This window comes from Diorhabda sublineata, chromosome X (genome assembly GCF_026230105.1).
Source record: "Diorhabda sublineata isolate icDioSubl1.1 chromosome X, icDioSubl1.1, whole genome shotgun sequence".
Lineage (NCBI taxonomy): Eukaryota > Metazoa > Arthropoda > Insecta > Coleoptera > Chrysomelidae > Diorhabda > Diorhabda sublineata.
The window spans coordinates 10,149,549-10,279,151 of record NC_079485.1 but is presented as its reverse complement, the minus strand read 5'-3'; the positions used below and the strand labels follow the sequence as shown (position 1 = coordinate 10,279,151).

The window sequence follows — 129,603 nt, the reverse complement described above, 5'->3', positions numbered from 1 at the left end:
TGGTAAAGGCTGTAGTTAATAACATCGTCTTATTTATAATATCTTTTATATTTTTTAAAACAGTATACTCAGCTTCATTTGATATTCAAAAATATTGAAACTTTGTCTTATAATTGTGTAAAAGGCATATATATATAGAAAGACAATATAAAATAGAGTTGAATAAAATTTGTAATAGCTGAACACACGACCACTACACCAACACTGACAATTACTCTGCCTGACGTGCGTTTCAATGACCGATGAAGTTATCGTTTCCTTCATTCAGAGTTCAGAGACTGAAGGAGAACTAGACAGTGAGTGTGTGAGCGTTGGTGTGAAGGTGGTGTAAACAGTGTGTTCAGTATGAATATCACCAATAGTTTCAAAAATTCCAACTTAGTTGTAATAGCTAATAATCTCGAAGATATAAATTTCATATCAACCAAAATCAGGCGACTGAAAGAAATCGAATCTTTTTGGATCAATGCAAAAATATTGTAACCATTGTATATTGTAAATAAAATGGTAATATTTAAATAAACTATCGGAAAGTTGGCAAACGAATTGTATCAGTCTTTACGGTACAGATTTTTTTAACATTATCAACTTTTCTAATCATTTGAAGAACATCTCCTCCATACATGAGTCTAATTTTATTCACAGCTTTTTAATACAATCTTTACCTCTAATATGCGTCTAAATGTTTGAGGACATACCAAAATATATCGAAAACCTCATGACATTTAACTTTTACAATTTGCCTATATTTGTGATACGCAACTTCAACAAAACAACAGAAAAATTATACAATATTCATCAATGGAGAATGATATCACTTGGGCTTAGATTATTAGCTATTTTTTGATAAAAGTTTTCGTTACAATGTAAATAAAAAATGGTTGTGAACTTAGTTGCTATTAGAATCATACACGTTGATATACTATATTCAAATTGATTCGTTGCTCTTAACATTTTAATCAATATACCACTTAAAATTTATATGAGTATTGCTTGGATTGAGTGTTAGATTCTAACTTTTCTAAGTCCTTTTTTGTTGATAGTTGATAAAAAAATATATTTCATAAAAGTTATGGTACATCTTAACATTTAATTTGAAACGTATATTTCTGAAACTCAGTTTTTTAGAAGTTGTATAAGTCACATTTTTATTCCTGGTACTTATTAAAAGAGAACACTGACATCGTTATTATAAAAGTGTTGCTCTAATATTAAGAAATTACTTATAAATTAGATGGATATTTTTCACCGAGTATTCAACACTGTATCAGTAATAATGTTAAATGTCACGTTTATTTCCCTCAAAAATGAATAATTCCGTTTACCGCTTTAAAAATCAGATTCTTGTCCTAAGCTCACTATTTATCCACTAAATAGAAATCAGTTTCCTTCCGAAACTGTCTAATTTCTTAAAAAGTCGGATACGTCTACTCTCACCATCAATTTTTGGAGAGAGCAATGTTTGGGTTTATTTTGTTATACACTTACATATCTTAGCTATGTTACTGTTTTAAATTTTATTAAAAAGTATTGAGTGTTTATTTAGATATAATTCATGAAACTAATGCGTTAGAAATTAATCTGAATACACCAAAAAATTATTATTTCTCCAAAGTGACGATCACCTTAAAAACATTGATAATATATAAAATGAAGAGGTACTCAAATAAGCCAATTACAGTAGAAATAAAGAGTAGGATATTAACTGATAATATCTAAGTATTGGTTTGACCTAGCTACTCATGTTGATAAGTAATTCGGTTTCTGTACTTATATTCAAAGGAATACATACAAAAATTAACTTTCTGGACATGGTGCGTATTGAAAAGGGACATCACAATTATGAACAGCCTATGAATCTACTAAGTTTTTAGAAAGTTGAAGATTTACGTTTTTTGTCTTATATTTTTCCTTAAAATTGGATCAATACTATATTGAAATTAACTATATAATTTTTAAAAAATACTCTGTTTTCGAAAATCCTTGTATAATATCAGAATTTATTGCTTAAGTATAATACTTTCCTAATTCAGCATACAGTGATCTAGAAAGAATAATTTTTCTATATAAAAATATTTTCTAATTGTCATTGGGTCAATATTTTCCAAAACAATGTTTCGCATGCTAGATGTTTTAGACAACTTAGTAGAAGCAATTATAAATAAAAAATAAACACCAATCCGTTCTAACTCGACCGCTTTCCAAATTTTATGACAGTCCGTTCACAAATCAGGAAAGTATAGTTTAACCAACAATTACGAACTAACAAAAGTAGTCAAATCGATAGGGATGAACGATATTCACAGTTCAAATCCAATCACGCTCGTTCATTCATCCCGGTGTTTAGTGGTTATGAAGTGTGCAGTGTCGAAAAAAATTCAAAATAGTGTTTTCATATAAATTGTCTCATATTTTCTTCTGGTCTACTACTACAGAAATCATAATTCAGCTTGCAGTCTCAGTTTCAAAAATCTTCATCCAAGAATATTGCCGCTAACGTTAGAGCAATATTATTACATATACTCCTCATCCCTCCCTAAACTTTTTAAGTTCGAGAGAAGCTACGATTATAAGAAGTGTTTGAGACAGACGTACACCCGATTATTGGATATATTCAGGGAGTCGTCCTGTATGTCACAATAGTCATGCATGCTCGTCAAGCATATAATTACCGATTGTAGATAATACCACGTATCTGGAGAAACTTTACACAGATCAAATAAACTTGTTTTTACAATATTTCGAATGATTTGATGAAATACTTTTGAAACATATGTTATGATTATGTTGAGTATGGATAATTAAATCTTGATATCACGCTGGCAAGGTTATTTTCACAGTGGTTGTGAAGTATTTTAGACGAGTAATTAATGTTTGCATAACAATGGTAGATCCTTGCTATGCATATTTATCGAAATATTTCTTCTTGATATTTGTAAACATTGGGTTATTTGTTGTCATAAGTCCTTAATAAAAGAACATATTTCTGTTTGTGCGACATAACTTCTCTTCCCACAGCTCCACGGTCACTCGCTTTGATTTATAGTTTGTAAATTACTTCGCTCGTTTAAGCAGATATAAATAGGCTAAATTAAAGTGAGAAAGGGAAAAACATAATATATGACAGCTTATTCACTAAATTAGAAATATTCAGAATTAGTATTTACATACGAGTACATACAAGTACATAAATTTTACCATTTCAGCGAAATACTATCAATTTTCGTTTCTTCAAATAGAGCAATTCAAATTTTGGATAGTATATAATCTATTTGTTGGTAGACTTTGGTCGACAATCTTAATAAACAGGAAATAATGTTTAGAACATCTCACGCAGTTTTCGTAAGATCTTCATGAATGTAGTAGTTACTTCACACAGGTTGTCCCACTAATGGTATAATGCGCGAGTAAAGTGTGAAAACATGAATTTTCTAGGTGTATATTTAATGAGAAAGCAAATTTATTTTTGAAATTTCACTGAAATAAATACTATTTTAATATTTAATATGATAATTTGTGGATTTCTTAATATTTTAAAGGCAGTTTAGGATTCAATAATGCTGTTTATTGCTATTATAGTAAGGATTTTTCTTGAACGAATCAAAAGAAGTGAATTATTTACTGCTTTTATAGCTACAAAAATGATGTGATGCGACATAATTATTGAACGTTGTTTAAAAAAAGTGTTATAAATAATTTGCTTTAATAACCATACAAACTGTATATGTTGTTATCTCTTGTCTAAATACGAGAAAATTTCAATAGAAAACAATTTGCTTTTAAAAAGATATGAATAAATATTGGAACTATTTACTTGTTGTGCAAGATAATTAATTTGTATACTGTAATTACGTTATAGTTAGTGACCGAGGAGCTTTTTCAAAAATTCAACAATACAGTTTTGCGAAATAATGCAATTATATACTGGTACACTCACAACTATAAAAATACAACAAACTTATATCGATCACACTAATCCAGTAGTGAAATATAGGGATGTTTGCACAATTGTACAAGTACGAAGGTTTTCTAAAACTGTCATCTGTGGTATACAATGTTTCCAACGATTTTATTCCACATTCAGACCGATATTTTGATATTTAGTAAAATCGGTATTACTTGTGGTTACTGAATGTGTTTAAAGTACCGCTAAACACAGTTTCGAGTTTTTAAGTGTTAAAAATGAGTGGTTTTGGGAATAGCAGAAAAATATAAAAACGGACTTCCTCGAGTAGTGAAGACAATTAGAAACCCAACAGAAGAATCATGTCTCGTAAAAGATTTTCAACTAATGAATCAAAATCTCTACTCAAATATATCAAACATGGAAAGCCGTTCGGGAGTACCCACTAATTTATTTTATCACGTTAAAGTTTTTATTGTTGAAACATACAAAAAAAACTTTGTATTTCGTTTTAGTGGTAGTCAATAAATTATTATTATACATTCATTTCATAAAGTAAACCGTTCAAGAGGTGATAAAAAATTGTGGGAATTAAATTTAAAAATTATTATGTGCTATAGCCAGGCCCATATTAAATAATTTGGAGATAACTTTATAGAAACGGGTTTCGAGGAAAACAGACGACACAAAGTTCAGGAAAGAAGCAGTCAAAGTGGCAGTTATTGGTCACTTACAATACCCAGTAGATAAGAAAAGTGGCTTAGGCTTCCGGTATACGATAAGCTAGTGCTGATCTACTTTTATATTTTGCTCATATGACAAACCATTGGTAAAAGAATTAAACGACTGTGATCACGATCCTCGATGGATTTGTAATGCTTATCTCCTAAACAAGACATGTTCGTCAGATAAATACTGCTTACATTTAAATAGTGAAATTAATATATACATTTGCAGGTATTGGAGTGAAATTAATCCATTTATTAATTTTCTGAGAAATAATTTTGGGATTATATTATCGTACCGTTTTTTCTTCTTGATAACCAAGGTCTCTACAGCTATTTACATCTGTTGGAATATTACAACGATTTAATTATTATCCAAATTTTCGAAGACAACAACAAACTGTTTTTTCAGGAACACCTGAATCGGTCCTTCATTTTCTGGTTGACGGATTGGACAAAGAGGATCCGTAGAGTGGTCAACTTAGTCACCTGGTTTAAAACCTTTAGATTTCTTCCTCTGTAGTAATTTCCCAATACAGTTCATTATCTAAAAGATTTACGTCAAACAATTTTTCAAGAATGTCGTTTATTGACTTCAGATACCCTAAGAAATATCCGAGAAGAATTTTATACAAAATTTTAATTTGAATTATAACCTTTGTGATTTTATTTTTGGAATTCTGTTTTGTGTTCAAACCGACTTAGGTATCGTTTGAGAACCGTTTCCAGGACGGAATTTTCATAATTGGTTGATAGCCAGTACGGTTACAAGAACCGTGCATAGCCAGAGATTGCACAGAAAATATCATTTGGAACAATCCTTATAATATACATAATACAGAAGTGTTCATTTTTTACGAATCTAGAAATCAGGGTGTAAACAAATATTAGTTGCATACTTTTTCTGACAAACCAAACGTTTTTCATATCTAAATTAATCAAATAACATCTTGTAGAGTAAAAGAGTTGTGACATCTATCAATTTATGTATATTCCATAATTTTGCATATTACAAAGTAAATAATATATGATTATTGGTACCTGTGCGTATTCTTTTGAACACCGTAAGATTTTAAGAAATTAAAAATCAAATAAATTGTTTTTCATTGTTTTTTGGAAGGAAAATAATCTATTACGGCTTAAAAAAATCGAATTTTCCGATACTATTAGAACAGCTGATTATTAGTTAAAACACTATTTTCTAACGTCTTTTATAGATGCAGTTTTAGAAAAGGCCTTACTTTGTCTTTTTAAATAAAATCACTCGACAATCGACTTTTGGATCTGTAGCAAATAGACTACGTGAAGATTGGTCAAATTTTGGGTGAGAATTTCATGAAAAATTCGATAAAATGTAAATGTGTTTAAATATGTTAATTTATAGAAATAACGTAAGCCTAGATTAGTTTACACAATTTTGTAGAAATTGTGGTGATGACTCTTTTTTCTAACAAAACAAAACTGTTTTGGGAAAAGAAAAATCAGTCCAAATTAATTAGAAGAAGTATCACAAATTCTTGATAAACATTTTTTTAATCGCTAATCCGTTCTGCAACAGTTTTATTAATGAATTTGTTTCTTATCATTTTCTTCATATTTCAGGAACGAAAATTATTATGTCGACTTAAAAGCACAATTTGGGGAATTAAACACTGAAGCAACGAGCATTGAGTAGTAGCTGGATTTAAATATCTAATAAAGTTTGTTCTTTGAAGCGATATTGCCGGTTAAGATTAAGTAAGTTATACAAATTGTGTATGACGGAAATACTCACACTGTAGAAGCGCAATTATATGTGCAGAAAAAATTTGTATTGCTTTTATACATTGACATCCATAAGAAGCATAGCATAGAATAAAATATGGTTATAAATTCACTAGGCATTTTATATGAGCAAGAGTAATCAATATGGTGTACAGCAATTCCCCATAGTGCGAAGCAAAGTCTATTAGAGATTCTACGTTCTGTATCTGTATTTCACTTAAATAGAAAATGATAAAAGAATTCATAACTTCATTAAACAATGATGATAGTTTATTTTAGATTAATTATAAGTTAAATATAATTATTATCCTTAGCTTCCACTAAGGAACATTTCTGTTTACACCCTGGGCATATATAAGCGTAATATGGTCGATTTCACATTAACAAGTTTAACATTACTTTGTGTAATGTTGTTAACTCAGTACTTCTTGATTGTTTCTCCTATTAAAAGGCCTATCCGATTCGGGAGAGGAAACTTCGTATTTGCTGTTGATCATCTCAGTTAAATCAGAGTTGTATGTACCGAAGCAATACTTGCAACGCATTTTTGTGTCGTCATCCACCCTTACTGATTGCATTATAGCACAAAGCGTTACAAACGAAATCACAAAGAGAACTGAGGGTATAGTTATAGCTATTATCAAGTCTCTCCACGTTTTTTTCAAATCGTAACGGGACACCACCATGAAGGAATTTTTCTAAAAAATATGTAAATTAAGCTCATTTACATTGTGTCCTGACAATTCATACAGGACAATTTAGGAGTTCACAGAATTTTTTTATTGTGATATCAGTGACAAATGAAAGAAATTTTGATATGTTGTACAAATTTTAAATATTTAAATACTTTTTTTTGATAATAAAAGTAATAAAAGAAAAAAAAACATTTTTGTGTACCGGTATCGTCCCGTTTCCGTTCGAGTGATTGTTTTGATATCAATCAATCAATATATTTGTGCAATACTATATTTTTGGTTATTTTATTAAGAATTGCGGCACTTATTCGGTAAGATTTCTTATGAAGGAACATAATTATATACTTATTGACTCGGTAAATTACATTACATCAACACTTTAGTAGTAACAGTGCTTTGATTCTTTTATAAATAAAATTAATAAATTCTGTTGATTTTTTAAACGAAACATTCCACAAAATTCATTGCACTTGCGAAGGAATAAAATATTCGTGAAATGTAAATTGCTAATAATCTATAGTGGTGCAGTTGCCTTCCCAAATATCAAAATTTCTGCCAGTTTGTTTATAGGACCTTTCAGGAAATATGGGAATTATGTATCGGACCTTAGATAGAATCATCGAATTATTAAAGGTGTTATGGACCAGCCTAAACGATTTTAAACACAGTGCAAGAGAGACAATATACGAAGGAGGGAACTAAAGAGGGCAAATAAAGAGGAATTTATCTCTAGAGCCTGGAGTTTATTTCTTTTGATTATGGTTAATTACGATACTTCATCTTAGAGTAAAGGATATTTAAGTGCCCTTTGTCTGTTAGTGTCTTATCACCTTCCATTCATTCTATTTTGGAATATTGATTATAGTGACGTTTCGAGTGATTTTTTGAAAAATATGTTGTTTTGTAAGTTCAAGTTTGTGGTTTAAGGATGCTTCAATCTTGTTTGCCATAAATGGCAAAAAAGATAAAATATGCGGAATAAAAATGACTCCGACCTCAGGTATAAATAGCTAGTGGCTATAAGAAGAGAAAATTTTGAGCCAAGTGATTTGTGAAAAACACTTCTTCATGGAACACTTTGAAGTTAATGTACTTGGGAATAGGGTTTTAAAAGTTTTTGATTTCAGTATTATCTTGTTTTTTCATCCTACTTTAAATTTCTTCTACTTATAGACTTATTGACCATTTCAGTTATTATTATTAATCAGGGTTTGTACATTCCATATAATATACCATTTTATTACATTTTATGTCTACATATTATATTATACAAATGCCAATAATATAATCCCTTATTTTTGAACAAGAATGGTAGAATTTAAGTAGACAAATTCAAAGTGTACAAATGTTATAAATATTATTATGATATTATACATGTTTTTAAATTTATAAACTGGTTGGCTGCGAAGAGGAAAAAATCCAAATGAAATCAAATTTTTTTAGAAATAGGGGCGTAGTTTTTGGTTTAGAAAATGGCAAGATTTTAAAGAAAATATCCTTTACTTTTACCGTTTATACCTATTTGACTAATAGTTAAATTAATTAAAATATCTCTAATGACCAATATTAAGTATTAAATGGTATTCAATCTAAAATTTTCAAAATAGTATCATTTTAAATAAAATATTTGAACAGTATTCCTGATAATCCTATTTATATTTTATATAATAGCGTGGGTTTTTGCTTTCTTTAGCTCTATCTCTATCTCAACCCTCTCTTTCTAATGCTCCTCGGAACTACTTGAGACAAGATAGGTAAGGCAGGTCCATAACTCTTAATAGGTCGATGGATAGAATACATGGTTGAATTTACTTGTTGATGTGGGGCTCATCATTTATTACAATCTGAATGACATTTCCATAATTCAGCTGTGGCCTTTACTTGGCTAGTCGTTTAGTTTTACTGTGTAGGCCTGTTGAGAACGGTCAAAACTACCTAAGGGTGATTACGGTTCCCCGTTTTTGTTTTTTTGGGAATACGTAAAAATAAGGCGAGCCAATTGTAAGTTCTTTTGACATAATAAGGCTAACAAGAAGTGCCCAGGATCCAAAAGCATTAACACTTTTGAGTAATAACGATTAGAAAATGAAAACATTACATGAACGAGACTACAAAACTAACTGAAATATAACACCTGCCTTTGCAATGATCCATATCAGAGAGAAATACAAAATCCAGAGACTGTATAATTGGTACAAGCATGAAAATTAGAACAGTTGCATGATTCACGAGAATGATAGTTTCCTGAAAACCCAGAATTTCGAAGAGTTTTATTACAAAATTTATTACAGTATTATCGTTTTATGTGAGGTATCAATAAATGTTGGACTATTCTTGACATTAACCACTATTTTCAATATTATTATGTTTGTGATTCTTATTTTATTGGATGGCTTCATTAGTCAGTTGAGCTAGAATGGTGGAGGTGCTCTGCACAGTCCTATTGTTTGATAATTTATTATTATTGAGGTATTTTTTTGTGATTTTGTGTCTCACTTCTGCCTGTTGGTATATTGTCTGGAATTCCTCAGCAAAGTCATAGCATTTGGTAAGCTTGGTTGTTTCACCTATTTCTAGGCTGTGGTCACTTGAATAGGAGATAGGAAGCCACATTTCTTTGTAAGTTCTTGGTACACTATTCCTGTCATAAGATTGAGTCTGTGTATGCAGTAATTGACTATTTAATTTGAGTCATTAAGTATCAGTTTTCAAGGTAACGTAACAAAATAATCAATTACCAGATTTAGGCGATATTATCAATCAGGCTGTAATTTACGGTAGTCCGGGTAGTCCCACCTTGTACACATACTTAGAAGTCCCTTGGTGAAGTTTACACATCTCTCTTCGTCATCTGCTGTAGTTTACAATTGCAGAATGAGTTTCAAAATAAAGTTATTTAGATATTGGGCAATGAGAGATTGAGAGAAATTAATTAACGTGTAAATCAACACATCATTAAATAAGAAATGGAAATAATGACTATTGTAACAGTCCATTAGAATATATTGATAGTTGGATGATAAACATGTGTCCAGATATCGCGAAATAGTCACGAATATAGCAGTATAGATATGTATTTATTATTGTTACGATTGGTATCTTCTTATGTTACCTATAATATAATTGGAATATCGATTTTTCAAATAATTTGAATACTCGGCAGAATTGTATAGAACATAAGAAAACATTTAACAATTTGTGACTTGGGGTATGACTAAGGAAGCGAGACGGACCTATTAACAAATAGGAAGAATATAAAAACAGTTATACTTAGAAATGACAATACCGGTACCATATTCACACGTGAGAATTATGATTAAATGAAAAGAAAAAGAAAGGAGGTGTCATTACTTACGGCAAAACAAGTACATTGTGCCTTACCTTATTATAAAAACACGGAAATCTAGACGGTGAAGTTTGGTTCCTCCCATCTCTTCCGTGTGTCTTAACAAAATCTGAACACTCTCCTCTAAGAGTATTTACACAGCCATCCAAATTGATAAATAATCGAGAAGCATTATATATGGTCAGAGAAGATTGCATTGGGACAAATTCATTCTTTGGATCCACTACATTCCTATGTTTTCCAGTTAGATTCCAAAATTCTTTAAATGTTATGAAATGCTTTGGAATTATTTCTACATCGTAAATTGTGCCGTTTATACAGTCTGTAGCGCTAGAAGTATTTTAATGCGTTATATGGATAATAATCTTTTTTAGTATTATAAGAAACTTAATACCTACAAGTGATTAAAGCTGATGAACAAGCCACGATAAGGTATTGTAGTATTTAATAGTCTTTGTATTTATGAACATAAAATCGGGCCAATGTATTTGAAATGTATGTATGATATAAAACAGTTAGTTTTTCTTTCAATAAAGGCTACCATATAAATTCCCCCTCCTATAACGTCAGTATCCAGCACACTTATATACTTGACCCAATTATATCACGTTATTGTTGATGCAAATAACAACTCAATGAAATTTCCCTGACAAAGCAAATAGTTTGGTATTACAAGTAATGTGGTAATACTGTCATTAGAGCAAATTAAGACGGTTAACTCCTATTAGTATATAATAACCCGTTGTTTGCCAGAAATTCGAAGAACGCCAAAAAGCGGATTATTCTTTATCATCATATTGCAACGAATCACTTTTTTTTATTTCTGTACATGAAAAACGGCTAGGTCGGAGTAAAAGTATAATATAGCAGCCCTCGTATATATTATTTCAGTAACAAACTACCAAGTTGATAATGACATTAGTGAAATTTTAAATTATTTTATACCATTATATTTTATTTCAAAAAGGGCCTCTACTTATTCCAACTTAAAATGTTTTTGTTTTACCTTGACATAAATTCTTCCAATTTTCGTTGCTACAACATTTGTTGTGACTGTGAATTTTTAATTTCTTATTATCAATTTCAATCCTTTTTTGTATCCATTCACAATTTCTTGGGTTTTCTCTTTCTATTAACAGTGAAAAATTAAGTTATTATGTCTTGTTTTTACTTATGTGCCATTAATCACTTTTCTATTTCTTCGCAGCATTTGTGTAATTTTTCGTTTTTCCTGTAGAAACTGTGGATTTCTTCCATTGCATTCAATTATCTCCTCCATTGTCATTGCTGTTCGTTTCTACAGTGAAAGTTATAGTCGAACAAAGTTCTGTAGTTGTGTATTTAACTCCAATTACGTTTTTCCGGTAACTTCCATTATTATTTCCATGTAATTGACTAATTTAAACGTTTTGTATGTATATATATATATATATATATATATATATATATATATATATATATATATATATATATATCGTTTGTATGCTTTTTTTAGCATTTATCCCAAAATATAAATATTTGATCTGATCTGATCTGTCTCTATTTAATTCTCTCTATGTGTCCAAACCCTCTCAACTGTTGTTCTATTTTTTACACTGCTCTGATTACGTTTAATTCGCGTCTAATTGTGTCGTTCCTTACTTTATCTAATCTCTTTACTCCCCATAATTTTTTTAGGATTTCTATTTCGCACGTTGTTATTGTCTTCATCAATTTGTTAGCACCCAGGATTCGCAACTATAGTTTAGAACCAATAGTACTGATTCGTAGATTTTCGCTTTTTTACGTTTTGCTATCATTTTTTGTTGAAAAATACTCTGTATAGGGCTACATGTATAGATTGGATATTGTTTTATTTATTGGCTACCTCTTCGTCAATTCTTCCATCTGGTCTTTATTCCAAGATACTGTAGCTTATTAATGTTCGACTTTTCTAGTTCTTCTATTTGCACAGTTATTTTTTTCTAGTCTTTTTGATTATTTCACTTTCATTTCTGTCTTTTTTGCGTTTATTTGCAGTCAGTATTGCTTCATTTCATTACTCCACTTCCGTATTCTGTTTTGTAGCTCTTCTATTGTGTTAGCGAATATTAAAAGGTCGTCCGCATACATTAGTTCATTTATGTAAATTGGTCTCAGTCTGTTGTATTCCTATTTGTGTTTTCTTTCCTCCTGTGTTCACTTATTTAGCTATTTTGTCCATGATTGAAACGAACCATGACAGGTTAAAAGCGCCTCCTTGACTGCAATATAAATCCCATTGTGTGTGTCTGTTATTTTTTTATGTTATTTGTCTATTGAATATTCAATCTTGCGTTGATTTGTTGGATCTAAATGCCGCCTGTGTATCGTTTCATGTGTTTTGTACCTTATGTCTTAGTCTATATTCAATATTGCCTTCAAAGAGATTCTTTTGCTTGTAGTAATGATAACTCTCTATAATTTTTCAATCGTTATCTCTTCCTTTTTTCTAGATGGTTTTTATTACTGTTATTTTCCACTCCTTTAGGATTGTTTTTAATACTGCTAGTATTTCCGGTCCTGGCTCTACTCGTATTGCACTTGTTCCTGTTATATATTCATCTTTTTTTTCTTATTGTTCTTCGTCTCTTTCTGCTTTTATTTGTCTCGCTGTTCCATCGGTCTTATATTTCATTTTATTCAGTTATAATATTACTATTTTGAGTTGCTTAATGGATTTTCTTGTCTTTCCTGATTGATCTCAGTATCTGATATAGAATTTTTTGTGCGTTTTTCTTCATCTTCTTCACAAACTCCTCCCACTACATAGCCTTAGCTTCTTTTAGTAATATAATTTTTTTTGTTAGTTTCTTTTGGTTCGTTGTTTTACTTGTATACCTTACTAGTTACATATCCGAGTATAGTTTTGAACGTCACTCAAGTTTTTCAAGATTCATATCTGGGATCTTATCTTCTATTATTTCTTCATCTGTTCTCTCCTGATATTGTTTCTGTCTGTTGTTTTTCCCGTTTTTGAATACCTATAATGTCATATTCTATGGTCATTTCCTCGATTTGCAGTTCAAAGTTAGCAAATTTACATTTATTTGAGCTATCTTGACTATTGTGGTGCGAAGTAATCATTTTCTGAATATATTCAATATAATCTTCAATAATTTCTATAAAATGAGCAACCATTTATTCATGAAAGCCCTAAGTTTACGAGATAATCAAAACTGGCAATAAGGCTTAATGAATATCTCCATTTCTATTCTTTTCACTGAAATGAACGACGTTTAAAAAGTAAGTAATTACCTTGAAAAATTGAACGCAAGAAAATTCATGAATCATGAATATTTCAATTCAAACAAATATCGTATGAATGATAAATGAAAGCGCGGAGACTAATGTACCTACTTATGTTACATGGATATCATGTAATAAAAATTGTAATGTTAAAATTGGATACAATAGTTTTTTATATTGAAACGTTTAAATGTTGCGTGATCTAAACCGTTATATTTAATTCAAATGCAAATATTCAAGACATAAAATGTAGCTAAAAAGTCTGCAAATCTGTTTATTTTTATACTATACAGGCCACTGTTACAATAGGTCACGTTCATAAATTGGTTAAATTGGTTATTCATATTGACGTTTCTAAAAATATATAAATGCAATGATAATTGCGAATGAGATATTAATTATTTTAGACGAAGTTATGGGTTATTAATTATATATTAATCAATCTACCTACTTCAAATAACGCAAATGAGACATGAAATTCCACTTTTACTTATGTCATAATTTGAAACAAAATGTAGGATTAAATTAAAACTGGATAATTTTTCATTATCTTTTTACTTTGCTTCATGTAAAATTCTTCTTTAATAATTCTACCTGTATATTCTACATAACCGTCTAAGTCAAATATTAATAAAACATTTACTTATAGCTTTCTAATTTTCGAAACCTTGCGATCTACTAATCTAATTTTTATATATCCTTATCAAAACCAGGAGTTGATGTTTCACCGAATAAATATTAAGAGAAAAACAAAATAATTACTAACCTTAACGAAAAAAGAAGGAATAATAAAAAGAGGCCTAAAAAAGCCAATCAAATGTATTTCATGGGAGATATTAGAAACTGATTGATTAAAAGTCTTCATAAGTTAATGGAATGATTTTATTTTGTTGGTATCTAATAAAATCTACTTACTGTATAATTTGTGGGATTTCATCATACTGCACTGTGTGACATGACACCATGGTGACTTCATTAGGAAGTTTGGACCAGAACTGCGTGGGTGGGATCAAAGTTCCTTGTATTTTACCTGCAGCTTTATTTGTTGCAACAGCAGATTCACAATGAGCAAATTTCACAGCATCACCAACGCTTATAAAAACATTCATGTTTGTAGACGTAATATTTTCACTGCAAATGCGATCACAGGTGAAAGTTTTCTTAATTTTGGTGCATTTGGCTCCTTTGCATTCAAAAAATCCATTCAATTTCAAGTTATCTTTATCTGTGTCTACTGTAAAACCATCTGCTTTATAGTGACATTCATAAAGTTGCGACATATTAGAGCAATGTCCTAAAGAACAGTTGAATAATCCTTTCAATGATGCACATTCTGATCCGTTATTACAATTGAATTTCTTGAGATGCTCAGGATTTACTGGTGGACAAATTGAGGATTGGAAGTTTGTACAGTTGAGAAACTGAACTGTAGTTCCATTTTGGCGAGAAGTGGCATGAATCTGGGGGCAATAGCCGGACGTTTTAGTTAGACACCACTCACCACAAGAAGCCCAACTACAATTATTTTCTGTACTGATGTTGATGGTTTGGCACATAACAGGTGTTTCCTCGAATCCACTACGAAAAGCTCTGTATGATGGAATGTAAATAGCCACTGTTAAATAAATAAGCGAAACGCAACTAAATACCACTACAAGTTGGCAAAAGCATATGCAGCCACATATTCTCTTGTCTTGTTGGGGGATAATACGCGGTTTACATTTATTTCTTCTGCCCATTTTGCACGGTTGTTACTACACTCATGAAGGCACTTAATGCATTTTGGGCGATCTATCTCTACATTTCAAAATTTTTTTTTACTTACGTTACTCTTCGATGTTGTGAATCGACTGAATACTGGATTTGTGACACAACTCTGAACGCTTGCGCACAAAATGTTCGCAGAAATATTTACGTTGTCTTTCCATATATTTCTACTTACCATAGATTACTTGTTTCTCAAATTGAGCCGATTGAGAAAAAAATGTTACGCACGCAATAATCATTTGCCACACTTTATTTCTTGTTAGGAAGTATTTTAAACTTCATGATTAGTTTGGTTTGCAGCCGTGTCCGATATTGATTTTTCAAAATGTTTTTATAGAATCATAAAAACGCGATGTCAGGTACTATCACTCAGATCTTCTCATTATTTAATTGAAATCCTCTATTTAAATAACGCTCAATTATTTTAGAAATCCATGTTGTATTTATTAACCAATAGATATCAATATAATAAATAATAGTATTTTTATTGGCCTTGGATTTGATTATTTAGCCAAATAATGATGTTGTTTAAAGAAAACTGCGGTAGTAAAGCTTAGATTATATATGTTCAACTCTCCATGCAACACATATTGTCTATGCTCCCCATAATGTTCATATTCATTATCACAAGAGCTTTTCATATTCAAAATACATCCATTAACATCTTATTTAGATATTATCCCGTCGTAGTAGTCAAGAAGAATGATATTGATTAATTTACTTATATCTGTTTATATAACGTTAGTGTAGACATCTGTTGAAGACAGAACAAAGCTTATTAATAGATCGATAATATATTGAGATATGTATTATCAACGAAACGTATAGATTTTTATAACATATGTAGTGTCGAATACTCGAATAGGTGGTGGTCTGATCATTTGATCAAACATAATCTCAGAAAATATCCGGTAACCCACCCTAAATAACTTGAGAAGTAATGTACATAGACCACAAAACCAAAAAACCTTTCAGGGAACTATGAAAATGATTAAGCTGCTAGAACCACAGGGAGCATATTCAATGATGATCATTTAAATAAAACCATTTGTCATCTATATGTTTCAAAATCGAACATAACGGATTCTAAGTGATACAAACGATACGAAGTTCAGAGAACGATCAGGAATGAAGCAGTCGAGGTGGCAGTTTTGGGCCACTTGCAGATGTATGATAACCCAGTCGATAATGAAAGCATCTCAGGCTTCTGGTGTACTGCGAATTAGCTAGTTGTTAAATATGGAGAAAATTCTATTAAAAAAACTGAAAACGCGCATATAATGATAAAAACTGGATCCCGACAATAATATATGAATAAATTTTTTTTTATGGAGTGATAAGATTATATTACGTTATACATATTCTTAGTAACCAGAGAATGATCATGCAAAAATCTGATTTGAAGAGAAATTATGAACTGAACTATCCCTTTAGAAATTCTAAATGGCATAGAGTATACACCATTGTAAAGCTGGTTTATATCTATGAAACCCTATATTTTAAATGGTTTTCTTGTGGTTAGGTTTAACAAGTTTTTTGTTGTGAATGGTTTAAGACATATCCTTATTTGCACTAATTGTAGTTTTTAGTTTTTCAAATAAAAATTAGGATTGACGGTGGTAAAAAGCAAAATTCTCATGTTTCCACAGTTTCAAAAGTTGAATGGTAAAACTGTACAGGATCATATGAAAATACTGAGTGTACTAGTGTCCTTGCTGGGCTCTGTAAACAAAACCATATGAAATAGCAACTCAAAATCACATTTAATTGAAATGTTTATATTTCAAGTAAAAAACGTAACTGTGAGAATCTCATGATAACGCAGATTTGTATTAAAATGTTTGTTTCTCTAAGGAAAGTGAATTGTCAAGTTAATAGGCATACTTGTTATTATCGTACAGATAAAAATCTACACGTTTTTAGAAAAGGACATTCAGAAAGACCCCAAAAAGTGACTGTTTGGGTAGGAATTCTGGGGAGCCACTTTTAATGGGTTCAAAGTTAACAGTTACTTAGACTTGTAAGAAAAACTTAATAATCTGTTACTAACCCAAACACTGGAAGATGATACAGATCCTCATAAAAACCAACTTTTTTGTCGACAGCACTTAAAGCTAAGGACACATGCGACACATCAGATAGGCCGGACACATATGTGTGTTATAAAACGTGTGTGCCAGCTGATATTTTGATGTTTTTAACCTGTTAAGTAGTATCCTCGACCTTCAGGTTGACACAACACACATTCCTAATCCTCCGGAGCTTATAATATGCTTCATTATACCTACAAGATCGATTAGTTAGATGAAGAAGATGAAGAAATGGTTGCGATTACTGCAGCATTGCTTGTGCTACAATAAGAATCCAGGGAGTACTAGGTTCATCCAATAAACCAACGTAGGCACATATCATGTTCTGTGGGCTGAAATTAGCAATGACGATGACAGGTGTAAAATGTATATCAGGATGACCAAGAAGGAATTCGACGTGGTTTACAATTTACTAGAAAGTAAATTAAAGAAGCAAAATACAAATTTTAGAGAAGCAATATCTCAAGAGGAACGACTTAATGTATTAGAAAAGGAACTTTCTTGAGTATTTTCTGAAACATAACTATTAGTTTTCGTTGGTCTCGGTATTCCTTATTTGGGAAATTGTACAAAAGCTCATACTTTCGTACCTCTTCTATAAATTGTACCCCAATTAACATAAAGATAATTATAGATATATTACGGAAACGAATATAGTTTATGAAACACTTTTCAGTCACGCTCAGAACAACAAACTCGGCACAGGTGGTGAATATAACCTATAACACTTTGTAACACTTCTGCGGAAAATCTGACCAACCCTGACGACACATCACAATAATATGCATAGATCTAGTTAAAATAACGTAGATATTCATATAACACGTGTTAATGCGTGTTAAAACGACACTTTAAATATGAGTCCTTAGCTTCACTCTCTTCAGAACCTTCGAAAAAGAATCGTGATGATACCAGACATATTGTAAAAATAAAGCATTTGAAAATAGACGGTGGCTACTCTGCACAGTATATTGGTTAAAATTAAATCATTTTTCAACGTTTATTTTTACAATTGTCTAGTTTTCTCAAGAAACTATTTTCCAAAAAAAAAACGGGGTTAGGTAGACAATAGAAACAGCTTTATAATCATGTTAATTAACGTCTCCATTTAAAGCTTTTGAGGTGTGTTTCTGGGCGCTCTAGCAATGAAAAACGAAGCTTTAAACTATATTAAAATTGAGGACTTCATAGGTTAAAATTGAACTGTTTTGTTATTTTTTCTAATCGGTCTGAAAACAATGTCGGGTTTAAATTTTTAAATGGTTTGAATGGTCACAATAGAGCTGATATAAATATTTTTACTACGCCCATATTTCTTCTTGCAACACACCAATTGCTTGCTTACGTCACCAGCGCCGATTGAGTTTTGTATTTTTTGTTAGGATGTCGAAGCCTGGATCAAAAAAGGTCGGTTTTATGTAAAATGTATCAACACCACTATTACTACACCAAATAAGGTATTTTTAAGCATCCCTAAGGACAGTAAAAGGAGGTTGAAACATAAATTATGATTCAAGTGCAACTTTTAATTGGAATACAATGCATAATTTATTAAATATTTTTTATTTTAAATTATATCGATGCTTTTTTACTAGTTTGGTATGTATAATAGTTTATTAATATAATAATAGCTACAAAAGATCATTATGAAAATAAAAAAATGCAAACAGTTTAATATAACAAAAAGATTCCAAGCTAAGTATCATCAATGTCCTTGATAATAAATCAGTTGATTGTTCGCTAGCGTTCTATCTAAATAATTAATTAGATAATTAAGTTGTATAGTAATGATGTATTGAATAATCATAATAAACATAATATTTAGCGATAATCATTATTTATAATTTGATATATATTTATTAAGTTAATATTTTGTGGAAGTGGAAAGAGAAATGTAACTAGTTGTTGGAGAAAAAAAAATTATTGTTCGACCTAGATATTAGGTAGAAAAATATATAATTACGATTATTCTGAAAATGTATAGTGGCATTTTTCTAAATATTTCTCAATTCCAATATTTAACAAGCCTTAATCATTGATAGTAGGATGTACTTAGCTTGAAGCTCCATCCAGAGCAGACATTATACGAAATAAATATATCTCAAAGCCCTTCTAACAAATATTATTTTCGTATTACAGGGTTAAGTAAACTACAATTAAATAAAAACGGAATCCACCTAACATAGTCACACTATAGGTAGAAAATTGTATCAACCTAGAACTTTTAGAATTTCTATTTAAATACTATTAACAAATTAATACTGATAATATTGAATTGAATTGAAATAACTTATAGCGAGATATATAAGAAACCTTGGAATAGTGCTAATTAATTTTCAAGACTGTAACTACCACTGGCTTAATATTTTTAACAGAGCCACTCTGTATATTTTGAGATGCCACGAAACTAGAAAATTAGAGCTGATAACATTTCATTTTTTTACATACTATTATCCCTAAGTATTAAATTGCAATAAAGTCGCTGCTATCACAAAGTAAATAGCGGTATAAACAAATTATGATTTTAAGGTCGATTCAAGTGAATATAGGGGACATTTTCACTGGGATTTTGGTGATAAGAGAAACTGTATTTCGAGGGAATTTAAAAGAAGACGGATATCACTTGGTAATGAAGAACGTGTTCGTAGCCCCTCAGTTACCGTTTGAAACAAAATCTATCAAGCGATTGACGAAACAGTTAAATCAATTTTACATGATCATATATTCATTATATCTCGTTGGGTGCCACATCTACATAACGATTTGTGAATGGTAGAGCGAGTAAGAATCGCGCGGGAAATGTTATATGTTGGTGGAAACCGTATTCTAAAGTAACATGTGATGAGACATACCTACCATTTTATGGTATTCTCAACCACAAAAGGTTTATGTGTGAAAATTCATCAACACCAATAATAACCACAACGCAAATGTCTATCAAGAAACTTATTTACGAAAATTTGATTCGTAATACTGGATTTGTGAAAGAAATTGGGCTTGAAGATCAACGTATAGTTACAGCAAAGTGGTGTACCACAAAATGTTTACCTGTAGTTTTTGAATTGAGATTGATGTGCATTTAGATAATGCTTCGTCACACACTACACAACAGACAATTGAATTTCCACGTGAAAACAATGTTAAAGTAAATGAACATCGACGCTGATTATTCTATAACCTGAAGAAACATATATATCGCCATCTGTGTATATTCAACACAAAAGAGAAAATAAAACCATTAAAAAATAATTTAGAGATTGTTGGAATTTTGATGAGGAGACTGCAGATTAGGATTTTCTGATTATCATTTTAATCATAATCATAGAGCTAGAGTCTTCTCTACATGTTGATCCAATATCCACTACATTCATCCCATCAGAAACACACAAACCAAAGCATGCTGTTAAAAATTTAAATGAATTGATTTTACCGATATAAATGATATCAGAAAATAAGAATTTTACATATAGATCATTTTCAAAATATTGACAATTCAGTTTAAAATTTTGTTTTCAATAAATAATTATTTTTCCAATGGAGTGGAATAGAAATTATGTATATTTTTTTGCATAAAAAAAAATAAATTTTGAATCTTAATCTGTGACAGGGATGCCATGTGATTGCTAGCATTCCTTGTGGTGTCACATTTAGGTACATTCCTCAATTCCTCGACAGAATATTTTGAGCTATTTCTGAAGCACTACGAGTCTCGTCAAATCAAATTTTGTGTGAACCTACTCAAGATAGATGAGTTACATTATGATTTTTGTGATAAATATGTCACGAACTTACTCCAATATTCAATATTTTTTTTGACGTTTCATTTTTTATTAGTCTTTAGCATGAGCTTCAGTAGCATTTTGGCTTTGTGTGTGTTATTCAAGTAGTTCTCTCCCTTATCATATATATTACAATAATAAGCCATACTTAAGAGCTCATGTTTTAAAAAATATTGAATTTAGTTTTAATAAATCGATGTTTTAAAATTTCATCTACCCAGAAATTTAAAAAATTGTTATCATAATTTTACTAGGAATGAGAAAAATAAAAAAAAGAAAAATCGCAGTATAATTTATTGGGCAATTTGTTTTGTGTAACAATATTTACAAATTATTATATTTATTCAAGAGTAATATAGTGCTATAAGAACGAATTCTTAAGGCAAAATTCATTTAAATATTTGTACTAACTTTTATCTCTTTATATTACAATACTGAAGTTGAACAATAGAATTCAGTAAGAACAAAGATTTTTCACTAATTTAATTTCTTCTACCATTCAATAGTTTCAGAAAATCCCAAGAATGTTGCGTGAATGGGAAAAAAGTCCTTTGTGAACCAACAAAAGTACGTGTTTCAAACTGTTCATTGGTCGTCTTCCATTTCATATAACTATAAAGTATCAAATAAAATTTTTTATTTCACCAACAATAGTGTTCTACTTGGTGGAAACTAGTGAATGGTATTTTTGAACTATGTGTACAATTTACGATTTTGGTGATTTCTGATAATATAGTAATTGAAGAGAAGTGTAAAAATCTCTGTTGTTACAAATTTTTTTTAAAAAGCAGGACATTTTAGTATCAAACAGTTTTATAGTAATTGAGGATGATGATGAAGAATGTAAAAGTAGAGGAAAACTTTCGGTAAAGCTGGCGTGGTAAGGTTTCAGAAACTTGAAAATTGCTCGGTGCTAGTAGTTATTTTCATCGAAGTCTTCCTCTCTGCAAAATTTTAATATTGAATATATAGAGACACAAAATCTTATCAATAAATGTATCAAAACTACCAATATTAAAAAAAACACATACGTTCGTCTCACATAAATAATTTTCGCAAAGAGAGTTTAAAATGGAAATGTTTCACATCCACATCAACCTATAAAATGTACTAATAAATGTATTAAAATAAGATTTAGTCAGGTGAAGATATTGATAGTCAGTGAGAATTGAGTTACCTATAAATCATGACAGATAAACCACGTCACGAGATAATTTTTTAAATTATACTAACGAATTTTTAAATGAAAACGTACTGTTTTTTATCATTACTAGTAGAAGTCTTCGAATACTGTAGTGAAGTGGTTTTTATTTTGTAACAGATAACCAGAATTGACCAGAATGCTGGAATCTAGAATGAAAGAGAGAGAATAGAGGTTCAATAGAAATAAACTCAAAATATATATAATGCTTTTTCCCACAGGTTACTCTTGATTAATTATCATTATTACGATTTTGTTGTGTACTAGGAATGTTGTTGCAGTTAATCGCAATAGTACTAAATAAAAATGAAAAAGACGAACAAAGGATTATATATTTATGGCGTCAGAAACCAAAAACTTATAAATAAATAGAATGCATCATGACAAATTTGTATTATAAAACGGTCATGGAAAAATAATTACGAGGAAGTAATGAATGATCGTATCCGAGGGGAATATAATGGAGAAAATTAAAGTCTTCATACGAGACAATGGAGTACTTATAATAGAACAAAATTCGTATAAACGAACATATGAAGTAGGTTCAAAGAATTGAAACCATGAATTGACACAAGCTATACTCTTACTTAACATTATCATTGTTTAGGCAAATCACAATTAAACTCTAATTTAGCACCAAATGTGTGTGTTTAACTGTCTATCTAAAGTTACACTGTTGTCCCGTTAAAAATAACTTACAATATTATTATAATTATTAGAGCATTTCAAAATGATTGTTCCATGTTCACATTTCTTTCAAATTCTCTTGCGAACAAAAAACCATGTGACCAGTGGATCAAAATTACTTATGTTTTATAATATGCCGATCAACTGTACATTTCTACAGGACAAAGAATACAGTGATTTTACCATAGGTGTTGAAATAAATATATGTCATTAATCGAGATAAATATCTTGTAATTAATTATATGAATTTCGATATTAATCAATCCTAGCCAACAAAATTCCTGTAACTATAATTAGTTTCACGAAATGTAGGTGACACTTTTATTTTATCTTATATTTACTAACAATAAGAAAAATTCTGCATTTTTAGAATTGGATTCATGAAATAAGCACAACTGACAGCTAATTTTTCAATGTTGTAAAATGAGAACGTTTCCTATGAAATGTTTGATATATTTATCGTATGAAGATTCCTTGAATTCCATGAATCTATTTTATATACAAATTATTCGAGAATACTTCTTTCTCTAAAAATATGGAACACACAAAGAAAAGAATATTGCAATTATTTATGAAATTAGGAAATTTCAGTTGTTGGTATTTTATAATATAAAGCATTCCTGACGATTATCTATAGCTCATAATATATAAATATAATAATAATATACCGGGTTTTTCAAAATGAATACCTGAATACTGGGGTTTTAACTCTTTATAATTTATAACATTCAACAGATATAAATGATACATCAATCGAAAGAGGAATAAGAAGAGTTTTACATTAAACCCCGAAAGTGTGAGCACCATTCATTACACGGCACATGTTAAGGCGATGTGCGGTACTCCCCATATGTTGATCGGTATCTTCGGAGTACTTGTTACAAGAGTTCTTACAATCCTGCTTCTCAATGGGAAGACTATGGTGGCACATACAGACGATCCTTTATGAACCTAAAAATGTTGAAATCATACGAAATTAGATCGGGTGACCTTGCAAGCCCTATCACTAGATCCTCTAATCTAGAGGTCATGTTATTGCTGATCACGTATATCGTTTGAAATTTAAGAAATCTCGTTGCACATGTAACATCGCATGAAGATTATTTGAGCCCCATACCCGCATATTGAGTTTTCATATGTCCACAAAGGAAAAAGTTCAATTTATCTTTGCATATAAAACTATCCAGGAAATCTTTATCGTTAAAAATAATCATTTCGTATCGTGATGATGATATAGTCCTAATTGCAGAAAACATCTCATACTTCCTAGAAAAATTTTGACGAAGAATAGTTTCACGACCAGTGAAGGAAGTATGGGAGCCACAATTAGGCAAAACCAAAAAAGAGGAAGACATGGGGCAAACTAATTGGTACTATATTTGAGATAAGAATCACAATATGGATACCACCAAAAGTATCATCACTTAATAAAAAAGATATAGATGTAAAAGAGTATAGTCGTCAAGAATAATATTTATTAAAAGCTTCAATGTTTAGAATTTTAATGACAGAAATGAAAATATTTATTAAATTGTTATTACCAAGTCTTCTTTAGATTGAACTACTATTTTTCAAATATATAGTTGATAATCAATGTCATATATTATTGCAAATATGGTTTTCTGAATAATGAACAAATTCTTTAGAGTATATAATGCTGAATTCTGACTTATAATGATATCGAAATAACTGGAGGTTGTGTGGGTATTGAGATTATTTATGCAGTGATCGGCATACAAAACATTTTATACAAAATAGTGTCTATGGATGCTTGATAACAAAAGCGTTTGTGTTTTCTATTCAAAACTGGTATAAAGATTTTTTTCATCAACTCTTTTCACAAGAATTTGTTTTTTTTTGAATATACTGTCAACTTTTACTCACAAATAAGCGAATATTCATAAATTTCCATCAAATTATAACGAAAAAAAAATGAAACAAATATTTCTTACATAATCGAATATTTCGAAAATTTACGTAGCCCTAATTCTCTTAAACTACTGTTTATGTGGGAAAATTCAATAATAAATGCTTGATTTAAAATGTTTCCAAATGTCTCTTAAATGAGTTAGCTAGAACACCCAGAAAACAATGATATATATTTTATTTCGGTAATATTTGGCTTATATATGAGCAAGTAATATGTAAATGAATAATATTTTATTCACCTACTTAATGGTGCTTAATCATACTTTCATGAAATACGTTTCTGATGAAGTTTAATGACAATGAAACCACATGTTTTTTGGAGTTATGGTATCTGAAAAAAGTGTTATATGACTTAAATTTCGATGGATATCATGATAGTTTTGCACGCAGCTGCTAATAGGATAAGACATGAATTAAAAATTTCTGATCTTTGGCCAAAATAAATGATTGTGTAATGAAAAATCTAAGAAGCTCTTATTGTTAGGAGTTGAAAAAATATCTAGCAGTGCGAGGTCTGGTACAAATTATATCTAAAAGCCAAAAATATTCTGGTTTGATCATATGTGCTCATTTATTCGTTTATACGAAGTTAAACGAATCTGGTACCTAATATTTTTGCTGATATAATACAAAAAAAAAGAGCAGAACTCATAACGGCACACCTTTCAACAACTAGTTTATTCATGATCTATGTTTCGATCTAGACTAAACTTGTGAACAATAAATAATTAGCGCCACGAACGCAAAATCGTGTGAACTGTTCATTAATTTTATATTTTCATATGCGTCACGAACTGAAATAATTTGAAATAATAAGCATGGCTTACTCTCGTAAACCTTGCCCCATGGAAACGTACAATAAATAATGCCTTCAAGCTTCACGTTTGCCCAAAAATTGCCCAAAGCGTCTAAGCATAATTATAATCAGAAGCTGGGGTATCTTATTCTAAACGATTTCTATATCACGTCGAATAACCATCCGAGTTTAAGGAGGAGACTAAACATATCTTAACCTTTTACCGACTATTTTACATATTTGAGATTGGTGGGAATAGATCAAAGTTGTCTGGAATCAGATGAATTTCCATTACTTCTCGAATGTATCGATGTGTATTCATATTGTTTCTGATGAAGACAAAAGCTGACCTTGAGCCATAAGCAATAGTATCTCATACTCCTAACAGCTCTAACGGTGCTATGTAAAAGCTGCTCAATAAAATATTTTAGTTTGTGACGTTAGGTACGTCTCCTGCTATCCCTCGCTCGAGGACAATACATGTATAGGCAGAGCAGGGAATCATCACTAAATGCGATAATGTTTCATTTCTGTTATCATAATAGTTGTTTTTGGCAGCATCGAAATGGATATATTATCCTTTCAAGAATTAAAGGTGACACTAACTGATATCGGTGTGGAAAATCCCAAAACTTCTTATCCGTTTATATTCCAAGGATCCGTGCCTCTTGCTATTCGTGTTTGGTGTTGTTGGTGACACGCCTAATAACATAATAATAGTATCCAGACTTCTGCTTATTTTCTCTCCAGCTTCCCGAAGAGCAACAATAAGACCTCTTTAAAAGTCAAATAGCTGCCGTTCATTTTATTTTTATTCCCAATTTAGGCATGGTAAACATTTATAAATTCCTAAGGAGAAGTTTAAATGATGGCGTTTTAAATATTATCTTGTACTAACCCTTCTAAGATACAAACATGTAAGATAGGAAACATATTTAGAAAAATATAATATTTACTAACCATTCGGGTTTTTACGACATTGATTATAAATCTTTGTAGTTGTTTATCACCAATTCTTCTATCCTTTCAATTATTTTTAAGGGGTGAAAATTATTGCAAACAAAAATATTGTAAGAGCTAAAAGTTTCGACATATTGGTACGTTCAAAGAGAGAGATTATAGTTTAAGCTGGAAATAAACAATGATTAAAAGAAGAATACCTTTGTAACCAATTATTTTTCAAGGTAAAGTCTTCAACGTATTGCAGTTCGAAACTGTTTTCTCTGTTCAAGCAACAACAATGGTAGATATACAGCTAATATAAATTGAATCGATATAGATATAATCCAAAGATAATTTCAGATTGAGAAAGTGGAAATTGCCACCATATAAAAAGTAACGTATTTTTCTCTCCTAAGAAGAATTAAGTCACATTGTTTGGAGATGGAATTTTATTTTGGTTAGCGTTTTGTTATCAGAATCACAGTCTACTTACTTTTATGGGATATACTTGCTACTACAGTATATACCTATGTAAATACGAATTATTATTTCGTTTTTGATTTATGGATAAATTTAGATACATCGTGGAAATTTTAAGTCATCGTACTTAACAGAAACTTTTCTTTGCTATTTGAGCATTTGCTTCAACTATTTCGAATAAAATTTGTTAAATATATTACATCAATTATAATTACACATAAAAAGCGAGATTGTAAAATTAATATTTGAAGGAAAAACAGAAAACGTAGTATAAAGTAGAACCTCGCCAAACTTCTGGTACAAGATAGATGAGCTATGTACAAAAATTGAGATTATTAGAAGCTTTAAATCAATTCTACTGTAAACATTTTTAACAAGTTAACATTTGGGTCGATGATGTTTAAACCTAATAAAAAATACATTATTTTGTTTACATTGACGCCATCTCTACTCATATGAACATTGTATTTGTATGCTAATTTCTTTTAAAATAAAAGGTTTTATAATTAAAAACAAACACTAATAACATAAAGTAGTTACGTGGAAATATTTATACCAGTTTATAAATAGTTAGCTTGACACACACTGAACGTATACTCTCAAAGAATATACCTTTTAGTAAGCCCATTGAAGACAAACTTGTTTTTTTTCCGAAGGAATGGACCCCCAGATGTATGTCGTTACTACAAGTAATAGTGTTTTATGAAATTGTATAATATAAAATGTGGTAATGCACATACTTTTCAAGTTAAAAAGCGTAATTGCTAACTACAGGCAACTTAGAGTATATAACAAGCAATAACATATAAAAATATACAGATAAATACACAGGATAAGACGAAAACTGTATAGAGTGAATTCAAGGGAGTAATTAATGTTCCACCTTAAACAGTTCAATTCTCCTGTTCCCTTCACTTTGATTCTCAAATTCGATTATACTAAATTAGTTCATAATATGTTGATATACGAGTACCTCTACAATATTTAAATTTGATAATGTACCTTCCTCCATACTACAGTCTTTATAAAAAATTCAAAAGTATGCAAACCCACGACACACTTATTTTTCAGAGGGACAGCTTGTAGGCTGTTTTTCAGCGAAAATACATCATTTTGTAGCGCGGGCGGACACAACCACTTAAATCTTTAATGGAAAGTGGGGTTGACTGACACCGTCGTTTAACTAATTTTTCAAAAATATCCCATAATTGACCTACTTTTTATAGCTGGTGAAAACTGTAAACAAGTTTCAGTTATCAAGAACACTTTGTGATATGATTTCAATGAATTACAATGAATTAAATTATCAAAATATTTTTACTTGTAATCTCCACGAAATTAACAAAGAAGCATAATATTTTTGTAGTCGTACAGATTATAAGATGAAGAAAGCAGCCGAAGTGAAGAATTTTGAAGATTTTTGCATAAATATCCTCTATTTATCATTCATAACACTATTGTCGCCCAAATAACAAATTAATTTTGCGATTTAAGGGATGTACGCTTTTTTAAAATGGTGTTTATATTTCAAATTATACCTACCAGTGGGAAATGTGCAAGATGCGCAAGAAGAATTGTTCAACTTAAGCCAGAAATATGTTCTGGGATTAGTTCCCAAGTTTATTGAAATCTGCTCTCTTACTGACATAAATGGATCAATCATCATGGATGAAGCAGCACAAAGGAGGTTTTGAAGACCTTTACTGCAGACCCTCCACATCACTCTGCAGCAAATTATCACTACTGGAGTGATAGAAATCAGTAGCTTTTTAGAAATGGGCCATACATAGTTTGCAAATAAAGTAAAAGTTTGCAAAAGTCAGCTATATGTTGGTATTCTTGGGAATAGTATTATTGGACCTTCACTCACTGAGAAAAACCCGATTTCTATTTAAATTGGTTCCACGAATTAGTGAGCACCCGTATTGATGATATTATTAACCTCTAACAAGATCCTGCTCGGTCACATTACTTTCTTCCAGTAAGACGGTGACTATATCTGAAAGATTGGTCGGAAAGAACACATGACCCTGTTAACAATAATGATAATCTGAAATACTCCATGTTAACTAAGATTACTGGAAAATACTTTTGAAAATTTACACTAATTCCAGATCTGACATTAATAAAAAGCCGTAACTTTTCAGATAACTACATATTATGCCATATAGTTGCCAAAAAATTTTAAATATTTGTCATTGAAAGTTCGCTTCCTTTTGATCCTGGTATATGTTCAATAATAAACGAATTCATGTTAAAAATATATACAATTTGAACATTTTTCTCCTAAAAGAGAGATATAAACAACTCCAATCCTCTATCTTTAGTAAAATATAGAATTTCTTTATTTCTAGGTGAACGTAGGATTTGAAGCGTATCCTTCATACACACATTACATTTAGATGCATTAATATATCAAAAGGTCTAATTAATGCATCTAAATGTTCTTGATTTTAGGTCTCTTCTGTTTCAAAATTAGTTTTTTTGATAGTTTTTAAAAGAAAGATAAATTTTGACGATTCGACTGTATCAAAATATTTTGATAAAGACTTCAGACCTAAGACATTTTTATTTATGTTTTTAATTTGATTCTTTGGTATAGCAGTAATGCAATCATCTACATATCGGAAAAAGAATGGAATATTAATATTATGTTTGCTTAGGAGAGCCTCCTCAATATCTTCCATTACCAATTGTGTTATAACACTTGAAATGGAAGCTTCCATAGCACAATCACCAATTTGTTTGTTTATTTCATTTTCATATTTGAAATATATTGTTGTTCTATCGTTTTTATAAATGCGTTTTGAGGTATTTTCTTATATTCTTTGATTTTGTTCCATTTTTTTATTAATATATTTTTTTCATAATGGTAGTAGGATTTGTATATAAAGAAACCACATCTAACGAAATAAATACATATTCGGTAGGAATTTCGATACTTTTAATTTTTTTTTAAATCTCATGTGTTTTTGATTTGTATTTGTTTTGATATCAAATTTTTTTCAAAGTATTTTTCAAATAATAAGATAATGGGGTGAGAGGAGCTTGAATACTTGAAACAATTTTGGTAAACCATATATTTTAGGGGATAAAGTATTTCGAATTTTCAATTTTTTTGCATCTGATGGCGAAATAAAAAGTTGTTCTTCCCAAGTGTAGTATCTGTTTATCCTTTTCTTGAAAAAATTCTTGAAACGGAATATAATACACGAAAAAGAGAATTTTTAGAAATGGTTCACATCCATAAGAACGAAAAAGCTATTAATGATGAAAAAGACCTAAATAATTTAAGTTAAATGTATAGCTCTATTTTGTAAATTCTAATAAAACTACAAATAATTTAATATTTGAGATGTAAGGACTAAGGAAAAATTAATTTTTCTTATTAAAACAAAGTTCTAGTTTCATTTTATTCTTATTTTGGTATTTATGATGAAGGTGAAGACTTAAAGACAAGTCGAAACGTCAATTTTTATCTATCCTTTTAAAATTATTAAAAAAATTTATTGAATTTTGAAACAGAAGAGACCTAAAATCAAGAACATTCAGAAACATAAGCATATCAAAAAGTCAATTTCTTATTTCTTAGACCTTTTGATATATTAATTATTAATGCATCTAAAATCAAGAACATTTAGAATATATATATATATATATATATATATATATATATATATATATATATATATATATATATGAATAAATAAATATATACGAATAAACTCTTAGAAGATAGTATGAAGGGATGGTTTGGAGACACAGATAAACTTACAAAATCGCATAAAATGAAAATAAAAATATATAGATGTATATTATGAATGAATGAGTCAACAAGCGACTAAAAGGATTGAAGTAGATTAACGGTATAATAAGCATCTCACGATTTAATAATAAACAGGTATTACAACTCATTATAGTATATTATGAGTTCCTTAAGAAGTCTGTTATGTCGTTTGTAAAAGTTCAATACATTTATATAGTGATAATCTGTAGTCGGAAAAATGGCTGGTTGATGAGTTCAGAACATGTTGAATAGTTAAAGTGTACATCTAATTTATCGCTCTTAGTAGAATGTTCAATTTGAGATTTCATCAAACGTACATTGTTCCCATTAAGTAAGTAAACAATTTCTCAACCGCCCATTTGTCAATGACTTCACTTATATTCCTAGGATCAAATCAAACTTCAGGTGACCAATGGTTTGGTGCTAATACCGTTCATTTCTTGCGTTCTTTTTAGCTACTAGTTCTTTTGAAATTGAAGCATCTGTTATGACAAATGATTTATTTTTTTCTCATCTATCCGTACAAATAATATAGATATATCTTTATCTAATGCACATAAAAAATTAAGCGCAATTTGATAGAAAGCTAGAGATACAACTAATGTTAATCATGCGCTGGAATACCATTGTGAAAGATGGAAGATTGTATAAATATAATAAGGTAAAACTGTACTACATCATTAATGATATTCATTTTACCTTGGAAACTAGGTTAACTATGAAAAAGTATACGTGTGCTTTTCACACACAGAAAATATTTCAAATTATAAAGGCAATAAAGTTGAGCATTTAATGGGCGTTTAATAAAATCGAAATATTGTAATAGTATCAGTTTTTCTCAGATTATATGTGTCTATTAGCAAATAACGTTATAGATTGTAATAGTTTCATTCATTATTTGACACCGGCATATTTTTGGTTTATAAAAATTGAATAATAATTGCTATTTTTATATCAGGTACCATGGATATTTATGGAGAACTAGTGATATTTCCATGCTGGGGTATAGAGTATAGTAAAAATAATACTTGTTTATTTCTTATATAAAAGAAGCGATCGTTATGAGAAGTATAGATGTGTTGGTGTTAAATTATTGTTTGAATGGATAGCTTAATATTAATGCAGCATTTTATATTATCTTTATTTTTGTACTCAATTAAAACCGAATGATGTTCATGCACGAACAAGTAGTAATTCTAACAAACTTACTCTGTTGGAAAGTGATGCATGTATTTTTGACAGGATCTGCCACATCCTGGGCAATACCAATAGCTTAGTACTCCTATGGAGGCAGCAAATAACAGGTTTGGAATGGCAATAGACAGCACCAAATGTCGCAAGGTGTCGTCCCATGAGTATCTAGCAACTACTTGCATTTCAGGATATACTCTACTATAATAACAAGGAAAAGGTGTACCTGCGGTTTTGTAACCATATTGACGAGCAAATTCAGAGCAGTTAACAGATGGTGGATATCCACAACCTTCTGTATTAATTAAAAAATGAGTATCCGCTACGTCCCACTGTATGGGATTGGCGGATTTGTGCAGATGAAATGGAATTTTAGAGTAATTGACGTAAATTTGATGACATTTAGTGGCTTCTCGAGTACACCCTTCGCGACAAGACGACCAAGAACAATTTGAAATGCCTTCGGCATAAATATGTTGGGTTACGATGCATGTCACAGGCTCTGGCTCATAATCAGCTAAGAGGCTTGTGATTGCTGGATCCACCACGAATGGTATCAAAAACAAAAAAGCAAATACGGAAAGGATAGCCGTAGTTCCGAGACATAACGAAGTATAAAATTTCGCAGTTTCTGCTATCGAAATGAGAGTGAGTGGTTTTTTTTCATTTATAATGCTCATAATTACAATTTCTTTTCAATTATCTATTAATTAAGTGTGCCAATAATTCAAAAAGTACGCTTTCCCCTACGAGATGGATTCAAATTTTGATTTAGCCGTTCAGTCTCGATCCAGTAGGAGGGGAATGCCTGAAACAGAAATTACTGATACAAAATCAACTCCAATTTAATATAATCAGCTGAAATTTTATTTGTTGAAACTATTTTCAAGGTCAGTAAGTTATTTTTCCAATGTTTTAAAATATTAAACAGTTTCGTTCGGGTGCTAATACTAAGACTCACATTGAATGAACAAATTAAACGAACGTAGTAGATCTGGGAACACCGCAATGGAATAAATTTTGTGTTAAATTTGGTTAATCCTCGAGTACGTTATTGAAAAGTTGATACAGAGAACTATGTTTATTAAGAAAACAACTATGCATTTGTGACACATTATTAGTGGAAGGCCGAGAACACGTTGAACATCAACTTCTCTCAGGAGAACTTTCAACTTAAAAAAATGAAGGAACCGTTGAACTTGCGATAATTTTAGTAATACATGATCTTTGATCGATAAGAATAATGATTGAATAGTTGTATTTGAGAATTTTCATCGTATATAAAATTTTGACAATAGATTTGGACATACGAAATGTTTATGGCAAAATGGTACTGAAAAACCTGACAATTGAAAAACTGGATAATCAAAGGATATTTGTCGTTGATCTTGTTGCCAGCAGTGCTAATAACCACTAACAATCCCAATTTGAATCCTTATAGCTTTTTTCTTTTCTAAAAATTAACGCATGTCCCGAAAGAACGTCATTTCGGAACTTTGGAGGACATAAAGAAGATTGTGAATTGAAACCCATATCAGTTGGAACTTCTAGGATTTCTACAAATAATGATAGCCATCCCAGCCGGTCAGCTACCCAAGAAGACTACTCTGAAGAGGATTACTTTGTGAAAGAAAGCCTAAAGATTTAGCGAATCTCGTTATATTTCTCATATACCCCGTAACTTTAATAAGGTTTTACAAAGACAGGATAGAAAATTAATCTCAATACATTCAAAAGGGTCTCCAGTTACTAATGAACCGGTCACAAAATGGCTTATGAATTCTAAAACTACTGATACATATCCAGAGTTTCAGTTGTAATTGAAAACCCTCCTCATCGTGAATTTATTATATTGTACTAATGAAATTTCGATAATAAAATAAAATAAAAGTGAACAAATATTGCCGGAAATATATCTAACTCAATTAATAAGTAGTATTATTAATTTCCAGCAATCGATTATTTATTCAAGCACATTACAAACTAATATATTTTTCACGAAATGGAAATTTTTATTTATTCTATACAGTTGAAAATCATATACATACTCACTATATACTATATTCTAGATTTTGTTGGAAACTAAAAGAGTTCGTGATAAGTTTGATTTCGATAGTGAAATGGGAACCAGTGATCCAAATCATCATCTCGTCATCAAAATCTACTTTGAAATTATAATTTTCAAGTCAAGTTGAACTACTTGACAAAACGGAGAAATAAATTTTTTAATTTAAAATTAATTAAATAAATAATTAAAATTAAAAAAGAATCAATTGTTTGAATACACATGATGGAGTATTGACTTGTAATTACGTTACATTATCTAAATATATCGGCAATAAATTCGAAAATTTGAAAATGTCGATATTTCTAATAAATTCTCCCAAAATAAAAAAAGTACTAATAATTTTAGGTGAAAATATGTAAATAATGTAGTACTCACGTGATTGATCTCAAAGTGCCATGATCGAATTTCCGCCTCCTCTATCGTTAATATTATTCGTTGATGCTGTTTTTTCAGTAGATTCAGTTTCTGCTTTTATACATCCCTGAAATCGCATTTTTGCATCATCACCTACCACTACTGTGCGTTGACACAAAATTAAGGTCAGACAAGAAACAACGAATAAAACAGCGGGCAGGACCGAAGCAATCAAAAATTGTTTCGTAGTTGTTGCTAAATCAAAACGTGCTACTACTATACCAGGATTGTCCAATGAATAAAAACATGGGAAGCGTGCTCGGGCAAAATGGTCGGTACCATCTTTTCCATATACTTTTAGAAAGTCTCTACATTCATCTCTTAATGTGTTCACACAACCTTCGAGATTAATAAGTAGTTTACTGTCATTTGCAATCAATAGATCGGGTTCTGGAGGAGCTACTATTTGACGTTCATCCAAAGTAACTGTGTTAAAAATGCTCAAATAACTTATGTACGTAAAATTTGTAACATTCGGTAACATATTATTAGCGAGTAATGAACCATTTACGCAATCTACTGCTTCTAATCCCTTAGATGTATTCAATATAGAATGACAGGAAGCCATCATAATGTTATCTTGAGATTCATTCCAAATTTCTTGACCTGTATCGCTATCTATGCATCGTTGACATTGTGATAAATATACTTCGTCCCCACTTAGAATTATTACATTCTTATTTCGTGTTACTATGTCGGCACCTCCACAATGACGATCACAATTATAAGGAGTGCGAATTCTCTCACATGTTCCTCTGTTACAGCTGTATAATCCATTCAAGTCAATACAAGTTATTTTTCCACGTCGACCTGAACATTTAAGAGGCGGATCTGTGTATTTATAAATGCATTCAAAAGAATCTGTAAGATCTAAACACATACCCATTGAACAGTTGAATGTACCTGTCAAATTTTTACACTCATCCGCAATGCACCTACTTCTTTTTGCGTTTTCTTGGTCTTTGCCGTAACAAATTTTTTGAGCTATACTTGTACAATTCACTAATAGTAGACTGGAGCCATTCCGTCTGAGGTTAACATAAATTTGCATACAAGAACCTGATGTTTTGCTTAAGCACCATTCACCACATGAACCCCAATCACAAGATTCCACTTGAACCGCCCGAGTAGTTGTACACATAACTGGAGTTTCTGATATACCTGATTGCATCGCACGAGTCGAAGGAACATAAATTGCAACTGTTAAATAAACTATAGCCACACTGCTAAGAATTAAAGTTAACTGACAGAGACATATTGTTCCGCAAATTTTTGTATTTTGAGGAGGTATAATGAGATCTTCAACGGGTGTCGGCTTCTTTTTAGGCATTTTGAAAGACTATTTCGCATACTGATGTCAGCAAAAATTAGGGTTGATTTGTGTAGCCGCCATTCAAGACTCGTGTATTATGGGGCACTGAATAACGACAATCGGCCTGTGATTGCTAGATGCAAACGCGCACGTTCCTTGATCAATATTCTACTGCGGCGAGGCTAATAATAGCACGCGCACTGCCTGCCCGCGAATTATTATTTACCAAAACAAATTCTAATATATATATATATACTATTCAATAAAAGATATACATGGTAATTTCTAAAATACACGTCCTAAAAAGTGCAAAAGTGCGAATAAATTACTTACAGAAGAGACCGGAATAAAATTTCTGCCATGAAAACCGGTAGAACGAGGATGGCAAGTGGCTCCTCTCATGGAAAACGGTGTGACAGTGTTATTCCAGTCATCTGACGGAATCGGCGCCAAAATCGATACCATAAACACGGACTGCAGTGCTCACAACACAATGCCCGCCGTCGAAGGCACACTTTACACGAAATTTGTTCTAACTGTGCGAATTAATTTCTAAACTGTAACGACTGTGATTAACTCTTATGTGTGTTTCCTTGAAATATTTTAAAATTCAAATGTATTTTTATTTATCGTGAGAATGTAAAAGAACACTCGTTTCGTGTGCGTATAATTAAATAAAGATATGTGTTGGTTGAGAAAATGGACCCAAAGATTGTTGGTTTTATATAAAAGTTTATAACTAAGTTGCGGAGAAGATACATGGTGTGAGCTGGCCGAAGCCGCTCGCGCTAGTCTGTGGACGCAGATGTTGGGGTCCAAGCTCCAAATTGTCCTTACTTTGCGACCATGGAGAGCGAGGATATTAAAAAAACATGGCAACAAAAATTACTATTTTATACTACAGCTTTCTTTGTGCTGCTTGGTATTTTTAGCTTATTTTCATTTTTATTCCTTGTGCCTTTTGTCATCGACCCGGCTTTTACAACGATTTTCATGGAGTTCGACGAAGAACCCGCTTATTGTGTGACCTTAAGAACCGACAGACGCTTAGGTGCATCAAATTGTAGTTGGACGTCTTGTAGAGAAGGCTGCACAAAAGATATTTATACTTGCACACAAATTTTTGTAAATTATAAAGCTGCAAACCGTTCCAACATATCGGTCTCGTCAACTGTACAACCATCAGCTCTTCTACGTAGAAAACGAGCTATTGTGGAAGATTATGATTATGACGATGAATCTAATGATTCAGATGATGATGATTTTGGTTGGTCCTTTCAGGAAGCAAAACTATTTCCTAACGTGAAGGGTTGTGGTTATCCTCCTATGCTCAACTGTTCAATTTTTTTAAAAAAATACCAGGAAATCGGATCAAATTTTTCATGCTATTATAGTAGAGTGGATCCCAGTTTGGTGATAAGTCACTTGGATATGTGGCAAGTCTATATGAACTTGGTGTATGCCATGGCAATACCTATTCCTTCGTTTATTATATCGGTAGTGTATTTGGCGATAGCTTATTTCAAAATATATAACGAAGATGAAGAAGAAGTTCCTTTAAAGAAAAATGCCGAAGATATTGACATGGAAGGAGATAGTGGACCTGAAGGAACACCATTACCACCAGCTAGTGGGGGCTTGACACCAGCTAGCGAAGCCTTTAGAGAAGATTTAGCGAGTTTTGGCCACCACCTCAAAGTTGCAATGGTAGATGATATTAGTCGAGAGAATCTTGCTGATGGCGTCATCACTTCTATTTCAATTGGAGGGTAATATATTTCATTCCACTAAACAATATTTTTCTAAACGAAAATATATTTCAGAAACATCGCGAAGACTATGACAACCAGCATTTCGACCACAGGAGGTCCAGTCGCTGACATATAAAATATATGAGCCGTGAAGTTACTGTTCTCGGGCTTATATTTTTCGTTTCTCTCGTAAATCTTAGGATAAATTCAAAATCAGTTTGATCTGAAAATATATGACTTACGTTCCTCTCAAATAAGATAGTACGTATGAACTTTTTTATTTATTCTTTTTGAGAATGAATCTTTATTCGAACGTGAATTTTTATTATTTCAAAGTTTTTTCAATACAGTTCACTTGTCCTTCAATTTGTTAGAATCGATGTTTTCTAATAATAATTAATGGTGATGGGGACGCACGCACATTATAGAACTGGCAGTTGAACTTATCATCAATAAAATGCAAAGAAGCATTGAAACATTAAACACAATTCAATAAGATAGGGATAATAGGATCACTATCAGTAATTATTCTATGAATTAATAAAATTTTGTTATAAAAAGATTGCACACGTTACAATTGTTCAAGGTTTCGGTATTCTTATACTTCACAATAATGAAATTACTATATTTCTCTTAAAATATTGAGAATCTACTGTAATGTATCTTGTGCAACTACAGTGTGAGTATATAAAGTATAATCAACGTTATTCTAGAACTGTCTCTAAATTCCATATCATGCAAATATTAATGTACGAACGGAACTAATTAGTAATACAACCACTGAAACTTATTTTATATACAGATTTTTTTTAATTATATGATCTTATGGATTATTTTGTGAAATAGAACACAGTTTTTTTTTCTAGCTCTCCATAGTATTCGATTTCAGAAACAAAAATTTTTAATAACCACTCAATACAGAATCATGTCAAACAAACCATTCGGAATTTCAATAATTATTATAAAATTAAAATAAAAGCATAAGCTTGGTATCATTAAATTGAGATAAATTTTAAAAATAACTCAAGTCAACATGAATTTTGTGGCTCTAGTTCTTCTTTATCGATTTGTCTATAAATTATTATTTTCTAACTGACTTCAGCTCTCGAGATTTACCATAATATAGAAGAAAGAGAAGGTTCGATTACATAATTTTCAATAATTTCTATTAAAAAAAAAAAAACGTAAGGATTCGGAATAAGACGACTGAAACAAATCTCAGTTTATTCCCTAATTTTTATATGATACTTGCATCCGTTTCGAATAAAATGAAACAATTTCATCCAAATCTAACAATAAGTTATAATAAGATATATTAGGTTTATTCGTAAAGTAAGAGCCGTTTTCATTACAGTTCCACGCATGCACGGTAGTCACTAAGTCTCAAACAAAATAACATGACCCCATTTTAAGCATACCGTTGACTGTATGTATGTATATTGTAATAATGACTGAGTTGATTAGAAATAGCGCTATTTATACATTTCGATCAGTAATTGTTTTCTGAATTCGAGTAAAGATAAATTGTGTGAAGACCATTATCCGTACAGCCCCAACCTCATTCCTAGCGAATTTCATTTATTTAGGCATCTGAAAATTTTCTAGGCAGTCAAAAATTGGAATAGCAATTGCGAACTAAACAACAGATTACCTTAAGGTTCAATTTAGAGGCGGTAATAGGGCGATAATAGGGATGTTATGATAAATGATAAACCTAACGTAGAAAAAAGATGATAAATAAAAAAATCTGTGATTTTTTTCAATATATTATCCCTTTATTTCAACATACTTTACAGAATGTATGACTAAAGCTCCTATGCCACTATGCATTATATAGTCAAAATGTTCGTACACCGCCTATTCAATTTTGTCGTCGCTGTTAAATCTTTTACCCCTTAACTCCGCCTTCAGCTTTGCGAACAAAAAATAGTCGGAAGAAGCTAGGTCGGGGTTAGTGGGTGTTTAATCTCTTCGAAACCTTATTGGTGTACAGTAGCTTTAGAAAGAGAATAGTTTGGACTGGAGCATTGTCATGAAACAAACGCACACTACGGCTGATTTTGCCGCGGCTTTGTTTAATTTTTCGACGCAAATGCCTTAGTCAGTCAGTTTACAATGAAATCTATATAATGTAATACAAACTGCTCTGCGCATTTATAAAATTTTTTGATTGACTTTGTTTCGAGGATTTTTGAAATTTCAAAATTAAATATAACTTTTCTGTTATTAATTATTTCTCAGTATTTTTTCCAAATATATAATAAGACATCTTTCATTTTTTTTGAATATACTGAAATATTGCTAAATATGCTAAATGCTAAATATACGACCTTTATCGATATTAGGAAATATGTAGGAGAAAATCTTGAAACACATACAAGCTACTCAATAACGAGAACAAGCATTGATTTCGATTTTCTAGAAGTGAGTCTTAATAATAGTTAATCGTTCATCGTATCGTAAAAATGTTTTTATTAAAGAGATTCAAATGAGCCAATCCATTTAAATTTAATGAAAAGCTTGTATTGTATACCCTCCTAGCATAAGCTTTTCCTCTGAATATTAAATCAATAACAATGAAATGAAGCTTTCTTATTTGGTAATTCGTCGGGGAGAGAGTGTATTTTATCTACTAAAAATGCTGCTAAACATTGCCAACATATACTGTCTCCTGTTAAGAATAATATTTATAGTTCTGTATATGTGATGACTATAAAAATTTAAGTGTTTGTCACAAATTTGCAGATACTACTAAACAGTAGCCATTTATTAAAATATTTTGTTTGTCTTCCATCATAATAAAAAGGGCTTCTGCATAAGCTTGTTTTTTTATAGTACTGGTTATTAAATTATTTAATCAATTTTCAATTTTTGTAGTATATTTGCTAATGTTTAGATCAACATTTTTAGTTAAGTGAAGTTAACGTTTTGGACGACCATACGCGATACTGGTCTAAAGAAGATTGAATCAAATTCGACGAATTTTTTCATTTTTTTTCTATATCTCAAAATTTTTGTTAATATACAGCTCTGTACCGGATGGGCAAATAATAACACTATAGGGGGTAATTGAAAATATAAAATTAAAGAAGCAAAATTTTTCCAAAATTTACACAATTGAGTGGCTATTTATATACAATAATCAAATTTTCAAACAAAATCTGCGGATCTTCTATTCCTCAAGTTCAAGTCTATCTCTTCAAATAAGAGACGGGGGAGAGTGGGAACCTTATTATGAAAAAATGCATATAAGTCCGGTTCTGCTTAACAGATTTCTATAAGCATGATGTTGTTTGAAAAAGCTTTTGTCCAGCAATATTAAATATATAAATTCTAAGCGATTTAATTACCATCGTGAATGCTAGAGGGCGTTGTTTTATATATTTTCGATATTGTGATTTCTCATGACAAATTTAGATAGAAGCACAAAAGTTTGAGTAAGGCTTTCAAAAGTAAAGTAAATTACCATTAAAATAGTGAAAAACACATGTAGATATCTTTTTATATCCCGAGATATGTTAAGAAATGTGTAAACGGCTATGTCTATTAGGCTGGTTCAACCAAACGAAAAATTTGAAATTTATTCTTGATGGAAAGTTGCTACATTGATCTATCCGCAGTAATTTGGACTGTTCTCATAATAATTTTATTATTACAGCTAGGTTGCGTTATCCAAATGTAATAAGTGATGCTCTAGGTGTTTAAAATTTCGTCCATCATTTCCTTTACATGATATCAGTCGCTGACGGGTCGTATATTCGGCACTATCGATAAAAATCTGAGCAAGTCAGGTCTGGATATCTGCGTGGAAAAATAAATCAACTTCCACGACCTATTCACCTATCAGGATATGTTTGATCAGCAACATTCGCGTTTCTCATACATTCCATATAATCTTCTGAAATGTCAAATGTTTCGTCATTTGTGAGAATTATATTTTTTTCAAAACAGCTTTAATACGATGTGTAATATTTGACATATGTGTGAAAGTAACAAGTCACTTGTCTTAATTCGTAATATATACATTGGTTTTAACTAATTATTACTTCATATTTTACTTGTTGTTGTTAGACAAGTATTCAGGTTTTTACTTATACTTTATACTTTTTTTACTAGCAAACAAATATAACATTTTTAAATAATGAAAAAAAATTTAACACAACTTATGGATGTTCTCATAACAAGAATTTGATTATCATGTATAAAGTGTCACTTAATTGGGTGAGTTTAAAGAAAATTGCTATTCTAATTTTATATTTTCAAATACACTGTCTAGTAGTGGATATAAAATTCTGAAAATACGTGTTTCTCGGGGCCACTTTTGTTATAATTTTTTCCCTTGAAGCGTAATATAATCCTATTTTTAGTTGCACACCTGGTACTTATTCAGTTTTGTTTTTTTTCCGATTAATTGTTGATAATAAAAAGTAGATGAGTTTATGATATTTTTTAGCATTATTATATGTTCCCGAGTTAATCAAATTTGTTAAACTTTAAATTCCATTTAGGTGTTTTAATTTATTGCTAAAATGATGTACTAAATGTTTAAATTTCTTTGGATAAAACCACTTCTTATTTTAATTTATTTCCATTTATGAAATATAGGGACCTTTGACTCTTGTAATGTGTGTGGTTTTGGTTTATTGTGCAAAAGTGGGAAAGTATTGTGGTTAAGTAGGTCAAAAAATTTTAAAAAGTTGAAGTTATTAGCAAATTTTCTATTAAAAGATATTATGTAAGTTTAGACGTAAATCTTTTCTCGAAATTGTATTTTTTATTATAAGGCTTAATAAAATTGTTGATAACCGTTAAATCTTGTGGCATTATTTCAATTCTTAAGGAAAACTATTATTCAATCCAAATTTTTGGAAGTGGAGGTGAAAATAAATGATAATGAATAATTCAAAATATGAACGGGAGGGAAAGAAACTGATGTACTTGGGTACGATCAGTGCTGGGAATGCCGAGTGCTTCAATAAGAATCACAGATAGTGATAAATATAGGAAGAAGAGATAAATATTTAGGACAACTGTAATATAAATTGAGAATAAATAGGGCATTGAAAATTATTTCCTGTTTCTCTACACCATTTTGACACAAACTACTTTTATTTCTCACTACAGCAAAATCTATCATTTATTATCTAACAAGTTGTTGTGCTTATTCTGAACAAATTTGACAAATAACTAGATATCTATTTAAAAAAGTATTGTAATCCTTGGGAACGTTCTCTTGAATTTATAAATCAAATAGAGGTAAGTGAATTCTGATTTTTGCTAATAACGCGTTTAAGTTTTTTACGGATCCATAATTATTGCAAAATATTACAAGAAGCTGAAAATTATATTTTTACGAGTATTGATTGGATGAAAGGCGTACCTTTTACCAAGAAACCTCTTTTTCGGCCTCAAACTATGAGTAGTTCGATGCACATTTTTACAAACAATTTGATAAGAAAGTTAATAAAACTTCTTGTAAAAAATACCAAATGATGTAGACGTTATCGCCAATATCTATTTTTTAGTTCTAATCTCAAAACTTTTTAATCTTAAAAATGGCTTAACAAAAATTTCCTAGACACAACCTATTTGATTTTTCTATATGTTTTGTATAAAAAACCGTACATTATTAGCTCCAGTGAACAATCTATAAGCAAGAGTTTGACGCATACCGAACATCAATAATAAATTTTCGTTTACAGACTGTATTCAATCAAAGATTGAAATTGCTTTTTGTCTCTCGAATACAGAAATAAGTTATGCAAGTACACATGAATAGACAAAGGAATCATTTCAATTGAAATCACTATTATATATCAGGCCGCAGAAAGAGAAAGATGAATATATGAATAACAAATTCATCAGGCGTAGCTGAATTGTATGAACACAATTGCTGAAAATCTTGGTAAGGAAAAAAGGAAATTTTTATTTAAAGTTACAATAGAATATCGTAATAAAACAATGAAATATATTTTAAAAATCAGTTTTTCTTTTCACAACATATGCCGTCATATTTCATCAATAACTTTTCAAATGTTGATTTTCAGGTGTTTATTGTGTCTGGTTTATCGAACAAGTTAAGTGGCCTTACACAAAACCAAATAAATCCAATAATCCAATGGGGTAGACACTACGTGAATGCTTAAATTTTTTGTGAGTAAATCAATTGTATGGTGTGTGGCTCTGTCCTGTTAGAACCACATGCCAGCCAGATTAAAACGAGCTAATCTAAGTGCTCTAGTGTAAGTCTATCCATATTGAAATGTTAACATAAACTAGCAAAGTAACATTCAAATTTTTGAACTTCTAAAAGAACCATAGCCAGACTCACGGACCGGTTGATCTCAATATAGGGTTTTACATAATATGATTTATTAAATACTATAGTGAATCATTTTTTTTTTCATTTTTATTCCAATGTGACTCAGCAATTAGTGCTGATTTATCATTCACAACACACCTACCAAAACCTAAATATAATCGTAAATACGTCTGCATGTCAATACCTTATAACTGCTGTTGATGTCCCAGTTATCGAATTTGTGGAACTAATCAGTTATAATGGAATATATAAATTTAATGATCGTTAAGTATGTGTATCGGAAGTTCACTAATACAGCTTTTGAATACTTAATGAGGATTCGATTCGATTGAAAGATATTTTAGGTAGTTTTCAAATATTGCTATTAGTAGTTAAGTAATAGTCAATTTTTATTGAGTATGTTTGCCAATGGATTTTCTGATCCCCGTGATTTGTCAACTATTCCTGATTAATCTTGTGCAGAATACGACCTAGCTTCAAGACTTCTAGATTTTGTTATTTCTGGAGGTATGCTAAATTTAGCACATTTTAATTTATGTTATTTATTTATTTTAACTATTGCCAACGGTATTTGGAAAAAATAACATAAGTTGAAGTATCTATTTCAAAATATAATCTTTTTTTTCTCTCATATAACATTATATATACTGGAAAGCGATATAGGTGGCTATGTAGATATTGAACTTTTATGATTCACAAAAAAATATGGTACTACATGAGCAAATGGATACCAAGCTCTAATTTCACCTTTATTAATGTGAATTTATCTGATAGTCGCTCCAAATCAATGATAAAGGCGAAAGTAATATTTTTCCTTGTTGATTACGTTTTGTTTTTTTTAAATAATGCCGGTTTGGTAATAACTTTTAGCTCTGCTTCCCAAAGGGATTAGGATATTTTGTATATCATCCTTGCTGTTCAAGTAGGAAGCTTACTAATTATTAATCAACAAAAATATCCCATGTTGTTTGCATTGGATTTTTTGTTCGAAACTAGTGCAATAGTTACATTATTTCCTTCATGGTACTAGAATTACCATTACCATTGAACTTATATTTGTAACGTTATGTGAAACATAATGAACATATTTTAATATACATTTTGAATGGAAATCAAAAGATGCGAATCTTGTGAAGCTTGGTTTGTGAAAACGATTTTTATTAAGGGTCTATAGATATTATTACGAAATACGGGGCTATTTTGCTTGGTAGAAAAAGAAAAGAGTCCCTCATCTAATTAGCTGTAATATTAGTATATGAATAAAGTTGACTCTTCCTTCAATGTAGATTAAAGTATTTCAGTAGACTCCTTTGAGAGGATCAGGTTTCTTATTATATCGTTAATTGAAACACTGAGCAAATGTGAAATATATTTCAAACCATCCGACGTTCCTCCTTTATCTTTTAGGTGTCCCGAAAGAATGCTGGAATATTGAAATACCCATTTCTTCAGATTGCACTACAGGTCCATTGGTACACCAAACCCAGAAGAATGCCAGAAATAGTTTTTTTCTTTCTTTTAAAGTTTTTGATTCTATCATATAAAACGAGGAAAGCTACAAAAAGGAACGATTGATAGGGAAGGTGTGCTGAACTTGGCTAGAACAATTTTATTATAAAATGTGGATTGAACCGGTACAATGCCTTAGTGGAGAACCCATGACTTCTATAATTCAGGTCGTAAAAAAACTGTGATTTCTTTATTTTATAGTATCAGCACAAATATATGCAAGCTTATTGTTGTATATTGGTGCGAATTTTGGGTATAAATTTGGCACACACTTTTTCATATAAAATTTACGAATATTTAACCGACAGTCGATTCACTTCATCGGTTTTACGATATTGTTTTTAACATGGAAGGACGACATGAGTGGGAATCGTCTAGAGCAGCGTTTCCCAACATGAGGCCCACGTCCCACAGGGGGGAAATTTGATTTTTAAGGTGGGTAATTCGAAAATGGACCCTTTCGTTCCGGATTATTTGAGTGCAATGCTGTCAAATTTAATTATTAGATATAATCTGGCTTGACGAAACAAAAATATCAACTGGCGTGGTCAAGTAAATTTCCCTGCGGCAGACAACAGGTTTCAGCGGAAAACCCTGGACTTCTCGCTGTAGTATTTCACAGATTACCGTTGATGTTTATTTGGAAACAGTGTCCGTGAAAATTGTTGTAAAAGCTGCTCTATTTATATATTATATACATCGTATAGATATAATTAGTAGGTACTTGATTTCTATATCTTCGAAAAACTAAATATATCAAATCAAAGAACAAATAGAATTCTTGTCGATGCAAAAGCAAAGATATTTGGTTTTATTACTTTTACTGAGTTAAACAGTTTTTTGGCTCCAAAAATGTGAAGTGACTCATACAGCTTTACTAATCATTGTCAATTATTAAAATATTTTATCTGCTGATTTAAAAGAAAGATTTTATGATTTAATACAAATTGATTTATCAACATGGATGATGCAGGCAATGTTAGTGGATTTGTCTGGCATATCAAATATGCGGTATCAAGAAGAACTGACAGAATTGCAAAATTATGAGTCGGTTGAAACTTTATTTAATATAAAAGGAGTGATGGTATGGTTTTGTGAGGAAACAGAAATCAAATACCCAAATTCAACAAAATGTGCAATAAAACTATTGCTACTGTTTCCATTTTCATATTTAGCTGACGTAGATTTAGTGCTGTAAATGATTTACTGGTAAAAAAGGGAATATAACATTACGTAAAGACTTGAGACTGAAGTTTACCAAATTGGCATCTAATATAAAATTTCGATGCAGCAAGCATCAAACATAAGGATCTCAGTAAATTAAAATAATAAATCAATATAGAGAAATACCCACCAAAATTATTTGGACTTTCAAATATAGTTTTTCAGTATATGTTTCTATATATTTATAATTTACCAAATTATTGTGATTCGTATTACCTAGTGATTTCTTCCTAAAACCCACTTTAATTTAAGTCTCTTTAGTAAACAATAAAATTTTTTTTGTGTGTTACATAGGGGAGGCATATAAAGGCTAAAGTGGGGCATGGCACAAAAAAGGTTCTAGAGCATCTTCCTTGACCATATTGAAAATGCTTAAGCCTTTTAACAAATAGATACTCGATAAGAATTCATTTCCATATACTTTTTTCGAATAGTTTTTAGTTTCACCGATTTTTCCAAGTAACAACTTTACTAACAGAAGACTTCAGGGTTGCTGACATTTGGATGGTGTATGTGTACTTCTGCGGTATGTAGGTTTGTTACTTTATAGCCATATCTAATATTTTTGAATAGTGTTAAAATTAAATCAATCAACCTATATTTGAAAATCTAGAATTAGTAGAAAAAAGCTGGTAGCATTCCGTTTATTCGTTCATTCCAATCGTCTTTTCCTACTTCTCTTTTGGGAGTTCACCTATAGAAATGCTACAGTATGTTTGCAATATTGTATTATCACGTCATTTTCTAATTGTTCATGTCATTTATAAAATTTTAATCACTTTGAATACTTAAACATTTTTCCATGCAGTTTAATTGTTGTCATACCCTTGTTCAGAAAGTTATTTCATAATATTTTGTTAGTAAATTTTATTGTTTTTTTTCTGCAAATAAACTTATTTCTATTATGAATATATATATATATATATATATATATATATATATATATATATATATATATATTGCGAAACGAAGTTACATTTCAACCGATTTGAAATGTTGGTCCATGTGATTCTCACGCCATTTAAATTGTAATGACTGTTGTTTATCTAAAACACTCTATAAGGAAAATACATTAATTGGTTTATTCCACATTGTCAAAAATTATAGAGTGAGCTCACCGATATATAATTATCCAAATAAGTTTTATCACGATTATATGTTAACTATCTTCACACATTTTACAACGCTGAGGTGTTTGATTTGATATAATGCTTGAGGCCTACAATATTGGTCATCGTTTGTTATATCATTTCCACTTATCTGACTTGTATTTTATTAAATTTTTTTCTAGACTAGAAAATTATCTGACACATATACAGAATAAATATATAACATAAAAAATCGCAATTTTTTAACAGATTAGAAAGCTGGTCTATAATAAAACCCAGCTTAACATTCTTCATTTTCTGTTAAATATAACTTAAAACATGGGTATCATTGGGAATTTCTTCTATTATCAAAGTTTTGTAACTATGTATTCATCTTATTGCGAACATATTGCGAATAGTTATCAGTTTCGTAAAAGAAACCAATATTTCTTCTCTTGAGCTTCATTTCTAAAACATATTGACCTACGGAAACTAAACATTCAGGATCGATATTCATTTTTATATTTCCATTCACGTTTTGTCCTTTTCAGTTCTCAATACTAATAACTGATTAAGTAGAATTTGTGAATGATTTATTGGTTGTTTGAGCCACTGAATATTCTTAATGAGCAGAATTACTGGAAGTTCTTGATGCTTAGCATATTTTCTTTTTATTTTAATGATTTTCATTCTTATATATATATATATATATATATATATATATATATATATATCCTTCAACCAAATTTATAAAAGAATTAAACAATGTTTATGTAAATTTCATAATAATAAGTTAAATCCAAAACAAAGAAATCAATAAATTAATCAATTATCTGAAAAACTAAAATATATCCTGTCCAAACCATATCACTGTATGTCATAAATCGTAAAATACACTATACCCATTATATACAAAATTAAAAAGCAAAACTAAAAATTCAAAAAAATCGAATATTATTTACTCTATACCATGTTTAAATTGTCCAATAAATTATATAGGAATGACTATAGAAAATAGAATAAATAGTCACATATATGAATTGGAACCAACTGTTTGTCAGCTTTTTCGTATTGAGATTGTGGAAAAACTGTGCATCAAACTGTACTAACCCTAATATATTCCAAGCTCTCGCATAGTTATGTATTCATTGTCTGGGACTGAAATTATGGTCAAATACAATATAAGAAATATGTATAAATGTGTAACAATAATAAAAATTAATTACATTGATAAGTTAAGAATTGCAGTGTGTATAATTTTATAATATCTTCATTCATCAACATAAAACTCAATATTATGGCGTCAATTTGAATCAACCAAAAAAAAGGGTCGCCACAGAATCGGATCATTATATATATATATATATATATATATATATATATATATATATATATATATATATATATATATATAAGAAATTTTTTATTGTGAACGTGGCAAGAAAACACCAAAGTGGACTAACTTCAATATTTTCCGAGCTTTCGAATACTTATGTATTCATCGTCTGGGAAATAATTATTTCCGGTGATTTTGATATTATTAAAGCTTGTAAAAATTTTTAATCTCATGAAATTCAAAATTCAATATTCAACTTGACTTTGATAGTCATTTTGTAGCACTGTTTATAAGAAATATAAGTCATACAGGAACGGACTGAGATTTTGAGTAGATATGAAGATTGACATAAAAATACAAACAAGATAAATGGATCAAATATTGATGCTGAATATATGAAGTTCACAATCACAATAGCCGACATTACTTAAAAACCTAATGTACACGACATAAGTAGAGAAAATTTCTTTGTGGTATATTAATTAATTATAGCATTAGAGTATTGGTTAGTATGTGTAAAAATTTCTTTTGATAGTAATCTATTATTCAGAAGTACAATAGGATAAAGAATGTATTCCAATTTTATTTTTCACTATACTTCCCCAGTTTGTTTCCTCTCAACGCTACTTAAGATAAATTCACGTATTAAAAAATCTTGGTACAAAGATGTGTGTAAAAATAAAATATTCACACTAATGATTGGAAGTGAGTTGTAACGATTCATTTAGCTCCACGTCAGTTAAGAAGCATTACCCCTCCAAGCATCTGCTTGAGCTCAGGAAAAATGACTCGGTGTCATGCTAACATTATATGATGGGTGTTGTCTAATGAGCCGTTGCAGCGAGCATTGTTTTGAATCAGAGCAATTCTAATAATTAGCTTGCCTTTTCGATTATTTTCAACAACTCTTCGCAAGCTTCGCAGTGTGACTGACGTTTTATTTCGAGCATGTTGTATTGAACCTACGTCTTATCATCGACCACGATGAATTTCAATTCTATTGTATATAATGTGATCATAGCATGCAGTTCTCGTTGACATAAATTGTATAATTTTTCACGTTACATGGAAATAAAAAATATGTATTTTTATTTGTATAGTCAACAAAAACTAATATACAGTTCTAATGAGTCAACAAGAATTATTAAATAAAAGTAAATTTTCATTTCCGTCTATCAATTATTTGTATTAAGAATATTGAGAAGACAGCTAAATTCACTCAATTTTCTAGCTTTATCCTGTTTGACACAACTAGAAACTATTTGGAAAATTTTGATTAAAATAGTTCAAAGTTTACGTGTAAAAACACCTTCATAGTATCTAGGCTTTTCTATATTACGTTTCCTATTTTCCAGGCGGAAACATACGCTATTCTTACATGCGCAGCTCATTGTGTACAACGTAACTACCTCAGTTCAAATATATTTTTCCTATGGGATAGAAGAGCATCAAGCACTTTTATTTCATAAAATTGAGTCAAAACTAGTATGTGACAGCACTAAATCTTTGAACTTACTGGGAGCAAACAACAAAGTTACTCTAATATGGGTACCTGGTCACACGGCAATGAACAGCTGACGAAGAAAGTCGGGTAACTCATTTTCTAGGTTTTCCAAAAAGTCATCGTAATAGAAAATGAAAAAACGAGAAGAAATTAAAAAAAAAACGGAGTTAGAATCTAGATCTGAAACAATCGAAAAGATTTATTTCTTATTCTATCAACTGATACCAGATGAGCAAAAATGAGCTAAGAAGAGTTACTTGTATGCTCACTGGACACTGTCCAGGGAACTACCATTCGTAAGATATCGGAGAAACTCCCTCACCGCTGCGGTAATTACATTCAAGCTCTTCAAATCCAGAAGTGATAAGCCGCTTAGCCACCAGACAGGTTCCTCACATTGCAAATTCGTTGCTACCTGACTGGTAAACAGTCCGGGGTACACAATGTTTCAATAGGTAAAAGTGTTACCGTGGTAAATACTTGGCCTCTATACCTTAACTCATTTAATTTAATATTACGTTTTTATGAAGATTATGTAATGAACGTTTGATTCAACTCTTGAAAATCTGTATATACTACTTCCAAATCTAATATCACAATCAGGATAAGCATCTTTACGAAGTAGTTTACGTATATTTGAGTGTAACAAATGATAAAGGAGTCATGAAGATTTTGACAATTTTTATGATTTATAGAATCTACAAGATAATGAATATGTAATAGAAATCCGAAATGGGTCACATTAATATGGACAATTATATAAAAACAAATGAGTTGACAATGTTCAAAATTCATGAAAAGAGTGAAAATTACATGCAGTACACGCAAGGTAGATTCTGGAATTGATTACTGTAAATTACTATACAATTACTTGTATTTTTTACGATTATTCCATTATATTATGGTACTTTATATATATGTTGCATCCAATTATTTGTTATGCATGCATGATATAGTGTACAGAAATAAGTAACACGCTATTTGTTCTCATAGTAACACAATGAAAATATTACTTCCATTTTTCTTTATTTAGTTGTAGAAAAAATCTCTCTTTCTCCAAATTCGTTTTAAATTAGCATAAAATATATTTTTCTCAATAATAATAAAGTGAATTTTAAATTACAGCTGGTTAGTCAACTTTGGGATTGGAATCACAAAATCTTGCAAAAGTTTTACATATTTTTGATAAACTTTGATAAACTGGACTATAAGCTTGCCCAATGTAAATCAAAATATGTTTGTGAACTATCTTGCATTTGAAAAACTATGAAAAGTATATTCACATCAAGTTTCTTGAAATAACTTTCTATTCAGCGAAACTATTACGTTATCTAGAAATTGTTTCAAAAAAAATTTTAATCATTTATACGTAACCCAAGGAAATAATTTTAAGATTAATAACTTGGTTAGCTTTGAAAATAATATGTTGCATTAGATCTGATCTATTTTACTCAACGGTGCTGCTATTGGAAATTTTTATAGAAATAGCCACCCTCTACAGAATAATCTGTGGCCATCGTATTAACCTTATAGACCAGGAAAATTTTTAGAGAAACATATCAGAATGAAGATTTTTTCCGTGACTCTAGATCTTACCATATGATCCAAAATCACCACCCTCCACGGAAAAAAACCGTAGTCTAATTTTAATCTTAGAAACACGGAAATTTTAAAATTAAACTTAGCTAACCTAACCTTATCATCCGTATACAATTGCCACGGATTTACTAAGGTTATTCTTACAATCAAATTATTCATTGATATTTTTTTTAAATAATTCGTTCTAAATGAATGAAAAAATATATTGGGATTAGATATGGCATATATGTCAGATTTCATCTGTAGGTGGTATTTATCCATGGATGGTATTCATCTGTGGACAGTATTCCTCCGTGAGTTAAAGCTTTTTATTGTAACATTAACGGCTGAAATTAAAAACACGGATAAAGCTTAATTCGGCTCATTTGTTTAAAAATTTCCGTGTCTCTATGGTTGAAATTAGAGTCACGGATTTTTCCGTGGATGGTGCCAAAAGATACTTCGTTTACTCATATGTAATTTGAACAAGGTCTTATATAATTGAGACATGATAATAGTAGACCATTCGACTTAATTTCCAAATTTTTACCTCCAGCTAATTCCACTTTCAATCTTGTGCTGAAACCAGTTCTATATTTACTTGGTTCAATAAACTATTTATTCGTCTCTCCCTAAGCAGTCATTGATCAAATTATAATAATAATTATTATTTAGTATGTCAAAAACAGAATAAGAAGAAAACATTTTCGATTTAACACCCTAATAATGCAATAATAAGGAATAAATTTTAATTGATATGAATTTTTTAGGTCCATTGACCAAAATTGAATTTACTGACTTGAAAAGAATTGTAAATCAATCAATCACATAGAAATTTTGTGGGAGTTTTGAATTTTTTAGCGCATTCATCGATAGAAGTGATCAGGGGTGTAGATATAAGGAATAATCATCTTCAAAATGAACGGTACAAACCACATTACAAAAAGTTTGATAAATTTCTACTTGAATTTTTTGAAATTAAGATTATTAGAATGATAAAATAGCAGTATATGTCGCCAAAATTTTTGCCTGCCCCTACAAACCGCTTATAAGGGTTGCTTGTAAACAGAGAGATAGGGGTAGTAAGAAAATGAACAAAATTGATGATTTATTAATTTTTGGGTGACTACATTTGAATTAATTTGTTTTGGCAATCAAACGTGGTTGAGTCGGAGTAAAGCTTGAGCTTACACAAAGGGTCTATAATAAAAATAAGTTGTAAATATTTTATATTAAACTTCAAATTTTTTCTGTACTTTACAAATATTGCTATTCCAATATCTTCACATCATGTTCCTTTGTTCGTTCAAATTTCATTCAAAAGACCAAACATATACCGAAAAAACCATAGTCACTGGTTTCTGATCAAATTTCATCATATGAAGTGTACTGTTCCTTAGTTTTGCCTATACAGTTACTTCAATAAAACTAAAGTTCAGCTAAATTACTTATTTGTATAATTTTATCTAAAATAGTCTTGATATATTTAATAGTCGATTATAGTCGTTTCTATCCGAAGAAGGTCAGAAGAATACAATAGAGAATCAAAAACTTTAAAATCATTTTCTGTGTATAATAAAAATCTATTTCATTTGTTCTGTCGGTATTTTAGTGCTTGTATCATATTCTCGTGATAGGAGTTGATCTTTGCACCAGTTCTCCATTCGATAACTGCTTTGCAGTTATTATCATACCCTCCTCAACGACTGATTCCATTCTACATCTCAAACAGTTATATCGAGAAATTAATTTGATACCTCCCACTTTTTGAGTTAAGGATGATGTGTTAAATGATATTCTATGTAATTGTTTGAAAATGTTTTCAATATAAAGAGTGTTCTATGAAATGCAGTTTTTCTACTATAGAAATCTATTTTTCTAGTAGGACTAAGATCCTTTTATCAATTCGCCGGTTTGAAATTTAAATAGAATCATTTTGCTAAAAACGGTGTAGTTGGAGTTATCTTGTTACCTACAAATAAAACGGAATTTGAATTTAATGCAAATAACATAAATTTTAAGTGAATAATTATTCCGCAATATTAGGTTTGTTCCGGCAGTATACTTTGATTATATTTTGAACTTTCGTGCATTACATATGACTTGACTATAATCAATTAGGAACACGTACCCAGCAATTGCTGCTGGAACACCACAATCAACACAGGCAGGGAAAAGAAAAAAAAATTGTTTTTAGTTTCACTGAACCATTCACGAGACACGATACAAGATCTGTTTACTTGTACAGATCCATATGTTCCAAAATTTATTCAGAATATTTTTGCTCATCTTGAACGACTACTGAACAAGTTCAATTTGTTGCTGGAACTTAAAACTTTTTGTTCCTTACTTGAACTTCTAACTTTCCGTTGGTGAGATTTTGACTGAACACACTATTTACAATACCTCTACACCAACACTCACAGTGTCTGACACGCGTTTCGATAATCAAGTTGTCGTCTTCATAAGGTAAACTGTTTACCATGAATTTGATACAGTTGAAACTCAATTCCCATCTCGCGTATGATCAAGTAGTTGCAGAAAGTCTGCTGGAACATGTCTCCTATGTTATTTTATCTTTGAAATTTATTAGAAATTCTATTAATTCCTAATTCCCAGAGTTTTACTACAAATTTAACTTACAGTTTCGAATAAAAATTTTATTAGCTAAAATTTTTTATTTCTCTTTATATAATTTTGCTTAAAAACAGCTACATTCTAGTGGAAGCAAATAGCATTCTTGAACAAAATCTAATTTCGATGCAGAGTATTAGAGTACGATGATGTCTATACATTATGAAGTGTAGAAAATATGGTAATGCACATCCGCAGTTCTTTATGTATAACAAAATCTAATTTTTGAGATGAAATTCGTTCACTGTTTATATCATAATTCGTTTATTGGTGTTTTATTTGTTCCCTATTTTAGTATCGGTCACTTCATACGAAATAATTTTCGTTGAGAGAAACTTTATATAGTTGAGGTTATTGACGTTAAACGTAATGATTGCTCTTTACGTTTTAGAAGTAGAACCCCTAACTGATATAGCGACCTAAAATAACATTAATAGTATAATATAGTAGGATCAAATTTGATCTATCTATTTTTTTTATAGTCAAAATATAAACTCAAATAGTTTTACGTATGCTTGAAAATTTATTTATACCTAGTTAGTTGTAAGTTAAATTTATATAAGATGAAACGCAAAAAAGACATTTTAGATTCTAAAAAATGATAAAAAATTGAATTTTGATTCGAAAAATATTATTTATTAATCATAAACAGTTTGTATGAATATGATAAAAAATGACAAGCATGTTTATGGTACCAAGAATAATTATTCAGTTCAAATAATTATTCAGTTTGAATATTTATTACACGTATCTGAAATTTTGAAATGAGTTTATATAAACATGTTTGTTATCATTATAGGGACATGTGCAACATTTAGTTTTTTTGGGATGTAGCACTTCATTAACACAAACCTACTTTTAACAAAAACATCAAATACATAGTTACATTGAAACAGAAATAATAATTGTTTATATTAGGTCCTATTCCGTTAATTATATAAAAAATTACGAAATCGTTTTTATTAATAGCGCCATCTAGTTTCATTTATTCATTCATTCATTTCATCCTTCCAGACGATGCCATAAAAATCAATAAATTGATTTTTGATAAAATTGTGATTGTTGTATATACACCAGTACAAAATAATGTAATTCACATTTTATTTTATATTCAAAGAATCCATTACGTCATGTTCGATAATTCTGTAATACTGAAGGTTTCTGTTTTGTAATAATACTGATATCGTTAAAAGACGAATTCATAACAAATTAATTGGATCAAATAAACTGTTATACCACATTACATCTAGCTACAACTTAATTGAATTTTTAGTGAGTTTACAAGGATTAATATTTTGGTGTATTAATCTTATAATAAATAATCTTGAGAAAGCGAGTATTCAAATTAATTGAGGTACCTGGTTTGAACATAAATTAATACAAAAAATACGAACAAGTTTTGTAAAAGAAACGAAAATATAAAGGGTGTCCTTCTGTAACTGTTAGCTTTGGAAGTTTTCGAATTCTAATTTGCCATATTGTTCTTCTTAATACATTGTTAAATAAAATTGTAAAGGCCGTAATCAACATATTTTATATGAGTGTTTCTAAATGAATCGCACTGCATGTATATGCTGAAGAGGAAAGTATAAATTTTACACTGACGAGGCGAGATATATCCGAAACTGGCATATTAATTATGTATTCTTCATTTTAATCGTAAATAAAAGGCAGGGTTTTTATGTAAACACAAGGTTATTCACACCTATATAGCCGGAAAGTAGGTGTTTTTTCTTTATTCCACAAAAATAGGAATGACTCGTGCAACTATAAAATACGCGTCCAAACAAAAACGAAACAAGCTGTTAGCAACTGGGTAGTTTTACATCAGTCAGATTCATGAATGAGAATAGAAGAGACTCGATTACTCTCATTCCTTTCAAAGCGTTCCTAACATTTCAAAATAAGTCAAGGATTTCTTTATTTTTAAATATTACATTATGTTAACTGACTCACAACGGATATGAGTAAATGTTCCATTATCGAAATGTTATAAAGGAAAAGTAAATTGGTACCGCCCAAGTGCTAAAAATGTGTTGAGGGCATTTCGATTTCAAAGTAGATTGAACAGTCTTTCAAATAAAAATTGAAGTAGTGTGCTTATAAATTCAACTTTTTATGAATAGTATGTTGATAATCAAGAAAACAGAAAAATATGTAGTATTCTAGACAGTTCATTTTTGTTATTTTTTGTGTTTTTATTGGTTTGGAAAATAAGGTATTTACTAGAAACCACAAATGCGTTTTTAAATACCCGACAGAAACTAATATCAAATAATTTAATAACTATATGAGCTAGCTCATCAGAACAATAGGTAAATTGATATGGAAGTAGATCGTAATTATGATGAGCAGTGTTCAAAACTTCACTAGCTCCTCCATATAATTCTTCATTATGCACATAAATATCCTGGGACCTAGATTGTTCAAATATCTCTGGATTTACACGAGGATGGACCCAGAAGTCCTGGTCCAACGTGATCTTCTTTTAGCTCCATACACTTTTCCCAGCAATGTTCATTAAGTTCGATACCGTTTTTATAATAATAATCGTCAAGCTCCTCAAAACAGCCATTAACTGCCGACATCAACTCTTAATTGTTGGAAAATTTTTGACCACCGAGACATTTTTTCAAGTATGGGTACAGAAAATAATCCAAGGGGACTAAATCTGGTGAACAGGATGGATGGTGTAGCAATACAAACTTAAATTCATTAATTCTGGCCATCGAAATAACGGATGTGTAAGCTGGTGCATTGTATTGATGAAACCACACTTCCTTCTTAGCCAAATGCGGCCATTTGTGCTTGATTTCTTCGCTCAAAAATTCCAATAAGTTCGCATAATACTCGCTGTTGATAAGTCTTTCTTTTTCAAGATAGTTAATGAAAAAACCGACGCCATGACTTTCTCTTTGCCTGATTTGAAGCTGGTTCACCCTTTTCAGCCGATTGTTTTGATTCCTTTTTTGTTTCAGGTGTGAAGTGATGGACCCACGTTACATCCATGGTTATGAACCGGCGCAAAAATTTGGCTTTATTTCATTAACAAACACTCGATGGAAATATCTTCACAACGCTGTTGTTGTTCTATTGTGACCATAGGCGGCACCCATCTTGTGCACAGCTTTCTCATGTCCAAATTTTCAGTTAATATGCCTACTATGTGTGCTAGTTCGCGCCCTGTCAGTCGATGATCATCCATTACCACTGCGATGCTTGTCTTCGCAGATCGTACGGTCTCGTTTAAACTCTGATACCCAATATTTTAATGTTGATAACGAAGGAGCAATCTCTATTTTTATAAGTTTAGTTTTATATTGGTTGGGCTAATACCTTTCAAATAAAGTGTTGTATCACATAACGATGACCAATTTTATCCATGTTTATAAATTCACTGAAAACGTTCACTATTGATGGGTGCCAAACAAATACTAAACAACGTGGCGTTGTCAAACTCGGAACATTTACTGAATAGATTGTGTACTTTCTAATACAGTGATATTTTTCAAGCAACTACTGCCATCTCTAGGTCAGACTAGGTACTGAGACCAAACCCGTAACGTACGAGTATTAGGTGACATTATGTTGCCTAATGGCATATTTACTGGAAACGACTTCTATTCTAATAATAACATTTAATTCCAGGTATGCTGTATACTGGTTTAATTTTTGCTATGGACTTATATACTAATTATTATCTATAATTTTGTTACTCATCATGATTTTCTTCTGTATATTGAAATTTTATTTTATTTGTTTCTTTAGTTAGTTATTTTTATGTTTGTTTTTTAATTTTTACAAGCTTTTGTCTAGAAATTGTAACAAGTTTTTGACAATAAAGCATTTCTCTGTCACAATTAAAATTTAATTGCGACATCTATGATTGGTTTTATTTTGTAGGTGCAATGCTATTGTCTTCTCCCATGCTAAGTTACCAATTAAAGAAAAAGTTCATTTATCTCCAAGTACGGTCTCACCCACAACGTACATATCATATTACATGAAACATAAATTAAGAAAAAGAAGGAAATATCACACATTTAAGGCTGGAAACATTATAGATTAGAAACTTTAAATCTTAAATTAGTATCTATTAAACTATTTTTTCAACTTGTTCAGTTTGGGAAAAATAAGGCGTGATACACAAGAATTCAAAAGCACATACAAAAAATAACAATCAAATACTTTTCAAAAAAATGTTTCATTAACAAATGATTTGTTTAAGGAAATTAAATTCTTTTATACTTCTATAAAGTATTTGAAAATTCCACATGAGACATTAATTTGTTGTCAATTGTGAACTTACAACTTGAACTTGATCCCTACTTGATTTCTTAGAAATACAAAAATTTTGAAAAATCCAAATTGAATAGTTTTGTAAAACGAAATGTACATATACACAGAAATCATTCTCAAATGTACCAAGCCATATACCATTTTCCCTTCTCTACATTTATAAAATGTAATAAAAATCTTTAACCCTTTTTAAATAATATATAATACTAAAGAGTAAATTTCTTAGCTAGTTTGTACTTCTCACTAATATAGAGAAAGGGTTTGGAATATTATATAATATTAACGGTTATATATGTTACCAGACAAACCCGATATCAGGACAATCCAGTTTTGCCTAGGCCAAACTGCACAGTCTAGAATAGACTAACTAGTAAGGTATTCATTTTCTCTCTCGTTCAGGATACTTTATCTAGACTGCGCATGCTTGAGAATGCTTAGAACCGAGCTGGAACCTCGGAGGATAGAGAAAGCGTTGCGATTCTGTCTTCCATAGCTTTTAACGACGAATCATTATTGTTTTTTTTTTAAATGATTATTTTCACAATTACGAAGTATTTTATTCAGTTTATCTATTTATTTTAGAGTGAGATTAATTATTTCAGGATCAACTAGCTTTGGCTTAGGTAAAACTAGTTGGTCCTAAAATCGGGTTTGGCCGGTAACATATATACATATTATAGACATTCACAACAAATTCATTTTAAGAAACAGACTTTATACTTAAATTAAAAAAATGTCAAGTCGAAATGAAGTTTTATGAACTAAACTTGCTTTTGAAAAATACGTGGTCTACAGGAAACTTCGAGGAATTTATTTACTTACTATAAATCAACAGGATCGAGTTTTTATTAGTATACTCCAAGTTGAAAGATTCATATTCACTTACCTATTGCAGATTATTTGATTTGATTCTTTTACGTAAACGCTACTTTAACTAATTTGTGATACACTGCACTGCAGAAGTAAAAATATCAATAAAACGCATTAATATTTCCACTTTTGTTTTTATGTGTACATTACTGAACGGAAATTTTAATCATTTTGAGAAATGAATATTTTCTCCGCCATTTCAATACAATTTGAACGTTTATCCACTATTTTTCTTATTATAAGTTCGAAGAAAGTGACTTCAAGGAATTTCATATTCAAGGTATAGGTAAGACTAGATTTTACTTCCATAGATATTTTATGAGACATTAATGCATGATGAGTAATGCTCAAATACTGGGATGATTACTCAATACTCTAACCACATTCCAATCAAATGTTTAATCTGGTTTTAGTACGGAATGGGAAGATTTTTCACAGAATGTAATGTACAAGAAGTGATGTGAAATTAGTCAGTGGTACTAATTTATGTCTAAAACTATAATTTGTTCTGAAAACGTTCTCGAGTTTAAATTTTCAAATGATTGGGCACGCCGTAACATAAATTTTTCAATTTACCGCTCATCTCAAAAACTTCGCCCTCATCTTTTCTTGCAACGTGCCAAAAGCTTGTTTACATCACCAGCGCCATTCGAGTTTCGTCCAACAAGCTATAGCAGCCTTCACACCATGTTGTTTTGTTTTACCATCCTATCGCTACGTATTAGTTATATTTTTTGTTGATATCGGAACCTGGATCTACAAAGGTTTATTATAAATATTGTATTGTACCAAAATGTCGTAACACCACTATTACTGCACCAAATAAAGTATTTTTAAATATCCCTAAGGGAGAAAAATTACGGAAAAATGGATGTGCTGCAATGAAAAAGGACAGTAGAAGAAATACTAGTAATCGGTTTTGTCGTGAAGATAATTCCGAGGTAAATAGGTACTTCCATTTTTTAAATAGCATATTTAAAACTTAAAACTCACGATACAGGCTAATTGAGGTATTATTGTAACAATAATGTAGTAGTTTTAAGGTGTTACTTGTGATTTGATTTTTTCGTTTTCTTGATTGGCGTCCTGACATGATCTAACCTGAATATTGTTAAAGGAAAAAAGGGGCACCAGCGGTTTTTTAGAACTAATAATTTTCAAAAATCACTTTTAATATGGAGCAAATTAGACCCTTTACCTATTTTTTAAATACAAAATAAAATCAGTCTAATTTTCATGACGAAATCGTCACAATTGTGTATGGACATATTTTTTTTATTGAAACTTTCATAAAACTAAATTTTTTATGTAAGTTGATTGACACCTTTTGCTAGTTATCAGGCATTAACTAAATAGATTAAGGAAATCTAAGGATACTGTAATATTTAGCAAACAATGGTATTTCCTTATCTCATTGCAATTATTTTGTGATGAAAATCAGACTTGTTCATTCGAACACCATTAGTCCAATAAAATCGAAGGCGAATCTGCTCCAAATTAAATATAATATATTCGTTTAAACTTTAACACTTGGTATCTCAAAATTAAAAGGTTCCGTGCACATAAAGTCTTCTTGTTTTTGCTTCATGAATATGTCATTCTATCGATCTGTCTGCTGATCTGGATAATCCCGCTGATTTTAACAGTCACAAAATCGTTAATTGTGGCAAAATAAGTAGCGATAGGAAACGAATCTATTTGGAGCAAGTCGTCTGAAGAACTCCCCTGTTACGTTTTTATCAACACATACGTCAAAATAACTCTTTAGCCAGTAGCATTTTGTCAAACAGGTCGGCCGCTTTTCTACACAATCGGCACTAATGACGTAGTACATATTTGGAACGGATCTCGGGCGGTATAAAATATATCCAGACTACTAAACTTTGTAAGTTTGTTAATACTAATCTTATCGATTTGAAATAAACAATATTATTCTTGTAAATTTAAGTTTTATCAATTTTCGTTAAAAACGAATATACTTTTTTCAAATTTTCCAAACCCATTGCAATCATTATCGATTAAATCGCAACAACATTTTTTTCAAACAATAGAGCTATATACTATGCTACCACCAAAAGCAATCCAAAAAAATGAAAGTTTTGAACTAGTTGGTGTGCGCAGTTAGCAACTGAACCTGTTAGTTCGTATTTGTTAACAGTGATTGCCAGCTTCAGCGTATTCATCGAAAATTTTTAGCAATATTTAACAAAACATCAATTTGTGGAGCTTTGTCAGTCTTCTTCAGCATTACGTAGCTTGTTCCCATTTCAAAAATTACATTGCACTGAACACGATTCCGAAACTGACCTTCCAGACTACTTCAAGAAGTGAAACTGGAAAAGTGTTATTTAATCAAAAGGGAGCGACAAAATTCCACTCACCGTATGATGAAAAATAAAATCAATGCGAAAATATGAATGTAGGATCAATACTTTCGGTACTAACCTTGAATTGAACTTTGTTATGCTATTCAAGCTTGCTTACAGTTGAATTGAATATATCTCATTTGGAAGTGAAGAATTGTGATTTTTCCGTGTTATTTTTCCTGCAACGGGGTATTAATATTAATCTGTGAGTGAAAAATCGATGATGCATCAGAAAAAATGAACTGCTTTTCAATAGTTCCAATAGTTGTTCCAAAAAACGGATTTTTGTGCATACCTTCCTCCTACAAAAAAGCGCGTCGAAAACTATGTGTTCATGTATATAAAAATATCAGTGATGCTCCAAATAATGCGAAAATATAAAAATCTCTCATTGTGAGACGAATATATTTGGACAATTTGGCTTTCCCAAATAATACACAATGATTAGCTTCATATATAATATATCAGACAGAGTCTTCATAAATTAACCTTATTTGCGTATTTCTAATTGGAAGGAATTGTAGTAGCCTAGTATTTTGAAACCAGTTTTAAATTAACTATATACCAGGGACATTCCCGGGTTACAATGAAGCAGCCTTTGTAAGTAACATCTCTAGTTTATATAGGCAAAGAAAAGAAAGAAATTTCCTGCAATTGTATTTTAATTAAATTAACGACTAACTGAACGTTTAACTAAAGTACTCCCTGTAACATAATAATATATGTAATTCTGTATAATCTTTGTCCATACCTGATTTAATTTCAATCAGCTTTAAATATCGCGCTACATTTGATGTTTACAAAGGTTTGAAACGTTTGAAAACGTGAAATGTACAAGGGAATTAACCTAGGTTCTGTTTTTATTGTTGACCTTTTAAATGTTATCATTACTAGTACTATATTTTACATAACTTTTTCTTCGTATAATAAATCTTAAGAGTGCATAGATACCAGAATGCAGCGGCAGCAAGTCCACCAAGTCAGTCGCGATCGCGACCACATCCCCGGACCCCATGCGTCCCTCTCCATCGCTGACCATCATCGGGCTTCACTTCAAAGTACCTAACAGAGCGACTAACATTAGTAGTCGAATGGAGGGAGTTTACCTGTCGAGTCGATCGTTCCGAGTGCATAAGAGTGTAATGCGAGAAATTGGGTTCTCGCCGGACCGGTCCGACAATGATACCATGTGGGTGCCCATAAGATTGCGCGAACTGCATGACTCTCGGGTACCACCGATTGATAACACAAACTGCATTCTTGAAAAATGAGAACTTTATTTTGATTCTTGTAGTAAACACTAAGAATTTACAAGGACTCAACCGGTTAAATGGTTGTTTTTTGTGGTTGTGCATCAAATCATCAGTGAACCAAAATAAATTATGATATTTATTATTTATTTTACTCAATTTTGCGTTACTACAATATTTATATTGCATTAAGGATACAGTTTCCTCAAATGTTCGGCATGTCAAAGTGGGACGACGATTGTCTCGGTCATAGAGGGAAAGAATGTATTGCATCTAGTATTTGCGCGCATCAACAACATCCTCATGAAGACATTTATAAAAGGTAGGTTAGTTCTATTTATAAAACCCGTTTTCTTCATAATGATAGCCAACGTATTTATTAGCTTGAAGTTTCAGTTTTATTATCATTAAATGAACGAGATTATTTAATATTTTGATGAAGTACAATTTCAAATACGCTAAAGTGGAAATATCACTGTATCATTTTTTTAAATTTTATCAGATCATGGTATTGTGCTTTTGTTTAGGCGTTATAAATTCCAATATAGCAATATTTCATAATATTATTTCTTCAATATCGTATACTTTTTGATGGATTCATTTTCCGTAATATAATTGATTAACAAAGCCCACATTTCGTTAATTTACTATGTTTGAATTTATTTATCAATAACTTTCACAGTATTTATTTAATATGAATACATTGATTAATTGTAATAGCATTCACTTTATTATTTTGTATTTTCTGTTGATTAGTGTTGCCTCCTTTATACCATTCAAAAAAGAAAGAGGCCGTAAACTTTTCAGCTATTGTTTTAACAATAAGGTTGAATCAATTAATCTGTTACGTTTCATTGTCGTTTATTGTCACATCCTGATATAAATTTGTTTTATAAACAATTATGAGTTCAGTGGAATTTTATATTGTTTCAGTGTTGGGCAAAATAAAACAAATTACTTTATACAGGATGTGTCATTATTAATAATTAATTATTGATATTTTTGATATAAACTCCAGTTGAACCTATCCTTTCAAACGTTTTATTTGTACTTTGATCTTATGATATAGTTTATTCTCAGATATTAATAGTCAGATTAGTTTCGCTGGAATAATTTTTTCACATTGTTCCTCAATGTTCCTGGTAGTTGAAGTCGGAGGTTCAACTACCAGGAACTGGATTGTATTATTTTGAATCGACAATTCATTTTGTATTACACATACTCGTGAAAAAAGCAACTACTACTAATAATACATTTTCACAATATATTTTTGAACTATAAGCAAATCTTAAATTCGTGTCAAAGTTCTCAATATCTAAATAGGTTTGAGGTAGTATTGATACAATGTTTTGGGGACTAATAAATCATATGATATGGAAAGAATACTTATGAGTCAAAGATGGAAATGACAATGACATTCTCATCGAAAGGAAATGGAAAAATTGCTGATCTTCAATAATTTAACTGATCTGATTAATAAAAACTATTTTTTTTACATTATAATCTTTATAGAATTAAATCTTTAGCATTTGAAAGAATTTTGTTAATAATACTAGTTACCTGATATCTAATGTATCAATTGGCCACAAAATTAATTTCGCTCTATATCATTAAAATTTTTTTCAATTTCTTATTTCTTAGACCTTTTAATATATTAATGCATCTAAATGCTCTTTATTTTAGGTCTCTTCTGTTTAAAAATTAGTTTTTTTTATAATTTTTGGAAGAAAGTGTCAATATCATATTTTGATAAAGACTTGAAGGGGGATCAAAGCGTCAAATTTTGACTTTTTGTTTTAAAATTGGTTTTTTTAATAATTTTTGGAAGAAGGCTGGAGTTTGGAATTTCGACTTTTCTTTGGGTTTTTATCAAAATATTTTGATGAAAACTTGAAGATGGGTCAAAACGTACAAATTTTAACTTTTTTCCAAAAATAATTAAAAAAACTAATTTTAAAACAGAATAGACCTAAAATCAAAAACATTTAGATGCATTTTTATCATTAACATTTATATCATCAATCCGTTATACTGGAAAGATCCTGATAATAACAGTTATAAAAATAAAATCGTTATTATCAACTCATACAGTTTTTACTTAGTATTTTATCGTTTATTTTGTTTAGATCTATACAAATAAACTTGATCACTTTTCTATTTATTCACTGGTGAAATGTAAATTGCAATATTGTCAATTCTCCTTTTCTAAATCAATATTAACATTTTCTCAGCTCTGCTCCTGGTAATGCCTTTTCCATGTCAGCAAATAAAAATTGTATATTTTTGTATTGAGAAATACTTCAGTCATTGTGCCATCCTTTTTGTCTCGTTCTTCATTTTGTTACTTGTACTTGTTTTCCTGTTTGAGGTTATACTTTATCAATGAATCATTATTCTTTATTGGAATTATATTGGTTTTAGCAAGTAAGTCCAATGCTGCAGTTTTGCTCAAGAACAGAATATTCATGTTACTCTGAGAAAATGTATCAAGAAGAATGATATGAAGCAGCAATATCAGAAATATTCTGAATTTGGCAAAAAAGTTCGAATAAAACTTCATGTAGTGAGTCGATAAGTCTTTTTTGTATAATGTTCTGTTCAAAATACTGTTTAAACTTCAAACAATTGACTGTTAGATTTATTAAATTAGCTACTGAAAGGTATATTATTTTAGCTGTTCCTATTATAAACACTATAACTTCCATGTATCAAAAAGAGAGTTGGTTAAGCTAATTATGTAAATACTGCGGATTGTAGATTTATTAAGTGTTTTATACTTTTAAAATCAGGATTGGACTCACTCATCAGTACTTCAATAATTTTTACTTTTGAAAAGAGTAGTTGTCGTAACCTACAATTGATTTTAGTAATATAAGGCTTGTTCCAACGTTTCTCGGCTTTTTTATTATTTCTTGTGTCTCTGCAGGTCACTTTCAACCACATCTATTCATTCCCTTTTCGATCTTTCTTATTTATTCTATTCATAACTTCATCCGATAACACTTTTCTTGTATTTCTAACTTGCCAAATACGATTAGAGATCCAGCGATCTTTGTGAGTTAATTGTAGCCTTTAGTGTGTAAAGCCCTCAATTACTCATCAAACCCCTTCGACTTGCAATTAGATTTAGGTCCCTTCCTATTTTATACTTATTGTTGATTATTTGGGTCCATATAGTACTATCGATCTCATTATTTCTTGGCATAATCTTTCCTGTTTTTAATCCTACAGCCTTCGAGCTGATATAACTTCAATTCTAATGTATCGTTGAAACTACTGCATGGAGTTGTCCAATACTAATATATTGATCAGAAGGCTGCAATCTTGGCGAGATAGTGTTGATGGAGCAACGAGGAAGAGATATTATAAAGTATTCAAAAATTTGAAATTTATGAAATCACAATTGAGTATTGCTGTTGAGTTTGATTGATGTTCCTACGCTGAGAGGTTTTTGATTAAACTGAATTTGGTTGTTTTTTTTTTATTTACAAGTTACAAAAATAGGTAGCTAGGAAGCTAGGAAGCTAGGAAACAATTGGGTGTTGTATATCCTTGTCGTTACAGAAGAAAGAATATAGTTTGTATACTAGTCGAAGAAATTCTTGATTATTCATGTTAGTAGGTGATGTTATGCATACATTTGAAAGTAATTTTTGACTTAGGGCATTATTCATTTAACAGCTATTGATTTAATCATACTTCTGAATTGACTCGACCCATTTGTTCCTTTTTTTATAGGTACTCGTGAATATTCATGATTGATAATTTTCATGAAAATTAGAATTTATATGGATGAAACGGTTGTTTATTGATTGATGTTGGTTAATACAGTCAAATACTTTGAAAGGTTTCTAAACAGAATTTCAAATTTTGGTTCAATCAAACTTGTTTACAAGATAAGTAACTTATTTGTGACGGGTTCATAAATAATTGAAATTCATTATTTATTTTTGGAAGGAGTTTGTTTAGTTGAAACAAAAACTATTTACCTACTGAGATTTCATTTTCACACGGTGATTTATAGAACATCTCTCATTTCCATGATACATTCAAGATTTATTTTATTTTAATCATTTCATTTCTTGAATAAATTCTCAAATTCATTTTATAGGTTTGCATAAAAAAATGAGATGTATTAACTGATTTCCGTGGATTTTGGTATGCCGATCTCATACGTGAACGCCATTTTTCTCTATTACGAAAGGTTTACGTTTAAATAAACTTATTGTTGAATAGGAATATGTTTAAACAAGCTAATAAAATATACAGAGTCACGCTCAGTATACCTCCATTTAGCATTTAAACTGAACGGTGCTCGTATTTTCACTATTTCTTAGTCATGGCTCCAAGAAGTTGTGTTAATTCTAGAGTTAGCGTTTGTGCGGTGAATATACTGTTAAAAGTTAATAGAAAAATATTACCGATATTGGGAGAAAGTTTCTTTTGCTTATTCCAAACTGAAACATAGAGATTAAAACAAAGAACAGACTATTCACAATACGCGAGGAAGTTTTTGGTTTAAAGATGAGAGATGATGTGACGTTAACAGTTAAATCATAGCAGGACTACGAATTCTGTTCAGTAGATGTAAAGGGACTTTATACTAGTCTTACTTCTAAATGGAAATAAAGTTGCATCTCTTTCTGCTGGTCATTCAGTGCATATAATAATTATTTAGCCACTATTCTCAAGAAAAATGAATCAGTGCATGGTTTGTTGGATCAAAATAGTGACAATCCTTTTGGGATAGATACACAAAAAATCCATGTCTTCTTGCCTTCTGAGGTAAAGAAGCTAAAACCCTTTTTGAACAAAAGCTAACTGACCAACATTAAAATTCTGATACAACCTCAATTGCAGAAAATATTTTATCACATCTTTTTATATGAAATGGGAACGTATAGCAGTTTGGAACTCAATAAGCGCATTGTTTTAGATATCTAAATGTCCGAAGATGTCTGAAGCCAAGTTGAAAGATAGAGATTTCACTGGCTCCGTCATAAGATAATTTTTATCTCAACCCTTCTTTACGATACATATTAATGAAAAAAAAAAAACAGAAATTCAAAGCTTCTTAAAAAATATGGTGTTAAATTTTTTAGAAATAGTAAGGATCTCGTTTACATAAACATTAATCAACGTATGCAGAGTATAAAACACAAGGGTGAAAGATGAGCCGATGAAATTCATGTTTTACTTGAAATCTTACACGGTAAACATAATATCTGTGATATCTAGAAACGTTACCAAGGAAGATGAGATCTCAATATATTTGCTGATTACAGTTCAAGCGGAAATCGTAAATAAATAGAAGTGAAGCAAATAGAATATCTGTGAGTTTCGAAATAACAATATGTTTAGCTCATTATAATTTTAGCTATTAATAATACTGCCCATGTATTGTTCTGTAGTTAGTTTCATGTTTGGTCTTTATGCTGGTATTTATCTGGTCAACTCTTGTTTTGATACTTATTTATGTATGTTGGTATCACTTGGTAATGAAAGAAGAGACGTGGTAGCTTGATAACCACGAATGTACCAACAACAACACCAACAAATAAAACATGTACCTCACATAATAAAAGGAAAAGGAGGTCATATATTGAATTAAAACACTAGAAAATATATTTCATCCAGTTGAATAAAAATGGAGATCTGTATTGTAAAAGATCTTACATTCATTGTTAGAAAAAATTAATTTGGAAATAGAATATGAATTTCCTCATTACTTATTATAAAAGCTCCAATTATAATAGTTGGATATTGTGCGTTGATTTCTTGTATTGAAAGGTTCCATATAATCTAAAAATTTCTCATATATTCTTCGAAATATTCTGAATCCGTCTCTGAAATTTCTTTTTATTAGTTCGAAACTCTTCAGAAGGAATCGTTATAATATTTATTATTTATTCAATTTGACTTGACTTGAAGATATTTTATTATATTCGCCGTTTTTTTTAGATTAATGACCGTGAGGCCGATGCGTTATGGAATGAGGGTAGGAGCAGTATCGCCACCCCCGCCCGGTATAGGACCGAGATATCGTTCTCACCAAAGCTGCTGGCCTACAACTCCTTGCGGCGACAGTGGCTGTGACAACGTTCCCGTCTCCCGGATCCCTCTACTCACAACACCACCTATTAATAGCGTAGATATAATTAGTTGCGCAAATAGAATGAGGATAAACGAGGATGCTACGTCAAATAAACTGCTGGCTCAGCAGGCGTCAGTGACAGTGCGCGACCATGTACTTTATACGAATAAGTGTTTGTTAAAGACCCAATTGAAACGGTGTGCCCTAGTGCGGCCTCAAGTTTATACGAGATTTGCATCTTACGGAGAAATTACCGATAAGGACGATAACACACTGGACCGTCTTCCCAGATTCCGCTTCGGCGGAAATCGTACTTCCGCCGCTGATAAAAGGAATAATGATCATAGATATAAAGAACTAAGTGATAGGTTAAAACGAGGGACAACCCCTGTGCCGCCTCCGAGAACAAGACATTCATCTAAAATTACACCACCTTTATCAAATGCTCCACCGGCTGTTTTTCACGATAATTTAGAAAGGCACATACCGTTACGAAGCGCATCTTTTTCTCAAGTTGATTATTGTCCAGACGATAACAAATATATAAGACGTCGTCAATCCACTACACATCAAGAGACTGAAATCCCCCTTAAAGAAGTATCTACATTACCAAGGCCGAAAAGTGTATCACGACCGACAACTCCGACCTCAGTTATTAAACAAGAATTGCCAGTATTCAATATAGACTGTACCTCTCAGGATATAGAAACTTTAAATGTATTAACTGAAACTCCAAGAGTTCCAGAAGTTGAAGTTACACCTGGTTCTCCTGATAAACCTACAACGCGATCTCAGGAAAACAACATTCAAGACAAGAAGCGAGATAAATCAAGACGACGTAAAGGGATTTACATATCTCAATGGCCGAACACATATCAAACAACAGAAGATGTTATCCCACAATTTGTCCAAGATGGAGACTTTCCTTGTGCGGACTCTACTTCTAAGTTCATACAAGAGTCTCTCGTTGAAATTTCCAAACTAAGTAATTCTGACGAAAAGAATAAAGAATTTCCTATATGGAGTAGCCCCCAAGAAGAGCCATTGAGCCCAGAAGAAAACAATATACCTCCTGAGTGGCCAGCACTGCCTAGACCCAGATTCTTATCTCAGTCTCCAGATGAAAAAGAAACTTTGAAGCTAACTCCACGCAGTATTAATCTATTTCGATCTGATTCATTATCAGAAGGAGAACCAGACCTCTGTAAATTAGATCAATTATCACTGGTACCCTCCGACTTATCAGATAACGAAAGTAGACTGAGTTTAAATACAGATACAAGTCCTAACGTGCCTAGAAGGTATTCAAAACGACCTTTGAGAGGACCGTATGGTCAAATGCTAGAAGCCGAGATGAAGAAACCAGAATGTAGGAAGAATTTGAATAATGAGTTGAAGTTTTTAGAAGACCTATCTTCAGTACCATCTTCTTCTCTGAATAATTTATCTAAATCTAAACATACTAGGACTAAGGGGTCGTGTAACAGTTCTTTGGACGAAACTAATGTCAAAGACAAAATAAATAATAATTCCAATTTAAATTCACCTAAACAAGTTAATAAAAGAAAAGTTAGTGCCGATAATTTAATTGTTCCTAACGAAATTGATACTAAGTGTATTGTTAATCATCAACGGACAACCTCTAGTCCATCGAAACTAGAAGGCTTCTCTAATGTGGAAGTAAGTAGTGAATTGTTAGAACAATTACTACGAGGAAGTTCCGAACAACTGGCTACAAACGATGCAAATCAACGGTTGCAAAAGGTAAGTCAAATAAACTACTAAATGTACTCGTATATTTACAATTTATAGATACAACACATGGTATCGTAGTTGTTACAAGTTTTATGACGATCTATAAAACAGTTTGATTTATTCAATTCAATTTTCAATTATTCATTTACTGAAATAGATCAATTTTCTATTTAAAAACATAGTTTGGAAATGGGTATTTGATTAATCATTTTTGCTTCTAATTTTTTTCTTCTTGTTATTTTCCATACTTTTTAATATTTATGCAATCAAATGGATTTTTCAAGCACTCCTTTTCCATGTTATTTTCATGACTTAACTGTTTTTAGTTTGATGTTTGCCTAGACATATATTTAGAAGATCCGCTTTTCTTTATTGTGCTACGAAAAGAACCCATTCTTCATTTTTTCGTATCCAACTTTCCCAAAATCAAAAATCATGAAGTAAATTTTTTCGGAAAAAAATTTGTGCGATGGGATGGCCTTGATATAGGATTTTTTTCTCTACAAAGTAGGATATAGTTACGGCTGCCTTATTCGCTTGAATGTTTGGCTGATGAAGAAGTTCACTAGGTTATAGGAAAACCACAGAAAACGCCCAAACTGCTATAATATTGGCTAGCTGAAGTGTAATGACCTTTGTTTGTAATTTAACGATATTTTACTTATGGTGATCCCTATGAGATAATGTTGGAAATATAGCCCTAAAATTCAAAATGTCAGTAGATGTCTGCAGTCACAAATAGTCTATTCATCATATTGGCAGATCATACTGTTCCAAATTTTATTTAAAAGAATTAAAATTATACTAAATCTCTAGAATACTTTATGAAATGTCGAAAGTGTAAATATTTAAGAAAGTTTGATATTCTTCTTTTTAATACCAAAGTAATTAGTGAAATTGTTTTTGTTTAAAAGCTGAATTATATTTGGATATTGTTGATATGTAGATTCACTTTACGAAATCCGGTCTTTTTAAAAGGATTGATGGTATTACAACTGAGAGGATAGTTTTTACTCTGATTAAACATAAAGGTACACAACTCTATCAGAAAAAAAGTTACGAGGAATAACAGAGATTTCAAAAGAAATAATCGCCTTCAAAGTAATGCCCTTTGCTGGAAATCTACTTCAAATTGCATAGTGCTAAATCTAGTAAGAGTAAGGCAGAAGTGGATGGAAAGGAAGACTTTTAGCGGCAAAAAACTCAGATATATAAAGCGAGGAATTGTACGGAGTATCATAACTATAGACTCATCTTTCATTTCCAAATACTTTTTCAATTTGGAACAAAACTTATTGTTATGAGTTAATCAAGTCTATGTTTTATGGTAGATAAAACAGTAGCAATGATAACAGGCTGACAAGCTGAACAGCGAAACCAATTCAAATTTGTCACTGTTCGATTAAAGAAATACAGGTACGGGACGTACTAGTCGAAACAGATGCAGCATAAGTAAACGCTATGCGCTATTATAAAAATTGGTATACCGTATTTTTTATTACATCTCGTACTTGTGTTACATTGTATATGATAAAGTGAAAATATATTTAATGTGTGATTACATATCTTCTTTACCAAACTACGTGTTCATTGAAGTTCGTTGGATTCGTCAATACTCGAAAATTATTGTTTTTAGAATAATCACGCAATCGATTAATCCTCGTAAATATTTAGAATATTTTATTTGATGAAACAGTAGTAAATGAAAATTTTTGATGATTCACAATATCTATTATTAAACCAAAAATTTGGAAATATTATTAACTGTAATGCTTTGATTATTTATTCTTAGTAGAGTAAATGTAAACGATCATTATACAAAAATAAGTAACCTAAATTTTAACATCACTTGACCTAGAAACAATGATATTGAACTACTGGGCTAACCCAACCAGATAAACTTTCGATAAAAAACGTGACTGAAATTTTTTTTCCGTTATTAATACGCGACTATATTTTTGACATTCATTTAATTGTAACTTTCAAATTAATAAATTCTAAACAATCAAGATTCGTCTTTTATAAAAATTACAAAAGCAACTAATCCAGCGTTCTACTGACTCTTAGAGGGATGCGTATTCCCAAATAAATCTTGACAACTATTGATTTAAACTATCATATATTTGCGATAATGATAATATTGATTTAATAAATTACATTATAGAAATTTCCTTAGTTTTCTAGGTATTCTAAGGATGACAGTCTATTTTAGTTTTTTTTGTGTAGGCTAGATCACTTATTAATTAATTTTTTATGTAATGCATAAGTAACATAAATATTATCAACATGCCTAATATAATTGGCATTACGTCAATCAAGAAATAAGACGAGCCAACCAGATAAAATCTTCCTGTGCCATTTATTCTATAGTCATAAAACGCATGTAGAAAAACTGCCTGAAAATATGGCAGGTATTGTGACATAGGATAGTAGATTATTTAATTATGTCTAAGCGGATGTTAAAGATGTTAGAGATAATTAGTGGCATAGTAAGGACGTGAGTGAATTTTATATTATTAGTTTGAAATGGACATATTTGAGAAAGTCGACGAACCGAAGAGGAAAAGATAGAACATTCAAATAAATTAATTTGACGCAAATTCCTTGCGGTTTCATCTTATACGAAGTAATTTAATTAGTCGCCGTAAAAAATAATAAAATTTTATAGACATTAGATACATAGAAAAAGAGACAAGAACTAGATTTAATTTAACTTTAACGTTTTAAGACCTTTCAAATAACTAACTATAGCAATTCTTGTCTTCAAATACTCACACGGAACATAATCGCTCTAATTTCTGTTTATCATATTTTTCAAGATATTGTCGAAATTAAAAAGTGAACGTTTATGAAGAAGAGCAAAATATCAATTGCTTAACAAGTTTCAAATGTTATTCTCAATTGTCTGGATAGTACTGATGACAATATGAGATAGATTGCTCAATAGTGAATCAGCTCTGTTATCATGCATCACACCTTGGTTTTGTATTGTATTTTCGCCTTCCAGGAAAATGTTCGAATCTTCACTTTTCATTGCACTCTTTCCATATACATATTATATTTGTCATATTACATGTTTGGTTAATATTTATGTAGCATGTGAAAATGATAGGTGGACAGTACTTTCTATTTTTCTATTACTACAAACAAGAAAATTGAAAAATTGTTATCAACATTCCTGTGCTAACAATTTTGTAATGAACTTTGCACCCAATTTTATTGTGGTTCGTTTAATCACCAATATTGCTAGTTTCCGAGAATCCAAGTGTTAAAAGTTTAAATATGGATTGTGATTTTCGCAACACTTTTCATGTGTTCACAAATTCTAATTGAAAATTGGAAATTTCACGTTTTTTGGCACAAGGATATCTAATCTGGACTGAAATTCAGCGTAGCTGATAAATGGCGATAGTTACATTTGCTTGTATATTACACATATATTCAAGTAATTATTTTTTTTTGCTGAACCAAAATAACAATACAAAAAATTACTGTTGTTTGTTTCATGTAAATAGATCCCTTATCAAGTTACAACAAACAGATCACTAAATCCTAATTTGTTTAAAAATTTGTAATAATAACAAAGTGATAAATAAAAATAATAAACTTCAGTATAAGTATATAGTGAGAGGTAGATCCTTTGAAACTTTTTGTAGGAATAAAAAAAGTCCTTCATACTATTCATTATTAATAAAAGTCAGTGTTACATTAGGTATTTTTACAATGATTTGCGTGATATAAATTGTGTTTTTGCTCAATAAAATGGAACAACAAAATGTGGTTGAAGATATTCATATTTATAACAAAATCCAACGAAAACCGATTACAAAATTTTCACAACGATCTAGGTGAGACGGGATTGAATTTTAATATTTAAAAAATTTCCAAATTCCAATAACAAACTAAAATGAAAAATGTCAATTTATGTTTTTGTCATAACAGCAAGATTTTCATTATAGTATTGATTTTAACAACCAGACCAATTCAATATTTGAATTTAGTAGTTTTAATTGTAATAAAAAGGCTATATTCATTACAAACGGCTGGTGTGGTTTCAGTGCAAAATTGTCGTTACCAGTATTATAAGGCAGATATGTTCAGTGTAAGCCAAGTTTAAGAAATAGGCATTTGCATCTAATCATTTAAATAGGTGGATAGTTTGTCGACACAAAACCAGCCCTAGGCCCTTACTCTCAGTAGAATATCGCGGAACTAGAATTTTGCACTGGAGCACAAAATCTGTAATTAAGCAGACTGGAGTAATGTTTTGCTCTCAGATGAATCCAGGTTTTGTTTGTGGATGAATGTGGAGATGGCAAGGAGAACGAGATACCAATTGCAATATTGTTCAAAGAATAAGTTAAGTGTAGACTCGGTTATGGTTTGGACTGCTATAGACTGTGACGGTCGTATTGTTGTTGATGGAGATTCTATGAGAAAGGAACATAAAAACCAGTTTCGATATAGGTGGTCACGTATTAAGGTTATTATAAAGGCCGAGGAGAAAATAATAGGTACTAGTAACAAATAACATAAATATAATTTTGTTATAACCACGTTTCTTCCTCTTCAAATTTATAGTGGATGTAATAGTGATATTTCCAAAAATATTTCTTTTTTTGAAATAGTTGTGGAAATAATTTTTTTCACCCTATGGTATTTTTTATACTAAAATATTCAGATATTGAATGTTCTCAATGAATCACTGTATATAACTTCTCTTGTAACATTTTTTTTTTTGATTGCAGTAAAAACTAGTTTTTGAACCGACTAGCTTTAAATTGAATTAAGGCATAATTTTCACGTTATGCTTCTCTGTCGTCATTGTGTCAAATTTAATGAGGATTATCTTCACAGTGTCACTATGCTATAGGCAATTTTTCATCACATTTTAATTAACTGTCAAAACTCAGTTTATTTTATTAAATTCACATCGCATGATCAAGCATACGTCCAAACTAGTATTAGCATAGAAAATTATATATTACCTATTCCATTGATGTTTAGATTTAAAAATAATGACACCTACAAATAGTGAGAATATACAGAGAGGGACTTGGAAACTATTAATATGAATATGAAATAAAGTTATTAAACATACATTTAATGACAAACTATGGATAAGAGATAAACATTGATTTATAATCTGATAGTTTCCTGAGATTTCTGATGTTTTTTTCCAGAATTTACTATTATACGGGTCGGCGTTTCATGTCCTTTATGACTTATACTAATATTATATTTAATAAAATAATTTGATAATTGTTGGAAAAGTCCTTATACATATGGTAAGGAAAAATATTTTATGCTTTAATGTTACGTTTCTGTTTTGTTTTTAAATTGATTGTGGTATCTGTTTATCCTTTCTTTGAATATGTTGTTTATCATTTTTGCGGATAATTATTTTCTTTCGATGCAGTTTTGCTTTTTGGATAGCTAAGCATCTAAATTAAGGATCTGATGGTTGGATAGATCTATCAGCCAAACTTATTATCACTGATCTTTTTTGTGACATAAGATGACACGAAATGAAGTTTAAATATCTTGAGGACCAAGTTAATTTCGTATACCATTCTGTTTTTATGTTATTGTTAATTTTATATAATGTGAAGTCAAGAAAATTGATTTTATTATTTATTTCGAAGTTTTTTATGATAAGAATTGAATTTTTTATTTATGTTTTTAATTTGATTCTTTGGTACGGAAGAATCAGTTATTTGTATTTTTCATTTTCATATTTGAAATATGTTGTTGTAAGTGTAAGTTCTGTAGCTTTTATAAATTCGTTTTGAGATATTTCTGTATATTCTTTAATTTTGTCCCATTTTTTCATTAATATTTTTTTCATAATGGCAATAGGATTTGTATATAAAGAACCACATCTAACGAAATAAATACATATTCATTAGGAATTTTGATACTTTCAATTTTTTCTTAGAAATCTCATCTGTTTTTGATATAGTATTTGTTTTGGTGTAAAATTTTTTCCAAATAATTAGATAATGGGGTAAGAGGAGTTTTAATACCTGAAACAATCGGTCTAAGGGGAATGTCAGGCTTATGCAGCTTTGGTAAATCATTTATTTTAGAGGGTAAGGCATTGTGAATTTTCAATTTTCTTGCATCTGATGGCGAAATGAAAAGTTGTTCCTCCTAAGATCGAATTAGATTATTATTTTGTTTTTGATAAGAATTAGTAGGGTCTTGTTTAATTTTCTTTCAAGTTGTCTCATCGTTTTGGAATCATTTTATTATTATAATCTTCTGGTTTCATAACAACAGTTCTATTAGATTTATCTGCCTTCAAAATTTTGAGATCTCTAAAGGTCATCAATACTATAAAAAAATAAAACTGCATTAACGAACCATGAAATATCAAAAAAACATAAATTCAATTTTGAAGATTCAAAAACTCTTGGAAGGGAATCTAATACACGAAAAAGAAAATTTTTAGAAATGGTTCACATTCATAAGAAAGCAAATGCTATAACGAGCGTTTTCTTATTGGGAACGTGGCAATGAAACGCCAAAGTAGACTTTGCTATATTTTCCGAGCTTTCGAATACTTATGTGTTCTTGTTATCTGTGACTAAAATTATGGTCAAGTTTATTATAAGAAATATGTATAAACGTATAACAATAATAAAATTTCACTTTCAATAAATAATTGAGATTTGAGGTGGCTTTAGGCTTTAAGTTGTATAAATTTATAAATTCTTGTAAAAATTTTAAATTCATAGGATAATAAATATATATATATATATATATATATATATATATATATATATTTATATATATATATATATATATATATATATAAATATATATATATATATATATATATATATATATATATATATATATATATATATATATTGTTGGAATTTTAAAAATTCGAGGCGTTTCGTTTCGGCTCCCACTTTGGAGCCATTATCAAGAGAAGGTTGGTGAGGGTGGTTATTTGTTCATTTGTGATACGAACAATTACCAAAAAATTAAATCAGATAAAACCAAAATATTTCAAAACAAAATTAATACATTTATAATATACCAATGCATCCAATAGTGTCGTATACCCAGTCACCTTTCCAAATACCTTGCCAACAGTTTATTAAAAATAACCAAAATTCTTTTAAATAAAAGATTCATTTATGCTCAAGCAGTTTTTGGATACATTGGTACATATTCCTGACAATTACAAAATCATATCTCTAGACGTTGTCTCAATGTACACAAATGATCTGATAACACACGTATTGATGGGATATCAAACAACATACATCATTCAGTTATGATGAATTTTTAGAAGGGTAGAAACTGGATATTGATGTAGTGTTTTTCAAAAGATACGTTGACGACTGTTTAGCGGTAATTCCTAGTAACAAATGCAATACATTTCTTGATAACTAATAAATTTGGTATATATATAGCACTCCCCTATACAAACCAACTGTTAGAAAAACTATTTTAACGAAACATAACATCGATATAAGTCATAGACCACACAACACATTATCACCTATATTCATTACACTAAAAACCAAAACTAAAGACACTAAGAAATTTTATTTTAAAAAATCAAAAATCTTAGCTCAAGACACGAACTACCAAAAAGTATTAATCAAAGAAATAATATACATAAAACAAGATAAATATTCTGTGAATGATAGACAAGATATAAAAAACCGCAGCCAAATTTACCATAAATTGAATAATTAGTTTATTATGGTAAAATATCGTCTTATTGAGATATCGAGGTAAATTCATTAATTCTAATACTATGTTTCCAATAATTTTCAAGATATCTACTAATATATTAATTATTCTTTTGAAAATGCTAAGGAAGGAGTGACACGTAAAGTTATAAATATCTTACATAAAAATGTGATACTTGATGTGAAGTTTGATTATTTTATCCAAACAACCTACGAGCCCAAGAAATTAGATATATATATATAATAATTTCTTAAACAAGTGAAAATATTGAAGCCATTCAAAAAATACCTCCAGTTTCATATACATATATATTTGTTTTATAGTATTCATTTCATCACATACAACAGCGGAATAGTTGGCTAACATCTCGGAAATGTGAGTGTGAAATTCGTTATAAGTTGGTCAATAATGACATTGACGTGAATCATAAACATTTCAAGTTATAATGTATAGAGTATAGAAAGATGTTTTTTACTTTTAAAATGTTCTATGGAAAATAAACTTATTTTTGCGAAATTACATTTTCATTGTATGTGATAATACAGCATGAAAATTTTTGTGGCTAAATGGACATTTTTTCACCTCTAAAAACAACATGAATAGTTGTCATATTATTTTATAAAGTGAATCTGTATTGTGAACCTTTCTATCCACTCCGCATCCCTAGGTCATCCTGTATAAATGAAGGAAACACATTTATATAGTATGCTTTCTCTTATTGTCGATCACCTAGACCTCACCTCTGGAATCTTACCCAATGTAGAACAATATAACATCCGTTTTATCTTTTCAATATAATTTCCGATAGGCAGACGATTTGATACTGCTCTCATAGCTGATAGGAACTTTTTGTTGTCAATTTTAGTTTACAAAGAAGAAGCCATTGTTAATTTGAATCATTCATTCATAATTTATACATATAATTTATGAAATATTATGATACATTTTGCTTGAACTAGTTGTCTTTTTAATGTGATGCACAACAAACTATGTTTCATTGCCTGACAGGAGGAAAATATGCAATTCCGATAATTCCTTTCCATATCACAACATTAAGCTTTTAAAACAAACTAAATTTTTTTACATGGTTCATTAATTCAATTAAGAATTTCTGATAGAAATTCATTGTATTCTGCATCCTTTTTAAATATTTTCTCTAATGTGTACACATACCCATGAAGCAAATAGGTGCAGAAAGTATTTAGATTAATATGCCTATATGTTGATATAACCATTTCTAATTATCGACAAGCATCTTTATACCTGTCAATAATGTCAATATTTATTCAAAAATAATATAAATATTCGAGAAACTTAAATCACTTACCTTCATATAATAATTTAATGTTTGGTTTCCAAATATTTTTGACCTAAAAATACTTCCAAAATTTATATTTACTCCATCTGTTTGATAATATTAATAACTTCTAACAAATTTCGTTAAGCCATGTGTCTATGAATCAAAACTTCTGTTGGAAGGTTGGGAGTTTTTAAATCACTTTTAGATACTACTGACGAAATATGAAATACATATATTGATAATGGAGAAAATAAGAGCAGTTGTCAAACATTTCTTAAATGTGATAATATTGTCAATTGTATAGATAATACAAACAACTTATTCCAACGTAATTTCATCGTTTCATATTTTACAGTTATCAAAATAAAAGAGATGAAAATTGCTACAATCAATAGCTCTATCAATGTTTAACGTTGTATCTTCATGCATAAGTTAAAAATTTTGGAAACTGATAATTTTTATGCTAGAAAGAGTGTCTGGTAACATATTAAAACTAAATACAAATATACGAGTCCATAAAGTCCATAAAAATAACGCTGTTCAACTTCAATAGTTACTTTATGTAATATTAACATGCAGATATCTTTTTATTACATAAAATACATTATAAATTACTTAGACTTTATACATATAAGGAACAGTATATATTTATTGTCTTAAAATAGATAAAAATTTTTAGTAAAAATATACTCCACGTTATTAAAAAGAAACTTTTACTCACTGATATACTATCTTCTATCCCTGATGCCATAGGTATTTAGATCAACAATGATGGACTTATAGTCGAATATTTACCTTTTGGCTATATATTTTAAGATCTTTTTGCTCTATCTATATTAGTATTCACTTTGAAAAAAATATATATCAAAGGGGTATTTATTCGTTTGAAAACGTACGTTTTGTCTCTGTTTCGTTACTTGCACTTTTCCATTAATTACTTTAATGTCAAACAATCTGAAAATAAACTTTCATTCCCTAAAACGCTCTTCCAAATTGTTTTATTATAGGACGTAAATTATCTGGAAGTATGGTTTACTTGCTCGTGTAAGCCGCTCTGTAGTATTTAATACTTTAGAGCGACGAAACGTTGGATCTACTACTCAGTATTCTCAAATTCATTTCATTTATGTATTTGGGATCTGTTACCACAAAATGGTTGTCAGTCAAAACAATCTGATGGAGTTTTAGGTATTAAATAGATCGATTCATCTTAGAAATATTGCTTGAAGTTAATAATGAATTCAGTGAAAATGTCTCATGAACTTCGTGTCTCAGAATCGAAATGTTCTTTTTCCTCTGTCGATAACAATGGAATGAATATTCATCTAGCAATAACTTTTGTAAAAAACGTTCCAAAAATGTCAAGTAATACGTATGGACAGGTCTTTCCAAAAACGTTTAGAATAATTTCGATTGTTGATTGTCTATCACGTACAATATTTCCTATTTAAACATTTTTTGTTTTTGGTTTTAATAATGGCGCCATTGTTTACTTATTTAAAGCGAAGTTAATTAAATTTACAACAATCCGCTGACCCAGTTTTAGACAAACGTATCATATTATTTCGCAATATATAAGCACGTTAAATGACAGATTCCTTGTAGATACTAAGTCAAATTTGTTTTTGAGGTAGGTGCGAAGATAATTTTTATAAAATTGCATACTAAATAAATTTGGAATAAGATCGAGAAAGCGAAGATCAAAGTTTTCCATGAATATTTCCTGCCCCGAAAACCACTAATGCAGAAAAAAAAATATGAACCATTATACAAGTAACGTCAACTAGATTCTAGATATTATTTTTATCGACATATTTTTTAGGTAAAACATGTAACTCCTTTCATTAATATTCTCAGTCATTATTGAAAATAAATAATTAAATTGTGGACTAACCACTGTATACATTTGAAGAAAGGTCTCATCAAATAGACTGAAATGAAACTCATTACCATGATTCATGAATCTACTGCTCTGTTAGCAATGATAGTCAACATCTTTATGAGTACATATAATTATTATTAAAATAATATTAAAATAAAAATTTTTAGTAAGTAAAAAACTCATGTCTGATTACTGCCACTGCAATAGTCCATTCAAAATTCACTGAGTTGGCTTGAAAAATTACTATATTATTCAATAAGATTTATTCACTTTAATCCATATAAAAGGTGGATAGAAGAAAAAAATCAAACAAAACAATGTTATTAAGAGTGATATTTACAATTACCATAATTACTACCTGAAGAATTCATTTCAGATACGATCACCGATTTGTTTCAATATATAATTCTTCACTTTCCTCTATTTAGGCGTCCTCTATATTTTCTTGTTAGTTAATTGCTTTACTTTAGTTAATTTGAAGTCATTACAACCTGCTATTTCGTTCCTTATTAGTGTTCATATTTTCTCAATGGGGTTAAGCTCCAGATAATATGACAGTAAACGCATTGTTACAATATTATGTCTCGCTCGAAGCATACAAACAATATAAATATGTTTTATTCGGTTATTACGTTTCAATTTCTGCATATAATTCAGCTCTCAAGACATTCGATACAATACAATAATACAAGAAAATACTCCGTTCCGTTAGCTGTTGCTTCATGGCTGCTCCTCTTCATAAATAATTTGGAATAGGACTGTAGATACACTGTGGTAGGAGGCATTATCTTTTACTAAAACGCATTTTTTTTCGGAGCATAAGGGAATTGGTTTTTTAACCCTTAAATTTTTAAAGCTCAATTCCTTGTGATGATCATCGATGTAATAGTTATTTACTCGCGTAATTTGCAATAATTAAGCTTGTTGAACAATATCGCTCTTATCATAACGTGTTTACTTATAACGTTTTTTCTGATTCCGGGCTTTTATAATATTCAATAGAATCGATGATGCGATTTGGAAAATATAAAGAACATCAACGAAAAAGTGCCACTTACTTATGAACTACATCTTCAATGTTGAGATCTTGAATGACCGATCGCAAAAATGTCGATATCAAGAAGTACACTATGCTTTTGGCTTGGCTGAAGAGACGGTCAGCAAGATATAATGCAAAAAAATCGAAGATTTTGACAATGAAGAATGTAGAAAGATTTACAAAAGAGGCTGAAGACGAAGTATTTCTATTTGCATTTTAATTTAATTTACGATACTATTCCTTAGGTCGCAATGATAATAATATTTGCGGGAGCGTACTGGAAGGCTGAACTGACATTCTTACGAGAAGGAGACGTATTTGATGAAGGCACCTTTTTTAAAATTACAATTCCGGAAAGCAAAAGACACGTTATTCGTTAATTTGTGGTCACTGCTGGAAATATTGCTGGTATCAATCTTGTTGATCTCCTCAAAAATTCGAAAATTACAAAGATTGCTCGGTACCTGGGTCTACCTAATGTTAAAGGATACACAGGACATTGTTTCACCGTCTCTTATGGCAGACACAGGAGCAGACATAAAGCAACACGGAGGATGGAACTCCAACAGTGTAGCCGAAGGCTATGTTGAGAGTTCATTAGAAAATAAGAAGAGAATTTCAGAAAATAGTCTGGGTCAAGCCCCTGACATACATGTAGATATCACAGCTTCAAATGAAATTAATATTAGATAAGAAGTTCAAGAGAATATTCATTCAGAAAATGGGCTTACTTTAAATAACTGTGTCTCTAATAATGTTGTAAATGTTATAAATCTTAAAATACGAGTACTATTGAATTAAAATAATGAGTTATAATACATTCGGAAACAGTGTGAAGTAATAAATCAATCCCTCTCCTGGCCACCATAGCCGTAGTCACATGTAAGAACAATTTATTATTTTATTTTATCATACCTTAGTAAATGAATCCAACATTTATTTTCTAAGAAATTTATTACATCAAGTTCAAATTTCCAACTATGTTTACTTATCGGCCGAAACAATTCCTTTGGGGTATTTTAAGAAAGGAATAATGTTGACAGGTAAATATTTCACACCCTTTGTAGTATATACCTATACCAGACAGGTTAATTTGAAAACGATTTGTAAAATGTTTTCTGAGAAAAATGATCATTAGGTAAATTTTGCAAGAGATTAAAATATGAAGTATACTTAAATGATTATTGACAAGTTTCAGTTTAAGAAAAAGTCCTATAAAAGAAAATTACCAATACACAACTGCATTTCTAGCGCAGTGTTTGTCACATAAAAGTTTACAAAATTTAGTGAGTATTCAATATGTCGACCTTTGAAAACTATACTCCAATACATAAAGTGAAGACGCATGCACTCTCTGTTAACGAGAAAGCCATGGCTTTAAATGTATATGGTGTATTAAAATATCAGTACCATTCAGTGAGTGTGGATGATCTAACAATTAGACAACATTATTGATCAAACTGTAGAACCTTTCATGATTAATTTAAACAATTCATCCATTAGTTCTTCGGAATAAAATACATATATTGCAAATATACCATAATTAATAAATTCTCTTTTAAAATTACAGTTATGTAAAGTTTTTACATAACTACTTTTCTTAACTGATATAAAGGTTATGAATAGATATGAATTAGATAAATATGTACATAGTACATTAAATACGAATCCTGATGTATATCCAGCATGTATTTCTTCACCTTTTTGAGTAGCTATATCTAGTTTTACTAATTACTCAAAATCATCAGCTACTTCTTTGGGGCTCGAAGATTCCTTTGTAGAATTTTTTGGTTACTCGGAGGTATCATTGATACTTTTCTCAATAACTATAGACTATTTTATAAGAAACTGAATTTAAATGTCAGGGGGCGTTACCTCTCTACAGTTATACTTTTTGTTTGAGTCACTGTTTCTGAATATTTCCAAGTGAATGTAGAATAATTGAAACTTTTAATACAATGAACTATCGAAAGCTATTTAGCATAACAGTATAAAGACTTATTCTATTCGATGCATTGCATGAAATGATCGACATTATTTCTTTCTTCATATGGGATAAAAATCAGTATGGTGCCTGATGTACAATGGAACACGAGGCAAGTGACAAGAAAATCGATGACACGTGTTAGGATTACTAATAGTAACAACACAGACCATGTCTTAGATAAATAAATTCTTAATAGAGTTGTCAATGCTAGATATTTTTAGTTGGTTATCCATAAATTTCGCTTTTCCACTCAAATCAGCTTTTATGTCATTATCTAAACTGCGAAATATTCTGCGAAAAGAATACGTGGAAATTTAAAGCACTATTGTGAATAACGGGAAGCTTATTTCAGATTCAGGGTGAAAATTCAATTCAATTGAATGAATTTTAATCTAATTTTTCAAACCAATTCTTACTCCAACATTGAAAGTAATATGATAAATGGACGAAAAAGAAAAAAAATTGAACAGAGAAACAATGAGTACCAGAAGAACTTTGAACGTCCTGGATATAATTTCAATGTGAATAAAATACTTTATAAAACACTAATACAGTAGTTAATAATTATTTAAATTTAAAAAGAAGCGTTTTTAAAACACAAACCGTCACTGACATTCCATTTTTATTTCAAATTATTATCTCTAGGTTCGAAGTCTGCTCCACTGATTTCAACAGATTTCAGGAAAAATCAATTATGTTCTCTTCATGTTAAGCAATCATGTCCCAAATAAATTTGTATCAGAATCAAATGTATAATATGAATAATTATTATATATGAAATCTTCAAATACTAACTCTACTGGATGACAAGGAAATGAATATTGATGTGACAATTAAAAATTAGCAATATTCTCAGCATTACATTTTACCTGGTAGTGATTTCAGTTTGTTACGAACAAGTCCTCATCCTTTATATGATATAAATTGGAGAACTCACTTCACAAATGAAATATCTATCCTCTACAATGGTGGCAAAAGATCCGTAATGCATTATAGAACATAGCCAAACAAAAGCAGCTTAGAAAATGATAATAGATTCAAAGAAATAACTAAATGTTGATTTTTCATGTAGAGCTAAATGCTATATATCATGAAACAATTGGTACATTAAGTTATATCATCATACCTTAAAACCTAGAATCAATAGACTAGATTTGAACTACTATAATAATACTGTGGAGCAATAATTATCCCGTCTTTTTACAATGCTTATCTCAATCTATCACCATACGTAATTACTAAATGTTAGTATGTAGCTAAAAATGCATCGAAGTGCCATCCTGTATGTAGTTTAATATTTACCGTTGATTTAAAATATTCAACGTAATGTCATTGAAGATTGGAGAACAGATGCAGTTGACGAACTTGATGTAAACAATATTAAAATCTTAAACGGGTTCTTGATATTCAACACCGTAGTTATGTTACTATAGACCTCTCAGTCTACTTGCTTTTGAAAATGTATGTGTAAACGATCTCTCTAATTGTTAAATGGAAAAATAGAAACCAGAATCGTCACCTTCAATAACAATAGAGAGCAGCATACTTTTTTCTAATTTCATCCATTCGCCGTAATATAATATCTTATCAACCTCAGAATATTGGAAGATTTTGAAATTTCCATTTTCGAAGATTCAATTAACAAAAATCAAAAATAATAAAAACAACTGTTTTAGTACAAACACTATATAGTTGGAGAAATAAAGCACAAAAAGGGCAAAATCTAGTAATTTGTGAGCATTGAGACGAATCAAGATGCAAATCAAAAAGTCTAATAAGAAATAAGAAATTTATATATATATATATATATATATATATATATATATATATATATATAAATATATATATAGTGCTTGTCAATAGTCCTCTCCCCCCTTATTTTTTATTGTTATACTTAGTCAGATGAAATTTGTAGCGTCTAGTGCTAACGTCAGGTTCCTGGCAATATATCATCAAGTTTTTAAACTCTTCTCAGACTCGATAAAATGTGTGAGGGGAAATTGCCCTACATTTTTCAATAATTTGTAAATTTAACACGTCAATACTGCCAGGATCTGTAGCGTAAACTTCAGATTAAACCTTTTCACACACAATTAAATTTAAAGGACCTGTTACCGAGCTGGCTATTCTATTGGACCGCGTCGTCCAATCCATCCACAAGGATATTCCTCATCTTATCTTACTGCAAAGTAATCATGTGCAGAAGCACCATGTTATTGCAACGTTATTTCCAAATTAGCAAATCCTTCTGAATTATCTTAAAAAATTTGAGGAATTAACGGGGCAATTGCGTTTACTAAGATCTCGAGATATCCTTCTGTTGTTAAGTAAGAGTTCAAACAAGCGGCCCGACTATGTGATATGATACCTCACATTTAGAGTATTAACATTTCTGTTAAGGAAGAAAGTATTTTCATAAATAAAAAAATTGTCTGGCTGTTGGAGAATTTTAGGGGATATATTTTCAAAGAATTACAGCCTTCGGCTGGGGTTGTCATCTGAAAGTTGCTGCACCATTTTTAATTTTTATGGTTGAAATTTGTTTTTGGTCAACATCCTGTGTACTGTCCTATTACTGACTTTGCAGATAGACGCTACTTGGGATGTGGAAGAAGAATGGTTTACTACAATTTCTGCAACTATATCAATTTGTTTATACATACCATTATTTGGTGGACCCGATTATTATTAAAAATTCCTTACATCGCCGAAAACCACTTCCACTTCCACCAATAATTAAGTTACCTGTTATTTTGTCAGCTAAAGCACGTACCATTTTGTTTATGTAGATACTCGTTAAACGCTAACTAAACTAAAAATTGAATATTTGAAGGTTGTTGAAAACGAATATCACAACGGCGATGACCTACGAGGTACCTGGTTCCTGAGGTGGCTGCTTCATACGCCGTCCCCTGCAGCCCCGTGGAAATTCGTTATGAAATTGGCCAAATATATACATTCTGGCGGTTTTCGAAGTCACTGAACACGAATATTACAACTTTACTGTGAGGATCTGCGAGGCACTGATATCATTTAATTTTTATTTTGATACCACGGCTTTTGTTAATTACTTCTGGAATTCCTTCAATACGAACGAAGGCCTTAATATAGTAAAGGAAAGAAATTGGATGAGCATGATGATTCAGAATGAAGAAAGAAACTGTATTGTTGGTATTATAACTAAATAAAGAGTCACTTAAAATCTGAACTGTTAGGTGACTAATAATATCCTACTACTATAATCAATTGTTAAAATAGTATTGGATCCATAGGTCAGCTCTCCTGGCCCAGATTTTATGCATCTGGTAATTTCTTGATATCCTTAGAAGACTTCTGCAATGTAAGCAACAGCTCTGTTTCAAAAATTATAAAAAAATTGTCTTATGCTATCTCCCCTTAGTGCTAAGTTCTAAGTTTTTATTTGAAGGCAAAATTTCCAGGGGTCTTTGGAAGTATTGATTGTACTCATGTTGGCATCTTATAACCAGGTACCTATCGACACATCTCATTTTTTTGTTATTTTTAAACAATATTCAGTATGAAATTGTTTTAAGTGCTGCCTCCTTCTCAATTAACTTTTATTAAAATTTAGCCCTCGTAGGTGAACCCTACACAGAGAATTTTAGGTATGGGAAAGGGTACTTTTCATTGAATATCTACACCGTATCATCTACAAATCTCAAAAGTCTGGACATAGTTTAACGTTGGCCTGGATCTGCTCATGATCAACCTATATTAGTCACTTCAAATCTGAAAAATAAATTTAAGAATAACGAATTTGGTAATTGCCTTTTAGTTGGAGATACTAGTTAAACCAATACAAGATACCTCATAACACCCTTGATTAATACACATATTGAATGAGGAATTTTATAAGTTAGTGTGCAGGATTCAAAATCCTGTGGAAACACAGTATAGGGTTTGGAAAAGAAGATTTCCGTTCTTGCACTGAAAATAAGAAGTTGAAAACTGCTATGGCCATTATAATAATAACAGCTACTCTGCTTTTGCATTGGTAAAAAAAATGAAGTTTCCCCGATGGATCCATATTTAAATCAAAATGAAATTGATTTCTTTTATAATCGGAAGTAAATCCACACACGGAAGCATTTTATCAATGCTAGGGCGCAAATCCTAGCAGGATTGTTTTAGAACAATCAATTAGAATTAATATTTATAGTAAAATATCTAATATTAGAATTATTAAAGATATTCTATATAGTTTTATTCACATTTTTCAGATATATAGAATATATACAGAATGAAACAATTCCAATAATTATTAGACATATCTTCAAATTTGGTTGCAGCCGATGATACCGGTCGTCTTTGAGCAGACCAATCTTTCTCTGAAAAATCAAATATATTTGTTTAAGGTGAGGAACATACTAATACAAAGCCATTTCATACATATATTTTCATGTACTAATGATTTTCTTTTTCATCTCTGGCAGAATAAGAAGCGTATGAATGGCGAGACTTCTTGATTATTGCTTTCAGATTTTCATCGGTGCTTAGGCTAACTGCGGGATGTAAAGGTGTCTGTAGCATTCTTCAGTTGATATCAGGCCAATCTGTTTCTATTGTTAAATAGATTGTCGAGTTTTTCCTGTTCTCAAGTTACTACCATACATGACATTTCACCTATTAAATAAAAATTGAAAAATATATCTGTTTAAAAAAAGTGTTCATTTAATAATAAATATATGATTACTATAGAGTAGTATTATTGATATTACAGTATAGTGTTAATTATTAATAGAATATTCAGAATTAGACTCTAACTTGAACATGATCAGAATCAAAAGGGTTCTTCAATCATGGAAATTGTTTGAACTAATTCTTTTTGTTTCCAAGCCTTTTTGTTTAGATTTCCAAGTTGTTTCCTCAGTTCTTTCGATACTTCGCTTCTTAGTATTTTTCATTTCTTTAGAATAATATCGCTCACAAGAAACCAGTAAATATTATCAAAGCTACACAGACCGGAAACAAAATATATATTGCAGAAAACAATATCTACATTCAGATGCCAATCCTCAATTTGCTGCAAATAGGCTATCTTCCAGTTAACAGAGATCTTTTAAATTATGAGAAAACTATCTCACAATTCAACAAAAGATAAAAGTTATGCTGTTGTCGATAAACCAAATTTTAAATAATAACACAGAGTTAAGACTTATCTTACAGTTAAATTGTAATTGATAAACGGGTCTTCAGTCATTTAATCATATTCAGAAAAATATGTTGTTGGTATCGTGGTATTTACGGAATTTCAAATAACAATATTTCATATAAACACAAACCATAGAAATAATCCTAATCTAAATAACTTTTCCTTGGAATGGAAACTAGAATAGATGCAATTTCTATTAAGATATAAGCATGTAGTGAATATGAATGAATTTGTATAAAGAATTCCTCTTATTCATTGAAAACTACTTAATGAAAAAGTTAAGTAATATCTTATTAATGTATTCACAGGCATTTTAACATTAATGAAACAATAATTTTGATATACGCATCTGGTATACAAATATGAGGAAAAACTTCAATTAGGGGTGATAAATTCTCACATCGCTAAAGTGTTGTAGTGGTGACTTTAAATATTTGAAATTAAATCATATACTGTCTGGAAAAACGATAATCACGAAATCTTGGATTATGCCAAAGATCACTTGAATTTAAGTAGTTGTAACGTATGATATACCTCAAAGTGATTTTCTAATTAGTAGTCTATCCCAGGAGGATATTACTTTATAAGACATTTATTAAATAAATTGCTAAATTGCCAGACTTCTACTGATTTATTTGTACAAAGTAAAAAGCCTAATTATTCAGGTCGAATTTGGTTAATAAACTAACAAAAATTGATTTGTAAATATATATAAGTTAAATTTAAAAAACAAACAAAAGGAAACTGATTAACCTAAATTAAATAATTCAAGTAAAATAATTTACTTAATAAAATAAAAATGGCTCGTAGCCTAAATACATTTGATTTTAAACTGACTACAGAACAAAAAGATAGTAAATAAACCAAGGTAATAAAAGAAGATTCGTTTCCAGATGTGTTAGTAATTTACGAAAGTATACGAATTGTAGGGATTAGGAAAGAAGTTTTATGAGAAATAACTGACATTTGTAGAAAAGGAGTATTTCGTAAGAAAATTTTGTTTTTGAATTTTTGCGATCATACATAAATGGGCACAATGAAGCCGTTTAAAGAAAAGTAACATAAAACCAGCTTAAAACGTCCAGCTCTGGTTAGACCTATTTGTCTATATAAAAATTAAGTTCATCTCCTCTTTCGCACAACCTCTCTATTTCGAGCCAGTTTTTATGGTTTTGAAGCTACTGTTTTCGCAATTAGAGCTGAACGTGCATTCCATTACAAAATACAATTTTTGTAATGGAATAGCGCTTGGAATAATTAGAATTTTTCAATTTGATGTTTTCAAGAATAAATATATTTCCAGTATATTTCTATAAATTTCATCTTAGCACCAAAGGCGCTTTTTCTTATGAATCACAGAAAAATGACAAAATTTTACCAAACTACATACAGAGTTAAAGAGTTTAATTCAATGTATAATATTTGGAAAGTCAAATTATTCTAGTACATTAAATATACGTGTTCTAAACTAACAATTTTGAATCATTAAACTCGAATGCCGACCGGTATACTTGGTACACCCACAAACTTTGTTTCTGTCATCTGTTCTAGGACAAGTAGAATATCTCTGGTTTTCAATCTTGGAGTAGGTTTTAAGGTTATATCTTTAACTATTGATCTTGATTGACATGATAAACGTGTCCTAAAGATAAATTTCTTTAATTTATTATTTCTTAGACCTTTTGATATATTAATGCATCTAAATGTTCTTGATTTTAGGCCTGTTCTGTTTCAAAGTTAGTTTTTTTTGATAATTTTAAAAAGAAAGATAAATTTTGAGTCTTTATCAAAATATGATATTAACACTGACAATTTGCTTATTTTTATTGATTTATATATCACCTTCATCGTGAATATCAAAATAAGGATAAAATCAACTTAGAACTTTGTTCTAATAAGAAAAATTTTTCCTTGGTCCCTACATCTCAAATATATAGCAGTAATCAATTAAATTATTTGTAGTTTTATTAGAATTTATAAAATAGAGCTATAAATTTTACTTAAATTATTCGCTCTTATGAATGTGAACCATTTCTATAAATTTCCTTTTTCGTGTATTAGATTCCGTTTCAAGAATATTTGAATCTTTATAATTGAATTAACGTTTTTTGATACTTCATGGTTCGTTAATACAGTTCTATTTTTTTCCTATTGACGACCTCTTAGTCTATTTTCTTAAGATTGAGAGGTTTGCCCTATGTAGACAGCGTCACAATTAGTACAAGGCACTTGATATATAATATCACTTCTTTTGTTTTTTGGCGTATAAGATTATAATTTAGTGAAATATTTTATAAATGTATTATGTCATTTATGACTTATACTAATATCATATTTATTGAAATAATTCGATAATTGTTTGGAAAGTTTTTGTACACATGGTAAGGAAAAAGGTTTCTGTTTTGTCTTTAGATTGATTGTAGTATCTGTTTATCCTTATATATATCCGCTCTGTATTCATAAATTCCAATTAAATGTCGTCAAATCCCGAAGGTAACGCTTTTAATGATTTCTTACTTAGTCTTACTTATTCCTCGTTTAATTCCATTATAAAATGCAAGACCAGGCAGTCTAGGTTTACGTAGAAAATTATTCTGCAACCTTCTGTATTGTGTATTTTTTTTCAATGAATGTCACACTCATAATTCTTTCTTAAACATATTTTGCCAGGGTCTCATGGATATCCTATTTGATATTTGATTAACCTTGGCCTTTCTTCACAGGGTATTATTGATACCTAGTTTGTTTTAAATAATAGAAACATATCACAGACAGCGAACGGAAAATACAAATTTTTGTGGATTCGATTTACACAGAGAAAACTTATAGAATCATATTAAATACTAGCTGATTACTACTTGTATGGTTTCTTTTTAATCATATTATTGTATCAGATAGTTTCCGATTAATCTTCAGCCAATTCCTTTACTTCTCATTAATTCCACTAATCACTTGCCTACACTGTAATTTATTTCACTTATTATTCTTTCGTTCATGATTTTTTTCACATTTGGATAGTTATGTATCAATTTCTTTATAAATATTTCCGTTTTAATTGGTCCATTATTTGCTAGTAGGTAGATATATTTTTTTTATCATATATTCGTAGACTGATGACGTTTAGCATATATAGTTTAACTTTATATTATTTTATTCAATAGAAATATTTCATATAAAAATTCTGCTATTGATATCTTTTTGTAAGCATTGTGATATATTCCAATCCTCTTTGTTGTGTCATATACTATTTTTTATTTAAACACTTTTCTCCGTGTGATCATTGTAAGCGTGAATAAGTTTAATCGGATAAACAATTGTATCTGTAATGAAACGTAATGGCGTTCAAAGCTTTTGCTTCTGTGTATTGGACGCCAGGCGTCGATCTAGCGTCGGCGCGTCACAAACCATGATAATATTCAGTTTCTTACACCAAATGTTGTGGCTAAGGTGTGGCATAGTGTGTATAATGAAATACTATCAGAAATGAGTAAAAACTGCCCTAATTTGAGAAGTGAACTGCGTTTAAAGTTGGAAGGCTGTACGCCAGGAAATCATGATGACGATTTACAGACATTGCCTCAAACTTCTTCGTCATCTTCATCATCAGACGCCTCCCATTCGGTACATAACCACAACATTTATTTTTGGAATGGAAATGTTTACCTGTTATGTTTTGTTTGCAGGATACACGGACACACGTGGTGGTGGAGTTATACGACAATGAAAAAACCTATGTCGAGTCACTTAGGATACTTGTTACGGTAAGATTTCATAGTTTTATTATTTATTATATTATGAATTAACTGTGAATGTAATTTTTGGGATTATAAATACATTGTTATTGTAAATCTAAGGAATATTAAACATTTTTCTACATCTTGTGCTAGACCATATGAAATAAAAAAATGTTAATAATCAGAATATATTTAAAAAAAAAGAATTTTTGGGAATAAAAATCTCAATTGTTCATGATAAAGTACATCCCACATAGCTGCCAGCATTTTTATTGAAAATGCAGAAAGCAAATTAATTTAATACGGTGTGCTCATATTAAAAAAAAATGAAAATATAAATAATCGTTCTTCTAATATTATCATAGCATTAAAAATAGTTTTGAACTGATGTAAGCAAGTGCACATATTTGTTTAATCTAGAAAATAATGAATGATAATTTAAAATATCTCTGATTCTTCTGATAATATTTCTTAGGCATAGAAATATGAATATGATTATTCTCTTCCTAAACTAATTTTCATTTTATTTATGTTTTCATTGTCAATTTTCCACCTTCAATTTCTTCCATATATATTCCATATTTTTTTGTTTGGATTTTATTAGGTATTATTTCTAAGAAATTAATTAATCGATTTCATTTTATCTTTGATTGAATTTTAATCTTCGTTGATTTTCTAATAAAGTGTTAGTCCGCGACTCATATCAGTTTCTCAAAAAGGTGTTTTATGATCAATTGGCGAAATTTATTATCGAAATTTATAATCGAAAATATTATTTCCAGCCAAGAATAAAATATAAAATATAGGTATACATAAATATTGTGAGGTACAAGTAATGTCAATATCTGTACGGATTTTTCCACTGTCGTTTAACACCATGCTATTCTTTCTCTTGAAATCTGCTTGAGTTTTGGTTCAGAGCTGTTATCAACCCTGCATGTTTGTACAAGTTTATTCTAAATATATGTGGCCTCGAAGACAAAAAGACAAAAGACATTAAAAATTTTGGTATGTTATCCTTTTTGAGTAGTTTTCCCACGCAATAACACTGAAAAAATAAAGCACAGCAACTACACAATAAATCATTGAAAAATCTGTTAAGTATTAGATATTGTTTCCAAACCAATATTTATTTTATACCCGAAAACTACCATGAGATGGAACCAATCAATCTGCTAAGGCATTAATAAAATATATTGTGTTTTATATATTTAGATAGATAGAACTAGCGAGATACGGGAACTTGTTCGAGTGAACCCGAACGGTTAGTAGAGAGAGAAAAAACATCGGTATACTACTCCGTATCTCTTTCTACTCTATTCATATTGGATCACTATAATGTCGTAATGTAAATGTAAAGTTTAGAAAAGTAGTAAAGGCGAAAGAGGAAATTAACTAGTTTTGATTGTATTGGCGGGTTGACGGATATTAAATACAGAATGAGTTTCTAAAAATAAATTTTCAAATTTTGATGTTACTATTGATAAATCTGACTTGTTACTTAATGGATCGAATAAAAAAATGAAATAAATTTTTGCTATATAATATCAGCAATAACATGGTATAAAAATCATCTTGATTAAACTTCAATTCATGTCATCCTATCTCGTAAAAAACAATGATTATTATACTTGCTGATAGAGAGCCTGAATGTAGAAAAAGTGAGAAAAAAGAAGCGTGAGAACTATAATTAAAATGTAAAACACTTTTCGTTGACATATTTACAACAAATTTTTCAGAAGTTATCAAATAATTTTGGTGATTATGGGAGACATCTGAATATTTGGAAAAAATAATTTTGACAATTAGAAAAAAGAATATGGTAGGTGATTTATCAAATCAAATATCAGATTCGTTAATATCAGATAATAGTTCAAAAGAGACCGAAATTTAGATTACGTTAGCTTTATTTTGAAAACAAACAACATTTTATCTTTTGAAGGCTCAATTTTGATAGTTTTGCTTGTAAATTCTTATTACGATAACAATACAAAACAATAGACATTTTTTTAAATAGATTTTTTTTTTATTTTTAATTCCTCAAATGAGATTTTGAATAAGGAAGAGGAAACAATTTCATTTGAATCATTAATACATACAAACCTAGAATATTCGTGAATACCTACATAATTTTATCAACTTGGCTGAGATCGTTCTATAAAAATGAGGAAGCAATTAATAATAGCCATTTTTTTTTCGTAGTACTCATAATTCATCCACAATTTCTCGTGTAATTGGGTTGGTCTGATAATTCACATATTTTTCAGCACTCTACTGATGTATGTTTCTAGAATATGTATCAATATCATTAGCTTTGCAATTGAAAGGAAGATATATTCATGCTATTGTCGTCAACTACTGAGGTAATAATCAATCTTGTGTATCCTGCGTATGCTGTGTTACTATTATCTCGCCACCGCAAAAGACCAACACTAAATAAATAGAGAGATGCACTAAGATGTGATAATTTTGTATATGCACTGTTTCCTAGAACTCTATTATCTATTATCTCCCTTTGCTATGGTTTGAGACGGCTTGAGAGAGAAGATAGGCTCCGAAGAACAGTCACTATTGTCTAAGTCTGGAAGACTTGCATTCGAGTAATCTAAACGGTTGTGGTGTGATGATAAAGGTCTTAGTCCTCTTTTTAACGAAATTATTCCGTTCACTTTTCTGTATAGCCCTTTGTGCTCGCCGCTAGATTAGAAGAACTATTACTTGGTTCATTTAAAGTTTTTTGACATTTCCTGACTAACTCTGACCAAACTTTAATTAGAACTCAACAAAAAAGTGAAGATTGTTACATTTAGATATCTGATGTTAAGTTGTAATTGAATAACAATTCAAGAATATTTTCGCTATATATAAGAAAAGAAAATGATAAGTCCAAGATATATAGAGTTTTTATGTCGCTGGCGATAGATATATGCTTCGAAAATAATCTTCCGATTAACAATTAACGATTTAATACATTGTAAACTTTACCACACCTTAATATTGTGGAATCAACCTGGTTAGTCCGCAATAGCACAGATCAGACATGCTCGGTTTAATAACATTGTAATATAAAATTACAGATTATTATATTTGTTGCGATAAGACTTAATTCATAAGCTAAGAAACAAAAACAAGTAGAGAGAAATTTTTTATTCCATTATTAATACGTATGTGGCCTAAATGTCCAGTATTACCAGTCCCGTTATTGGGAATAGGCAGCTTTTATTAATAGATAAAAACATGAGAAAAATAAATACAATTTTATAGGGGCTCAATAAGTAATTGGGTAATTCATCTTTTCATCTTATTATTATTTATCGAACTATTTTTAAAAGCGTTTTCCTACCACTTAGGAGCTCGCCGCGAATTCTTCATTATTTCTCCATTGAATGATAACACATGCCACGAAGTTATAATCCATTTTTAGAGATGAGCAAAATATTGTTTGGTGTTATATTAAAAAAATACGGTGGATTGTTTTGTACCAATTATGTTTTTTTGATAATTTTTTAAAAGATAGATATATATTGACCATTGGTCTAATTTTAAGTCTTTATTAAAATAATTTTGAAACAGAAGAGACCTAACATTCAGAACATTTGGTGTCTCATTGCCAGTTGAAGGGGCTGGGATAAATCTCATACGGTTTGACGTTTCAAGCATTCATAGTCTTTTGGTTGAAGTAGATTCTCATAAACATTGTAAAACATTTTTATTGCGTCCGTAGACGTTTCCAATTGTAATATAAACCTCGAGATAGATATTATTTACTTGATGATACTTGATGTGAACCAAAACGAAGTTCTGTTACAAACTAAACGAGAGATGACGTGCAAACTCCGCGACAATGTAGAGAATTGTAATGTTGAAATTGCGTCAAAAAGAATTTCAACAGCTCACAGCTACAATAATCAGTAAAAGTAATGGACAATTGATAAGACAATAGATTATTTACAGAGAGTCTTCCAAAATCGCTAGTTACAACCTTCATAGAAGAGACTTTTGACAATTGAGAAGAAAAAAATCAAAAAAACTTCAACTATTTCATGTAAATGTAATATTATTTCTCTCTATTCCCTTAAAAAAGTTCGAAGTTTCCGTAAAACAAATATAGGCACAGAATAGAACTTTTTGACAATATACTGTTGATAATTAATGGGTAATATTCAAATAGTACAAATGAAAGGAATAAATTCGTTATTTCGTAAACCGGTGACTTTAAGGAAGAATCCTGGAACCCGTTGATTCTCATTTTTAAACAGGCTGAGTAATTGATGTTTTTATTTGTCTAAGAAATTAATAACCTATAACTTGCGGAGTTATTTGTGCAACCTCAATACGTATCCTTTCTTTGAGTTCAATGATATTTTGTGGTCTATATTGATACACTTTACTTTTCAAGCACCATAAAAAGAAATCAAGATGAGTCAAATTAGGTAAACTAGGCGGCCATTCTATTATTCCTCTTCGACCTATCTACCGCTTTGCAAAGACGTTCTTCGAGTAGTCCAGTTTGGGGATTAAGAAATTCTGAAGAAAAATCGAGCACCTGTTAAGGTTTCTTCGAAAAAGTATGGTTATATTTTCCGTAGTTTTACTAAAATAGATAACAGAATAACATTGAATTCAAAAAAAGGATATGTATTGAGGTTGCATGAATAACTGCTGAAGCTATAGAGAAAATTTCACCCCACGTCTTTCTCATTAAATTACAGCTGAAGGTTAACAGTTTGAGCACTTAATATGGATTTTGTTATATTTAATGGATGATACCATTCATTGCAATAATAAAATTTAATTAATTTTTTAGACAAATACAAACATCAATTACTCAAACATATCTATTGATATGGCTGAATAAATATTAAAAAGACTTTTCAAATAATGTATTACAATACTCCTGTTTCCATGACGATGACGTCATCACGATCACATAGATGACGTCAAAAATAGGTATCCTCACGAATACCTTGTTTAAAATAAAAATCGATGGATTCTTTCTTAAAGTCGCTGGTTTACAAAATAACGAATTTATTTCTTCGCGTACACACACACACACACACACACACACACACACACACACACACACACGTCACTTGTACCATACTGTATGATAAATATTGTTTTTAGTCCCAGCAAACAACTTTGCAAGAAACCTGGATCGTAAAAACAAAAGCTTTAAAAACTTTAGTTTAACACAGTATGTGATATGTACATACGATTCAAAACAAACACTAAATACTCAGAAACTGAAAAAAATGCTGGGGTTTCCATGTTAAGTTTGTGACAATCGCTCCCACTTCCATTTCGATACATAATAAATTAGAAATAATTTATTATGTTTTTGATCGACAAGCCTCTGGGGATTCCATAAAGCCTACATATCACAATGTAAACGACAAAAACGATTCAAAAAGTCGAATAATTATTTGATCGTCAGATTTTCCTTTCATATGTTGTTGTGCTACTTCCCTTCTGGAAAGAGATGCCTTCCTACTTTCACTGGAAGTTTATTTGACAGTATTGAATATTCTATTGGAATATACAGGTTATCTTGACGAAACTTTAATATTCTGTAAAGTGAAAAAAACATTTGAAGTGACTAAAGTAATCTATATTTCATATTCTGTAGGTACATATTTCGTTGAATCAAACAATTTTTATTTATTGGTAGATGAACTGATTCAAGCAACTTTATGGTGCTGTATAAACATTTGAAATTTGGTGTAAGCTTAGAATGCCTTTAATTTCAATAATTTGATTCAACAGAATAAATGTACTTCGTGATTACTCAAACTAGAATCTAGTCTTTATCTTATCAATAGTTAATATTTCGATTTACGATGTAACTACTAGTTTTCAAAATATGAAGAGTGAAATTGAGTCAATGGTATAACAAAAGAAATTTGTTAGTTAAAACAAAACACTGTGAAGTAGTATCGACCTAGCATCGAAAGATAGAAAATTGAAGGAATTTGATATCAGGCCCAAACATATTTATCAGTATCATGGATTATAGGAAATAGAAGATGTAACTTGAAACTGCACGAAGGTTATTCATTAAATCCAGTTAGACGACTGAAGATATGCGCTGAGCAGAGATGGATTCAGAAATGAACTTCAGCTTTTCAAATTACATAATAGTTTAGAAGTTGTGGAATGTGCATAGTTAGTTAGATAAGGAGAAATGGATATGAATAAAAATGATGGAAAATTTGATTATTCACTTTCAATACCTGGGATCATCAATATATGAATAAGGATAATTGAGAAACAGAAGGAATAATCTACATACACATACAAATGTTAAGCACTGAAAAATCTGCATTGACGTTTGTATATAAGAGCGAAAAATGATTAGTATGACTGATGACAGAAAAGTGGAAGTGGAAATGGCAACTGACATAAAACAAAAACTAAAAGATTGAATTCCAAAATACTATGTATACATCTCCAAGAAGCTACAAGAAAGCAGCTGAAATGAAATTCAGCTAAAACCCTTGCATCAATCTCTTCTTTCAACCCATATTGTTTAAATAGCTAATATGTGTGGAACATCATAAGAGAGTCAATGAGATAAAGTATTCAGACATTACGATTGTCATTGGTATAAACACAGTCTTTGCAACTAGAAGTTATGCTACATTTTCTATTGATGTTAAAGTAATTCGTTAGATAATGTCCATCAACAATTGGGAGATCTTACAGGCCATTCAATTAAACTTTCCCTTTGTGGCAAATGAATAGCCCAACAATACCATTCCTACAAATTGCTTCCTATACGTTTTTTAAAACGACGTTGTGGATATGTTTTTCTGGAAAACTGTAGGATTTTCGTGAGTAGTTTGGATCAGTATTTATTTTATCAGTTACTGTAGTCGTCTGCCGGTGTCCACTTCTTTATGTAGTGACAGAAAAAATGACAAATTAGCAAAATGTAAATGAATTTATTAGAAGTAGTTATGAAAGTGATAGGAAGGGGGCTCAGAGGTCTTTCGGCCTTTTCTTAAAATTCATCTAAGAGCTATGGCGCAAATTATAATAATATATACACCATGTATATTTTTATAGTAGCTTTAGGTTAAATTAATTCTATTTGTACATATCTGATCTTATGATTCACTTGATAAATAGCATAACTATTCTGTGACAATAATTGGAAAACACAATATTTTCTAAAAATATCAAGTGAAAAATTCATAGGTTATTTTTGTTATGTTGATAAATACTAATAAATGTGCTGACACAAGATTATTTAATTGGTTTTTTGTGTCAACAAATGAAAACATTTGCAAAGCATCAATGAAATTGCGGAAATATTCAACCTTGTACTCTGGTTCATAGTTTGCATATCATTTATAAAAAAGTCTTGTGTCACTTATTCCATATTTTCTGTGGTGCGAAAAAATTTAGTGAATTTAACGAACTTCCATTACCTTGGTGAATAAAGATAAATAGCTGAAGTCAGACATTTGGAAAAAATACTATTAAAACGGTCCTTTGCATGATATTTTTAAGCAATATTTCCATGAACTTTATAGATCATAACTTGAAATAAAAACAAAGGTATGAAAATATACGTAAGTTTTTATAGTTATGCCACAGAACGTTGAGTTCATGAATAACCCATTTTATATTATTTTTATTTTATTGCTTCATAAATATATCCCATAAATATATTTTTCTAACATTGGAACTATTCATAAGTGGAATTATTAGTGCGTATTTATTACCGATATACTTAATTTCTGAATTATATCTATTTATTATAACCGAAGTAAAATACTTTACAATGAGAGATCAGCTTTGGTTAACTTTGGAAAATGATGAGCGATTTCAAAATTGAATATCTTAAAAATAACGTCTACCGTTCTCCAATCGAAAAAATGAGTAAGTTTTAGCTAATACCTTCGATAACCCGAATGGTAGATCTCTTATAGTAGACACATCTCGTCTATAATCAAAATGTATTCTACATTATCGATGATACGACACGATTTTTACCATAGTTCGCAATTGGGGTTGAGGATTACGCCAGAGAGCGTCTGATGGATAGTATATAACTGCACGAACCAAACAGCAGCACGAGCTGTTGTTTTCTTTAGTCCAGATTAGAGATTCCAAACGATAAGTTGCTTCGCCGTTGTAATGAGTCGCAATAATGTTGAAACTAGTTAGCGGTTATGGTCCTTTCCTTGCATTTCAGAGTCAATAGGGAAGTCCATATCGACAAAAAGGCCGATAAACATGACGTTATTCGGAAGGGATGTAATTCAATAATTGTCAATGTATTAGCCAGTTTTCTCTTTTGAAAAACAACAGGCATAATTATTTTCAGAAGGGAACGGTATAAATGTTAGTTCATATAAGTGGCAAATAATAAAATACGAAAGTATTGAATTCATACATTTCATTTATTTTTATTAAAATATTTTGATGAAGACCGAAATTAGGTTGAAATATGAGTAGTAACAGTATTTGAAAAAGTCATCGAAATTGAAAATCAAGACGATTTATCAACAAAAACATATTTAAAAGAGATCTAAGATGTGGGAGATTCGAGAAATAATTTAAGGTATCAATTTATATTCTATTCTAAAAACCTGTTTAGTTTCCGATCCGAAGATAACTTAATTTCTTTTATTTTGTGAAAAATACGAATTACGAAAAATTGTATACTCAACGTGAAAAATTATTTTTCAGAAATATTTGGAGCCCCTCAAAGCTCCTGAGAATGCGAATTTATTGGACGCAAATCTAGTCGACGAAATTTTTTATCAGGTAAGAAGCCAAATGTTATAAAAGTTTGATTTTACATAATGTCTATCAAGATGCACTGAGAAAATGTTTACTCATTCAAATCTCTGTCAGTTCGATCTATCTGTTATGTTAAAAAATTAAATAAAACTAACAACTGTCACCAATATATTATACTTCGTAATATATAATATAAAATCGTTTGTTCACGGCAATTTCTACAGATTGATTAAGCATAAATTTGAAATCTTGTTGTGTCTTAATATGAAATTCTAATCTTTCCTTCATTGGTACTCGCGTGGGTTTACTAAGTAATTTTCTGCAGCTCTGACGATTGCTTTCAACAGAAGACATTTGGTGATCAGAATCAAAAACTTTTTGCAACAAAAATTTTATTCAGGGAAACTATCAATAAACTGGATATTCTTCCAACAGAAATAAAATAAACTGGTATCAATTTGCATCTTATAGTCTCGTTTTCATATATGATTTGAGTTAACAGATTACTTACATTCGTGAACAGTGAAATGTGAATAACGAAATGAGTTGAGTGAAAAATACTCTATTACCTTATATTTTCTCATTAAAATTGAAACTTGACATTTGAAAAGAAATTAGGATACCTTTGACATATAAAAAAACATAATGAAGGCCTTTAAAAAGCGAAGGGAATGAAGAAAGAAATGGATAGGAAAAATGCTGGAAATAGATTTAATAAGGGAGATCAGAAAAAAGATGGGAAACTTTACAAGAATGATGAACATAACAAAATCAATAATTGAAGAGGATTTGGAATCATTATCGGCCAATTAGAAAAAAAGAAGAAGAAAAAAGCATAATAAATGATGTAGATAATCATGTTACAACTAGTAGGAAACAATTTTCAGCATAACTCTATAGAGTAACATAACTTCTACAGAATTATGAAAAAAATAAGTTTCTTTCTATTGATAAAAATGTTATATAATGGTTTCCAGATATAGGCTACTTAATTATGCGAAATGGTTTCTGAATAAACCACAGGAGATGACATTTCATTAAGATATTATTTACAGATGAAGCCGGTTTTGTCAAGACGGTATAAACGATTCCCGTATCTCGGTCTAGGACGGCACACAACCACTCATGATCTATCTACCACTCCATGTGATATAACAAATACAGGTGAGATGTTCCGTATTCTTCAAGATTTTAAATTTATTTCCATTTCTTTGCAATATGTCAGTACCTGCACTGACTGCTTTGCACTGATTTTTTACAAATATGAACCGTCGAGACGTATATACTTTAGTTATCAAACTTGTATAGCGTACTAGTCTTCATCAGTTTTTAATCAAAGATGCAACTCAATTAACCCTTCAAAGGTAGAGGTGATGAACCACTATATTACTGTATACGCAAATCAATATTATTAGTTAATATCTTGCAAATCGTCTAATCTAGAAGAATAATCAGAAAATATTTTTTAAGACGTATTTCTAATACGATCGTGACAAATAAATTATGTAGGTATACCGTTACTGAAAAATTTCCTGATAAAAAAAGTACTGAAAGTTAAAGAGAAAATAAGTACTACAGTAAATTAATATTCATTGTGTCTCTATTAAGTTTTTCTTTATTTAAGTTTTATCTATAAACTTGTTTGGATATAAATGGAGGGTTCAAACAAGGGTCGAGAGCTTCATTGCGAGATGAAGGATATCAATCATTCTTCTGTCTAAGTAATTTTTTCACGTGATTCAGATTATTTATTTATATTATTTGATAAACAGTTACTCGCGGGGCTTCAATGTTGCCGATTTGAGTTTTTATGTGTATAATAGTTAATCTCAACATTTTTCAACATTATCAAATTTCATGTTACACACTGATAGAGAATAGAAACAGATAGATCGAAATAACTATAATAATTTTACATATTATGGCTAATCCTATACACAATTTTAAACATATATTGAATATTAATTTAGGTGCAATAAGAAGCCTACAATTGATGTGATTTCTGAATGATAAAAAATTTGTCTTCGTTATTTTCAGATATGAATGTGTTTTTTCTATTTTCATATAGCTTCCAGCTGTGGCAATAAATCAATCTGTTAATCAATAACAATTTATACAGGTCATTATAATTCAAGCTATGGACGAACGAACGTTAGACATAATTTGGTGAAGTGAAATAACAATATGTGCTATCTTGATAATTTGATTTCAAATTCTACAACTGAAAACAACAGATACAAGTCGATTAATCATTTTCTACATAAATGTGTTTTTTTTCAGATTCCTTTCTTATATAATCATCATCAAATTTTCTTAACTGAACTGAAAGAAAGACTGGAACAATGGGATGTCAAGCAAAAAATTGGCGATGTTTTTTTAGAAATAGTGAGTATTGCTGCTCTAAGTGAACTTTATTTTATTTCAAACAAATTTTTATACGGAAAGTGTAATAATTCATAGTCAGAGTCATAATTTGAGTGATAGGAGATACTCGAAGAAAATATAGTAAGAGTACCTATATGAACTTAATATTAAAGACACGAATTGAGAATATAGAAAGCAGCGTCACTGAGAATACTAACTAAATGGCCACTTGCAGATTTCAGTGTCTTAAAAGTGATTCCTGTCAATCTGATAACTCTATTAAATCATAAGTTGGCATAAAACAAAGTGACTGTCATAATGACATCGCAAATTTATAAGAAGTTCAGTTAATTTGTCTGAATAAAATTTTTTATGGATTACTTGTTGAAAAAATAAATCTTTATTATTCTGATCGGAGATATGATACGAGATATTGTATTAAATACGTATAATGATAATCTTAGAACAAATGCAGTAAAATTCTAGAATCGCCGACACCTAGATGCCAAAAATAAGGAAAGGCTTAATCAGAAATTATTGGAGTTTATTTCAATTCTCTCAACGACGCCCAGCTCAGCACAAGTCTAAGTTACATCGGAACAAAATATTCTCAAAACGATACAATTCTATGGATTAATACGACTTAACTAAAAAAATATTATAATCAGTCCAAACATTCTACCTAACCGATATAATTCGAAATAGAATTTTTCAAATGACATTGATGACCACCCTTGTTAGTTCAAGTTCTATTAGTAGCTAGGAAGGAAGTAGCGCTCGATGTGGTCAAATTATCGTCAAATATTGCTCTTAATTTAAAAAAACACATAAACATGTATTTATAAATCAGAATATGAAAAAAGAAAAATTATCAAAATAATTTCAAAGTTTCCATTAAATCCCTGAATTTATGATAGGGAAGTACTGTTCCTGCTAACAGAAATTTGATTAATATGCGTTATTTCATTTGGATTTCACAGAAGACCATGTTGGGATTTAAGTAGGAATGAAAAAATAAATAAATGTCGTAAGTTTATTAAAAAACTGAAATTTATATCAAAATGATATTTAATACAGGCATATATATAGTAATCTTATTTAAAGCTAGAAACTAATTGCGAAATTATTAAGATTAAGTAATTTTTAAAACCTTTATAAGCATATGATTGATTTCAGTTATGAAACAAAAAGTAAAAAACATCTTTCGATAAAGACTATAATTAGTCTTCTAAAAAATCTTATTCATAGATTGAAAAATAAATAATAAAAATTTTAACCATTATATATTTTATAGAAAATTCTTCACAAAAATTAATCTAAACTCATTTTCAAAGGAGACTGTCTTTACTTTTTTTCGTCTCTGAAATTTTAGCATATCAAAAATTTTGCAAATCATGCCTCCCTAGGCCGGACCTCGCTGGCCTAGGCACAATCCATCACTGGATTCACTATTCAACACTCAACCATGTTACTCCTACTCTTCTCTCATTTATTATCAGGTTTCCAATTTATTTTTATTCTTTTAATTTCATCTTACCTTATTTATGTATTTATAAATTTTACAATATCAACAATTCGTTTTCTTGACTTTTCAAATTCAGTATCTGATATATTTAAATTCTCTGGCAAGTGTTTTTCTGCCCATATATTTTTATTAAAATTTCTATAACCTTATATATAGTTATACTGAATATTTTATTGATTATCCAACTGATGAAATATGTAGGTATGCAGTATGTTGCCACATTCAGTATGGATTAAAGTTGATATTCCAACAGTTTTTATGTGACATTTATTGCGGCATTATAGGCATAGTTTCAAAATAATTCAACTTGGATTTGTATAAATCAATGATGCAATTCGAAAACAAGCATCGAAATATAATTTCAGAACCAGATTATACAATTATTTATGTCCAGATCGAAGCTGTTAAGAAATTGCTTCATATAACTTTATCCATCAATTATTTTGCAATGAAATATAAAAAGTTAATAATCAGTTATATATTTTATAAAATTTTCGAAATATTTCCCATTATTTTTTTAACAGTGATAAAATAGACTTTCAAACTTTTTTCTAAAAGTTCGAAAATTTCTGTCTGACGCGCTTTACATGCATTGTTAGTCTTATGTTATCTACTTTAGATGCTACTAGGAAGAAATCAAGACGTACTGAACCGGGCGATCGTCATAACCATTCTATCACCCCTTTTCGATCCATCTAGTCGCATTAATTTGATTTTCCATTTGTTAATTTCTTAAACCAAATTGAAGTTAGCTTTTCTTTATTAATTTCTTCAATGCTGTTATCAAAAGTACTAGTTCATACATTGACTTTCCTAAAAAATCGTGGATTTCATTGAGCAATTTTGTTGCTTTACTGATCAAGTAATGTTCTGTATTAATAGTGCCTAATAATTCTATTTGTGCTGATCTATCCAACAAATGATGATTATTTCTTTTTTGGTTAGCAACGATTTCAGTTTCATTGAACCGAGCAGGACATAATAGTTCATAGTGGGCGCTTAAGTATCGTTAAGAACATATGCCTTCTGACAGGCTCATTGTGTCCAAAGGCCGATGTATTTTTAAAAGCCAATCAAGAACTTGGGCCTGAACCTTTTGCCGTTACTAAGCAAGCTATGAGGTTTGCCCAAGTGTTTGAATCGCGCCCGCGCTTCCTCCTTCAAATTTCACGCCTATTGGAGTGGAATAGTTGTTTGGTAAGAACCTGCCCTGTAAGCACACCATTGAGAGACTATTGGCTACCTCAAGAATGAATTTCGGCCCATAGATATATTTGCCGAGCCGAGCCTGGGAATTTGTTTTCTACGTATAATATAATATTGAAATAAGAAAATTCTTGATTAGATGTATTACATTTTTTCAAGTAGTAATATTCAAAAGATTATAATGCTTTTATTGAATATTTTATAATTTTTTTTTTAAATTGCACCTTAATGTGATACGAATTTAGTTTCATTCATTGTTTATTATCCATTTAAATAATATCAATGTGTTTTTGACACCTTAAACTTTCCGTTCAAATTTTTTATGTATCCGTCTCCACTAGAATTTTCTATTTATTTATCCTGAGTTTTAGGTAGTTCAATAAATAAAGAAATAGAGTTTGATAAGGAAAATATCCCATTACATTAAGTATATAATACCAGACACATCATAAAATACAGAAGAATGAACTGAGTATAAATTCCTGTCGTTTTGGAAAGATTCTGTTATGTTAAGTTGTATTTGAATTGTTGAAATAAATTGAATACAACATTGTTGTGCTTGATACTTCTCAAATTATACGCCCTGAAAAACAATTCATAGATTTTCAATAATTTATACATATAATCTTTTAAATAACAAAATCCTACAAACTGACTATGCAGAACAGTGCATACCTCATTTGCGTAATTATAATGGCATGTGCGTTTTCATAATTCTGCTTCTATCTTTAGTACGGTCAGGTATTAGGTTTCTGAAGGGTGTTTCATCACACGCCTACAAAGTCTTTATTTAGAAACCACTTTACACAACCCAAGCAATGTCATAATATGAATCTAATTTTGTTTCTAATTAATCATTCATTGGAAAAGTACTTTTATGCATTACCAGAAATATGTCAGCTTTCCTCAGTTACATTAGAAATAATTTGGAATTAGAGAATTCTGTAGTCCTATTATTTTTAGCCTTTCTCAAAATAGTGTAATGGATTTTTAAATATTTTTAAACATTCTCTGAGAAGAATTTTATTATGTTTGAAGCCCTCAGTTCTGGGATAAAGGGAAATCGGATTCTTATGATCTTCAATTTTTTGTCCTCGGATGTAATACATTGAAGAAGGTTTCGTTTGCAATTTTTTATCATATATATTCTCTTCGACATTTTTGAGTTTTCTACATTATTTTCGCTGCCACTCAGTCATTGTGTATACTTCGTTACGTTAGTACATAATATAATATTTGTTCAGTGTCTCTGACAAGACGAAGGTAATAACTTATTTACAAAATAAAAGACGGGTTAAGTTATGATTCTTTATTAGTGTAATTGATTGGTATATTCTTAAATATGGCGATTTCAGAAATTTTACAGCAAATTCAAAACATTTCATACAGTTATATAAGAGCCATTCCAAAACAATAAAATCGATGAAAAAACGTATCATATGAACTGCCATATGCTTATTGAACAGGCGGATAAAAATATATCGCAAACGTCCATAGTTAACGTCGAGTTCACAATTAAACTATGATTTTTCATTAATTATAAATACAATTGTTTAATTTATTGTTTTCCGGTGGTAACAAGTTTTCAGAATAATCATAACCACGATATAGATCAAGTAAGGTTTAGTTATTTTTCAACCGAAACTAACGTTCATTATACAAGACAAAGCGCGGATCATATCTAGGACTTCCGTCGAGCTATCCAGGGAAATAAATTATTCAAGTTCGTTCCAAAAGAAAAATGGACTAATTTGAGATTTTGAAATGAGCATATGTGAATTTCTTCATCATTTATCTTTTTTTGAAACAAAAGAATCATGGACAGAAATGATATTAATGATATCAAAACTCCTAACAATGAAGTTAAAACAACGAATATCAAATAACCACGTTAATTCGTTGTTACATTGAAAATCATAATCAAGCATTTAATACATGGCATGTTCAAACGACCAAATTACATATTGACATAATTCGGACGATTTCTGACGAACATTCAACTTTTACTTTCAACAAATTTTGATACCGTCAAAAATAAATGTAATTTTCTCTACAGCGGAAAACATATTTGAGGAACTTCTACGGCGGAAAAAACTGCATACTTGAGATTTTTATTTTGAGTTAAAGTTAATAGTGAAAAAGTTTTCTATATGATCCTAAGTTAACTAGACACAGTACGATGCAATAATAGACAATTACCCTAAAATAATATCTAGATGACATTCACCTTACGAATATTGGAATTGATAACGAAATACCTGAATTACTACCAAATATTCGAAAAATATGATAGACCTATCAAAGTAATAGCGGCAGTAATTTGATTCGATATAAGTAGTAGTTAGAAGTAATTAGCATTTCTACAAAAATGTATGTAAGCAAAAGTTAATAAATACAGATTTAAAGATTACAGAAAAATTGTGTTCTCAAAACTTTATTATGAAATTTTCATTTTCTACAATACAAAATCTATTATATGTTTTTTTAGTTTTCTAAACCTGTCCTCATAGATAGTTATACCAACTACGTTAATAACTGGAAGAGAGCCAGAGAAACACTGAAGAACGCTCAGCAATCAAAGCCAGCATTTAGTAGATTTTTAGAGGTATGTTCATTTAGGTATGGTAGAAAGTTTCATTTAAATGCAAAGCCGGTACATTGTTTATGAATAACATGCTTGATTTTAGAAGGAAATATTTACAATTCAATGTGTTCAAGCTATATTAATTTGATATTAATTTGGAAAATGATTTTAGTAACCAAAGTATTTGAAATAGGTGCGAACCAGGACATACAGGGTTGATTTATTATGTTTGTTATTAGAACCGAGTACGATGCGCCTATGAATGATACTAAAGCAAATCTATCCCATTAATTTTTACAATTGTGCCAAATGTATTTTCTAGGCGTTATTATAGAACTTACACAATCGATCAATATGTACTATGAGACATCACATTTTTCTTTATATTTTGCTTGATAGTATTTTTGATCTTGATACAATGGGAAAAAAGCACACCGTGTGTTGATTGGCATTGTATTATAATACGGTTGAGGCGAAGGCTTGGTATGAGGGGCTTAACTTTTGTAGTAGAAGCACGAAAACGATCAATGCGGTTATACCAGTATACCTAATTCAGATTCAGGGCACTGTTTAGATTAGATTCACCTCTCCTTTGTATCAAAATGACGGTTAGCTGAGGAAACTGGACCCAGTACACAGGATGTATTGCTAATCAACTATGTGGAACAGACAACAACAGTAATTATTACTATACCTTTTTCGACCGATTCAAAGAGAATATAATAAATAACGGTCCCGAATGTAGAAGAAAAAAATTGTTTTTGTTCTCTATAAGAATCATAAATTCTTATTGCTTCCACCTACCATATTCTCCACATCTCATCCCAACGACTACTAATTGTTACTAAACCGGATAAAAATATTTGAAAGAAAGAAATATCAGTGAAATGAAGAAGATGGAAAAACGTTGGATGTGATTGTATTACTCTCAAATGAAACCATATTCATGAATAGAATAGAACTAAAAAACTATTTTTTGTTTAATAATATTGGGACTTATTAATCAATGTGTTGTATTAATTTGTCAAATTGTAAAAGGAATAATTTTGAGAGAAGGCATTTTATGTTTGTTAATGTTTTCAGGTCAAGTTTCGCGTTATAGTAATTATATCAATTTATTCCTCAATATATACAAAATTTCATCATCCTGCAACATTTGATTTTGGATAAAATGCTTATTGCTTTAACCACTAGAATGTTGCAAATATGTCGTCTAAAAGTGTTTAAAATACCATTTCATAAAAAATTTATAGTTTCAGATGCCGAATATAGTATTTTATTTTACAGGTTACAGCGAGGCAGCACACCGGTAAATTAGCTCTAGATTCTCTTTTGATAAAACCTATACAGAAATTTCCAAAATATGAACTATTATTACAAAGACTTATTAAGCACACGGATGAAAATCATCCAGATCACAATCTTCTTCTAGCAGCACAACGCCAGGTTCATGAACAGTTGCTAAAAATTAATTGTACTGAAAAGGAAGCGTTAGAACTAGAACAGCTGAGGGAAATAGAAGGACTTATAGATGGTTTAATAGAGTTAGCAACTCCTGAGCGGCAGTACCTTAGACATGATTCAGTTACTATGTCTCATGGTGCGGGACCCAGGAAAGAACGAGCCTTATTTCTTTTTAGCGACCTACTTTTAGTAACAGGGATCAAAAGAAGAAGTGGGACGATACGAAGACCTACTACTGGTCAGGGTAGTGTTACAAGTACACTAGAAGCAAACAAGTACAAATTACTGATGAAAGTACCTTTAGAAGATATAGAAATTATAAGATCCAAAGATGATAATTTAAGACAAATTATGATAGAAGTTGATAACTTAACTGAAGACATATCGATATTGAATCAAATAAATGAATTAACCTGGTCTTTACATTATAATCACACACATCTGGATGAAGTAGTCAAAGAAATGTTAGCCTCGTTAAACAAACAATTGAATGAACAACAAAATTCCGATTCACAATTATCACGTTTGGATCTCACCATATCGACACCGTAAGTATATATGACACACTTACCTAATTTTGCCGAAACTTATTTTTTAAACAAAAATTTTATGAGTTTATGTCAAAAAGTGCTATATACATTTTCTTTCTAACTTTCTTAGACGAAGTATTAGATATTTTAATGTGTGTAGTGATCGGAAGGTTCTCGACTTTGAGCCAAAAATTATTAACAAAAGTTGAATCATTCTTCTTGGAATATTTGGCATTTGTTCCTTCATATTTTACTAATCTTAAAACCTCATCCACAATACCCTTTTGAATAAATAAAATTCAATGTAATTCACTACGAGAAGCATACAGATTTTCTAAAGTTAATATTGAGTGGTTAGCAGAATATTTTCTGGAACATAGGGGAAGGACCAGAGAAAAAGCTTTAAACCCGAGGTAACAAACTGAAATATTTTTTTGCTTCTTAAGCTATTCCGGCTTACGTAACCTGGTATGATTTCTTGCATGAGTTCAATGTAAAACTTTTTCAATTCTTGACAATTACGAATAACTGATATTTGGGTCTCTGTTCTACTTTAAACTGATATTTTTAAGCATAAACTCATAAGCATGAGCCAAACCTGATTAACATTGTTTCCATATATGAAAATATAGAATTTTTAAAGTTAAAACTCATTTTTAATTTGATCATTAAGTCATCTGCAATTGACATGATAACATGAGATATTCCCATAACAATTTTTTTGAGTGGAATCCAAATCCGTGGTTAGTTAATCATAGCACTTGGATAGTATCAGTCTACATAATTTTCAAAAATTGATTTTAAAAAACGACGTTGTTAATCAATGAATTTTAGAAATGGCCCCGAAAACGTTTCGATAGTATTTTCAAAGTCAGAAAAAAGGACATCTTGGGAGGAATCTTTGAACGAAGCTAAGTTAAAATTAGGTGAGTAATTATGAGCTATAATTAAGTTTCCTGTATTCTTTAAAACCACCCCTGACCAGATTTTTGAAACTAAAAAATGAACAAGAGTTTTAGTAGATTTGTGAGCATTTATTAAAAAGTTTGTTGGATCTTATTTCAGCTTTTTAAAACAAATGGGAACGGAACTTTTGAAAACCTTTGATATTCGTTTACTTTAAAATATACATGCTGCATTGCAGTTTTCAATATAACGAACGAAATAAAGTATCCTGGTCATGAGTCGAGATTCCCCTTCGTAATATCAATTTCTGACGAAATTATCACATGAGTGGTTTCATTCGAAGTGAGACACGCGGTTCCAAATAAAACGAAGTATTGTGATTGTTTGCTGTAATATTCCATCACCTCTATATGCCGCTCCACCAAGTTTGTTTCCGAAGAAACAACCCAACACTATTAAATTTCACGATTTCCTTTCATAATAACCTTATGGTTTCAATGAATTGGGTTACGATGGGAATTATTATAATTAAAATCCATATTAAAATCAAATCCATATAAAAAAATGTGGTTGTTGTTATTTTTAGCTACTACAAGTGATAGACGACCTTGCCCTGAACTTCTGGCTACTGTACCCATTAGAAAAACACGAGCAGGCTTACAGTTCACCTGTGCTGCCCCTACGTTAAGTGATAATAGCAAAGATGTATGGGTATGTAATAGTGATGGACATGTAGGACAAGTATGTGTTCTTAGTTTAATGCAAGAGCCGAATGTTATTTCATGTAATGGAGTATGTAATGCAAGAATATTATGTATAGCTTCAGTCCCTGGTGTTAATAACGGGTGAGTATTCGCTGCATAAATAGTAAAACCAATACTTACTAAACTTATTCAATACATCGTAATAAAATCCTCATCATGAAAGGCAGTACGTCAAACCAAGCAATTTTTGGTAAAACTGACTAGTTGTTATAATTTTGTTTCTGAGATATTCGTTATTTATTGAGGCAAAATGGGTAACCTATTATCATATTGTTGAAGATAACGTTATTACTAAGGAAATATCTTCATTCAGTGTATATCGTTATTTGCAGATCTTCACCAAATCATAACAATAAAGTTGGAGAAGAACCCGAAGAACATAAAACGATGCATTTCGATAGCAGCTCATCTAGTGATGAAGACGAAAACTGTGATAGTGAAATAAACGAAGAACCCCAAAAGTTATTAGATACAGAAACATGTAGTATAGAAAATGAAGAAACAGATGTTCAGCAGTCTACCATGTGGTTAGGAACTGAAGACGGGTGTATACATGTATACAATTGTAGTGATAATATTAGAATTAAAAAAAATAAAATTAAAATACAACTAGGGGCTTCAATTCTAAGCATAATGTAAGTAAGTCACAGGTGTTTTGTTGTTAGTTTTCAATTCTGTTATATATTTCTATTACGTATCACGTTTCTTTTTAAAAAGTTCTACGTCATAGCATCACTGTTATTATTTCTGTTTATATTTTATAGATATTCCCACCCTAGGCTCTTCTATCGATTTAATAATATACTATTATAATTAGTAGTTCACAGTAATATAACTATTCTCAATAACAAAAATTTAAACTTGATGTTATCGTAACATATCCAAAAACCAAATTTCATCAGAATTATATGCACTTCATACTTCTTGATGCACTGCCATTTTTTTCAAGCTTCGTATTCGAATGTGATGCACTTGTCTGTTGGTGATGTTTAGATATGTTGTATGGTATATTGGCATTAACTTCTATAAATGGAAAGTGCTTCTTTTTATACAATCTTGTTTATTCATACTTATCCATTTACTCAATCTGAATGAAAAATACGAACTTATTAAAAATTATACGAGGCTTGTCAAAAAATATGGACTTCGTTCTCTACAAAAACTCTAGTCTATCAATTTTATTTATTTTACTTGTTACAGATATCTGGATAACAGAGTTTATGTATCATTAGCAAATGGAGATATCATTGTCTATGATAGAGATACTGGTAGGTGTATACATTGATTTTCCTTATTTATTTTTTTGTTTTATTTTTCAAGTACTCATAATTGATAATAAACTGATTGAATCTTCTGCCGAAAGAGATAGGGACAATAGGTTTTTTTTCAACTTAATAAAATAACAATACCGATGATCTTGATATTTAAGTTGAAGTGAAACATAAAATATGTAATGTAGTGGTTATTTGAGAATATACATCATTTTGTATTCAAATATTCAGAATTTAGTAACTGGAGCTTGTCGCCTTTCTCTTAATAGAGAAAATCCTAAAAGCTGAGTTCTCGTTAAAATACCAATCAAACTTGTAGCATATTTGGTGTAATAAATTGTTGTGAATCCTTTGGAGATCACAAAACTTACAATATTCTGTACGAGCTTCTTTTTCACTTATTTTTTTATTTTATGAATTATGGAGAAATTATAAATATTCTATGTGCCTATCCTCTTAATTGATTATATAAAAATTCGAATGGTAACATTCTCCTATGAAAAACAGTTTGACTTTAAGATAACGTTAATTAAGTCACAAATTATGCTGTAACCGACTAAATATAAAACCCTCTCCCGCGAATCAAAAATGCAATTACAGACGTTAATATATCCTACATATATGCTTTTGGAATATAAATCCAGTCGTGTGTAATTCTATTTTTAACTTTTTGTATTGTACTCCAAAATATATGAACTTATAAAAATATATAGCAGTGAGGTCATCTACTGTTTTATTAGAATATGAAAAACACAAATTTAATTCAAAGTTTATTGCCTTTGACTGCTTAGTGTAATTACAAGCATTTGAAAATCTATAATGGTGACATTGGATAAAATGGTTGGATACATTAATAATAAACCCCATAACTACAGATAATATAAAATTACGATAATATAATATTATTATTGAAAGGAAGTATCTCTTTAAGATTTTTGACGGATATGTAGTAAAGCAAACGTCAAAATTAACTCATCAAATTCACTATTGAAGTGACACGTTATTATTATGAACTAAACTATTGCATCTTCTGTATCCATTACGTTATTACCAATAATAGATCTACTATTAAACTATTATACAAGAACAACATAGAAACTGTTTTCTTATGATTCGCCTGTAGCTGTAATTCATTTTTGATGTTTTTTTAGCTGGAATTTGGAATACCACAAGCTCAACGACGTGTACAGTCGGCTCCTTAAGCGCACCGATCACTAAAATGGTACCCAGCAATGGAAAATTGTGGTGTGGTTGTGGAAGCAGTATCAAAATATTTGACGTCCAGTCTTTGACAGTAGAAAATAGTTTTACAGTTAACAATGACAATAACAAGTCAATTACGTCTATAGTTCTTAACGGATATGGGGTGTGGTTATCCCTGCAAAATTCGGCTATACTCAAATGTTACCATGTGGTGACATTTGAACTGTTGTGTGAAATTAATGTAGCTCCATCTGTAACTAAAATGCTAACAAGTAAGTATTTTCATTAATATGGAACAATCTTTTATTTTCGCATCAATCTTGTTCCTTTATAATAATTGGTATGCACTATGTAGTGTATTTCACTTTGTTCCTAATTTTATTTTATTTGCCGATTCGAAAAATCTATCTGTAACAAACAATATTAAGGCCAGATATTTTTAAGATCCCTTTATTTTGTGCGTTTGAAACAACTTTTTTGTTTCATAAATTGAGAACTATATATGAAAACTAAGATATCGTTACTGATTTCGATGTTTCAGGTTGCGATGATATCATTAGACAGCACAAAGCGGCCTGTTTGAGGGTGACAGCTTTAGTCACCTGTAAAGACTTACTATGGATTGGAACATCAGCTGGCGTTTTACTGACTATGCCCCTTCCACATATATCATCCGCAATTACAAAACTTACTTCCGTGCCTACTGTTACCGGTGTACCACACGGGCACACAGGTCACGTGAGATTTTTAACCTCCGTCGAAATGGTAATAAGCGAATCATCTCATAGAAATTCCTATAAAACCAAACAAGATTCCAGATGTAACACAAAGCTATTGGTTATCTCTGGCGGTGATGGATATGAAGATTTTAGGACGTCGAATATATCCGAAGTAGCTGGCAGAGAAGATTCTACGAATCATTTGCTGTTATGGAATATTTGAAGTTATATGTGGAGAACAATAACATGTAATTTGGCATATCGATACATAGAGTTTTGTACAGGATATTTCTATCAAATAATAGGATTTTTCTTAAATTGAATTCCTACATAAAAATGTGTTTTTTAGAAACATGAGAATCTGAATAAAAAAATGTTCATTAAAGTGATAGACCAAACTTTATATGTACTTTAAAACATTTATTGATGATTAAAATTAAAATAACAAGTTTCCACATCATTTTGCGGTATATTCTAGTATAGATGGAACAGTCAATGATTTCTCCATAGGTCAGTTTTATGAGATTTGTGGTATTCGTTAACGTGGTCATAATTCATTGAAAATAATTAAAATTTCCACAAATAAGCAATGGACATGAATTTGGAATGTGCATTCTCTATTGACATCTGTGAAAAAGTAATGTTGATAATTCAAAGATTATACATGCTCATTATAAACATTGTTAATGTTAATGTAATATCTAACCTATATCGATTAGCACTTTTTTCCAAGTAAATATAACAATTGAATTCAGTCTTGATGCTCAATGACATTTCAACTAAGCCCAACGAGGAGGTTGTCTCCAAAGCTATTTTATAGTAAAAAAGTATCCTTCGAAAATAGTGATAGCACTAATTACAAATTATAATTTTTATGATTTCAATATAATACGTTTTAAAAATAAAATGGTATACTTCTTTTTATGCATTCAGATAAATTATCACTGACTTCAATATATTGGTTGCTTGAATATCATCAAACATTTCAATATCGATGATTGAGTAATTTCTGAAATTAATTTTCCAACTAATATAATATCTTTATCAGTCTTTACCTAGTCACTTCTTGAACACGACCAAGTTTTCTGTTTATTGTGATTGGTTCATAGTATGTATGCATAGTATGCATGCGTATACACAACCAATAAAAACAAAACGATCGATTTTGATGTTTATATATTAAAGAAAATATATAGATAAAAATATGTCCAAAGACGTGAAATGGAAGTAGAAAAAACTCCCCATCAAGTTGAATTTGGACTATTGTGAGGACGAAATTATTACTTTCAATGCATTTTTCCTTTCCAATTATTTCAAATAGTCTTTGCACAGCTTCGAGAAATACTAGGGATCGTCATCATACTGATAGACAATTTTTTATGCCGATTAGGCGCTGAGCAGAATGTACTACATTTTCCTATAAATTTTATAACTTTCTTTCTTCAAAATCCCTTCAATTTTTACCAGGTCTCCAGTCGTTCTACCTCCAGAACATGTCCAAACCATAACCGAGCCTCTACCGTGCTTTACAGTTGGAATAACCCATGTATCTATCATCCATTCTTCTTTTGACCTGCGCACATACACACTTCTCTTAGAACCAAAAACCTGAAACTTTGACTCATCAATCTCTCACTCTTCATGCTTCCAATTTTTATGTTCTTTAGGCCACTATAACCTCTTAATTTTATTTTGGTGTCTTAAAAGACTTTTCTGCACTGCCACCTTTTCAAAAAAGCCAGCTTCTCTCTACCTCCTTGTCAATTTAAATGTTTCAAGTACAAATTCCTCGATTCATTGATCTGAGCTACTATCTCTAGACCCGTGAGTTGTCGAGCACGTTTACTGATCAATATACATTTATGTCCAGCAATTGTGGTTTCTTAAGGCCGCCATGAACGTTTTCTATAGCCAAAGCTCCTCGTGGATACATATTTTCTCACGTTGTAGTCCATGGTACGTCGAGGTATTTTTAATTCGGCCTTGAAGTTAAGTTGAGAACAGACAAAAACATTCAAGACGTAATGCAATCAGTCTTGTAGGTCAAAAATTCAATCTATTGTGATTTATTGTTAGTAGATAAGGTAAATTTTATGCATTTAGAGGTACTAATCACAATAAAAAATTACTATTTCATTTCATTTGAAGTAAACGCTTTTTATTAACTGGAGGATAATTGAGTTCTATAGATCAACTCATCATATTTAAGTTGGAGTTTTTTCAACCGCTAGTGATATTCAAGCTGAACACACTGCTTACACTACCACTACACCAACAATCACAATTATACTGTCTGACGCGCGTTTTGATAATCAAATTATGTCTTCAGAGACTGAAGGTAAACTAAAACCTAACAACTTGACTCACCCTATTTTATACAAAAATTTTCTACCGATAAATCTTTTCCCGCGAAAAATAATTCGAGCGGGAAAGCCTCCTTCACATTTATTCCTTAACTACTAAACTATAGAGTGGGCTCTAAGAAATAGGCCCTTCGTCCTTATTTAAGCTTTTCATACATTTAACAATTCCAATTCTTCCAAATGCATCCAACAATTTATTATTGGATACATTTTGCAACAATTTTACATTATTTATATTTATTTCATGATCGGCAATACTCGATTTTTTCGGTCCGTCCATATTTTAACTGAGCTATATGCCCTTTAAACCGAACCTTAACGGTTCTCTTAATCTACCCGAAATACTTCTCGTGATAATCACTACAGTTAATTTCATATATACCACTCTTCTTCAAATGTATTTTATCCTTAAAATTACCAAATAATTCTTTCGATTTTATTATATGATTGTTATCATTGTATTGAAATTATGAAATGTAAGAATAGTTTAAATAAGGACAAAGGGCCTATCCCTTCTCTATAATTTAGTAGTTAAGTAATAAATTTGAGGATTCCCACCAAGGAGGTTTTCCCGCTCGAAATATTTTTCCCAGAAGAAGGTTCATTGTTAGAAATTTTTAGTATAAAATAGGTGGATCAAGTTAATAGGTTTTAATTTTTCTTCTGAAGACGATAACTTAGTTATCGAAACGCGCGTCAGACAGTTTAATTGTGAGTATTAGTGTAGTGTTAGTGTAAACAGTGTATTCAGAACTAATGATATGATTACACAGTTGCCAACTATATTTCTTGTCTTTTTTGCTTATTAAATTGTTCTATATTTTTGTATAAATAGTTTTTGAGATTTCGGATCAACTTCGACTTTCATCGTAATACTACTCATAATACGCATTCCTTTCAAAACAATGACTTATTCCATCTTAGAATTTTTCTCTAACAACACAACTTTGAACATTGCATCAACTTGAATTATAAAATTACTGAATACCTATTTTTCATGTATTTGATATTATCAAAATAAAAGAAACAATTGCTTCTTTATTGTGTTTTGCTTATATAATGCATTTAAAGTTTGCAGTCTTCCAGATATATATTGAAATAACATTTGCTATAAATATTGTGCAATATTTTTTAACGATGTAGTTATTCAAAAAATGAATTATATATAACATGGAACCATTTTCAATGGTGATTCATGTTTTGTATTAAATTGGTGGTGAAATATGAAGTTTATATTTTTGAAACATATCTTGTGAATGTATAGGAATGTAGTGTCTAATATAAATGATGAATTCAAATGTCTAGAACCAATAATATCGATGTGCTTTAATAACTGTTTTTTTAATATTGGAAGCTATGGTAATTCTGAGAGGTTGAATTTTTATTTAAATAGAAAAATCCTGTATGTTCGCGTGATACTTGCATTTTTGTAAAATGTGTGATAGTATTTATAGGATTTGTAAATGCATTGAGGTGGAAGTGCTAGATTCTTTTTTCTGTCTTACATACTTCATTGTTCCTAAGAAATTATTTGTTAGGTACAACACGTTAATAATTGATGATATATGGGATTTTCTTTAAAACATTAACTGCTATCCGTAAGTAATGAGTAAAAAAATTATAACGCTTTAAATAGTACAAGAGTAACTAATTGAAACTATTTATTATTGATTTTCTAAAATTTCTATCTAAATTCATATTTTGAATTGAACTTCTTCACAGATTGTGGTTCTCTCAAATTTATCACTTTTTCGCAGTGAAAAACTGTCCTAAATTTCCCTAATTCAGTGAAACTTCTTGTTCAATTATTTCTGAAAATTATATATTCAAGGCAAAGTAATGGACAGTGGCTGACATTTTGTTACAAGAAATGAAGCTTGGCATTAATAAAATGGACATGCTTTGTAACATTCTTGTAAAAGTGTGCAGATATTTATGTTAAGTACATACATACACTTAGAAACAATGATATTTTTTGTCTTAGTGTATCAACCAGATAAGACAAATAATTTAATAAGCACAGGTTAATAAAGTAATATTTGATTGTCAGTTGCATTGTTGTGATGATTATTATAATTTATACAATGCGACAAATTTACACAATATATGAGGGCACTTAGGGAACTTTCCCCCGGCCGTTTTAACGATGGATGCTGTTTGTAATAAGTGCTTATCAAAGAAATCGATGGAAAAATCGGCAGGTCCGTAATTTCATAATCGCTCAACATTCAGAATACTTTCCAAACTGTTTTGTGTGAGACAGTCATAGGGAAATAGACAACCGGAAGTTTTATCCCAATGGATATCGACAATTCTCACGTCGTCAATGCTTTGTCAGTGATCGTTGATCGTTACCATTACTTGAAATGCTCAAGGAACCTTACTTACCGAATTCATGACATTTGAAACAACAATAAATTCCAAAGTTTACTGTAGCAAATAATTTAAAACCTAATGAAGTTTAAGTATGTGATTTTTCACAATAACACGCACCATCACACTGCTATTACAGCAGTAGAGATTTCACGCAATTTCAAATATTTCATTATCTTTCCTCCAACACTTTTGAATATCATCCGTTCAATGTGATGAAGAAGTGTCTCGGAGATGATGTGAAACTTCAAAAACACTGTGACACAATTCAGTTTTTCAGAAAATGGAATTGGTAATTTAGTAAAACAAGTGAATGCACGATGGAAACTATGTCAAAACGTGGAGCGGTTACAATGAATCACTAATGGTATATTAGGGACACAACCCATATTGATAATACATTTTCGTAAATTAAGTGATTTAATTCACGTAATGATATTTTTGGATCTCTCTGAACATTTTCGATATACAATTTGTTGTAATCTCAACCACCTGAAGGTTGTTAGTTTTTCATAAACATAAAAGCGTTTGATCTTCCAAAGCACTTCTGAGTTTCGAAGGTATCAAATGGGTCTATGATCTTTAAGGCATATAAGTGTAATTTACTAAAAAAGTAATAGCAACAAATTTGCTGCATGTTATATGTAGTTTCAATATCGACACAAAATTGTTTAATCCAAAAGCTCATATTCATCGAATATACTGAATTCTCTCAAAATGAATATATTTCTTTATTTCAAAAATTATTTGATTACATTGTTATGAAAGATTACATACGGATTAGCTCACATGTTCATTATATCTTTGTTAAATTAATGATATACAAATTTTGTATTCAAATATATACTTAATATTTGTACCATTCTGTTCTATACATCGAGAATGTTGAAAAAAATGTTTTATATGAATTTTTTAATGCAATTATAAATAATGTACATTTGAAAACTTTTATTTTGTAATGAAATTCGTAATATTGCTCAAAATCCCAATTAATCAATATATATATATATATATATATATATATCAGTCGTTTTCCTATATAAAAATCGTTACAAAATATATTTATTTATTCATTCGTCTACTTATTTTTTTTCTCAAAAAACTGAATTCATATATTTTCCATCAATATGCTAGAGTATTACATAAGTACTATTCCTGGGACAAGAAATTTCTATTCATCAATCTTAATTCTTGGAATAGTTATAATGTTTACCAGGGAGTCACTCACTAAATCGAATATCATCTGAATAGTGGTAGTTGCTTCTATACCAAAAAAAGGTAAATCAATTCTTTGTATTGGTATGTACCTTGATACTGCCGTATAATATTAGAAATATTTTGGATGATTATACAAAACTAATGCCAGAAAAACAACAAAAAATTATTTTTAAACTATGAGAAATTTACTCTTTGTGTATGAAAATCGAACTATAGTATGGGTTAGGATTATCTAAAAAGGTCGTTAATAAGTAATCGCTAAAGCCTTCGGAAAATATTCAGCTATAGTTGCATCAAAGACATTCTTCTTGTTTTCAACAAACATTTTATACGTATTTATAATAATTTGTGATTATTTTGGTAATTTGAACGATTAGTACACGTAAAAAAGATATGGTACAATGTAGTTACGTCAAGTATAAGGCGACATCGTTATTTATTTCATAGAAATTGAAATCTATTTTAATGACACATGGTTATAGTACGTACATATTATGTTGGCTAAATTTCTCTAAAGAACGCCAGACAAAAGCATGGTTAAATAGGATAGCGCAGCACAATACTTTATGCTGCATAGAAATGAAGTAAGATTCCAAATACGTTGTTGTTAACAGCCAAATGTTTTAATGATTCGAGTTTAAACTGCCATAAATATACCACGGTAGATATTTTTAAAAAATGGTTTCAAATATATTTCCTATTAGATGTAACGGAATAGGGACATAACTAGTGCAGTGTTCATGACAAAAATATATTCACAAGATGCCGCGTCATCTTTTCGAAAGTAGTTGAAACTAGTTATCAAATAACTTTCTTGATGACTTATTCAGGAATTGATACAGATATCTTCAAACGACTATAGTATAAACAGCTCTTGCTACTGGTAGATGGCAGTACGTAACAATTTTATTGGGATCTCTTTTTAAAAATCAAAAGAAATTTATCACCTATATTTATATTGATCACGACAATGTTTACTGAGGGCCTGAACTTGAACATGAACTACTAATATGAGATCCTTCATAACATACTGGCAAATTTGAATTTTATTAATGGCGGGTAATTTAAATTATTTGAAAATAGTTTATACCGCTACCTTATTCCTTAAAATGGAATATTTTCAAGCTATAGTACAATAAAAGATAAAATTTTGAGAAATATGGAAAAATAAATTTAGAAATTTATTATTTGTTATCTCATTAGGATAAAACTATTAATACTACTCGTAATTCATTCTCTTACTCAAGTGAAATTTAGACAAATCTAATTTTAATAAGATAAAATCATTCAGTATAACTGAACAAAACTATTTATTAATGAGGCGAAGATAAAACTTTAGGAAAATGTATATTTTTAAATAAAACTTTGAACCAAAAAATAGCTAATTCAAATGTAGCATAGTGAATATATAAATATAATAATAATAAATTTCATAACTAGTACTTCATAATAAATCACTTGCAGTTGATTTGGTACTGTTCGTAGCCAGCAGTTATCTTTAAAAACGTTCCAGGTCCTTATGCGGATTTGGGAAGATAGACTTCACATTAATAGATTCACAATGTTATTCACAACATTTATTGAAATCTGTTTTGAAAACTTAACAACATCAACACTGTCCATAATCTGCTTCTGATATTGTTGGTATAAATCTAGAAAAATCTAAGTATTGGTGTAGTTTAACTTAAGAGTCCACTTCATTTTGCATATTACTAGCAGTACTATTTTCCGCCTTTAATTAAGTACTAGTACTAGAGAAAATGGAAAATTCCATTAAATTATCCGATAAACTCACCTTCACCACTCATAGCTAGGTCTCCTGTAAAATTCAACTCAAAAAATTCACAAAAAGTAACAATTAAGCTGAAGATTTAATAACAAAGACTGGGTTATCAACCATTTTCCACTAAAATTAAAGAGAAACAGGAGGTGGTTGGTCTGAAATATTAGACATACCACAAAGCATTAGAACATCTCAAAATAGACGTTCATGAATCGTTCATGGAAAAATATATGTTCAGAACATATTCTGAACGTATGAAGTATGCGCATTTGACATGTTCAGAAGTTGTTCAGAATACATTCGAAATGTGTTCCAATTATCTATCGCGAATAAAGCTAATGAAAAGTTGGGATGAAAAACGGAAAAAGCGCGTACCATTCAGCAACACATTCAGTTTGTATGTTGAATTAACATTATCGGAACAGTTTTTAAAATTTTTTAGTAATAAAATATTTACATCAGGATATATCATATATTAAAATGTTTCTGGTAACGATTAAGAAATATACACAATGTTGCAATTTCATTGAGAGACAGCCGTAAAATATGACAACTACGCAGAATTTTTCATTTGATTATCTCTAAAATAAACTGTTGAAAAGCAAATGGGTTATATACCATTCAAGTTAGCAGCAAGATTTTAGAACGACATTCCCTTTTTTGAAACATCTTAATACCATTTGTGGAAAATTTTTCGGTTCATTACTATTAATGACACCAGATTCAAGGTGATTATCGTCATTACAATATAGAAACAAGGTAACTGTCATCGTGAGAATTCAAGTTAAAAATTATTTTCCATTAAGACGAGGTAAATATTTATCTTATCACTGCCAGTTACAACATATGGGGATGTCCAGAATATATGTTATTTTGGTATAAATCAAAGCGTAAATGGAGATGATAAGAAATGAATCTTAATATCAAGTTAATCGCATGAATGCAATTAGAATTGCACATAAAAAATATCAAATTATAATCATAGGATATTGTGTAACTTAAACATAGTGCTAAAAAAATAGTTGAGTATATGATTACATATGAGTATACTCTATTCGAAGTATATTTAATATTATTATTAATAAATCATAGAATCAACGGAAATATCATCAATTCCATCGGAAACTTTTTATCGCTAAAATCCTTTAAAGTATCTGGCAATGTTATATTTTTAACATTAAATGAAATCCACGGAGTACATGAAGACAATTCTCAACCTTATATCAAATACTCGTATGTTCTACAGATTGTCCAAAAAAAAAACTAAGAATAACCAGTCATTGACGGGAATAGTACGATAATTGATTGATTAGTTAACATTAAATTTTTGTTCGAGAATAGATTTTTTTTCATGCCCTAAATCAATTTTACTGCTACAAAACCTCGCATTTGTTTTAAAGACAGCGATTACATTCTTCTTGCTGGTCTAACCACAGCATTGCGATCTCTTTGCATTACAAAGCTTGATCGTAATAAGGGCCTTTTTCATCAATGACCTCGATGTTATAATTCTCCTCTTCATCCTCATCACTGTTTTTTTTTTGGACTTTGATGTCATCGTCCGTCATCACTTCTTATTCACTTTCAAGCCAATTTTTGCCAATATTTTAGACGTACGATGGACGCAGATAACTTGATGTTAAATTGATTGATTTAATCTGGACAAAAAGACAAAACTGTTCGGCACTCTCAATACCAAATTTTGTCTTTAATTTCGGTAGACCTTAACTGAACGCTGGGTCCAACAATATGATTGATTTCTGCAAAATATTACATTAGGTTGAAAAATAATAAAGTTTCAATTTGTTCACTTCTATCGGTATTTGTTTTTTTCTCTTGAAATATTCAATTACCTCTCAAGATTATTATAATAATTTTACAAATATATAAAGCTGCTGTTTAAGATGCTTAATTTCAATGCCTGTTGAGATTCTTTGTTCTATTATTATTCTAATATTGTATTTATAGATACTCATTTCATATCCTATTCACAACTCACCTGAGGGAAAGATAAATTAGAACTTTAAATAGCTTGTTAAGAACTTAATGGATGTTCCTTGGGGAAAAGTGAGCTTGTATTTGTCAAACTGTGGGGTAGTTAAATAAGGAATTTTTATGTTAATGGGTACATTTGTAAATTTTAAGAGTTCTCCCACTTGTGTTAAATATGATGAAATACCTCACTATACGGTGGCCAGGTAAGAATGTAAAGTGCTGTTTCCTGGAAATTATTGATCGTACAGTTTTGCATTTTGTTATTATTTTAAAAAAACCGTAGATTTCCAAGATGATCCCCAACTTAAAAGTACTTATCAACAACCAACCAAGTAAAACCCAAAAAATTTGTGCTTTTCGCAGCTAAAATTCATTCGAATGAATTCTTACTTAACACTTTAACGTATCCATGTATTATACCAGAAAACAAAAAAACAATATTCCCAGAGAATTGTCGCATTCAAGTTATTTTTAAAACAGCGATAAAAAATACATTAAATTACTATCAGTAGCTTATTATATGTTGAGCTCAAACGTTTACTGTTTCTACTCCAAATAACTTTTTAACTAATTTTGCAAACATATTATATCTAAAATATTAAGAGAAGTATTAAGTTCATATCTTTATGATTGATCAATATATTCGAAAAATATTATATACTTCGCACGATTTAGTTGGAATGAAAATCACAATACAGGAGTTAGCTACGAATAATTACAGAGGCGTTCCCAAGGAAGGAGCGAAACGTTAAGTTATATATATAAATGTGATATTTCATCGAAGTTTTATTATTTTTCCAAACAACCTACGAACCCAAGAAATTAGAGAGAGGAAAAAAATAAATTTATATATATATATATATATATATATATATATATATATATACAAATTAATTTTTCTTTTAGAACAAAGTTCTAGTTTGATTTTATTATCCATGATGAAGGTGATCTATAGATCAACATAAAATCTTTCCAAAATGCAAATACTGTGACTATAACTAATAAAGTCATATGTATTGAGTTATTAGCCGTAGATCAAAACTGTGCAAGGCTCTACTGCACAACTCTATCCTTCAACTCATTTCGACTTTAGGATTCAGCTGAAGGGCACCGCCAGTATAAACAGTGTTATGTGCCAACGTTGATGTGCCTTACTTTTTTCTCAACAGGGTGATGATTCAGCATGACATCCCCTTATCATTCAAGGAAACCATATATTGCTTAAGTGCGAAATACAGTGACCGAATGATAGTGCATCCTAATTCAACCTGTCTAAAGGACTTAAACAATGATAGGCTAATTTCATTCAGACTAAGAAGTAGATTTAACGTAATTTAGAATTATAATTTGATAACACACAGGAGTGAACTCTACAAGTCGTAACTAGGCTGATTGAATTTCCACTAAGAGTTATAAAAAAAATGATACAATTTTTGCGACTGGGTTGGAATAAGTATCACGATACTGGAGTTAGCTATTTCAAGTTATTCCAGAGGCGTACATGACAATTCTTATGACCAGTTATCAATGAATATTGAGACCTGGCAAATGACAAATCAAATAAGTTTTTAAATGACAGTTTTTACCTACTAGATTACCACGCACATAATAAGGCGTAATTATTGAACTATATTTCTATAGTCTGTGTTTCCGAGAGTAAATCTGTTATTACCATACGATTGAAAAACATGTGGTTTTTTATTTTTAGTTGGTGAAGTACACTAACAATTATGATTAGGTCTGTGTACTCTTAGTACCTTTCAAGGTTAGTACGGCACATTTTTTATTCAAAAAATTAAAACACGACGAAGTTTAGGAATATTTCTTTTCTTTTCAGACTGTTTGTTGAAAATATTCATAAACATTCTTCATGTCCAATTCTGTTGATAAAAACACATTTCGTAATTCGTCAATCACTCACATTTCGTTTCATATGTTATATATTTCATCGATTTCCTTTTTTCTAGTTTCCTGTAAACATCTGTAATAACAAGACCGTATAGTAATAAATAGCATAATTTTCAAC

General features: G+C 30.2%; 5 protein-coding genes across 6 annotated transcripts; 2 read left to right on the top strand and 3 right to left on the bottom strand.

Moving 5' to 3' along the window:
- Window positions 1-5,312: 5,312 nt before the first annotated feature.
- On the bottom strand, window positions 5,313-15,553 carry LOC130450978 (uncharacterized). Its single transcript, XM_056789748.1, has 3 exons — window positions 14,617-15,553; window positions 10,470-10,764; window positions 5,313-7,091 (listed from the first exon to the last, which is right to left on the bottom strand). The coding sequence occupies exons 1-3, from the start codon at window positions 15,438-15,440 to the stop codon at window positions 6,807-6,809; spliced, it is 1,404 nt and encodes a 467-aa protein (XP_056645726.1). The 5' UTR covers window positions 15,441-15,553; the 3' UTR covers window positions 5,313-6,806.
- A 6,063-nt stretch (window positions 15,554-21,616) lies between these two features.
- LOC130451185 (protein tipE) lies at window positions 21,617-36,580 on the bottom strand. 2 transcript variants are annotated; one of them, XM_056790028.1, is made up of 5 exons: window positions 36,478-36,580; window positions 34,794-34,899; window positions 32,369-33,158; window positions 27,985-28,055; window positions 21,617-22,281 (listed from the first exon to the last, which is right to left on the bottom strand). In XM_056790028.1, exons 3-5 carry the CDS (start codon window positions 33,028-33,030, stop codon window positions 22,226-22,228), a joined length of 789 nt encoding a protein of 262 aa, XP_056646006.1. In that variant the 5' UTR covers window positions 33,031-33,158; window positions 34,794-34,899; window positions 36,478-36,580; the 3' UTR covers window positions 21,617-22,225. The 2 variants fall into 2 exon arrangements, with proteins under 2 accessions (XP_056646006.1, XP_056646007.1); XM_056790029.1 differs by lacking the exon at window positions 27,985-28,055 and having other exon boundaries at window positions 36,478-36,561.
- LOC130451183 (uncharacterized) lies at window positions 33,053-36,162 on the bottom strand. Its single transcript, XM_056790026.1, has 2 exons — window positions 34,794-36,162; window positions 33,053-33,158 (listed from the first exon to the last, which is right to left on the bottom strand). Exon 1 carries the CDS (start codon window positions 36,160-36,162, stop codon window positions 34,804-34,806), a length of 1,359 nt encoding a protein of 452 aa, XP_056646004.1. The 3' UTR covers window positions 33,053-33,158; window positions 34,794-34,803.
- Window positions 36,562-42,708, top strand: LOC130451184 (protein tipE). Its single transcript, XM_056790027.1, has 2 exons — window positions 36,562-37,913; window positions 37,968-42,708. Exons 1-2 carry the CDS (start codon window positions 36,991-36,993, stop codon window positions 38,029-38,031), a joined length of 987 nt encoding a protein of 328 aa, XP_056646005.1. The 5' UTR covers window positions 36,562-36,990; the 3' UTR covers window positions 38,032-42,708.
- Window positions 42,709-63,714: 21,006 nt separating this feature from the next.
- Window positions 63,715-123,654, top strand: LOC130451390 (rho guanine nucleotide exchange factor 17). Its single transcript, XM_056790369.1, has 13 exons — window positions 63,715-64,197; window positions 69,837-71,733; window positions 94,505-94,582; window positions 103,256-103,333; window positions 105,590-105,694; window positions 110,893-111,009; window positions 112,276-113,000; window positions 113,817-113,908; window positions 114,475-114,733; window positions 114,985-115,287; window positions 115,853-115,920; window positions 117,075-117,398; window positions 117,668-123,654. Exons 1-13 carry the CDS (start codon window positions 64,085-64,087, stop codon window positions 118,066-118,068), a joined length of 4,560 nt encoding a protein of 1,519 aa, XP_056646347.1. The 5' UTR covers window positions 63,715-64,084; the 3' UTR covers window positions 118,069-123,654.
- The last annotated feature ends 5,949 nt before the right edge of the window (window positions 123,655-129,603 follow it).

Excerpts from the sequence above, each read along its gene's own strand:
- LOC130450978 (XM_056789748.1), bottom strand. The coding sequence starts at position 15,440 with ATGGGCAGAAGAAATAAATGTAAACCGCGTATTATCCCCCAACAAGAC. Across the intron at positions 10,765-14,616 it reads GAAATCCCACAAATTATACA|CGCTACAGACTGTATAAACG; the intron begins GTAAGTAGATTT and ends AAATACTTCTAG. Across the intron at positions 7,092-10,469 it reads TTCCGTGTTTTTATAATAAG|AAAAATTCCTTCATGGTGGT; the intron begins GTAAGGCACAAT and ends CATATTTTTTAG.
- LOC130451390 (XM_056790369.1), top strand. The coding sequence starts at position 64,085 with ATGTTCGGCATGTCAAAGTGGGACGACGATTGTCTCGGTCATAGAGGG. Across the intron at positions 114,734-114,984 it reads GTCCCTGGTGTTAATAACGG|ATCTTCACCAAATCATAACA; the intron begins GTGAGTATTCGC and ends CGTTATTTGCAG. Across the intron at positions 115,921-117,074 it reads TGTCTATGATAGAGATACTG|CTGGAATTTGGAATACCACA; the intron begins GTAGGTGTATAC and ends ATGTTTTTTTAG.
- LOC130451185 (XM_056790028.1), bottom strand. The coding sequence starts at position 33,030 with ATGAGCATTATAAATGAAAAAAAACCACTCACTCTCATTTCGATAGCA. Across the intron at positions 28,056-32,368 it reads ATGCATCACTTTCCAACAGA|TAACGACATACATCTGGGGG; the intron begins GTAAGTTTGTTA and ends TATTACTTGTAG. Across the intron at positions 22,282-27,984 it reads TTCAATGGGCTTACTAAAAG|AGAGGAAGACTTCGATGAAA; the intron begins GTATATTCTTTG and ends AAAATTTTGCAG.
- LOC130451183 (XM_056790026.1), bottom strand. The coding sequence starts at position 36,162 with ATGCCTAAAAAGAAGCCGACACCCGTTGAAGATCTCATTATACCTCCT.
- LOC130451184 (XM_056790027.1), top strand. The coding sequence starts at position 36,991 with ATGGAGAGCGAGGATATTAAAAAAACATGGCAACAAAAATTACTATTT. Across the intron at positions 37,914-37,967 it reads ACTTCTATTTCAATTGGAGG|AAACATCGCGAAGACTATGA; the intron begins GTAATATATTTC and ends AATATATTTCAG.